This window comes from Aricia agestis, chromosome 1 (assembly GCF_905147365.1).
Source record: "Aricia agestis chromosome 1, ilAriAges1.1, whole genome shotgun sequence".
NCBI lineage: Eukaryota > Metazoa > Arthropoda > Insecta > Lepidoptera > Lycaenidae > Aricia > Aricia agestis.
Genome location: NC_056406.1, coordinates 20,434,478 through 20,578,656, shown reverse-complemented (window position 1 = coordinate 20,578,656; position 144,179 = coordinate 20,434,478). Strand labels below are relative to the sequence as shown.

Genomic DNA, 144,179 nt, shown 5'->3' with positions numbered 1-144,179 from the left:
GATTAGCGAAGCTAAATGTGCAATTTATTTACGATTTTGCGAGGAAAACCATCTGCCGCCTTTAGCTGGCGGTATCAAAACTAACTTGTCTGAGACAACTGCACCACCAGGTAACGTCCGCTCAGCTATGGCTGAAAGTTGGATAGACAATTTATCCATTCATGAAATACTTTTGGGGCCGTTATTGAAAATCGGTACAAAAAACTAGTACTTTAATCTAATTCTAACGATTTAAGAAATTATTTTGTTCCTTTAGTTGATTTCATTATGTCCATATCAAAGCTTTTACAAGTTGTATTTTTGATTTGTCAATCAGTTTTTGGTGTAATAATTGTGTAAAAAAAGTGTTTGAACACTGGATTTTCTATTCCATCACTCTTATATCACCTATATATTCATTTATAAAGTTTTAGAAGTATTCCCACAAGGAATTACTATTTTTATTTTATATTGTTATATTTTCTTTTTACATTGTCGTCTCACTTTTATTTTGTAACATTGGCGTACATCATCACCAGGCGATAACAAACACGTCTCAATTATTATGCTTCAAATAACGGTCAAATGTTTAATAGCAGCGTTTTACCCTGAAATAAAACGCTTATTAAATACTTACCTTATTTGAAGCATAACTTTATTTCTGCCTGGTGTAATTTCGACTCAATGATCATAGTCGAGCGGGAATTCTCCCTCCTGCTCGATGATGGTGCCAAGGTTGACAGAACTACCAACATTCAGGAAAGAAAAGGAGGTAAAATATGCGGAAACGGAAGTGCTTATCTCAATATTATGCTTCAAATAAGGCAAGTATTTAATAAGCGTTTTATTTCAGGGTAAAACGCTGCTATTAAAGTGGTAAAAAGTAATTCCAACATTGTATAGACGACTTTCTCAACAGCACATTGTATTTTTTCATACCGTTAAGACGTCATCACAATCCATAAACAGGTGATATTCTAAACCTTTTACAGCAAAAATTACAAAACTGTCGCGGGTTTGAGTTGGATTTTTTAAAAATACTTAAAAAAAACAAAAATCTAGCTCTAACATTAGATTAAAATTGAAATGATCTTACATGTTGTGCATTAAAACTTATAGAAATCACTGTATTTTAACTGTTAAATCACGTCTGTTAAATCAGCGAAATCGGCAAAATTTCGAATACTCTTATGCTTTAACTAACAAAAAAATTAAATTAAGAAAGGACAAAGCTAAAAAAAAACCCAAAGCGAACAGATACAGGTGTAGCTCAGAATTTCAGTGATATTAAATGAAATAATTCTGTATATATTTCAACGCTAAATGGAAGATATTGCTATTAACATTTCGTCAGGGGTAGTTCTTTTACTTTCATTAATGTTATGTTTTTTGCAGTACTTAGCAGCTGAATTGTTGTTAGAATGCAGTTCATTTTTCGTGGGAGAGCCATGCTTCGGCACGAATGGGCCGGCTCGACCGGAGAAAATAGAAATACCACGTTCTCACAGAAAACCGGCGTGAAACAACAACTCACTCACTCGGCGAAACACAGCGCTAGATGTTTCGCCGAGTGAGTGAGTTTACCGCAGGCCCAATCCTCTACCCTATTCCCTTCCCTACCCTCCCCTATTCCCTTCCCATTCCTACCCTCCCCTATTAATATAATATTGTACAGATTTTACTATTTTTAATCTTAGTTATAAATACTTTGATGTTTTCCTAGACTTATTTTTTTCATTTAATCATTTTTGTTCTTTTGGATTTTCAAAAAAGTTCTGATTAGTTCCGATTTAAAAACCTTATATTTATACTCGCACGTCTGTAAGCTAATAATACTGTAAAATTTACGAAGCCAAATGAACCCATTGTGATGTTAGACCCCTTTTTTCGCAGGTAGTTGCAGTGAGTCAGTTTTAACGAAAGTGACTATTCATAAAATGGAGTTATTATTAGTGCTACAAAAAGAAAACTTTTATAAACAATCATCGTCTATGTGCATAGAACGATTAACTAGTTATATATTAGATAAGTTTAGTGAATATGAAAAATCAAAGAACAATATAAATAAACTTAAAAAGGTCCTAAAAGTGTTTGTGTGTAAGCTGTTGCAAAAGTGGAAGAAATCAAAATGGTCTACAGAAAGATTTGAAAAAAGCAATTCAGCTTGGTTGTCAAATGATTTAGTATTGCCAGACTTAAGTGTTAAAAGTGATACTATAACATCAAAAGTATGCCAAAATAAAGGGAGGCTTAAGACATCTTTTGAGGGAAGCTCTCAACGAACTAGGAGAAGAATTACAAAACAATTAGTAAATAAGAGTAGCCCGGAGGTTTTGTGCTCAGCAGCTCAGACGAGTCTTACTAAGAGTGCCAAAAGAACAGCCGCCCAAGTAATAAATTTAGCACTTACTACAAGTCCTCGCAGATTTAGGCGCATGAAAGTTATACACGACACTCCATCATGTTCCTCTATGACAGCTTACTCACCCGAAGAGGCAATGGCTCTCATTATTAACACTGATTTGGGAAAAGAGGACTATATTCATATACAAAGGAGTGCTAAATCCCGCGGTGCAAATATTTACCCACCTTACAACGTTATAGCCAAAGTTAAAAAGCAGTGCTACCCCAGTTATATCAGCATTACTGAGACTGAAGTACACATTCCTGTCCAAGATATCCTTAACCATACAATTGAAAGGCTAGCTTATGTGCAACAAGATGTACTTCTCCTACATGACCACGCAAGTAACATACCTATCGAAGTGTAATATACAAATGGGGTCTTGATGGAAGCGGCGGACATTCCATATACAAGCAATGTTTTGCGAACAACTCTATGTATGCAGATACAAACATAATTCTTTGCACGATAGTTCCTTTACAAATGTCCGAGATTAATGCCAAAGGCAAACATGTGTTATGGCAAAACGCATTTCCATCTTCTTCGCGTTACGGCCGCATTATTCGTCTACAGATAGAAAAAGAAACTAAAGAAGCGGTGAAACTGCATTATAAGGCAATAACAGAGGAAATATTGCGTCTCTCTCCAACTGAACTTACTCTTGGCGACAAATGCCATTTAAACATAATCCTGTGTGTACAATGATGGATGGAAAGACTTGTAATGTTTTAACGGATACTGCCTCTTCACAAGCGTGCAATGTATGTAAGGCAACACCAAAAGAACTAAATAATATAGACTTGCTTTTGAAGACACCATATCCTACGACTTCTTTCAAGTTTGGGATATCCGTTCTCCATTCATATTTGAGATGTTATGAATACCTCTTGCATATTGCTTACCGATTAGAAATACGCCAATGGCAAGCTAGAGGTAAAGAAGCAAAAGACAAGGTGAAAAACAGGAAAAGTATAATCACCACCAATACAGTGTAGTAGTACACGAGGCACTACTAATAACCTATGGTTTTATCCATCAGAGAGTAAGTTATGTCTTAACCTTCTGGGATCCAGGTCTAGTGTGTGCGACGGATCAAAAGGTTTTCAAAGTTCCTGGGTCATGGATATGTGTTAAATGTGTATCATATAATAAAAATCTTACATATATTATAGTATAAAAAGTATTAAATATATTTCCGTTGTCTGGTACCCATAATAGGTACAATGTCCTTCAGGTACTTAGCACGGGGCCAGACTGACGTGGTGTGAAGCGTTCATAGATATTATTATTATTATTATTATTCTAACTACAATTCAGCTGCAAAGTGTCGCAAAATAACATCAATAAAAAAATTTAAACATCACTCCTTACGAAAAGTTAATAGCAATATATCCCATTTAGCCATCAAATCTTACAATGAAATATAAACAGAATTACTTCATTTAATATCACTGAAATTCTGAGCTATGTCCTGTATCTGTTCGCTCTGGAATTTTTTTTTTAATACATGTGATAACATTGTTCTTTAGGGGGGTATTACATTATCATTTATATATGATCATTTCTATGATCATATATAGGATCCAATATATATGATCATTTGATCATATTATCTGCATATTACATTATCATATTTCATTGATCCTATTTTACGTCATATGTGGTTTCAATAGCCAATAGAGAGAGCTAACGCTGACAGGTATTGACGTCAGGGTTACTAGATCTCAGAGAATTCGATTTGTCAAAAGACATCGTCATTTTTAATATGGCTTGTTTTTTGTTATTTCAGCAAGATTATCCAAGTATATAATTAGAAAAATAATTACATTACATTATTTGAAACATATTAACGAACAAGAAATTAAAAACTCTTTTTTATATTAAATAACTGGCAACACCTATTTCTATGACTATTACTGATCTCCATTAAACAAGTACGCACTACGCTGGATCTATGATACCCACTTTTTTTTGTGCCATTCGAAGCGGAATCAGCGCCCCCATTATTAGGACCGAGAACTAAATTTGACGTAACCATTGGTAACCATGTATTTATTTTAATTCTCTATGGCTTAAGTCGTTATCGAACCGCTCATTCCATCATTTTTATTTGATACAATAAAGTTATGTATAGGATAGGTAAACGTTGGTTATCTGTCACTGCGTTTCTGAATACGCAACAAACCGTTCACTATCAAACAGATAAGCAGTACCATAATTTGCCGTTAGAAGGTCTTTTAAAATTTGCTATTTTTAAATTAGGATTATTACTAGTTTTATTTACGAATTCGAATATTTACGAATAAGCGAATACTACGAATATTTTATTTAGGAGTAAGTAAATAATTAAATAAGCATTGTTTTAGTTATAAATTAATAAATTGGCTATTTAAATTCGATATTCAATTTTCATGAGATGCACACTGAATAAAAATGCTGCAATTTGCAAAATTTGCAAATCATTTACTTACCTCTAGTACATATTATGTAGTTTTCATACAACCACAGTCCACATCACAGAACACAATAATATTTCTAACGGAGAACCAAATCAAACATCTGTTTGTAAAGACAATACTGCCCGCTCTTTCATTTTGTTAGTTTAGTTGCTTTGTTTAGGCCAAACAATGCACTTTTTTGGGTCTTACCACTTGCGAATCGCGTCAGCAAAAATTACACTACCGAATTTAATAAAAAAAAAACTGTAGTATCTACTCGTTAAAAGAAACAAATTTAAAAAATACCTTTGTTTAAGTACTTTTGAACTATTTTTACGGTTATAACTTTATAATTTTTATTATTTAACTGTAGATACGTTACTGAAAACGGCCTTAAGTTTCTAGGTAAGTACTCAAATATTTGAAATAAACTCCAATACTTTCAAATCAGACTCTGATGAGCTGCACGAGCAGCTATATATAAAATTGTCAGTTAAAATATTAAAATTAACATGATGAATACGAATTCATCATGTTAATTTTAATATTTTAACTGACAATTTTATAATAAGCTAAAACCTAAAAGTTTATGTAATTTGCTTGAAGCAAAACGTCAAATAAAGTTATGAAATCGATAAACAGCACACATTGGTCAGTTAAGTTAACCTGCGCTTAAACTGAGTTTATCTTACATTGCGATGTTCAGAAACGCACTTTCTTCTTTAGTTTATGGAACCAATAGCGCTAACGAATAGATTGACTGCCGTTAAAAGTTCCTCAGAAACCGGGCATAATTCAGCTACTCCACAGAATTCACATTTGTACAAGCTACTGTAATTTAACTAAGTTTCTATTAAACACATTAACTTATATGTAGGGAATTATATTTTAAAAGAAACACAAGCACGAATATTTGTTCGTAATTTATTTATTTGACAACTATGAACTACTTTGCTACTTAATATCCCCCTAACAAAATTCGCTAATCATGACCTTGTCATCATCCCATTGTTGTCACGGTGTGTCGGGGGACCGCCAACAGTGTCTTTTGCATTTTAAGTACCGCCATGTCAGAGTAGACAGAATGATAGAGTATGCCGACTTCGATTTTAAAACTATGACATATTCGCTGGACGTGTTCCTCTTTGGTCGTATTATTGTTTGTGTTTTGGCACATGCGATTAAAATTGTCAGAATCCAATTTTGAAATCTTTATTTTAAATATTTAAAAATAAATTAGGTATATCAGCCAGCGCGAGGCACATTCCGTTCATAATCCTAGTGAAACCCGACGAATTTGACAGATATTGAAACCTGTACGTTTCTTTGCAGTCGAACTACTGGTAGTTATGTCTATTGTGGCCATGCCACTGATATCTGATGGTCTCGATTTGTTTCGCTGAAAACTGACCCTTACACTATAATGTTATGTTAAATCAAACATCTCAGTGGCGCGTGAGCTTTCGGTCTGTGCGTACGCGTATTGCGATCGTTAATGCAAGTGTACCTATCTACGTAATACGTATCGTTTGTTTCGTTTCAACGATTATTTTGCATGATGGAGGAAGAGGAAGATTTAAATTTACAAAGTAGCAATAGCAGGGATTCTGACTATATCAGAGAGTGTGAGATTGAACTTCACAACCTCGAATATTCAGGAGATATTACCATTCAAGATGATATAAATCATCAGACACTGATGGAGACGCTGTGGCAAGCTTCATAAAAAGAGCCACGGAGGTGTCAACCGAACACATAAGAGATTATAATATAAAAATGGCTATAAAAGACAGGAACGATAAAGTCCTAAGCCACATGGCGGGTAGATTCGACACAGAACGATGTCTTTTTAACAACCTAGAAACTCCACCCAGCTTGAGTGACCCCTCTCCACCAAGCCAATGTCACAACATCTAAAGGCAAAGGGTGGAGCAGCATAAAATCTAAGGAAATCGGAAAATGTCGGATCTACTGGCCGCCACACCGACTGGGACCTCACCGTTCAAAACATTAATATTATTATTATGCAATGTATATATTTATTTATTATATGTATAACATATTATACTCTATTCTATTAAATATACATATACACACATATATATAAAAAAAAAAAAAAAAAAAAAAAAAAAAAGTGTCCATGGCGTGATGGACCACAATTAATTAAAATTCATAATATTATTTTAATTATCCTTGGTGCGAAAAATCTAAATAATAAAATAACAAAAAAAGGATATGGACGAACAGTCTATAGACGGCCCCAATTTTATAATAATAAAAAAAAATCATCAGCCTATTGTGCAGAAAAGAAAAACTCGAGAAGATGAGACGGAAAGTAGTGATGGTTTTACAACGGTTGTGCGTAAACTAAAACGCCTTATACGTAGTACATCTTTGATTGATAAGTCTGTTCAAAAACAAGCGGGATTTGAGCAAATAGAAGATTTTGAGAAAAAAAATGAAATTTGTGTTACTTCTAGTACTGAGTTACCTAAGCAGATGGCGATGGCACGGTTATTACTAAGCGAAAATATTCAGAATATTATTAAAATAAAATACAAATCTCCCTACAAGGTTTTTATACAATTTGAAAACGAAAATGATGCCGAAAAATTGCTCAATTGCTCAAAATTCAAAGATTTAGATTATCGTTGTCAAAAGACTTTTGAAAACTCCGTTTCTTATGGATTGATTAAAGGGGTTGATTTGGATTTAAAGGAAGATGAGATGTTTAAAATTTTCGAGTGTGAACATACTATATTAAACATAAAGAGATTGAAAAGGTTGTCCTCGGAAGGAAAATGGATAGATAGCGAATCAGTTCGAATATGTTTCCAAAATTCTATCTTACCTCCGTATGCATATGCATATGGTTGTAGGTTTAAGGTAGAACCTTTCGTATTTCCGGTGACCCAGTGCTTTGGCTGTTGGAAGTTTGGACACTATATAAAAATTTGTCCCAGTAAAAAAATGTTGTGCCCCAGGTGTGGGAATTCAAGTCATACAAATTGTTCATTAGAGAACATTAAATGCTTAAATTGTAAAGGCTCACATTTTGTACTTGATCGAGGATGCCCAATGTTTGCGAAAGAAAAAGAAATCCGTCTTTTGATGAGTGAACAAAATATTACTTATAAAAAAGCTCTAGAGATAATAGCTATACGACGTGAGGAAAAAAATAAATATAATTCTCATATTGATGACAACACAGCCAATAATGTTGAGATTGTAACCATTGTAACAGAAAATAATTTGACTACACCAAATTTGTACAGCGATGTTGTGAAAAGAAAAGTTGGAATACGTGAAACACAAGATTTGAGTTCTGGTAGCTCTGGATCAGAAAATGGGGTTCGTATTTCAACAGGAACAAAATTAAAAAGAGTGCAGAAACAAAGAAAGCAACGTAATAATGAAGATAGAAATCAAGGTGAAATAGTTAAAGAAATGGAAGTAAATAATCATATTGAGAAGGAGAAAATGACATACAAAGTAATTATGTAGAAAAGGAAGAAAATAAAATAGATGTTAAAAAGTTACTGGAAAAGTTATACCAAGCAATAATGTCAAAGAAAACGTTTGAGGAAAAAATTGGTGCAGTTGTTAATATTATGAGGAATGTAAAACGTTTATAGTTAATTTCTTTAATAAGTTTAATTTATTTGAGAGTATATTAGAAGCTGTACTTAATAATGGACAGCGATAGTACGAAATTTATTGATATTAATATTGTACAGTGGAATGCTCAAAGTTTGCGCCCAAAATTGACTAGCTTTAGTGATTTTTTAATTCGAGAAAAAATTCACATTGCTATAATTAGTGAAACCTGGTTTGACTCCAATTTAGGAATTCATATAAAAAGTTACAATATCTTCAGAAAAGACAGAGCGGACTCATATGGTGGTGTGGCAATTTTAATTCATAAATCTATTCGATGTTCGGTAAGTACTTTTCAATGCCATAATTCAAGTATAGAGACGCTTCATGTGAAGGTTCATAACTGTAAGTATATTCAAAATATTGTTTCTGTTTACTGCCCGTCATCTTCTAGAACAATGTTAGAGGACTGGCATTTTTGTTTAGCTCTTTTCCTAATAAAACTATTATAGCGGGAGATTTTAATGCACACCATAGTGATTGGTCTTATAAAACAGATTTGAGAGGAACTCAGTTGTCGGATGTTATTTCAGACAATAATTATGTATATTTAAATGATGGAACACATACTCGTATAAAATTAGTAAATCAAAATTTACAAAGATCGTCGCCAGACATCACATTCGTGTCTGCGGATATTGCTATAAATTTTCTATGGACAGTTTTAAATGAGAATTTTGGTAGTGATCATCTTATAATTAAGTTCTACACAAAAATAAATTTTTCAAATAATTATTTTCAAAAAAGAAATGTAAAGAAAATTTCATGGTCCAAGTTTCAAGATAGTTTAGTTTCATCTTTTTCAGAAATTAATGTAGAATCCTTAAATAGCGATGTACAATTAATGTATGATGTTTTCCTAAATATGTTAAACACAGCGATTAACACCAGTGTACCTTTAATAAAAATATGTTATAACCCTCAATCTAAGTTTAAGGCAAAAGATTATTGGTGTCAATCACTCTCATTAGCTGTAGCCCAACGCAGATTAGCTCTTAGTCAGTTTCGTCGAAATCCCACCCCAGATAATTTTATTAAACTACAATCTAAGATTAAGGAGGCAGCAAAAATGATTAAAATTAAAAAACAAGAAAGCCGTAAAATTTTTTATTATTCTATAAGTTCGGAAACTTCACCTACTGAAATGTGGAGACGAATGCAATGGATTAAGGGAATTCGTAGAAATGTGTCGTATGTAGATGTAGATAGTCGAAAAAATTTATTAGAATCACTTACTCCAGATTGGGTCGAAAATGTCTCTCCAACTTTTTCCTCCGAAAACTATGAATTAGAATCGAACTTTTCCCTACAAGAACTTAAAAATAGTATTAAAAATAAAGATACGGCGCCAGGAGATGATGGTATCACATACTCTATGATATCTTCGCTTCCAGAAACTTTATTAGTCTTTCTGTTGAATATTTACAATTTGGTTTTTAATACTGGACAGATTCCATGGCAATGGCGGGAGGTGGTTATTTTACCGATACCTAAAGTAAGTCAACATGGGGCCGATTTACAACTGAGGCCCATTTCTTTGATGACCTGTATTTGCAAAATTTTTCATAATGATTCTTAAGCGTCTAGAATGGTTTGTTGAAAAAAATAATGTATTATCATCTACAACAGTAGGTTTTAGAAAGTCTCAATCTTGTATGGATAATTTAGTTCGTTTAGTTTCTTATATTCAAATTGGGATGTCTGATAATATGCCAACTCTTGTCTGTTTCTTGGATATCGAGAGTGCTTATAATGATGTTTTAATAGATAAAGTGGTTTTAAATTTGGATGAAATTAACGTTGTTAAAAAAATTTGTAAATATTTATGGTCTAATTAAGGAACCCTAATGTATCAAACCAGCTGACTTCGCGCTCCTGCAACTTTCCCAGCGACGGTGGCCAGCGAGTTCGCCGAATCCCTTACAATAGCTTATTCTTTTAGGTCCCCATTGTTTCAATTCCAGAATCATAATTTTCATTTTACATTTGTCACTTCTTAATCCTACTTCGATTAGGACAGTCGCTTTAGGATAATTAATTTTAAAATTGTAATTTTTAATTTTAAATAAATAAACATTATTTGGTTTTTTTTAAGTCCTCAGACTGCTACAACCGTAATTGGCGCAGTCTTGGGGGGTAGGATACTCGCGGGCCGGTTCGCTTGAGTCGCTTATTCGCGCCGTGTTTGCGTGCCGCCCGAGTGGCAATCCAGTTCGAGTCTACCCAGAACCTACGTGTGGCAGTTCGAGGACCAGAATCCAGCCATCGATTCGAGACAGAGACCAGAAAATGCATATGTGAGTACACTAGAATAGCTCTCGTGTTGCTCCTTCTAGACCTAAGCCTATTTTTAATTTTCCAAAATTTATCATCCCAGAGCCTCTAAATCCCGAGAGCCTGAATCTTGGCAGGCGCGTCGGACGAGATTAGCAGATAGTTTTAGGGATATAGATATTTCAAATTTAGATTTAGATATTTCTGATTTATTTAATTTTAATAATAAAATGGCACACGACCCAGATACCATTTTTAAGGCCCTCCGCCTGGTGCCGGAATTTAATGGCAATCCAAATATTCTTACGCGATTTATCCAAATATGTGATCAATTAGTAGTTAAGTATGCTAGTCAAGAGCCTGGAAATGAATTTTCTAACCTTTGCTTATTAAACGGAATTTTAAATAAAATAACTGGTTCCGCAGCGAACACCATAAATTCGAACGGAATCCCAGATAGTTGGTTAGGAATTAAAAATTTACTCATTAATAACTTTTCCGACCAAAGAGACGAAACAGCTCTTTATAGTGATCTCTCTTTAGCTACTCAGGGGAATAGGTCACCCCAAGAATTTTATGACCATTGTCAAAATTTATTCAGCACTTTAATGACATATGTTTCATTACACGAAGGACTTCAGACTACTATAGAAGCTAAGCGTGACTTATACAAAAAGGTTACTATGCAGGCATATGTACGTGGTCTTAAGGAACCACTAGGGTCCCGCATACGTTGCATGCGACCGCCTACAATTGAAAAAGCCCTTGAATACGTGCAGGAAGAACTTAACACTATGTACATGCATAATAGGTTTGACCCGAAATCATTTAAAATTTCTTCTACACCGCACACATCTACTCAACGCCCCAACTTTGCTCATCAGAATTTTTCTATGCTTAGTAATAATAGTAATTTCCCAATGCCGTTAGGACAAATACCTTTTACACAAAATCCACAGCCTTTTAAATTTAATCATCATCATCAGCACAGGCAACCCACACATACACAGAGAATATTCAGTGCACCACCACCGAATTATAATCCGCGTAGTCATATGTTTAGGATGCAACCTAAAAATAATTTTTCGCACAGGCCTATTCAAAATTTTAGCTCGCAGCCTCAGCCTATGAGTGGTGTCAGCCACTATGTTACTCGACAGTTACCACCTACACAGCACACATTAACAGGACATAATTGGCATAAGCAGGGAAACCCTCCTCCGACAAATTATTTTAAAAGCAGGGAAATGAATTTTAATGACTGTATGACTGACCCGACTGAAGACTACTATGACTATGATCCTAGTTATTATAATAATGATTATATTGTAGAATATCCGTGTGACCCTGAATATGAAAATCAAGGTCAACCTTCCACTACGTCACCCTTACAAAATAAAGTTGAGAATACATCATGTGATAAGGATTTTCAGAAAATTTCAAAATCCGACAGCTTAAGATAGAAATTAATTTGCACACACAACGTCAGCTTCCTTACATCCAAATTTCATCACCGCCATTAAAATTATTAATTGATACCGGAGCTAATCAATCGTTTTTATCCCCTACAGCAGTTGAACATTATTTTAAAAATTATCCCCTAAATTATGATCCTTTTGAAGTAGTTAATGTACATGCCAAATCTAGATGTAATTATTCTATAACAATACCGTGTTTTAAAGAATTCAATAGTCCCAATCCTTTAACTTTTTACGTCTACAAGTTTCACGATTTTTTCGATGGTTTAATAGGTACAGATTTTCTAGATAAATTCGATGCTATAATAGACTATAAAAATAAATCCCTTATAACTAAAACAGCTTCAAATCCCATCCACGTCTATGACTCTCGTAACGTTAATTTATATGAAAATATAATTCCCGCAGGCACCTCAAAATTGTTAAAAATCCCTATTAATTTTCATGATGGTGAAGTGTATATTCCAGAACAGCGAATTTCTAGTTGTGTAATAGGAGAATGTTTTACAACTGTTAAAAATGGTAGAGGAATAGTAGAAATTATTAACTCTAGTAAAAGTGATGTTATTTTCTCAATGGATAGAGCAGCCTCAGCAGAATTAAATAATTTTGAAACTAATTTATCCGATCAGCCAAAAAGAGTTAAAGAAGTTTTAGAGCGTCTACGTACAGAACATCTTAATCCGGAAGAAATAAAAATTTAGAAATGCTTTGTTCTCAGTATGCCGATGTATTTTACATAGAGGGAGAACCCCTTACTTTTACAAATAGATTAAAACATTCAATTAATACTACAGATGAAATGCCTATATATAGTAAAACCTATAGATATCCATATATACACAGAGAGGAAGTGCAAGGACAGATAAATAAAATGTTAGAACAGGGAATAATTAGACCTTCTAATTCAGCATGGAGCTCGCCTATTTGGGTTGTTCCAAAAAAGGTAGATGCTTCAGGTAAGAAGAAATGGAGAATAGTAGTAGATTTCCGTAAGCTTAATGAAAAAACAATAGATGATAAATACCCGATCCCTAACATAAATGACGTATTAGATAAATTAGGCAAGTGTCAGTATTTTACGACCTTGGACTTAGCTAGTGGATTTTACCAAGTAGAAATGAACCCCAAAGACATACACAAGACAGCTTTTAATGTTGAACATGGACATTACGAATTCCTTCGAATGCCCATGGGATTGAAAAATTCTCCCGCCACTTTTCAGCGTGTAATGGACGATGTACTGAAAGGACTTCAGAACAAGATTTGCTTAGTATATATAGATGATATTATAGTTTTTAGCACTTCACTCCAAGAACACAATTAATTTGCAAAAAGTATTTCAGAGACTCCGTGAATCCAATTTTAAAATCCAAATGGATAAGTCTGAATTTTTCAAAAGAGAAACAGCTTTCTTAGGTCATATTATTACAGCAGACGGCGTTAAACCCAATCCGGATAAAATAAAGGCAATTAAAAATTATCCCATACCTAAAACTCCCAAAGAAATAAAGCAATTTCTTGGTTTAATTGGCTATTACCGTAAATTTATTCCAGATTTCGCAAAATTAACCAAACCATTAACACAGTGCTTAAAGAAAGGTAGGAAAATTATTTTAAATGATGAATATGTAAATTGTTTCGAAAAATGTAAATTAGTTTTAACAAATGACCTGGTTTTGCAATACCCTGATTTTAATAGAGAATTTAATTTAACCACGGATGCCTCTAATGTTGCCATAGGCGCTATTTTATCTCAAGGCCCAATAGGATCAGATAGACCAATTTGCTATGCATCTAGGACTCTTAACGATAGTGAACAAAATTATAGCACCATAGAAAAAGAGCTTTTAGCAATTGTCTGGGCTACAAAATATTTTAGGCCATATTTATTCGGCAGTAAATTTAAAATTATTACAGACCATAAGCCCTTGCAATGGATGATGAATTTAAAAGAACCAAATTCACGTCTTACACGATGGAGGTTACGTTTAAGTGAATATGACTATACAGTAATATATAAAAAAGGTAAAAATAATACAAATGCAGATGCCCTCTCTAGGATAGAAATACATGCAGAAGAAACTAATTCCCTTATAGAAGAAATAGACGAATTAAATTCATTATTAGGAAATCCATCTAATACTATACGCAGACCTTCAAGCTCATCAACCATAACTGCACCTGAAAAATCAAATTCCTCAACAATTACAGCTAGCCAAAAATCTAATTCTTCAACTATGACAGCACATAGCAGTAATGAAAACCCTATCCTTAGCATACCCACAGTGGACGATCCCCTTAATAAATTTCACAGACAAATAATTTTTACATTAGTAGATGGAGTAAAAAGAAAACCTGTAGTAACTAAGCCATTTGAAAATCATACAAGAGTTAGTATTCAGTTAGATAAAGCTAATTTAGAAATAGACTTAATTAATGCCGTTAAGGAATATATTAGTCCCAAAATTAAAACAGCCATATTAGTTAACCCTCTTTCAGATATGTATACCATTATACCAATTTTACAGGATAAATTTAAAAGTTCATCTATGAGTCTAGTTTTAGTAAAGAAGGAAATAGAAAATGTTAAGGAATACCTTAGACAGCAGGAAATAATTAAGCATTACCATGACGGAAAAACTAATCACCGCGGAATTAATGAAACTTATTTAGCTTTATCTAGGAATTACTATTGGCCAAAAATGAAAATTGAAATTACTAAATTTATTTCAGAATGTGTAATATGTGGACAGGCGAAATATGATCGAAACCCCGTTAGACCTCAATTTAATGTTGTCCCTCCAGCTACAAAACCATTCGAAATTATTCATATGGACTTACTGACTATAGACAATGTAAAATATGTGACATTCCTTGACGTTTTCACTAAGTACGGACAAGCATATTACCTACGTGATGGAACAGCAATTAGTATTTTACAAGCACTTTTACAATATTGTACCCACCATGGTGTACCTCTGACTATAGTTACAGACAATGGAACAGAATTTACAAATCAGTTATTTAATGAATTTACACGGCTTCACAAAATTAAGCACCATAAAATTCTAGCACATTCACCTAATGATAATGGAAATATAGAAAGATTTCATTCTACTATTTTAGAGCACATTAGACTTTTAAAATTACAGCACAAAGATAGTCCAGTAGTTAACCTCATGCCTTATGCATTAATAGCTTACAATAGTTCTATTCATAGTTTTACCAGATGTAGACCTTTTGACTTGTTAAATGGACATTTTGACCCAAGGGAATGCTTAGACATTGACATAACCCAACAAATGCTACAACAGTACTTACAGATTCATAAAGAACAAATGCAGAAAGTCTATGACATTGTTAATAGTTCATCCCTTAGCGATAGGCAAGTTTTAATAGAAAATAGAAATAGAACGCGTGAACCTGAAAAGGAATATGCACCCGGTCAGCAGATTTTTATTAGGAACCCATCAGCAGCTAGACAAAAGACGGCACCACGTTACACACATGACTCAGTTATTGCAGACTTACCCATACACATATACACTAGAAAGAAACGAGGTCCCGTTGCAAAATCTCGTTTAAAACGGATTCCTAAAGCAGCAAATTTGTTACAGGATACCCACGCTGATACTCATGATAATACCCCTGGCACGTCTTAAAGACATTAAAATAGAAAGCCTTGATGACGGACCTGGACTACTACCTTACAGACTTGGACATATGAAAATTACTACACATTACCATACATTTATTCAGTATATAAGACTTGACGAGATAGACGACAAAATGAAGACTTTACAGGACCAATTACAAGACTTTGAAAGCCAGTTGACTAATGACACATATGCAGTTTATGAAATTCAGATAAAATATTTGCTCAATAAATTAGATGACATATTTGATCAAGTAAAATCATTAGAACCTTCAAGAGCTAAAAGAGGAATCATAGATGGTCTCGGATCTGTTATTAAAAGTATTACAGGAAATTTAGATTATACAGATGCTTTAAAATATAATCAAGCAATTAAACTTTTGGAAGAAAATCAAGATAAACTAAGTAATGAAATGAACAATCAATTAAGTATTAGTAAGGAATTTATTACGAGATATAGCAGTGTTTTATCCGAATTAGTAGATAATCAGAGTAAGATAAATAGTACTTTATCGTTAATTTTAGCTAGTAATAAGAATAAGGATTTTACTTTCATTAAATATGCTAAGTTTGCTCAGCTTTTAGTTATTTTAACAGAAAATATAGATGATTTATTAAACGAGTTATTAAGAATAGAAAATAGTTTAGCGTTTGTTCATGCATCAAGCATGCATCATTCGATGATTAGTATAGATGTATTAGGTTTAATGGTTAATAAAATGAAATTAATATATGGTGATGATAAAATATTAAATTTAGAATTAAGAAATTATTACGATGTTATAAAACCTGGTTCCTATTATAGTAATAGACAGGTAGTTTTATATTTAGATTTCCTATTATTTCTAAGGATAGTTTTACTTTATATAGATTAGCAGTGATACCAAATAGGAAGGCTCAGGCTCTCATTCCGCCCTCTCCTTTCATTGCAACTAACGAGATGTCATTCGTGTACATAGAGGCTGAATGCCCGAAGTATAATAACTGGTATCTCTGTGAGAAGGACTTCAATCACCGTCTACGCACGAAACCAGACTGTATCCACGACCTCATCACCAGCCAAGTTCTGAAAGAAACATGCCACTTAACTTCAATCAACCTTCTACGAGACTCAATGGAAAAATTGGACGACGTACACTATGTTGTATCTTTCCCACATGAAGAAAAGGTACAGATTTCATGCAGCACCCAGGAGTTCACCAAGCTGAAAGGAAGTTACCTCTTATCTATTCCAATCAAATGCAAAATTATTACTGAAGATTTCACAATAGTCAACGAGAACAACGAACTCAAAGGACACCCCCTGAAATTGATGAAGATTGCAGACAACATCGCTCACCAGCCCGACATCACTTTGAACATTACCTCAATCAATCTACAAGGACTTCATAAAATTCAAGAAAAGGTCATAATGCAGCAGCCACTACGACTAGATCATGGACACAATACAGCTATATACCATACCACAATACCATTATATACGCTGTTATTAAGTGCAGGTGTACTTATCATCATCTTATACCTGTACAAGATGAAAACCACTAGAAAAGCAGAGAAGCCGCATAAAGAAGATGAAATAGAAGAGAAGAATAAGGAGAGCCCTGAAGGCACAAGCATCCCGGCAACATTTTCGCTCAGAGTTCTCAAATAGTTGCCTCTCTAGGGGTGGAGGAATTAAGGAACCCTAATGTATCAAACCAGCTGACTTCGCGCTCCTGCAACTTTCCCAGCGACGGTGGCCAGCGAGTTCGCCGAATCCCTTACAATAGCTTATTCTTTTAGGTCCCCATTGTTTCAATTCCAGAGTCATAATTTTCATTTTACATTTGTCACTTCTTAATCCTACTTCGATTAGGACAGTCGCTTTAGGATAATTAATTTTAAAATTGTAATTTTTAATTTTAAATAAATAATTAAACATTTTTTGGTTTTTTTTAAGTCCTCAGACTGCTACAACCGTAATTGTCTTTTTTGAAGGAGAGACACTTAAAAATCAAAAAAGATGATGGACTAGGAGATTTTATACGATGGACTTTTAAAGGCTTGGCACAAGGAGATCCGCTCTCTCCTACTCTTTTCAATTTAGTAACCCGAAGGATATGTAGATTAGTTTTGGATGAAGGAATTGGTGTTTCTCAGTATGCTGATGATTTTGCTATTTTTTTAAAAAACAAAGATCTTAATGAATGTACAAGAAAAATCCAAAGTGTTCTTGACAAAATTATTGTAGCATTAAATGAAATTGGTTTAAAATTATCTATAAACAAAACAAAATTTTGTGTTTTTAGCAGAGGAAGGAGAAAGAATATACCGGTTTTAAATATTTATAATAATCAATTGTCTTCAGTAGATTGCTATAAATATTTGGGTGTATGGTTAGACAGGAGTCTCCTTTGGGGTAAGCACATTAAAATGACGGAAGAAAAATGTAATAAATATTTAAATATTCTAAAGGTTCTCGTGGGAACGTCATGGGGAGTTCATCCAATACATATGAGAGGTTTATAATTTTCATTAATTAGATCTAGACTTGATTACGGTAGTATTTTATATGGTAGTTCAACTAAAAGCAATATTTCTAGATTGGATAAAGTTCAAAATCAGGTTTTAAGAATTATAGGTGGGTTTATTAGGAGTTCACCTATTCATTGCATGGAAAGTGAGCTGAGCATTCCACCACTATTTATAAGAAGACAATTTTTAGCATACAAATATATTTTAAAATCATATTCTTGGAAAGATAATGCAACAGTAGATTTAATAAAAGAGCTTAGTCTTAAATGTCAAGGTCGATATTGGTGTAGGAAAAAACTCCCACTTTTAGTTAATGTTTACCGTGAAACATGCAATTTAGAAGTTTACTCTAGTCATCTGCTGGATCAGTTTTGTTTAGATATATGGTTGTCTCAAATAGACATAAGGAGCTTTGTTATTCCCAATTTAAGCAGTGTTAAAAAGGCTAAGGATGAATATGAGCCAAATAATTTAAAATGTATAATTCAAGACGAAATAGCAGATAGATATAGATCATGGCATAAATTATTTACAGATGGCTCTAAAAGTAGTTCTGCACGAGGCGTAGGAATCTATGATCCAGCAAATGATCAAAGTTTTATGTTTAAAGTGATAGGAGAAGTTTCAATTATGTCATTAGAGTTAATTGGTATTTATGAATCTCTAAAATATGCTATTGAAAGTAATTTGAGAAAAATTGTAATTATGTCAGATAGTAAGAGTGCACTACAACATATCGTCCGATGTGCGATGGGATTACGAGGGATATCGATTGCTTATAACATTCTGGGATGTATTTATGAATGTGATAATAGACAAATTGATTTAAAGTTACAGTGGGTCCCGTCTCATATCGGATTACCAGGTAATGAAGAGGCAGATCAATTGGCAAAAGAAGCATGTTCGTCTGTGTTATGATTTACGTAATTCAGTACTTAGTTTATTGTTTTTAGAATACTAAATTATTGTAACTTAACTATTTTAGACTAAATTAGATGGTAGTTTTAATATTTAAATCTGGCCACACTGACAACGTGCAATCCCAAGGCTACGTTCGCTTCACTTGGAGTGGGGGTTGACGGGTAAAAATTGTGTATAAATACCCCAAGAGCGCAGTATGATGCGAATTTTGACGGAAGAACAATTGTAAGAGGAATCTCTGCCCGAAAGTGTACCACTGTATAATATTGTAGAATAAATGTATTTGAAAGTCATCATGCAGTTTCTTATCATCTCAGAAGAGGGAGAAAAATCCAGGTACGCTCACTTTATATTCACTTATTATTAAATTTCTTAACTGGGATTAAATATCTTTATTTCTCATAAGTGTAACGATGCTCCCAGATAAGAAATCTGAAAAGTAATAGTAGTAAAAGAGTTATCTAATGATAGCATACAATGATTTGAAATATTCACATACAATTAATATGAAAAGAATGTAGGGTACTTTTAAAATATTTTTCAAAAGTATGTTAACAGCTGAAAGTATCATGAAGGTGCAATCGCCATACAAATATATATTATTAGCTGTGTTCTGAAAGTCGATGTAGATGTTGCGTACATTGAGGTAAATCGTTTTAAAGTGCAGCATCTTCGTATAACAAACTTCTTTAACAATAGTAATTAGTACGCGGTGAGTATAATTGGTATGTCCTATCTATTTTTCTTTTGTGTAGTTGATGTTTCTTTGTAAAGTGTGTTTATTTAAATTGAGCCGACAGTTATTATGAAATGATTTTTACTGTAATGAAATAATTTTGTTTTCGATAATTTTAGATTATCAAATGTGAAATTTTTATATGAAAAATTAATTTGTGCATTCGAGAGTTATATCTTATAATGAAGATGAGATGTTTTAATTTACTTGAGTATTAGAGTATCTGAGATTTTTACAAGTAATATAAAATTATTTAATTCAGTCATTATTACTTTGCAACAAGAGGTATTTGAAAAATACGTTGCGGAGTAGAAAGAACTCGATACACGTAACAATCACGCACCACACACATAATACCTTCCACTTGGTCGAGGCTACTCTTCGACAGTGAATTTAACATTACACATTTCACTTGGTCGAGGCAACTCTTCGACAGTGAATTTAACATAACATTTTGACATCATTACACATTTCACTTGGTCGAGGCAACTCTTCGACAGTGAGTTAAGATTATATTTTAACATGCATCATTACACATTTCACTTGGTCGAGGCAACTCTTCGACAGTGAATTTAACATAACATTTTGACATCATTACACATTTCACTTGGTCGAGGCAACTCTTCGACAGTGAGTTAAGATTACATTTTAACATGCATCATTACACATTTCACTTGGTCGAGGCAACTCTTCGACAGTGAATTTAACATTACATTTTAACATCACTATAAATTTCACTTGGTCGAGGCAACTCTTCGACAGTGAGTTAAGATTACATTTTAACATGCATCATTCATTATACATGTCACTTGGTCGAGGCTACTCTTCGACAGTGCACACCACATGTAGTTCACATTTGGACTGCTTATAGCTGCAATTATACACAATTCGCATTACACTACTCCAATATAACTTTTATTTTTATGAATAGCAAAGAGCCTACATAATATGGAAGTTGATAAAATATCCTTTTTATTACAAGATTTCAAAACGCCAAAAAGAATATTCATAACTAGTATTTTTTTAGTGATGTGCAAGATTTTAGCTAATATATATTATCTATGATGTATTATGTAAATATTTGGTATTACTTTTTGTTCAATAAAAGAAATGAAATAATTAATAATGACCTGAATGGTTGGACATGATCAAGTATTTTGCTTGGAAAGATAACCAAACAAGTAATATAGATAAATCGAACAACGATATCAAAATACTAATGCGTCCTAAGGCACACTGCTCTCAGATGAGTGAGCTCACTCTTTTCGAGAGTGATACATTTTCGCGCTAACGATTGTATGGAATGCCTTTTCTCACATTCTAATTCTATGAAATCGAAATGGTTTATGCTAATATGATAGTATGAGATCTGTTTATTGCAGTTTATCCTTTTTATTGTCAATTTCAAGGGGTCGATTCAATAACTAGATCATTTTTGTTTTCATGAATGCTGTGGAGTGAACCATTGATTAAAGTTGCTATGGAGTGCAATATTGATTAAAGTTGCTATGGAGTGGACCACTGATCAAAGTTGCTGTGGAGTGAACCACTGATCAAAGTCGCTGTGGAGTGAACCACTGATCAAAGTCGCTGTGGAGTGAACCACTGATCAAAGTTAATAGAATGAACGATTCAGAAAACCCAAAGGTATGTGCACTGAAAATTTTAAACCCAATTTCAACAGTATCATTTTCTTATTAAGAACTGTGGAGTGAACCACTGATTAAAGTAATAAAGTTTCTATTAAAAGTTTTGTTTTAAATGAAATTTGGAATAAATGAAATTTGGAAAAAATGAAATTTGCAATAAATGAAATTTGGATGAAATGAAATTTGGATTAAATAAAATTTGGATGAAATGAAATTTGGATGAAATGAAATTTGGATAAAATGAAATTTGAATTAAACGAAATTTGAATTAAATGAAATTTGAATGAAACGAAATTTGAATTAAACGAAATTTGAATTAAACGAAATTTGAATTAAACGAAATTTGAATTAAACGAAATTTGAATTAAACGAAATTTGAATAAAATGAAATTTGAATAAAATGAAATTTGAATTAAATGAAATTTGAATTAAATGAAATTTGAATTAAATGAAATTTGGAATAAATGAAATTTGGAAAAAATGAAATTTGCAATAAATGAAATTTGGATGAAATGAAATTTGGATTAAATAAAATTTGGATTAAATAAAATTTGGATGAAATGAAATTTGGATAAAATGAAATTTGAATTAAACGAAATTTGAATTAAACGAAATTTGAATGAAACGAAATTTGAATGAAACGAAATTTGAATGAAACGAAATTTGAATTAAACGAAATATGAATTAAACGAAATATGAATTAAACGAAATATGAATTAAACGAAATTTGAATTAAACGAAATTTGAATTAAACGAAATTTGAATAAAATGAAATTTGAATAAAATGAAATTTGAATTAAATGAAATTTGAATTAAATGAAATTTGAATTAAATGAAATTTGAATTAAATGAAATTTGAATTAAATGAAATTTGAATTAAATGAAATTTGAATTAAATGAAATTTGAATTAAATGAAATTTGAATTAAATGAAATTTGAATTAAATGAAATTTGAATTAAATGAAATTTGAATTAAATGAAATTTGAATTAAATGAAATTTGAATTAAATGAAATTTGAATTAAATGAAATTTGAATTAAATGAAATTTGAATTAAATGAAATTTGAATTAAATGAAATTTGAATTAAATGAAATTTGAATTAAATGAAATTTGAATTAAATGAAATTTGAATTAAATGAAATTTGAATTAAATGAAATTTGAATTAAATGAAATTTGAATTAAATGAAATTTGAATTAAATGAAATTTGAATAAAATGAAATTTGAATTAAAATAATATAAAATTTGGAATGAATGAAATTTGGATTTAGATGGGTTAAACAAAATTTAGTGAATTAGATTAAATGAAATTTATTGAATTATTAATGAAATTTATTGAATTATTAATGAAATTTATTGAATTATTAATGAAATTTATTGAATTATTAATGAAATTTATTGAATTATTAAATGAAATTTATTGAATTATTAAATGAAATTTATTGAATTATTAAATGAAATTTATTGAATTATTAATGAAATTTATTGAATTATTAAATGAAATTTATTGAATTATTAAATGAAATTTATTGAATTATTAAATGAAATTTATTGAATTATTAAATGAAATTTATTGAATTAATGAAATTTATTGAATTAATGAAATTTATTGAATTAATGAAATTTATTGAATTATTAATGAAATTTATTGAATTATTAAATGAAATTTATGGAATTATTAAATGAAATTTATGGAATTATTAAATGAAATTTATTGAATTATTAAATGAAATTTATTGAATTATTAAATGAAATTGAATTATTAAATGAAATTTATTGAATTGTTAAATGGAATTTATTGAATTGTTAAATGGAATTTATTGAATTGTTAAATGGAATTTATTGAATTGTTAAATGGAATTTATTGAATTGTTAAATGGAATTTATTGAATTGTTAAATGGAATTTATTGAATTGTTAAATGGAATTTATTGAATTGTTAAATGGAATTTATTGAATTTGATTAAGTGAAATTTATTGAATTTGATTAAGTGAAATTTAGTGAATTCAATTAAGTGAAATTGAGTGAAATGGATTGAATTGAGATTTTAGACTGGAGTTGACTGAAATGGAAAAAAGTGTCTATACATTCTGCCTTTCTAGAGGCGTACAAAACTTTCGAAGCGGTGATAGTTTTTGAAATTCGACACGTGTTTCTTAACATTCTTGGCTACTGGACCATGTTAAGGTTCTTAAATTCGTTTTAAATAGATGTCAAGTCTTTACTGGGGTTTAAATAATTTGAATTTATTTCCTGAAAGAATGGTTCGTGCATTTGCTCCTACTAAAAATTAGTATTCAGAATGTTTTTGTTAGAAATTAAGAAACGCTGCAGTGAATATCCAATATTATTAATCCTGAAAGTTCAACATTCACCATGTCAATATTCGTGTCGCATCGTCACTCCTTGACTAGACTAGATAATAATGCATCTAGGTACATAGGTATAAATAAAAATTACTATGTTAAAGCACTTACTATGTTAAACATACAAAGCAATGGGCGTGACAGTTTTTCCATGTATCACAAAATGTAAAGATTGTAGAATATAGGTGTTAGGTACTATTATTGGGCTCGCTTCGCTCGCCCCGATTATAATTGCCAAAGTTATGTCAACTGCAAATAACACTTCTTTGTGATTGATAGCGTTAGGAGTGAGTGAATCTAATATATTATTATTAATTATTATGTGAAACTTTCTCGTGTCGGTGTTTGCTCGCAAGCTCCTCCGGAGCGCCTCAACCGATTTTAATGAAATTTTGTATGTACATTCGTTGGACCTGAGAATAGGTTTTTATCTGCTTTTTAAATATTGTAACTAGAAATAATTTATACGGCAAAACGTTCGCCGGGTCAGCTAGTAGTTATATAAAGTAAAAGCTGAAAGAGACTAAGAAACTTCTTTGAGGTAAGCTAAACTTATTAAGCTATAACGATTAAGAATTATAATGTAACTCTACTGGAACATTTTTGTGTTTTAGATATTTATTATTTTTACATAATATTGTAATTTGTAGACAATTGGATGAACAATTTTTAAGCGAACTTTTTGCTTTACCTCGTAAACGGTAGTGTCATTGAAAGCAATCAGTTTTGCGATCTACAAAATCAAACGTTTTTTTTGTCATATCCAGAAAAATGGCTACCACAAGATTCCTATCATCGATAGATCAAAGCACTGTAATGTTGTATTTCTGTTCTTATAAAACAAACTGTTCGCTTCTATTCGGTGGTATATAAAAATCGTATACCTAGTCAATAATTTTAAGATACCTATTTAAAAAAAAAATAAAAAAACTTCAAATTGTTACGATTACGAATAATACGGTAACAAAGAGATGAGACAATTCTATCTACTGTTACTGATGTAAACAATTACTAAGTGAAGATTCGATCCGTTTAATTATATTTCCTTAAATCTACTTCGGACTATAAGTACATATTTAGAAGTTTAAAGGGGTTGGCTTATATTTCTGGTCCACACTTTTAGTATTTTACTTTTAAAATTGTCAAATTCTACTGCATTAGTATTTTACTTTTAAAATTGTCAAATTCTACTGCATTTATCTTTGATTAAATATAGATTTTTTATAACAGTCTGTCGTATAGTATTTTGGTTATTATTCGTTGAAATAGAATTAGCAAAGCTGCTATCGAAGTAGAATTTAATATGATTTGTCAATGGGATGTTTTTCTTTTAATTCGTCAAGTTAAAGTTCCACGTGGTCGCTAGATTGAGTATTTGGTAGACAACAATCGATGATCCCAAATGTAAAACTAGACGCATTTATATTTTAAATTTTTAATGAATATGTAGAAAATAGTTAAGGTCAACTTGGGGAAGACCGGCAATCAGCATACTTTATTTGAATTGTATTAAACGTTCATTCGACACTCGGACGCTTTTCAAAATTTGGTTATGGCAAAATTTTGCCTACACATCAGGACGATATCTATTTTTAACCGACTTCCTTCATGTTAAATGGTTAATATTCTACTAATGTTACAAAATAAAAACGATAGCGATAGGTATCACAATTCTAAAAGTAAAAAATACTTTTAAGTTTAAGGTCAAAACTCCTTTACTTAATTATTATTATTATTGTTGGTATTGTAGTTTTCTATTCTCCTTTGTAAGAGTTTGTTCCAAAGTTGCGGGCTTGTGGCCAAACAACTATTACTTATTATTATTATTTCTGACAAGTTACTTATTTAAACTACTTGGTATTACTAAACTGGCCTAAAGTATTTAAGGGTCATGTGAGATTTAGATTAAAGACGAAGCAAAAACATAGAAATGACTCAACATTATAGTTTTATGCCTGATCTGGAGCTCGTGGAATGTAGATTTAAAACTATATGTTTAGAAATATAACCAAGTTAATCCCGAATTATTCGAGAACCGATAGAAAATTAGGCATGTATCACACTATCTCTGGTTTAGATGATTAGAAGAAAGTCATTTAAAATGATAATTAAATTACTCATTAATAATTCCGGTAATTTCTTGGTATTATTTAAAAATGTATCAATGCAGTCTGTGTTTTTATGATTATTAATAGTTAAGTTATATTTTTGCAGTGAATCTTAGTATTTGCCCTTGAACCTTTGCCTTTTGATTACCATAAGTTTATGTTGAACAAGATTTTATTTTAGAAAGAAGCATAGTTTATAAAATGCTGTACTATAACAATTGTTTCGAAAAATGTGATAGACATTACATAAATAAGTATGCTCTTTACTGCAGAAAAGCTTAACATGAAGATGTCATGGTTTAAACAAATTTGTTAATTTTGGGTAGTCTTGTAAGTTAATAAAGTGTATAAAATATATTCCCATCTCCACATAAAATAAATTTTAAATTACTTGATATTTCAAAATGTAATTCAGTATATACTTTCCTGGGAATATGATGATTAAAATTTGAAGTTCTATATAGATAATTTATTATACAGTTAGTTTTTTTCTGGGAATATCAGATGATCACAGATCTATACAGATGCAAATGATAAATAAAATTAGAATCGGCTGAAGTGAAGTTCCATACTAGTAGCTTTAAAAGTAAAATTGGAAGACCAATAATTGTTAAAACTTCCAGAGGTTTATATCACCAGCGATATTTGATAAAGTACCTAAGATAGGTAATTTTATTTTGTTTTGTTTCTTGTGTGAGATGTTATTAAGTATTTAAGCTTATTTTTAATATTGCCGTTTGTTTCTATTAAGTTTTTTGTGATATATAATTTTATTTTCTTGACACTCGAGTTATGTAATTTCTATTAAATGAATCGCAAAGATAATTATTCTAATGCGCTTTTGTGTAGTTCACAAATTCAGCATAAGTAACTAAAATTTTAGATAGTTGTACTTCTATAATACTGTAATTACCACATTTGTGTTTTTATTGTTTCAACAATGTTGGTTGATATAATTGCAAAGCAATTATTGTACAAAAATCTTATAAGTTATATTAGTTTAATTAATGTTTGTATATTGTAATATTAATTATTATATTATATTTTATCATTCTACACGGTTTGTAACAAAACAAATGAATTGTTTTTCTAAATGTAAAATTTAATTTGATATAAATAACAATAGGTTAGTTTATAGTGAAAATGTATAGATAACTAAAAATATGTTATATGTATTGCACCATTGATGATTGTTTTAAGAGTGCATCGGGACGCTGCACGTTGTCGGATGGCCGAATGTTATGATTTACGTAATTCAGTACTTAGTTTATTGTTTTTAGAATACTAAATTATTGTAACTTAACTATTTTAGACTAAATTAGATGGTAGTTTTAATATTTAAATCTGGCCACACTGACAACGTGCAATCCCAAGGCTACGTTCGCTTCACTTGGAGTGGGGGTTGACGGGTAAAAATTGTGTATAAATACCCCAAGAGCGCAGTATGATGCGAATTTTGACGGAAGAACAATTGTAAGAGGAATCTCTGCCCGAAAGTGTACCACTGTATAATATTGTAGAATAAATGTATTTGAAAGTCATCATGCAGTTTCTTATCATCTGGAAGTGAATTAATTATAAAACCTTTTTATTCTGAATTGTTATCAAAATTTAAAAACAAAACATTATCTTTGTGGAAAGAATATTTTGATGAGAGATGTAAAACAAAAGGAATATGGTATAAAACAATCCAATGTGAGCCTCTTCATATCCCTTGGTTTGCAGATAGTAACATAAGTAGAAAATTGTTAAAAACAGCCTTAAGAATCCGTTCAGGACACATTCTATCAAAGTCATTTGCATTTTTAATGAAGATAGAAGATTCGGCTATCTGTGAAAATTGTAATAAAATAGATGATGTCTGGCATGTTTTGATGGAATGTGTCAAGTATAGAAGTAAAAGAAATTTACTCATCAACCAATTTAATATAAATATTTTAGATGTGGGATGGATTCTGAGTTGTTTGCACATGCCTAGATCTAATGCAGCTTTGGCTGTTTACAATTTATTGCTGGAAGTTGATGAGTGAATTTCATTAAGGCGGATACGATGGGGTTGACATGTCTATTGGCAAAAACCCCCATAAAAATAGATTAAAAAAAAAAAATCAAACATCTACATTAGCGGTCCCCCGCCCGACACATCTTGACAACAATTTTGGACTAAAATATCACTTTACACTTAGGAATTATTTAAACTTAAAGTCAGTAAAATATATTATTATTTATTTCATTACTTTTTAAAGTTGTTTGGCGGGGTTTTTTTTTAAATTTCTTAATTTAATTTTATTTCATGCTTTTTAAACTTGTGTTGGTAAATTGCAGAATAATTCCTATCAACATCATTAATATGAGTCCAAACATGAAACCTCCACTTTGGGTTCATATGGAGCTCGGCTCCTATAGAATCCAGGTGATGTTGCACTTGCAGCAGCAGCATGCAAAAATTGATTAGTTATCTACGTCTTACTAGTTGTCGCAATTAAAATAGGTCTTAAAAATCATATTGAGGTTTTTAATATCATTTTTTTCTAACCTGAATAGTTTACGAGAGAGACTCTTCCAAAGTGGTAAAATGTGTGCCCCCCTCTAACTTCTAAAGTAGGGGCATGATAATTCTAAAAAAAAATATATGATGTACATTACTATAAAAACTACCAACGAAAATTGGTTAACGAGATCTAGCAAGCAGTTTTTTGGCATGTATTTAAATCAATATCTGTATATTCCCTTTTCTCGATCAAAATATTTGAAAGTTTCACCAAAAATACTGATTTGCACACTAATTATGCACCCTAAGTAATGCGAATTCAGCATACTATTTAAAGTTATTTGCGAAACTGTTTAACTGAAGGAATAACTATTATAATATAGTATATCTAACAATTCCTTAGTTCAACAAACATACTACAACTTTTTAAAGGAAAATCATTACCTAAATTACTTTTAGGAACACCATAAGTATTTTATTCTAAATAAAACCCAATTTAATCTGTTATGTTCATAATATAATTAAGGACATATAAAAATCATCAAGTGCTAACTTAACATGGACAAAACTTTGGCACAGTGAATGGTAACTCTGTTTATAAACAAGTACCTGGATGACCGAGCTTTGCTCGGTATAGCAAACACTCATTGACTTCGTGTTACTTAATAGCACCATCTGCTGGTCGTTAAAACAATTAGTTGCTCACATAATAGTATTATTATTCGCCAATAGATGTCAGGATTCCTGACTCAGGAAGAGTCATATTTTTCAGTTTATCGATTATCGATAAAACACGAATAAAAAGACATTTTCTGAGAATGATTCCTAGCTAGATCGATTTATCGCCCCCGAAACCCCCTATATTATTATTATTATTATTATATATATACAAGAATTGCTCGTTTAAAGATATAAGATAATAACAAACAATCGGCAAAGAGCAAGTCGGATTCGCGCACAAAGGGTTCCTTACCGATATCGATATATTGCAAAATTGCACTCTCGGGGTTGACAAGCTACTAAAGAAAAGAAAAGAAAAAAACAACAACAATTATGAGTCGACAGAGCCTCGCTACGCGGGGCTCCTACTTCTGGGTGGTTCACAAAAAAAAACAACGATGGCTAAGGCGGCTAATCTAACCTAACCCAATCAAGTCGTATTGGGTCAACATTGGTATTAATTATTTAAGAATCATTAATAAATTTATTAACCCATAAAATTAGAATACAGTAGTGAATTTTGATAATTTTTCCTAATTTTTATCAAGAAACCTTGAATTATAGAGTTTTGGAATGATAAAATCTTTCACCATATCTCATCGTAATTACCGAAAATCTTTGTCGCTAACACAGAAATAGATCAAGATATATCTGAGGTCGCAAAAGAGTAAAGAGCGAGCGCAAAGGAGTAAGTGCGGCGTTAGATGAGGATGCCCCAACATGTTTTTCAGTAAAACCACGTAAAACAGAGAAACAAAAAGAAAATAAAGGTAGTCAATTTGTAGACTTGTTTTGATAATAGGAATTGATTTTTTTGTGGTGCACCTTTCGAATAATTCGATATAGTTTTTAGAAATTCCGTTGTAAGATTGTCCAATTTAGAGTGCAAGTTAGTATTTTTGATGAACAATTTAAATTTTAGTTTTACAAATAATATATTTGATGTATGAACCATATTTTTGGTGTGAATTCGGTCATAAAGGTCGTCTCGTTTTGTATGATATTTAAGTTTTTTTTTGAAGGACATGTTCAGTTAATCAATTGTTTTTTTTTTATCAGCATTAGTTTTTCTGGTATGCATTCAGATTTCAGTTAATTAGCGGAGTTAAGGTAGTGTGCTGAAAAATTATTCTGATGTGCATTTAATACTATCCCGTTTTTTTTATACGTCATAAATAGTAAAACTTTCATTAAATCAACTGAAATATAATCGAAAACCTTTTAATTTCATAGAAATAAACCTTATTGCTGCTGCGGAACCCTTCATGGGCGAGTCCAACTCGCACTTGGCCGGTTTTTTAAACTGTATCTTATCTTATATCTTTAAAAACGAGCAATTCTTGTATAATTATATGATTGGAATCTCGGAATTGGCTCCAACGATTTTCATGAAATTTAGTATAAAGGGGGTTTCGGGGGCGATAATTCGATCTAGCTAAGAGTCATTTTTAGAAAATGTCTTTTTATTCGTGTTTTATCGATAATCGATAAACTGAAAATATGACTCTTCCTGACATCTATTGGCGAATAATAATACTATTTTGTGAGTAACTAATTGCTTTAACGACACAACAACAGCTAAAGCTATTCCAGCAGATGGCGTTGTTAAGTAACACGAAGTCAATAAGTGTTTGCTATACCGAGCAAAGCTCGGTCATCCAGGTACTTTAATATAAAGTATCAATATTTTTAATAGTGCCGGATGCAGTGTGGCCATAAGAGGCCACACCGGAAATAAGTGGCGACTCTAATAATTAATGTCGTGTCTTTTTTGACGGACTATGATCTATAGTCTGTCAAGAAAGTGAAGAAATTAAAAAGTGGCAACATCGTAGTGTCATCCCATACTTTATCTATGGTCATCCCTTTCAAATCAATCCAAGAAAAAAGGGATGACACTACGATGTAGCCACTTTTTTAATTTCTTCACTTTCTTGACAAAGTATACAGCGTTCTACAGACTGGTTAAAAAAAAACTATTGGCGCCAAAATACATTATTTGATATTTCTCGAAGACCTAAGTAGGTACTTAAAAAAATCAATAATATTTTAGTAAGTACAAGTAAAATATTACTGGATGTTACTAAGTATAATTTTATAAACTGATTAATATTTTACGAGTGCATACTTTAAATTTTATTATTTATTTAGTAGTCTGAAAGTAAAAACATGTTTGAATTCAATTTGATATGCCCTAAATTAGAAAATTTAGGATATGTTCAAGCAATGGCTAATATGAAAGAAAAACATGATCGCTCAACTCCTTCAAATCATCATTGGAAAATTCTGAAATGCAGGTAACTACACAATATATTTTAAAGCATGGGTACACTAATCTAAACTATCTTTTCTTTTAATTTATAAGTTTCACTTACTTTGTTACTTACCTAATGTGTAAAATGTAAATCTACCAAATATTATGTAGTTGGAACTTCCGATGACCAAAAGCACTATTTGTAAAATTATAATTTTTATGCATTAGAAGGATTGCGTACGGGTAATGATAATGAACCCAATATCTGGGTGCACGGTTGTGCACCCGCCGAGACGAGCCAAGCGAAGCGCAAGGGCACTACCTACCGTTTCTCGAAGTGTTTCGTCGTTTTTAGAGTTTCGTACCCAAAGGCTAATAAAAAAAACCGGCCAAGTGCGTGTCGGGCCACTCGCAATATAGGGTTCCGTAGTCCCGCTAGTTTTTGATAATTTTTGTGTGGTCAATGAATATACATTTAACTATAACATGTTTACACTACTAACAACATTATATCAGTTACGTTCAAAGGAATTTCAACGAAAAGTTTCTCTATACTTCTCCGAATATTTTTTTAGTTGTGGTTGTTTGTTTACACTATAATTACTCAATAACTTATCAAGTCTTCTTAGCCGTGATAATTTTTCGTTAAATTCAGCATACTTTTACTCTTGTGATTTTTTTTTCTAGAAGCAACCGTCTAGCTAGTAGATTTTTTTAGGGCAATAATTTTTTCCGCTTTGAAACTTCATATTTCACATATAGATCCCTAAATATCGGAAAATGATATCAATACTCATAATATTAAAAAAAAACCTATCCAATGACACCCCACACAATGGGGTGGACCGAAACTATATGTGTTCCTTGTTGACTAAGGAACCCTAAAAACGGGACCCTATTACTTAGACTTTGAAGTCTGTCCGTCGGTTTGTCTATCTCTAGTCTGTAACTCAATAACGGTGATAGCTAGAGAGTTGACATTTTCACTGATTAAAAAATTAGAAAACTACTTCTTGTGATAGATTTGTACATATTACGAGTTTTAATTTTACTTTCAGGATGATAATTTTTTCAACATCTTCAATATTGGCTTGTCCAGATAAATCTGACGAGAAGCAACTACATATTGTGTTTAACCAACACGGCAGGGACTTTGATACTTTGATGTCACTTTTTTCAAAATTTTCATTGCAACAAGTAAGTATCCTATTCATCGCCAGGTACTAGTTCATAGTTAAATGTAACTTTATATAATAACAGGGCTCGGAACCGGTATTCTTTTAACCAGGTTAAAACGCTCTTTAACCAGGTTTTTGGATAAGTGTTGGTTCGGAGCGAAATGAGATGCGAGCGGTATTGCTCCTGAAATTAACTGGTTAATTTCTCGCGGAAAGTAACAGTGCACCATCTAATAGCCAATAGGCAATAACTTGTTTATGTGTGGACAATGGGTGATGATCGTGGTGTGTGGTGGGCGGGGCCAACATAACCGCGAACGGTTCTAACGGGTAATTTTGAGCAGTGAGCAATTTCATTTTGCTCTTAGAACAAAACCAGAAATAATTTCGGCCCGTTCAGAGCGGAATTGAAATGAAAACGCTCTTTTGGAAATGTATGGCGTTTCTAACGAACAGGATCGCGAAGATTAGGTTTCCGAGCCCTGTATAATAATATAAGTAATTAATATTTGTCTCAGTGTGACAGTTAGGCTAAACGGTTTTTACCCGCGCCCGTCACTAATAGTCATATATACGTGGGAGAGCTATGCTTCGGCACGAATGGGCCGGCTCGACCGGATAAATACCACGTTCTCACAGAAAAACGGCGTGAAACGTGGCGGCGTGTTTCGCCGAGTGAGTGAGTTTACCGGAGGCCCAATCCCCTAACCCCTACCCTATTCCCTTCCCTACCCTCCCCTATTATCCTATTTCCTCTTAAAAGGCCAGCAACGCACTTGCAGCTCTTCTGATGCTGCGAGTGTCCATGGGCGACGGAAGTTGCTTTCCATCAGGTGACCCGTTTGCTCGTTTGCCCCCTTATTTCATAAAAAAAAAAATAGTCGTCTCGGCAACATCTTTTACAAGAAATGTTTTTGGTTGGACTTTTTACATTGCATGTAACCGTACTTATCTGTAGACTGTATTCTACAAAGGCTGCGGGCCCGCAAGTCGCAACCACGGCGCGGCGGGCGCGGGTGAAAACCGCGCCGTGAGTTCTTAGCCTTAGATCTTATAATTTATATACAGTTCGACAAGGCTTTATTTGAACGTGGGTGACATATTTGACGCGAGCGCTGCTGATAAAGGAGAACTGTCAAACACATGTCAAAAATGACGTTTTTCTATGATAGAAGCGTTTAGTTCCTTTTCTCGCCACGTTCAAATAAAGCCTTGTCGAACTGTAGGTTGATCTTTCGCAGTAACTAACAATAGTATTTTATTTAACCGACTTTCAAAAAGGAGAGGGTTATAATAATATGTTCGGCTGTGAATTTTTTTAATATTTAATTCTTCTTATTTCTTACATCATCATTAGGAGTCACATTTGCCTGCGCGAGATTTTAATAAACTTTTCGTTTATTTTAAGGTAGGCAATATCAATAAAGTGACAAAAGAAATGTTTGCAACTTGTTTCCGATACACTATGACCGCTAGGATGGCGCCAATTTGGAATGTTTTAGGATATAATTACATGATAAATAACAGAGATTTTTTGACAGCCACTGGACCTCAAAATGGAATACAGTTATTTTTAAACAGTAACGGTAATATTTCATAAAATTGTAAAGTCAGGCTAAATAGAAAAGTATAAATTATATTTAGTCTGAGATTACTTAAGCCTTAAAATTGTACAGCGTTAGTGGAGGCAGTGAAGGTTTTCACCTCCGATTTCGTTGAACCTCCATCGATTTTCATGAAAATTGGCAGGTAAGTGGGGGATACCCTGAAACAAAAGTGACACAGTGCCAACTTGCGCTTTTGCCTTGGGGGTGGATGCCAACCCTTCTCGGGGGTGAATATTTTTTTAATAAAAATAACTCCAGGAATCGATAGAAACACAAATTCTAAGCAAAATTTATTGTATAAAGTTTTTGGAATCCATATCCATACTAATATTATAAATTCGAAAGTGTGTCTGTCTGTCTGTCTGTTACCTCTTCACGCGCGAACCGCTGAACCGATTTTGCTGAAATTTGGCATGGAGATACTTTGAGTCCCGAGAAAGGACATAGGATACTTTTTATCCCGGAAAAATGTACGGTTCCAGCACGATTGCTGTCGTCATCTAGTCCTTACTAAATACACGTTCATCTTTTCAAGTCTTTCAACATTAAGAAAGTAAACGAAACGGTAAACGTCTACTCGATAAGATAGGGGCTTTTTATAATGATGTGCGTCTAATTTAATATTTCAGTCCACCAGATTCAGTCTTTGCGTCAATTTTTTGCGCTGAGAGTCGTTTGAAATCGTTGTTTGACAATTTTGGACTAAATAATATCAATGTTTGAAATCTATATCTATACATAAAACTGTAGAAATGACAATGTATGTACATTAAAGATATCCAAAAAATAATAAGCGGGGGCTGTTACTACATCGCTATAGAAGCCAAAACTGTGGTTAGTTTTTTGTCTGTCTGTCTGTCTGTCTGTTTGTTCCAGCATCACACGAAAACTACTGATCCGATTTGAATGCGGTTTTCGCAGATATATTTGTCTTCTTCCAACTTCATATCTGGTGTATAAAATTCCCACCCCCCACCCCTCAAAGGGGACTAAAGAGGGATTTTGTATCAAACTGTTTTCTTTAATAAAGTTACATCATATTATAAACTGTATTTTCCAATTAAGTATCTGGTTTAAAAAAAAATCCCCTCACCCCTCTAAGGGGACAAAAGAGGGGGCAAGATTTTGTATAAAACTTTATTCTTTAACACGAAAACTACTGATCCGATTTGAATACGGTTTTTGCAGATATATATGCCTTATTCAACTGGCTGCGCCCTCCCCACCCCCCCCCCCCCCCCTTTCCTGGTAATGTAGCTAAGCAAAATGGTGTTGCGTCGTTAGTTTGACTTTTAGTTCTTCTTCTTTGAAAACTAACTAACTAAGTTATTTATTAAAAATGAAATGAATCTAACCAAAACTAAACACACAGATTTTGAGTGTCGTTTGATTACTATGCGGAAGGCTTTGCCCCTGCCCCTCCTGCATAGCTAGCACAAGCACGTAGACAAACGAAAGAAACTAAATTTTGACAGTTTTACCGGAAAAACATCGGAGTAAAAGTTTCTTTCGTATCTCGTTATCTTTCGCTTTTGAAAATCTATATGTCAAGCATGACGATCCGCTTTTGACATTTAGTTTCTTGATTCTGTTTTTATTTTTATTATGGCACTTGGCTATAAAACCATGGCCAGTGTCGAATAAATGGCGGCAAATTGAAAAAATCGATGTATAGCAACCCTGTCTATAGCCGGAATTATAGTTTTGATCTACAAACTACGAATAAGAAAGTTCCTTAGTTTTTATTATTCGTATTTCGTAGATCAAAACTAGAATTCCGGCTATAGACAAGGTTGCTACACGTCGATTTTTTTAATTTGCCGTCATTTACTCGAAACTGGCCATGGTTTTATAGCCGAGGTGCCATAATTTAAAAAAAGAACCAAGAAACTAAATGTCAAAAAAAAAAAAAATTGCCGTTGCTTTAATGGTTGCTATGGGCCGTGTTCGTCGGCGTAATTTTTAGCGCATTCGCTGCAAAACCTAGTTATTGCGCATGTCCAAATCATGTCATGCCATGGCAACGACAACTGTTTACGACTTGACATTTAACCCAATTGCAATTTGTTGGTGACGTTGCAATGAACAAACCAGTGGGAGAGTCATGCTTCGGCACGAATGGGCCGGCTCGACCGGAGAAATACCACGCTCTCACAGAAAACCGGCGTGTAACAGCGCTTGCGCTGTGTTTCACCGAGTGAGTGAGTTTACCGGAGGCCCAATCCCCTACCCTATTCCCTTCCCTACCTTCCCCTATACCCTTCCCTTCCCATCCCTACCCTCCCCTGTTACCCTATTCCCTCTTAAAAGGCCGGCAACGCACCTGCATCTCTTTTGATGCTACGAGCTGTGCCGTAAACAGTCTTTTTTGCGCCCTGTGCGAGCTTCTACAACTGCGCCCTTGCTTTTTTAGATATTATTATATTACCCAAAGCAATGTATAGGTCTATTTTATATATGAATCGTGCTCTAGGGGCGCAGCGGGAACTATTATCGGGAGCAAACCGAAAAAAATAATACTCCTGCCTGGTTTGGCCATTTTTGCGCCCCCCAGAGTCTACGCTCTGTGCCTGGGCACCGGTGGCACCGCCCTATTTACGGCACTGGCTACGAGTGTCCATGGGTGACGGAAGTTGCTTTCCATCAGGTGACCCGTTTGCTCGTTTACCCTCTTATTTCATAAAAAAAAACAATTAATTTTTTAAATTTTTCCAAGTGATCCATATCCATAATTTCCAAAATAAAATAATCAAACACTATATCATAGTGTTAAATAAATTATTTGTGCGGCTGTTAGACAATTTAGGCTTGTGTATTTATGTTTAGCTTTTATTATTTTAAAGTGATTTTAATCATGTATAAACAATTAAGACGTTGTTTACGACTTGACCAGCAACTTGTTATGGCGTTGCCATGACATCTTTTGGACATGCGCAATAAAAGGTTTGTCCAAAAAAACGCCGACGAACACGGCCATGGAAAGAGTTTCTTGTCTTTGTCCACTGAAACTCAAGTCGCTGGGTGGGGCCATGCTCGGGAATAAGATATGTAGACATGGGAAAGAAACTGCCATTACTTTCTTCCGAAGAATCGACATCGACTGGGAAACCCCGTGCTAGCTACGCTGGTAATGTTGCTTAGCAAAATGGCGTCGCGTCATTAGTATTGAGTTTTAATTCTCCTTTTTTAGCAACAAAGTAAGTTATTAATTAATAGTGAATTTATTCTAACCTAAACTAAATATACAGTTTTCGAGTGTCATTGGATTAATATGCGAGATTTTTGCCCCCGGCATAACTTGGGGGGGAGCTGCGCCCCCCCAAACAAAAAAAGTGAAATGAATCTAACCAAAACGAAACATGCAGATTTTGCGTGTCGTTTGATTAATATGTGGGAGGCTTTACCCCTGCCCCTTCCTAAGATATTAATTAATAGTGAAACTTGTGAAAAATACAGATTTCGAGTGTTTTATAATTATTATATGAGGGAGGCTTTGCCTGGATATGGACAGACGGACAGGCTGATATTATATCTTTGTAATCGGGTTCCGTTTTTTACCATTTGAGTAAGGGACCATAAAAAGGAGAATTATCCATTTCCGTTATTATACTATGGTAACGCCTACGAAGTCGCGGGAAACAACTATCCATACTAATATTATAAATGCGAAAGTGTGGAAAATGGTGATGGAAAAAAATCATGCTTCTAAAGGAAATTTGCAAGAATATTCGTATTGTAGACGATTTTCGAATTCCACGCGAGCGAAGCCGCGGGCAAAAGCCAGTATATTAATAAAATTTATCTTTACTATTAAAATATAGTATTCGAAGTCATTAAAGCTGATAAAAAAAGTAAAAACTTAAAATAAAACTTAAAGCTTAATAATCAGACAAGGGGTAGTTTACAGAGGTGAAAAATTTGGCAAAAAGCTAAATAAGAAATTAATAATAAGTAAATAAAGTATAAACTGAAAAAAATGGGTTCAAAAACTTAAACCTTATAAAGTTTTTGAACCCAATTTTTACAGTGATTCTGCAATAAAGCGGTACTTTGTGAAGTGTTTATATTTTAATGCTCAGAAATACAAAAAATGTTTCTTTTTTTCACAATTAAAGGTATGGTTGCTAAAAGGGTTGAAAAATTAATTATAATATAATCAGGAATCATGAATAAAAACATTAAAAACATTTACTTAATCAAATTAAATACAATTAGTTACGCCAGAATGGCTAAATCTGCATTTTTGCTATTTTTAACAAAAGGGGTGGATTTTACCCCTAAAATAAATAAAGCACAATACGCACTCTTAAAGGCTTAACGTACTTAATCCCAAATTTTCATCCAAATCGATGGAGGTTCAACGAAATCGGAGGTTGTACCTGATTTTTGCCTTCATTTACTGTACTATGTGTCAAGAGAGTAGACGCAGTAGTTTCCCTTTGTATTTCCACAGAGAATGCATAATACCACAGACGTACAATTGTAGATCAAGATAGATACCGCATGTGTATGTACAGTTTCGCGTGCCATATCTCGTTAGTCGTTCCCAAACGACGAGCATCTTGATCTTGATCTATGTCTGTGCATAATACACACTTTAAATCAATATTATCACCTTGCACATATTTTTTATCTCGATTTAATAAGGTTTTCATATTGTTTACGTGATTTCAAAATTGTGTTCCGCGTCTACTCTTTTTTGACAAGCTATAATATTATTATTTTAAAACATTTATGATTTTTTACAATTTACCAACAGGGGACTCTATTAACATGAAAATTAACCCGGTTAAGATACATGTAATTAAACCCGACGAACCTTTTTTACCTGAAGAATATGTCAGAGTACTACCAAGGTACTGTTAGTTTTAACATTTGCTAATTAACAAGTTAATAAAGTATACTTATCGAAAGATTTGCCCCATAGAGGTTTGCACTTGAAATAGAATAGCTATACCTCTAGAAATAATATTCTGACTTTTTTACCCCAGAAAATGGTTTCTAGTTAACTTACTAGTTAGTTATAAGTCATAACATTTTTTATTATATTTATAGTTTGAATAAGGCTATTATAAAAGAACGATTTGAAAGTTTACTAACTGGTGGAGATTTTAAGTCTTATAAGGATTTACGTCGCCATTGGAAAAATGTTGTAAGTAGCAAGTGACATTAGTGTAGCATACATACTTAATAATAAATACACTTTAGTAGCTTTAAGTTAAAGTGAAGGAATGATTAACTACTTAAATAGTCAGGGTTCCCTAGAACATTTTTTTTAATAACTATCAAGCAAATTTTTTATAAGTAGCTTCATTTTGATAAGGCGAACAACATTTTTTTTGCGAAAAATCTTGAAAGTGGTAGCTAACCACTGACTTCCGTTATACAAGTACGCTGGACTTATGATACCTAACTGTTTTTTGTGCCTATTTCAAGCGGAATCAGCGCCCCCAATGCGGGGGAAGAGAACTAAATCTGACGTAAAAATGACGTCTGAAAGTCGCCATATTGGCGCTGATAGCAGTACTCAGTCACAGTATAGCAATATGTCATATTGCTATACTGTGTCTTAGTAGTGAGAGTACTTATTTTATTTTATTTTCGTATATTGGGGTCTCCAAACAGTCTTACATGAATATTAGTAAAGTATGCAATTATAATATTTATATTATAAAACTCAGGATGTGGACTCTACGAACAACGTCCGTTAAGTCTTAACGGACGTTGTTCGTAGAGTCCACATCCTGAGGATGCTCCGGTGTTGGGGCGAAACGAGCGTCGAGGTTTTCAACCTGCATGGTGGTGAGGGGCCTTGCACGAATTTGCCAACATTATTGCTTGTGTGGTGGTGGTGTTTGCAAGTTCTTGCATGCGAGTGTACGCATAGGCAGTGTGGGAGGAGGGAGGTGCTGTACGCATGCCTATGCGTACAATCACTCATTTACTTAAAGGTGGAAGTTGTTTTCGCGGAATATTGCTAAAAATAATAACAAACTAAATTTAAACTATGGATTTCCGCAAAGTAACGCCTGATTCCATTAACTACTGTTACAGTTATAGTCAAAGTTAGTTGGTGCAACCTAACTACAATGCAAAATGTCAAATCTTTGGTTAAAGTTAAAAATGGACGCCATCAAGACGCCATATTTAACTATAACCATAGAGCTCGACAAGGTTTTAAATGCACGTGGCGAAAAAAGGAACTAACGCTGTCATCATGCAAAAACGCATTTTTTGACAGTTCTCCTTTACCAGCAGCGACCCGCCCACGTTCATTTATAACCTTGTTGGGCCAGCTGTCATTTGTCAATTTCTCCGGTCAAAGTTAAGGTTCTTGAGATACAGCCTGGAGAGTGGAGACAGACAGACGGACAGACATCGAAGTCTCAGTAATAGGGTCCCGTTTTACCCTATGAGTACGGAACCCTAAAAATTAACTAAAAGAAAAAACTACGTAAACCAGCTTACAAAAAGAAATGAAATCCCACCAAAAACATTTTCATGTAAAAATGTTGCCAAGATGAGAACATATTAATATTATAGTTCGTCGTGTCAAAAAGTAGTGAGGTCTCATGTAGAGCCAAGTTTCTAACCTTACATACTCAGCCCTTTATCTAAAAACCTTAATTTTACACTAAAGCGCGGCAAAATATTTGATAATAATATTATAATGTGTCAGCCGCACGAAGAGAATCTAAAAACTCTACACATTAGTCAAAATCGGTGGCTTGGCCATTTTGTTATTCGTCAGGGCTTTGCCCTTAATAATATACCGACCCCAACTTAATAATATACCGTAACTAATGATAAATGGCCAGGCCACTGATTTTGACTAATGTGTAGAGTTTTTAGATTCTCCTCGTGCGGCTGACACATTATAATATTATTATCAAATATTTTGCCGCGCTTTAGTGTAAAATTAAGGTTTTTAGATATAGGGCTGAGTATGTAAGGTTAGAAACTTGACTCTACATGAGATCTTACTACTTTTTGACACGACGAACTTATAATATTGTTACGGTACATGGTATACGGACACGTGGTGCGCAAGTACATACTCGAACCTTCTAAAAAGGTCCAATGATTGTTTACGTGTTTACCCTTTATTTGTTAGCGTGTTTGAATTTAGACCTTATGACTGAGTCCATAAGGTCTAAATTAAATTCAACTTACTGCACTTATCGCAAGGACGGCAGTTTTATTGTGGTACATGCCCGAGCCGCCTAGAAATTTCCCACGGTTGTTTACTTGTTTACGTGAATCGGGAAATTTCTGGAATTCGTCTCGCCATATAAAAAGAGCCGCAGGCAGGTCCGGCAAGTCAGTTCCGTTCGAGCTATCATCAAGGCGATTTCGGAGTGAACACAAGTGATCAATAGTGAGTGAACCAGTGAAACCTGCGACTTGGCTACGACCTAGGACAGTGATAGTGCTTAGTGATTGGACCTAGTGATTAGTGTTTGGACTTAGTGCTAAGTGTTGTGACCTAGTGTTTAGTGCAGTGTTAATAAAGTCTTCAAGAGAGTCACCAGGTCTTTCTCTCCAAATCCTCGAACCCTAGCACGTAACAACTGGTGTCAGAAGTGCGATTTGGAGATGCCATTGACTCCGAGAGAGGACTTCAAGGGGAGTGTCAGGACAAGGGCGCAGCGAGCTGCTGCCATTGACTCCGAGAGAGGAGTTGCGGAGGCCACACCCACTGGGGACCAAGCTCCGCCCACTGGCTCCGCCCACCGGGACACGCCCACTGGCCACGCCCCTCAGGCTCCGCCCAATTTGGGCGTGGCCACGCCCACTAGCTCCGCCCACCGGGACCCGCCCACTGACCACGCCCCTCAGGCCCCGCCCACTTCGGCCGTGGCCACGCCCACTCAGGCCACGCCCACTGGCTCCGCCCACCAGGCCACGCCCACTCAGGCCACGCCCACTGGCTCCGCCCACCAGGCCACTCCCACTGGCTCCGCCCACTGGGCCCCGCCTGCTCAGGCTCCGTCGACCACCTCCATCCATCCTGCCACGCCCGTTGTTTCTGCAACCCCTCAAATGGCTCCTCAATTGGAAAGCATAATTGAGTTAATCCAGGCTTTGCAAGATTCTCAAAGGGCAATGATGGAGGCACAAGACCGCAGGTTCGGCGCTTTGCAAGAGTCACAAGAGCAACAAAAGGACCTCCAAGAGAAAGCGCTTCTGGCTATAAAGGATGTCAGTGACACAGTGACTACGCTTCGTAAAGATGTCGACGTAATCGACGAACGAGTTACCGGGCTAGGATTGGATATGGAAAATGTGAAAACCAACATCACCGAACTACAGAAGAAAGTAGTGCGCCTGGAAACCACAGGAGTCGCGACGTGTAGTGGAAATTCTGGAGTGGCACATGGGCCAAGAGTAAAAGTGCCACCATACGACGGTACTACTTCCTGGAACGCTTATCGTCAGCAATTCCAGACGGTTGCTTCTGCCAACGGATGGACTGACGAACAATGCCTGACCGCTCTTACTGTCGCGCTCAGAGGGCAAGCCTTGTCAGTCCTGGAAGCACATACAGGAAATGGGTTCAAAGACCTAATGGAGGCCCTTGAATCCAGATACGGGGAGCGACACCTGGAGCACGTGTTCCGTGCTCAACTTCGTGACAGAGTCCAACGCTCAGTAGAGGGACTACAACAATGGGCGTTGGAAATTGAAAAACTGGTCAAGAAGGCACACCCAGGAGCCGATTCCAAGATGATCGACACGAATATTGTACAAGCATTTGTCGACGGAATCAGGGACCTAGAGGTCAGAGCTGCAGTGAGGCTACGTCATCACACCTCGCTAAAGGAAGCATTGGCGCATGCTTTAGAGGTCGAGGCTGTTCGGCGTGATATACGGCAGACCCATAAGATTCACGAGGTGTCTGAGGAAGTCAAGGAGGTTAAGGCTCCTACGAAGAAGAATTTTGTAGTCATGTGCTACAAGTGTGGCGAGAGGGGCCATCTTCAGCTCAACTGCCCGCAGAAGGAGACTCAGATGGCAAGAATGAAAAGACTCGAAGAACGCATTGAACAAATAGAGCAGCGGAAAGGAACTTCGTCCCCTGTCCGGGATCAGGGAAACGAATAAAAGCCAGGACTGAGGGGCGAGTACTGGCTGACGCGGAGGAAGCCCCGATAACTGTTATCTCCCAAGCATGCAGCGGGAATAGTCTTGTGATTCAGGGGACTATTAACAGGACGGATTGCAAAATGACTCTAGACACAGGAGCCTCTAGAACGATAGTGAACCCAAATCTGGTAAAAACCGCAAGAAGGCACAAGAGGAGAATTAACTGTCGGCTCCTTACTGCCTCCGGTCAGCCAATACCCGTCCTGGGAGAAATGTCAGTTACGATTAATGTAGGGGGATCCTCATACCCTCATGACGTTATCGTGGCTGAGATTATGGATGATTGCATCTTGGGTTTGGATTTCATGAAGAAGCACAACTGTAGAATTAATGTCGCTGACGGAGTTTTCAAGTGTGGTGAAGAAGAAATTTTCATCCTTGGAGGCACCTGCGGGAAAGTTGAATGTGTAAAGAAAGTCATAATACCTGGACGTGCGGAAGCTCGGGTGCTGGTGAAACTACCGCCAGCTGGAAAGAAGAACTCAAACAGATGCGTGTTAATCGAAGACACACCTACCAAAACATCAGCGCAAAAATTGATGACGGCAAGAACCCTTGTTAGTGGAAGCAGTAACGCTGTGGTCAGAGTTTTGAATCTTGGTGATCGCGAGATCTGCTTGAACAAAGGTGACGTCATTGGAAAGTGCGAAGAAGTTGTCTGGATGAGAAAGTGTAATTCGATCACAGGCTCAGACTCAGCAAACACCAGCAACTATGGAATAGTGACTGAGCTACTCGATGACTGCAAGAGTAATCTGACTTATTCGCAGAGCATGAAAGCTAAGAAGTTTTTACAACGCCACGCGAATATCTTCTCCAGTCAGGAAGGCGACCTTGGAAGAACGTCGATGGTTCAGCACAGGATAGATACCGGAAGCGAGAACCCAATTCGTCAACGAGCAAGACGGATACCCATTGCAAAGGAAAAAGAAGTTGAAGGCCTTTTGGAGGAGATGAGAAGGCATAAGATTATTGAACCGTCTGCAAGTCCGTGGTGCTCACCAGTTGTATTAGTGAAGAAGAAAGATGGCAGCACAAGATTTTGTGTGGACTACAGACGTCTCAATGATGTCACTAAGAAGGACAGCTATCCATTACCTCGAATCGACGACACTCTGGATACCTTGAGTGGCATGAAATGGTTCTCGACCCTGGACCTGAAATCTGGATACTGGCAGGTGGAAATTCATCCAAAAGACAAGGAGAAGACAGCGTTCTCCACCGGTAAAGGTCTATGGCAGTTTAACGTCATGCCCTTTGGATTGTGCAACGCACCTGCCACATTTGAGCGACTCATGGAGTGTGTACTGGCAGGCTTAGTTGGAGAGGCTTGCTTAGTCTACTTGGACGACGTCATCATTGTTGGCCGCGACTTCGAGGACCATTTGCGAAACTTAGAACGAGTTTTCGCCAAAATAGAGGGGGCCAAGTTAAAGTTGAATCCGAAAAAGTGTCGTTTATTCAGGAGTAAGGTGAACTATCTCGGCCATGTTATCTCCAGTGATGGAATTCAGACGGACCCGGAGAAACTAGAAGCAGTCCAAAATTGGCCAACCCCTAAGAACAAAACCGAAGTGCGGGCATTTCTCGGCCTATGCTCCTACTACAGGCGTTTTGTTAAGGGATTCTCAGAGATAGCCAAGCCATTACATCGGCTGATAGAAGATAAACGACAGTTTATTTGGGACGAGACTTCCGAAGATTCTTTTCAGAAACTAAAGAAACATCTGTGTGAAACACCAATCCTGGGGTATCCACAACCTGAAGGTCAGTTTATAGTCGACACGGACGCAAGCAACACGGCCATTGGAGGGGTGTTATCTCAAAAACAGGGTGAAAGAGAAGTTGTAATTGCATATTTCAGCAAATCTTTATCTAAGCCAGAGAGAAACTACTGTGTGACAAGAAGAGAACTCTTGGCTGTCGTAAAGACGCTACAACATTTCAGTAAGTACCTCATCGGCAGACACTTTTTACTGCGAACTGATCACGCAGCCTTGAAGTGGCTACTACAATTCAAGAACCCAGAAGGCCAAGTAGCTCGATGGATTGAACAACTCCAGGAGTATGACTTCAAGACGGAACATCGCAGCGGAAAGGCACATGGGAATGCCGACGCACTTTCGCGAAGGCCGTGTTCGGAGGACTGCAAACATTGTGTTAAGCAGGAATCTAATGAAGTACCATTAAAGTTAACGAAAACAAGTCCTTTGGGCCCATGGGAGAATGATGGTATGAGAGAGGCTCAAGAAAGAGATGACGACCTTCGACACATCATCACATGGAAGAAACGGGATGACGTAAAGCCAATCTGGAGTGAGGTTGCACCCACTGGCGCTGTCACTAAGGCGTACTGGGCGCAATGGGACAGTCTGATTCTTCAAAACGGAATACTTTACCGGAAATGGGAGAAGACCAACGGCAGAGAGTTCCATCTTCAGATAGTTGTCCCAAGAACGAGAGTACCGGATGTTCTCCGTGAAATGCATGATGGCGTATCAGGAGGTCATCTAGGAGTAAAGAGGACGTTAACGAAAGTGCGAGAACGATTCTACTGGTTGCATTGTCGAGATGATGTACAGGATTGGTGCCGCAAATGCACTACTTGCGCTGCAGTGAAGGGACCACAGACAAGGAGCCGTGGGAGCCTGCGCTTGTATAACGTTGGCGCACCGTGGGAACGAATCGCAGTTGACGTAGCTGGGCCATTTCCTGTAACGGAAACAGGAAACAAGTATTTCATGGTTGTCATGGATTACTTCACCAAATGGCCCGAAGTGTTCGCCATACCAAACCAGGAAGCTACAACAGTTGCTTCTAAGCTAGTCGAAGAAGTAATATCTCGCTTTGGTGTGCCTCTAGAAATCCATTCCGATCAGGGCAGGAATTTCGAATCGCAGGTCTTCCAGGAAGTGTGCAGAATTTTGGGAATGCATAAAACGAGGACCACCGCGTACCATCCACAGTCTGATGGAATGGTTGAGAGATTTAACCAGACCCTTGAGAGGCATTTGGCGAAATTGGTAGATGACAAACAAAAGGACTGGGACAAGTATATACCGCTCTTCCTTCTGTCGTACCGTACCGCCGAGCATGAGAGCATAAAAGCTACCCCGGCGTATGTCAATTACGGTAGAGAACTGCGAGTACCAGTAGACCTCTTGACAGGAGGATCACCGGAAGAACCAAAGACCGTACCAGATTATGTCTGCGATTTAAGGGAAAAGATGCGCTATATACACGCCATGGTTCGGGAAAATGGGTTACAGTCAAGTGAGAACATGAAGACCAGATACGACCGGAAATCGAATACAAGCGGCTTCGAAGAAGGGTCACTGGTGTGGCTGCATAACCCAACTCGCCGAAAAGGCAAATCTCCAAAGTTGCAGACCAAGTGGGACGGCCCCTACAAGGTGGTTACCCGATTGAACGATGTGACTTACAGGATTCAAAAGCAACCAAGAGGGACATTCAAAGTGGTACACATAGACCGTCTGGCGCGTTACCATGGCAGTAACAATGATGCTCGGGACGAGCATCTCTAAGAGGGGAGTAGTGTTACGGTACATGGTATACGGACACGTGGTGCGCAAGTACATACTCGAACCTTCTAAAAAGGTCCAATGATTGTTTACGTGTTTACCCTTTATTTGTTAGCGTGTTTGAATTTAGACCTTATGACTGAGTCCATAAGGTCTAAATTAAATTCAACTTACTGCACTTATCGCAAGGACGGCAGTTTTATTGTGGTACATGCCCGAGCCGCCTAGAAATTTCCCACGGTTGTTTACTTGTTTACGTGAATCGGGAAATTTCTGGAATTCGTCTCGCCATATAAAAAGAGCCGCAGGCAGGTCCGGCAAGTCAGTTCCGTTCGAGCTATCATCAAGGCGATTTCGGAGTGAACACAAGTGATCAATAGTGAGTGAACCAGTGAAACCTGCGACTTGGCTACGACCTAGGACAGTGATAGTGCTTAGTGATTGGACCTAGTGATTAGTGTTTGGACTTAGTGCTAAGTGTTGTGACCTAGTGTTTAGTGCAGTGTTAATAAAGTCTTCAAGAGAGTCACCAGGTCTTTCTCTCCAAATCCTCGAACCCTAGCACGTAACAATATTAATATGTTCTCATCTTGGCAACATTTTTACATGAAAATGTTTTTGGTGGGATTACGTTTAGAAAATTTTGTTCAGCGGCGTCTACTCGTTCTTGACAGAATGCATATGTGAGGTTTTTAAGCACAGTTCAACCGTAGACTAGAAAGTCGCATTTTTTCAGTAGTCACTACACTCAGCAGTTCTCTGTTAGAATTGTGTGTACTTACTGAATAATGCGAAACTCGGCGATGGCCGAGGATAGAGTATTAGAATCAGATTATAAAAGAAGACTTCGAACACAGGCACACCTACGCGATACGTGATGTACGTGACAAATTAGGGTGAAAAATAATAAAAGATACTTACCAATTTTTTAGCATGGTTACCGATTACCTGATACTGAATGCTCATCGTACTACTCGCTGCAATTTTGGCGGGGCGAACCTTTGATTTATCCTGACATATGCCTTACGAGAGCGTTTCCAATTATAACGCCTCTGCCAAAGTCGACAGGTGTAAGTACATCGATATATTTATCGAATTCAACTCATTAAGTCATAACTCATAAGAAAGTATTTACCGAAGCGGCCGGCCGGGCACTGCCCACGTCAGAATGGACTAGGCCAGGGGTCACGAAATGGCGGACCGCGGTCCGCATCCGGACCGCCGACCTATTGTGTGCGGACCAAGCATGTTCGAAGATGAACTTCGTTAAAAATTAATTTCCATCTCGACATACTGATGAACATATGTATTGTTGCAACAAATATTGTCACTTTTCTCATTGATACAAATAAATACCTTTGTAATTTCCGTAATTACATACTTAAATTATTTAAAAACATAATTTTTTAATGTGTGCACCGCGATGGTAATTTTATTTCTTAAAACGGACCCCGAGCAAAACTAATTAATGACCCCTGGTCTGGGCCCATCCCAAGAATATATTATGTATTTAACTGCAAAATCTTCCCATTATATAAAATTTCGTGGAATTAAACACACAAAAACCAAATTCTAAGAAAAAACAGTGAATTAAAAAAAATGGCTTTTTGTGCAAAATCTAGCGCATTAAACTGGTTTCTTAAATATTAATATCCGTTCCACTTGAGCTTGAGTTTGTATCACTACAAACTCAAGCTCAAGTGGAACGGATTATGGAAAGTTTTGAGAAAGTTTAAAAAAGAACTTTTGAATATATATATTTTTTTATACTTACATACATTGAATGGAACTTAGATATTACGATCCTTTTGACTTTTCTTGAAGTCGTAAATAAAAGTAATAATTGTTTATACTTACTTAGTTACATTTATTTTACAAATAAAATACATACTTAGGTACTTAATGTAAATTTGTTTCGTTTTTAGTATTACATTTTTTACTCTTATTTTTACTAATATTGTCTTAAACTTACTTATGCTTATGCTTAGTTAGCGAGTACTATAAGTAATACTGGCGTAAGTAAGCGTTTTAACGTCATCGAACGCGGGGATTATGCCCATTGCCCTACATTATAACCTTATAGGCTTGGACACCGGTGTCGGGAGTTCGGGACACATTGTATATTATGTATATTGTATTAGGTAGTAGGTATTAGAATTTCAAATGCTGGTATTTAGCCATTGATAACGAAAATTACTACATTTAATACGTGCTTATTAGTTTTTTTTTCACTTTTAACATATTATAGGCATTCATTATGATCCTTGCTCAAGTGCACTTATTACGAACTTTTATTTATTTTAAAGGTGACCCTGGCATCAGCGTTTGTTGAAACTTTAGTAAACAAAATGCCGTATAATGTTCGAAAATCTCCATCCCAATTCAAGGAAACTGTTAATGTTTCACGTGTAAGTACTCTATTTAGTGATAATGGCATATTATAGCCCTCTCATAGAAATTAAGAAGTGGGTACAATGACATAATCCTTACTAACTAATATTTAAAGTGTGTCTGATGGTCCGTCTGTTTAACCTATTTAGGTACGCTAAACCGATTTTTAGTGAAATTTTGGTACTTATGAGTTATGAAGATAGTTTGAGTCCCGGGAAAACACATGGGATACTTTTATTTAGGAAAAATGTATGGTTCCAGCGCGATTTACTAATTTCTGCGCAACGGAGTTGCGGGTCTTAAATTTTTCGCACTTTAACTGACTTACCCAGATAATCTGCAGAATACCTTGTTAATCTGCAGTCTAACTGGTTTACGCACATTAACGGTAACACATAATATACTTACCTACTTAATTAATATCTTATACTTATTAATTATTATAATATTTATAACTAAATATTGCACCTCAAAATTTTATACTTAATATGGGTCAATAACAAAATTTAAATTAATATTATGTTAACACTGTTGAGTGTTGGACAGAGTCCAAATCCTCATCCCTGTGTTTAAATTAACTTTGAATAACCATGGATATATTAGTACTTAATGGAATGTTATTGATTAGGTATAATGCATGCTACTTAATATATATTATGCATCTACACATACCTCTATGATATTATCTTTTCCACAGGATGAAAACGATAATTTTCTAAGAACTCAAGCAGTGAGCCTTTGTACACCTTCACAAAGCCAACGAATTCAACGCGAGTAACCATCATTGGAGTAACCTAGGTACTTTTAAGCAAGTAAGTAAGGAGAATGTGTTTCGAAGTTGTGTACAGTTTAATTAACATTTTCTAAATATAGCTAGATATTATACTGTAAGCTGCTGTTTAATAATTTCATATTGTTATTGTTATACTTACTTTTTAGTGATAAAAGGTACTTACTTATATGTAACATTTGAAATAATGCCTTTCATATTAATGTGAGGGGTTCGTCATTATGACGGTGGGAAAACCGTCAGCTAGCGATATATCGCTATATATCGCTAGCTGTCGTTGGAAGTTATTGGTTATAACTTATAACCAACCATACCTCGCGCTCAATCAGTGGCGTAACTATACCATCTGGGACCCGCGGCAAATTTATGGGGCCGCATCAGTAAAAATCGTCCCGTTAATAATAAAACCGTTAACCATCAATGTATAAAAAAAATTATACATTGACCGAGGCTCTTTCGGTTCGGGGGCCGTGGCGTGGCAGCCCTGCCACCCTATAGTCAGAGTAGATAGAATTATGTCTATTGTGCTATAGTTACGCCACTGCGCTCAATGTCTGTGAGGGCGTCGCGTATTCACTTTGGCACATGAACTGACGACGCGACGTTTCGACCTACTTAATCATTCAGAATAGCAATTTCATTCGGTAATTAATTCGATAATAAGTAATTTGGTCGCGTTAAGTCAAACCCTCCATCACACCGATCACAATTCACAGCTAACATTGAATTGACATATTAGCTGACCAACCAACCAACGTGCAACTGACGTAGGTCCGTCAACTGCCTAGAAATCAATTTCCTCGATGGGACATATCTGATATACTAGGTAGGAATTTAATTCAAATGCGTAGTTAATTAAAAAATATGGTGACATACCTATTTATTTTGAACTACATTATAATATTAAGTCCGCGTCATTATCAATTATCATTACTTATGTTAAATATCATTATAATATCATGGCCGTGCTTGAGAAGAAAACAATGATGCTACGGAGCTTATGGGGCTGTGCGGTGGAGTCAAAGCAGGCTGACGAGCCGTCAGGTCGAAAAAACGTGCAACAGACGGTGATAAATTTCTATTCACTGACGTGTGACTGCTTCTTTGAATCTGAAAAATCATAAAATCATAGTTATTTAAGAGTAGGGAATGCAAATCTCGGAGAGATTGGGGCTCAAGATCTCGCGAGATTGGGGCTCAAATCCGAGATCCCGCGAGTTTATGAATACAATACTGCGAGATCTCGTCAATTTCGAGATCTCGCGAGATTAGCAGTTTGGTGGGTTTTTTTTTGCAAATAATCACAATATTTAAATAAATTACGAAAAAAAGTAATAAATATTATAAGTATTAAGTATAAGATTAACATTCATTTTCACGATTTTTTTCAATAGAATTTTATGCATCAAACATTATTTAATGAATCTGTCTAAAATTTTTAAGTAGTAAACTTTGACATACGTGTCTACTACCTATCAAATAACAAATGAAAGTGTTTCTTTCATTTGTTATTTGAAAGATATTACCAGTCTTCTCTTCTAATGCGCTTTTATAATTTTGGACGTGGCAGTAATATCGTGGAAGTCCGCGGTAAAACGATAACGTAGGGAAGTAAAATGTATGAAAATATATGGAGCAGCTTTTAAATTTCCGTCGACGATAACTTTTTAACGTGCAGGTTAGAGGACATCATAACGTTTACATTTCTGAACCGCACAAAGCGTCCGCGGTGCGTAAAATCAAAAAGGCATTTAAGGTACACCGTATACCCAACGTTTTATCGTGGAAGCCGGCGTCCACGATAACGTGACGTTCTTTTATAACTAACAAAACAACGAGAAGTCAAAATTCAGGACCTAGTTGAGAATCACAGTGCACAGATACTTAGGCCAGCTCCTCTTTATTTTGACTCCGTAAACGCAACTCTGTCCCTGTCAGTCCGCCCTTCAAATAAGATGGTTTTATGCTCAAGTGCAATCTCGTCAAACTCGCGAGATCTCGCCTTTTTTTCGTCCGAGATCAATCTCGCTAAAAAGGCCGAGATCTCGCGAGAACGAGATTGCATCCCTATTTAAGAGGCCGTGCCATCGAAAATATTATACATACGTAATACCAAAATAATTTTCTCATACGAAAATATTTAGCATGTTTGAATTATTTTTCAGCTTAAAATAGTAATTACCTAGGTTCCTGCGCAAAAAATTACTACAAAATATTTAAACACTAAAAAATATTTTTGAGAAAAATCTTTGTTGAGAAAAATCGATATCGCTGCAGTACCTAATTAATACTTAAATAAGTACATCCATAAGCGCGCGTTCAGACTTCAGACGTGCGTAGGGAATGTTATTATTCGACAAATTTACTATTCGAATAATTCGAATATTTTACAAAAGTTTTCGAATAATTCGAATATTATTCGAATAATTCAAAAATTTTGAAAAATGCTGAAAACTCTGAACAAAAGTAACAAAAAACTTCGTACAACCATGTACAACCTATTTTGTTACTACTACGAAGTAAGCAATTCTAATTTTTACTTTTATCAACATAAATCTTTGTAAATGACATAGTTAATTTTTATCGTTAAACACTTTAAAAAATTATATTTTAAGGCTATAGCTGGGCAATAAAAGAAAGGCTGTAAAATGTAAACCGTTTTCGATCGTAGCACCTTTTACTTTTCTCTTGTGATTATGCTTGAAAGAAGTCAATGGATACAGATCGTTAGCGACTATTACTGACGATACTGAAATCCATGACTAAAAGGAGTTTATAATATCTTCATTTTCATGTCTTTAGGCAAAATCGTTATTTTGCCTAAAACATGCAAATTAATTTATTAGACGTTTCTAAAACATGGTCAACGGCGACGATGAATGGTCGTATACTCATTAGTTAGACTAAAAACTAGGGGTCGCAAACCGGGATCCCGAATTTCGAAAATACCGGGATACCGGGCCAAATTTAGGTCTTAATACCGGTATTCATTTTACGAAAACCGGGATATTCGGTATTTTCGGTTTTAGTAAAATAAATGAAAAACAAGTGATTTAGTGATAGGTAACCATAATTATTAAATAAGTACCCACTTAATACTTAAGTACGTTTCAAAAATATTCGTATTAAGTGGATCGTTTATCAGCCACAGCTTTATACTACTTCAAACACCATATTTTACGTCCCCAAATGCCGAAATTTTCTCGTGTCTATCTCGAAAGCCTCAAGAGCTATGTTCATAACTTCGGATTCATTAACAACTCTTGAACTCATAAAATTCAAATGCTTGCAATTATTATACATATGAGGAGCGCCAAAATTTTTATAACGCTTAACTTAAAAGATTCAATTTTTCAAAACGCCTATCGAAAAAGCAATGATATTCGACCAAAAACATAAATGATCCAGTTCCTGAAAACTGATCATGCTGGGAGATCTGTCTGTGACTTTGCCCTTGCGAACGACTTAACACAACTGGTTGCTACGCCTACGCGAATCCCAGATGTAGACGGTCAGAATCCTTCCCTGTTGGACCTTCTGCTGACTTCAAATCCTGATGGCTAGTATCCATGACCGCACCACTTGGTTCATCGGATCATTGCCTTATTAGGAGTTCTGTGCCACTTACGGCGGTATTGCGACAGCGTACTGTTAATTACCGTCGTGTGTGCAAGTTAGCAGACTGGGATGGGATGCGGTTATTTTTTGCATCCCAATGATCCCGACGAGCTTTTCATTCCGTCCTCTGTAGTGCCAACCGGTGGCAGATTTCGTCCCTGGTTTGGTTCATCCTCCTAAAAAAGCTCCCCGAGCAGGAGGTTTACCAATCCTGGGCCAATGCAGTGTCTGCTCGGGATTTAAATACCAGTACATATAAAATGGATTACAACCTTGCCTCTAGATCTCTCAAGAGAGAGATCACTCGGGCAAAGAAACAGCACGTCAATAGAATTAGTAAGAGACTCGAGTGCCTCCCCTCGGGAACCCGTGCATTCTGGTCGTTGGCCAAAGCTATTGAAGGGAAAGGTCACTAGCAGTATTTCCGGGCCAAGACGATTTGAAAACCTTCAAGCAGAGAGCGTATTCCCTCTTAAAAGGTCGGCAACGCACCTTCAGCTCTTCTGATGGTGCAAGTGTCCATGGGCGACGGTAGTTGCTTTACCAGGTAACCTGTTTGCTCGTTTGCCCCCTTAATTTAATCTAATAAAGGTCTATAAAAAATCGAAATATTATGTATTTGTAGAAATAAAATAACATTATAAACAAGTATTAATCTCTAGTTCTTTGCTTTACCTATTGGATACCTATAATAACAGTTCATGTTATTTAAAATATCTGAGATCTTAAAAATTTTAGCTTAAATCCCGGAAATATCGAAAATACCGGTATACCGGTATTGGTCTGGAGCCAATACCGAAAATACCGGTTTTGCTTAAATGACCCGGTATTGCGACCCCTACTGAAACAGATTTATATGTTATAATATTAACATTAAAGATGTAGAATATTCATAAATAATATTATTTTTCTGAAATAAACTTAATTATGTTCTTATTCCATGTTAATTTTATGTTTGATAGTATTTTAAACAAAAGTAAAAAATATTTTTACTATTCGAATTATTCGAAAAATAATTTGGCGAATATTCGAATAATAAAATCGTCGAATATTCGAATAAAACGAGTATTCGAATATTCGAATAACATACCCTAGACGTGCGTGTTTTTAGCTCGCGCGGATTCATCATTCTGCGCGCGTCGTGTATTTTTAACCCCCGACAAAAAAGAGGGGTGTTATTCCAAACGCTATAGCAATTTCACACGTGCTGAATCCGCGCGAGCAAAAGACGCGCAGAAAACGCGCACGTCTGAACGCGCGAAGAGTCGCCACTCGCCATAATAGGTATTGGGTATTCCGTATTAGTCTATATATCACATACATCATTGATTCCCAAAGTGGTCCAGGTGGACCCCCTGGGGTCCACGGGAGCCCGACAGGGGTCTACGCTTGCGTGGAAAAAAATTGGGGTCCACAAGTCGTTAACGGGGGTCTATAAAAAAGTAGTTGGGGACCCGACATGACTTCTATAAATAGGTATAGGCAGCCAATATCATAAGAAGCTCAGAAATTGTTTTTGTAAGAACTTGCATTAAATTCCATATTCAGAAAGTGTGACTCAAGAGTCAAGAGTCGAGACTCGCCGATGCCGCGCTGCCCGCCCGCCTAGCTAACACCGCCTATAGCTTTGCTAGCTACGTGGGAAGTACGAGCACTTAAAGCTATATCGTGGAAACGCTACTTTAATGAATAATTAGTAATTACTCAAGTGATGTCTAAGTCGAAGTAATTAATCTTTTTCTTTGTAATGCCTGAAAGCGGGACTGTCCCGCCCAAAGCGGGGCGTATGGTCACGTTAATCATGATACACTGTATACATAATAATATTATAGCTCACCTACTATAAGTGATCTATGATATTGTGATTCGTGTGACGTCTTATGCCGTGTTATTTGGGCGGCTAGGTTATGCTAGGTAGTCGGTTAGCTATGTCTGTCAAGAAAGTGAAGACGCGCGCGAAAAACGTAATCACTAATCACGCTTACAAGGTGTTTTTTTTTCTTTGTATTTTCACAGAGAACGCTTATTACATTTTAAATATTGTCATCTTGCACATTTTTATCACTTCTTTCTTGACAGACTAGGTAAGTGTATTGTGTTATCAGTGTTATCAGCGTCATATTTTTGCTTGGAACAGGCTTAACTGGTATTATATTAAATGCTTATTACAAAATATTAAAAAAAAAAACCGGCCAAGTGCGAGTCGGACTCGCGCACCGAGGGTTCCGACAGCTTAAAGGTATTATAGACCTGAGTATTTGGTATGAATTTCAATTTAATACCTCTACGCGTTTATGAGGAAATGGGTAGTAAGTTTAAAATTATTAAAAAAAAATATATTATGTGATGTAACTAAAAATTTATGGTTTTCGTAATTTTTCCTTTATCTATGCTATAAGACGTTGCTTCGTACCAAATTTCAAGATTCTGAGTTCACGGGAAGCACCCTGTAGGTTTTGATTCCCTTGCAAGTGTCGATAATTTGCGGCATAAACGGCTGTATCTTTTGATTGCGTTGGCTTAGAAGTTTGATTTTTTCACAGCTTCAAGGGACAGTAGACCTGAGTAATTGATATAAATTTCAGCTTCATACCTCCACGCGTTCCTGAGAAAAAGGGTCTTGACAGACGGACGGACGGACAGACGGACAACAAAGTGATCCTATAAGGGTTCCGTTTTTTCCTTTTGAGGTACGGAACCCTAAAAAAGAAACAAAGTTAAACACTTACATCTCTGGAGCGCGTCGGCTGACTTACTTGTGGATGTACTACTATTTGAGGCACTTCAGTTTCATTTATTCTATCCAATATGTGGTTTAACTTGTACCCCTTAGCTAATTCGTAGACAGTCTTACCTGTAAAAATGTTTTGAAATACTTACATTTAAATATAACAACTAACAAGGCTTCATTGTTTTTGTTCAGTGACGTCGCTCGTCACCAAACACATTGAAATTCGGCTGATCAGCTGCTATCGCCACAGAATAGATAATAGTACAACTATCGCTCGTTAATCGTTATTCATTAGGGTGAAGCCAAACGAGCGTAATTTGTGAGTCGCAGAATTTCTGCCGGGTAGATTTCTGCTGCATTCAGTTTCATACAAAAGTCCTGAACGGCGCGGCGACTCAAAATCACCCTTAGTCGTTTCGTCGAGATTTCCTTCACTCGAACTCGACTTAACTTCGATCACAATTTTTGAGGATTGAGATTTGAGCTAGATTTGAGGTAAGTAAGTATAAAGTAAAGAATTGAGTGTAGCTGAAACTAGTAAATACATATCACAAAGAGGATATAAACTACGTAACATACCACGTACGGCGTACCTAAGTGGCATAATATCCTAACTGCTTATGGTTTAAGAAGTAATTATTAAGTAATAACTAATCTGTGTAACTTGAATCTTAACACCCGTGCGGCCGTGGTCTGAATCCACCCATACCAAAAAATAATTAATTAGTGATTTCACACCACTCCAATCCCCGCGGTATGAATCGGGAATTCAAAATATTTCAAAAACAGTTCTTCGCTTTTTCGAACCGTGGTTCGAAAATCTGTGGTGTGAACCAGCGAAAGACCCTAATCCTGAACCCTACGAGATTTATAATTGTATTTTTAATTGTACACATTGTCTATCTCTTATGGATATCCCACAATAACTTTTTTGTCATTTTATTTTTACTACAAAATATAATGGCTTATTTTTGAAGCAATTTTAATAAATGCAGTATTAATCCTTACCCAATTAAATAACTTAAATATACATTGTTGATTTAATATACATAGATCCATACAGCATAATATGCAAAATATTTCAAAAACAGTTCTTCGCTGTTTCGAACCGTGGTTCGGAAATCTGTGGTGTGAACCAACGAAAGACCCTAATCCTTATCCAATTAAATAACATAAATACATTGTTGATTTAATGTAGATCTATATGGCCGTTTACAGCAATATGATTTAAATTAATATTTTCGAAGATATTACAAATTTAAAAATTGCGGAAAGTAGCTTTTGCTACTTTCCGCAATTTTTAAATTACTTAATTATTATGTGAAGTCGTAAATAAAAAGTACTTACTTAATTATTTACGACTTCACATTAGAAACCCCAACAATAACAGTATTTCTCCACTATTTAATTAATGTTTTTAAGTATACCTATAACCTTCCCCTTGAATCACTCTTATCTATTAAAGAAAACCGCATCAAAATCCGTTGGGTAGTTTTAGATTAAAGGGAACAAAGGGGCATGAGGGGAAAAAAAGCGACTTTGTTTTATAATATTGTTTAAAAAAAAAGTCTATATGTACATATTATTAAACAAAGTCAATCTATATTTGATATAGATTGGCAAATTGTACACGTACACCTATTGCCCACACCTTTCGCCTAGACATAGAGAACTTAAGTCTTAAAATTAAGCTTGGCATGATATAAGATTGAATTTATACAAACGTGTTAATGATGTAGGAACATTCGTGTTGCATCGTCCAGTTCGCATTATTTTTTTAAATGCTGCAACGTTGTTAAAAGTTATAGCAACAGCTGCTGCATCTGCCAGCTGTGAGGAGTCACAACATGACAACAAAAACATCCATTCATCCGTATCCCAATGCAATCCAGAATAAACCGCTAGTTGCAATGTCGATGCTCCTGAAAAAAGTGATGAATCGGGGGTTGGTGATTTCTTGTTTTTGGTGATTTGTGTCTCATTGATGATTGACGTTATTGACGGGATGTAAAAGCAGAAAGCTTTTAGTATGATCATAGACTTATAAATTTGAGTATTTAATAGCTAGCTATTAAAAAAACCTCTCGGCAATCACAAGCAACACTTCCAGATTTTAAAATTTCAACGCTCAAAACTTACGTTGAATTCAGAAATATGAAATAAGTACCGCTTACCACTTTCACTTAATAAATGTGGACTTGCTCCAAATTCGATGAGTTTTTTTACCAATGAATAGTGTCCATTGCGAGCTGCTAGTCGTATGGGCCATCCACTTCCGTAATTTGGATCAAAACCTCGTTTTATGGTTTCAATAATTTCCTTTTCATTATTACCAAGTATTAAAGATTTCAGTTTATCTTTACTGATTGATTCCATGGAAATTAACGTATTACGTAAAATCGATGAAGCTATTTGAATCCACCTTTTAGAAAAATATGACAGATCACAGAACACTTAACAAAATATGAGGGTAGGTGAAAACTGAAAAGTAACACGGTGAAAAAATAGCTATAATACTCTCATAACTCATAAGTTTTGATTTCAATATTAATACTCCATGAATCCATCGATGATCGATCTGGGAATACGTGGCCTATATACCTCAGAGTTAGGTTAGTGGGGGGGGAGGACTCATTGGCCCATGGAGTAGTAGGAGAGTTATAGCCGTTATTGCCGTTAAAGAAAACAATAATCGGCCAAGTGCGAGTTGGACTCGCGCACGAATGTACCGTACGTTTTAAAGCGAAATTGGAAAAAAATTTGTAGCCCCCTACGAATAATAAAAACTATTTATTATGCGTAGGGAGCCCCTTTAAATATTTAATTTTAATAAAAAAGACGAGTTTTGTCGGGAATGTGAAAGAGTGCAGATGTTGTGTTTTTGTATTATTTTAGACGTGGGAGAGCCATGCTTCGGCACGAATGGGCCGGCTCGACCGGAGAAATACCACGTCCTCACAGAAAACCGGCGTGAAACAGCGCTTGCGCTGTGTTTCGCCGAGTGAGTGAGTTTACCGGAGGCCCAATCCCCTACCCTATTCCCTTCCCCACCCTCCCTTATTCCGTTCCTTTTACATCCCTACCTTCCCCTATTACCCTAATCCCTCTTAAAAGGCCGGGGAACGCACCTGCAGCTCTTCTGATGCTGCGAGTGTCCATGGGCGACGGAAGTTTCTTTCCATCGGGTGACCCGTTTGCTCGTTTGCCCCCTTATTTCATTAAAAAAAAAACTAAAATTGTGTTAATAGGGTTTTTAATGTGTAATATTAATAGGATATTATCCATTAGATATTCGTTATCGTGCACAAGTGTAGGGAAGTGATGCAATATCCAGAAACGAACTATTTTGTGTTCCTTCCAAAACTCCATCGAAAGTTTCAGTAAAGCGTTTTTTTAACTTTACTGAATCGACCAACTTGACTCCTTGACTGTATTGACTTTTTACTTCGACTTTGACTAGACTTTTGACCTGACGATATAAAGAACAATGCTGAAAATTGTATGCAACTATACTGTTTTCCCGCCATTTATAATATTTGAGATTGGCCATGGTTATTGGTTATATAATCGAAGTGCCATAATAAGAAAAAAAAAACTAACTGTCAAATTTGACATCAGTTGTTTTGACTTTTGAGGTTATTTTGAATTTTGTAATTTAGTTTCGAAATAAAAACAAATTCAATGTTAATATTATAACTACGTAATCGTTTTCTATTAAAATATAATAATAATAATAGAATAATCTTTATTGTATTTTGTAAGTATTAATGCTTTAGGGAATCCTAAAGAACCAAAACCGCAGAAAATACGTTAAGAAAATGGGCAAGTATGTACTGTTTATTTTTATTTACGAACATATTTTAATAAAGAGCCATTTTTATATGTACGAATCTTAAAATTGAAATTGAGATTCATGCATATTTAAAGTTTCCTCAGAATGAGGTGCTTAGTAATTAATCTCACCTTAATATAGTTAATATTTCAGTGAATCAATCCGGTAACAATATTTATATTTACTCATAGGCATAAGGAGTGGCGTAGGATAGCTAAGAGAGAAAGGAGAAGACGCATTCGAACAACCATAGCAAAACATAAGGGTGTGTTATTTTTTCCTTGTGATAATTTTATTTATGTAATTCATTCTAATACTTAATGAGTCATCAATCTTAAAACACAAACTGTATGTTTAACCTTTGACGTCACGGGCGGGGTCTACGCAGACCCCACGTGCTTTATATTGACAGTATTTTTTAATTGGCAAGTTACGATCACACATTTTCGGCTAATCTCAATGCAACACAAGGTCTTTCAGTGAGTTAAAGTCCGTCGCTCCTCTGTTAAGTCTGTTAAGAGAAGTTACAATTTTGCTTATATGGGGATACCTGCAGACCCCACCCGTGATTTAACATATATACATTTTTCACATCGGTTATGTGTTTGTTTGTTTTTTGAATTGGCTATGTATAAATGGAAAAATTTGTTGCCAACTAACAAAAAATCAAATTGCTCAAATCATAATTTTAAGTATACAATTTAATGACTCTGAAAGTTTTTGAGAAATGACAAAAATAAACTTTTTGCTTTTAGATAATATTTCTTTAACATTACCAAAAGAAGAATATGAAAGGTGGAAAGAGGAGCAAATTGCATTGGAAAAATTTGAATTAAACCAAATTAAAGAGTCAAATCAAAGAGAACATGAAAAGTGGCTGAAAGCTGAAAAAATTGCTCTAGAAAATTGGAGTAAATTGCAAGAGAAACTTGCATATATGAAAAAAACTCAACTTGAGATGCAAGCAAAATTAAATCTTGTGAGTTGAAAAGATAACTTGTACACAGACAGTATAATTATTTTAGAACTTTCATATTATTTGCATGAGATATAAATATTATATTCACTCCAGATTCCAGCCACCAATAATGAAATATGTGTCTGGGAGCTATTACATTACCTTTTATGTTTGTAGGAATTGGAAATGGAAAGGCAGCAGAAAGAAAAAGAACGACAGCGAATAAAGGAAATTGAAGAGGAAAATAAAAGAAAACAAGAACAGTTTATAAAGAATTTAGAAACATTTTTGAATGATAAAGGAGATCCACCAAGGGAGTTACTGGTGTACCATGAAAGCAAACCTAATTGTGATGACTGTCCCTTCTTCCTAAAAACAGCCTGTTGTAGATTTGGTGATGAATGTTCTAGGAACCACAAATACCCTGGTATAAGTAAGGTAGTTCTCATTATTATCATCATCTCCTTGGCATATCAGATTGTGTATTACTTTAACCCCATTAAGCTTTTACTTTTCAGATTCTCTTAGCAACCAACATGTTTTCACATTTTGGACTTGAAAATACCAATGTTAATGAATATGACACAGACATAACTCTAGAATTTGAAGAAAGTGATACATATAGAGACTTTAAAGAATTCTTCTATGACATATTACCTGAGTTTAGAAAATTTGGAACAGTTGTTCAGTTAAAGGTGAGTTGAAAGTAAAAACTACATAATTTGAAACTAAGTATCCTTTGAAATTTTTTATTTTTTATTTTTTTGTTTATTAATTGTTTATTTTTTCTATACATATTTTATGCTTACTTGATGTATAAAATATGTATTGTCAAAGTTATAGAAATTAAATTAATTACTTCTTTTGATTGTTAATAATAAATGGCACGAGTGGATGAACCGGGTAACTAACACTTCCGACATAAGAGCAATTACTCATTTTTTCCCTTGTAATTTGAACAAACTACTTCATCATCTTCAACATTTTTTATTTCAAATCATTTTCTCAGTCCGAAAGCCTCCATCTTTGCAAAAAAACGTCATTTTTCAAATTGTTACTTACCCGCTTCATCCACTCATATCTTGAGACTTCAAATGTGTTTATTTTTAAATGGAAATGTTATTGAGGTAGCATTTGGGTATTACTCCAAAGTTTGTAAAATCTAACCATATTATACAATAAAAAATATAGCAACAGCAAATTAAAGATTGAACAAAATTGAAGAATATCTTAGGGGGATATTAGATTATCATATATATATATTGGATCCGAGATCATTTGGTCAATGATATTGGATAATGTAATATAGACATATTATGATTCATTTCTTCCTTGATCATAGATTTTTGACATTTGCTGAGAGATTGGATCCAATACGGTCATAGAAATAGGTGTTGCCAGTTATTTAATATAAAAAAGAGTTTTTAATTTCTTGTTCGTTAATATGTTTCAAATAATGTAATGTAATTATTTTTCTAATTATATAATTAGATAATCTTGCTGAAATAACAAAAAACAAACCATATTAAAAATGACAATGTCTTTTGACAAATCGAATTCTCTGAGATCTAGTAACCCTGACGTCAATACCTGTCAGCGTTAGCGCTCTCCATTGGCTATTGAAACCACATATGACGTAAAATAGGATCAATGAAATATGAAAATCACAGAAAACTGGCGTGAAACAGCGCTTGCGCTGTGGTTTCGCCGAGTGAGTGAGTTTACCGGAGGCCCAATCCCCTATTCCCTTCCCTACCCTCCCCTATTCCCTTCCATTCCCATCCTTACCCTCCCCTATTACCCTGTTCCCTCTTAAAAGGCCGGCAACGCACTTGCAGCTCTTCTGATGCTGCGAGTGTCCATGGGCAACGGAAGTTGCTTTCCATCAGGTGACCCATTTGCTCGTTTGCCCCCTTATTTCATAAAAAAAAAATGCAGATATGATCAAATGATTATATATATTGGATCCTATATATGATCATAGAAATGATCATATATAAATGATAATGTAATACCCCCCTTTCACAATTTGTTTTGTATGATTCTTAACTCTAATACAGACAACTTACCAAAACCACATCAATATATTGAGTAGCAGATTTATAAAAAGTCGGATAAAAAATAGGGGCATTGATATAATAATATAGAAGTCGGTTAAAAAGGTTTGTATTAAGTAATAAGTATATTTAATTTTTATTAAGTACATACATTAAATAGCTCATAGGGATCAATCAAGTTTCTCTGAAGCTTGTCAATGGTTAGGGGAAAACATTATACTATTATTATACAGGTTGTTCGGGTGGACACCATTATCCTTAAAACCATCAAATGAGCCTGTCAAAATGAACAACTTTTTCTATGAGAACAATGCTGGGAACTCAAAAAAATCCGTCGTCATATCCATACAAATTGCCGACCCGGGCAATTAGTATGGTTTTAAGGATAACGCGAACCGTGTTCACCCTAACAACCTGTATACTAGAACTTACTACATACATATTATGTACTATCAGAGAAGTTGATTCCTAGGCAGATGGCAGACCTAATTGTAAGTTGATCGCGTTAAGTCAAAACTATTCCGACCGATGACAGCATTCACAGCTAACAGACCCTATATAGATCTTATATATAAAAATAGATTTTCAAATGTGTTAGTCGCGCTAAAACTCGAAAACGGCTGGACGGATTGAGCTGATTTTAGTCTTAAAATATTCGTAGAAGTCCAGGGAAGGTTTTAAAGTGACACAAAGTTCACCGAGACAGCTAGTATCTTATAAATACAAGATGTTAGTGTAAACACCCGCACCTGCCCAGCCCCCCTAGCATACGCCAACGAGATATCTCTTGGATATCTCACTCTCGAGCGTAGTGATATTGTCGATACCGATATACATATATCTATTTTTCGCTAACATGCGTACGTCGAGACTCGAGAGATAAATTTCTCGTTCGTATATTATTCGTTAGTATATACACAAAAATAGCACATATTAAAAGAAAACAAAATTATCTCTAATTTTGACGACAGACGTACGAGAATAAATGTATGTCATGTTAGGGTCAATAGAGATGAACCAGTTAACATCGAGAAAACGTGTAGAGTGAGATATTATCTCGTTGGCGTATGCTAGCGCGGCAGGAGTCACACTCACAAATACAGCTCCACTATGGTTACATCCATGAGAGAGTAAGTTATGTCTGATCTGATCCTTCTAGGATCTGGGTCTTTAACATTGAATTGGCATATTAAGCCGAATCGGCTTAATATACCAATTCAATGCAAAAAAACAATTTCCAAGCAAAATAAAGTACCAAGTTATTCATTTTAGTCACAAAAATTGCAATATTTGAGTAATAGTAATTGCTAGTCAGTACATTAATTTGATTTTATAATATTTTTTTCATGTTAAATAGGTATGCAATAATCATGAAAAACATTTACGAGGTAACACATATATTGAGTATGCCGACCTGAGAAGTTCAGTGGCGGCCTATAGAACACTACATGGTCGATGGTACGGTGGAAAACAGCTTACGTTACAATTTTGCGAAATAAAATCTTGGAAAAATGCTATATGTGGTAAGAATAAAATATTTTACTTGGTTCTGTTTTACGTGTCTTTAACTATTTATCATTGAATGCAATACATGCTTAAAAACTTTATTTTTATTTATTTAGTACAAATTTTCTCAGGGTTGCAGTCTAGAAAGCGTTGTCCCAAAGGAAATTCATGTAACTTTTTACATGTCTTTAGAAACCCCGGAAAACACTTTCAAGATGAATATTACGAATCAAGGTAATTTTGTTGTTCTTAAGGAAATTTTCAAACTATTGAGTATCCAGAAGTGGCTTAGCAAATCACCCACTTGTGTCATACCCTTAATATAAAGGTGCCGGTTGGCAGCGGGCGACATGAAGCAACCGCAGACGACGTGTCGCAGCGACACTACTGGTTTCTATGTATTTCTATGAAATACCCTCCGCAGCTAGCGACACTTATTCAGTGCAATTCCTAGACATAAACCACGCAACTGTCGTCTGTCACACATGCGTTGATTATGCTTAGTAAATTAATATTATTGTAATCTATGTTTCCTAGTCTTAAACAATTTTTCGTCATTAAAAATACTTAAATTAAGTAAATTTATAAATATAGAATCGCACATACAAAGTTCACATTTAAAGGCACCAAACAAAACAAAAATATTTGAAATTAAAAAACTAAGTTAAACTTAGTTTTATAGGGATAAAAACAAGAATAAAACTTTAGGCGCGAATTACTCGCCCGCCGTTTCCGCCAAGCAAATGCGTTGTTTATAATAAGGACGGCAGTATTTCAATACGATAAAACTTAGTCCTTAATACCTTGTGGTCTTTATGACAATATCATTATTAATCATCATCAGCCTATTGCCATAGTAAAAGGAGGGGAATTGTTTTTAGTACTTTGTATGAAGATAACTTACTTTCCCTCCTTTTACTATGCTATTGCCGTCCACTACTGAACGATTATCTTCATTTGATTAAAATTTTATGGATAGCAAAGAAGTATCATTTTAAGTCATGTAACAAATTTTTCTTTCTCTAAAGAAATATAAATGAATGAATTATTATTTACTAGCTGTTGCCCGCGACTTCGTCTGCGTGGACTTCAGTTTATAGTACTTTATAGCGCGCGATGTCAACAAAATTGGTGTCAAAAGCTTTTATAAAAAAACCCTGGTACCCCTTAAATCAATACAGCTGTGCAGTGTGCACACAATAAGTATTTCATTTTTTTATATTAAACTTTATATTTTATGCCAAATTTTAAAGCTTATTTAGCCCTCCGATTACACAACTTTACCCATAAACTATTTATCATTGATAGATTTAAGGTTACGTCACTGCACAGATAAAGTACTGAGTTATTTAATACCGTAGAATAGATATAACAATCGAAAAAAATCGAAACTTAAATGTAAGATGATACCACGTCTTATAGGAAGACTTTTGAGCAAGCGTCAGCGCGATGTAGAAGACGCACGGCGCCATCTATTATGAATTGTTGGAACTAACTTAATTTGAACAAATTTACGCATTTTCACCCCCTTACAACCCTTTTTTCCAGTAAAAAAAGTAGCCTATGTCCTTTCTCAGGCTTTAGACTATCTGTATACAAAATTTCATTACCATCGGTTCGGTAGTTTTGGCGTTTGGCGTGAAAGCGAGACTGACAGACAGACAGACAGACAGAGATACTTTTGGCGTTTGGCGTGAAAGCGAGACTGACAGACAGACAGACAGACAAAGATACTTTCGCATTTATAATATTAGTATAGATTATGTGCACACTGCACAGCTGTTTTTGGGTATTTTGATTAATTAAGGGCCGCGCTACACCGGAATGGCAGCGGCGAGGCGAGCACTTTCAGCGCTGCCATTCCGGTGTAACGCGGCCCTAAGAGGGGTACCACTTACCAGGGTTTTAAAAAGTTTTTAAATTTGACACAAATTTTGTTGACACCGCGCGCTATAAACTAAAGTCCACGCGGACGAAGTCGCGGGCAACAGCTAGTTAGTTAATATTAACGTGTATAACAATCGAAAGAATCGTAAAACCTACCTCAACATGGTACCACCTCTTATAGAAATACGCATGAGCAAGCAATAGCGCGATCTAGGGGACTCTTGGCGCCATCTGTTTTGAGTTTTTTGGAACTAAGTTAATTTAACCAAATTTACGCATTTTCACCCCCTTACAACCCCTTTTTCCAGTTAAAAAGTAGCCTATGTCCTTTCTCAAGCTTTAGACTATCTGTGTACAAAATTTCATTACAATCGGTTCAGTAGTTTTGGCGCTGTTGTTTTTGAATTTGATGTCTAAGTTGGTAGGTGAGTTATTAGTTAATAACGTGTATAACAATCGAAAGAATCGGAAAATCTAGCTCAATATGGTACCACCTCTTATAGAAATACGTATGAGCAACCAATAGCGCGATCTAGGGGACTCTTGGCGCCATCTGTTTTAAGTTTTTGGAACTAAGTTAATTTTACCAAATTTACGCATTTTCACCCCCTTACAACCCCTTTTTCCAGTTAAAAAGTAGCCTATGTCCTTTCTCAGGCTTTAGACTATCTGTGTACAAAATTTCATTACTATCGGTTCAGTAGTTTTGGCGTGAAAGCGAGACAGACAGACAGACAGACAGAGATACTTTCGCATTTATAATATTAGTATAGATAATATTCTAACGTATTAAAAACTATAAACAAAAACATACTAACTAATAAGTATGATTAGTTCTATGTTACAATAAAGTAAAAAATAAAACGCCATCTGTTGAATCGTATTAGAACTAAAATGTTCATTCCATCGATATATTTCTGGATTTTTTATAATATTATACATAAAATATGTTTAAGATTTTTGAAATTTTATTTTAATACACATCCAAGACCCAGGAAAATTGAAAACTTTTTGTTCCGCCTGCGGGACTCGAACCCAGGACCCCCGGGATGAGCGCTGGCCACGCGCAATGCGAATTCATTTTCATCGAAATTTTCATGGAAATAAGATATTTTCCCACATCAAAATGTAGCCTATGTCCTTTCTCAGACTCTAGAATAACTGTATACAAAATTTCATTGCAATCGGTTCAGTAGTTTTGGCGTGAAAGCAAGACAGACAGACAGACAGAGATACTTTCGCATTTATAATATTAGTATGGATTAAACATCATATTCTAACGTATTAAAAACTATAAACAAAAACATACTAACTAATAAGTATGATTAGTTCTATGTTACAATAAAGTAAAAAATAAAACGCCATCTGTTGAATCGTATTAGAACTAAAATGTTCATTCCATGGATATATTTCTGGATTTTTTATAATATTATACATAAAATATGTTTAAGATTTTTGAAATTTTATTTTAATACACATCCAAGACCCAGGAAAATTGAAAACTTTTTGTTCCGCCTGCGGGACTCGAACCCAGGACCCCCGGGATGAGCGCTGGCCACGCGCAATGCGAATTCATTTTCATCGAAATTTTCATGGAAATAAGATATTTTCCCACATCAAAATGTAGCCTATGTCCTTTCTCAGACTCTAGAATAACTGTATACAAAATTTCATTGCAATCGGTTCAGTAGTTTTGGCGTGAAAGCAAGACAGACAGACAGACAGACAGACAGACAGAGATACTTTCGCATTTATAATATTAGTATGGATTACACATCTTGCGTAGGTGCTACTAAAATATGAAAAATGTTTTTTCAGGACTACACCTTCATCTTCGAGGAGTTGGCGCTGGTCTAAGTCTCCAGAACGAGAGCCATCACCTCATGACAAGCATAAAAAAAATAAACATTCTAGAGAGTGCAACTCTAGAAGATCTACTAGAAGTGAACACAGTAAAAGAAATAAATATAGGTGTTAACAACAACATTGTTTTCATATAGTTTGAGGTACCTACTATCAAGTTTAATTGTTAGGAGAATTAATTCTTCAATAGATTAATTTTTTAAATTAAGTAATCTATTAAAATTAATAAGATATTATGCTAAGAAAATTTTATAAAAAAATCTTAACACATCTTATTAATTTGTAGTTGTTGCTTATAAGTATGTATTTATTGTACTTCGAATGTGGTGTAATAATAGTACCGACATATCCAAACTTTGTTTAAAGATTGTATAACATGTTTTATATATTTATTATGGGGGGGGGGGGGGGGTGTAGCTAAAATCCTGGGTACGCCCATTACATGTACACTTTTCCGGGACAAAAAGTATCACGTCTTTTCCCGGGACTCAAGGTATCTCCATGCTAAATTTCAGCAAAATCCTTCACATTAGCCAGCAAGGCTGGCTAATGTGAAGGATGCGCTTGCTTTTCTGAGCATAGCTTCTGAAAGTGGGGATACTGCCCGGGATGTATGAATGACATAATGCGCGCGGCGCTCACTCGATTTGGTTGTGTCAACATGCCTACAAGAATCTGTGAGACCACAGCATTGATAACATATTTACAAATCTCATTCCCGATAAAAAAGAAATAATTAATAAGTTAAGCTCTGATCACTGTGGACAGCTAGCATCATTTAATGTCAATTGCGATAATAACGTAAAGGATAATCTTGTGTTTGTTCCTGTGACTACAAAACGTATTGAGCAATTTAGAAGTAAATTAAATTCAAATATTCAGTCATTGGGTAGATCAAATAGCTCAGATGAAGCTTTTAATAATTTGTTTAAGGTACTTAATAAGAACACAATTTAATACACTTCTAAAACAGTTAGAAATGATAATAAAAAAAACAGATTTATTGAATGGGCAACTAAAGGAATTAAAATAAGTAGGCAAAGATTATATGAATTATATGATGAGAGGTGTAGCAACAGTAGTGAATCATTTAAAGCATATGTTAAAAATTATTCTAAAACCTTCAGAAAAGTTTGTAAAGCTGCTAAGGCTCTATATATCAAAAATAAAATTAAAAATTCTAAAAATAAAATTAAAACTACATGGAAGGTTATATCAGGTGAGACTGGAAACGTCACCTGTCGTAACACTGATTTTGAATTATACTTTGAAAATAAAAAGATTACAAATAATCTCGAAGTTGCGACGATCTTTGAAAAGTTTTTTGCTGACATTCCGGTCTCAACTACAAAAAATCTAAATTCCTCACCAGAAGCTTTTAGACGTGGGAGAGCCATACTTCGGCACGAATGGGCCGGCTCGACCGGAGAAATACCACGTCCTCACAGACAACCGGCGTGAAACAGCGCTTGCGCTGTGTTTCGCCGAGTGAGTGAGTTTACCGGAGGCCCAATCCCCTACCCTATTCCCTTCCCTACCCTCCCTTATTCCGTTCCCTTTCCATCCCTACCTTCCCCTATTACCCTATTCCCTCTTAAAGGCGGGCAACGCACCTGCAGCTCTTCTGATGTTGCGAGTGTCCATGGGCGACGGAAGTTGCTTTCCATCAGGTGACCCGTTTGCTCGTTTGCCCCCTTATCTCATTAAAAAAAAAAAAGCTGCTGAAAAGCTACTCAGAGACAATGTAAAGGAATGTGATGTCAATTTTAAGTTTAGGGAAATTAGCCCTAGAGATATTATTGATACCTTTAAATTGTTCAATATTAAAAATACTACTGATCTCTGGGGCATGTCTACAAAAATTATTAAATCGATAATTGACATCATATCTCCTCATCTGGCAATAATTTTCAATGACTGCATTAAGAGTGGTGTTATTCCTGACTTAATGAAGCACAGTAAGGTCGTACCTTTATTTAAAGCGGGAATTAAATCAGATCCGACTAATTATCGGCCCATTTCGATTTTACCGACTCTTAGTAAAATATTTGAATAAATAATTTTACAGCAATTACTGTTACATTTTAATTTAAATAATTTATTACACAATAACCAATACGGTTTTACTAAGGGTCGTTCCACAACGGATGCTGGTATAGGTCTTCTATGTAGCATATTTGAAGCTTGGGAGGAGTCACAGGATGCCTTAGGTATTTTTGTGACCTCTCTAAGGCATTTGACTGTGTCGAGCATGCTACTTTAGTCAAAAAATTGCACCACTATGGCATAAGGGACTCAGCACTCAGCCTTTTGACTTCTTACCTCAAAAATAGGACTCAAAGGGTTGAAGTTAATAGTAAAAGATCCAATTGGACCAAAATAGAATTAGGTGTACCACAGGGATCCATTTTAGGACCATTTCTTTTTCTCATCTACATTAATGGCTTACCTTATCTAGTTAAGGATAATGAGATAGTACTTTTTGCTGATGACACTTCACTTATTTTTAAAGTGAAGCGACGGCAGTCAAATTACGACGAGGTAAATAGTGCTCTCTCAAAAATAGTACATTGGTTTAATGTTAATATCTTACTTTTAAACTCTAAGAAAACCAAATGTTTAAAATTTACTTTGCCCAATGTTAGGCAAGTTTAAACCAATTTACTATTAAATGATGAGAAAATGAATTTGGTGGACTCCACAGTATTCTTAGGCATTACATTAGATATTAAATTACAGCGGGGTCCTCATATTGCTAATCTTGCAGGTAAGCTCAGTTCTGCAGCATATGCAGTCAGAAAAATTAGGGAAATTTCTGATGAAGACACGGCAAGACTAGTTTATTTTAGTTATTTTCACAGTAGAATGTCTTATGGTATCCTTTTATGGGGAAACGCTGCCGACATCAATACAATTTTTGTGCTGCAGAATGCGAGCTATACGCTCAATTTATAAAATGTCAGCTTTTGAATCTCTGAGAGAAAAGTTTAAAGAAATTGGTATTCTAACTGTTGCTTCTCAATACATTTTGGATAATGTATTGTATGTTACAAAGAATTTAACTAAATTTAAAACTAAAAGTGATAGTCACGGTAGAAACACTAGAAATAGGCACAAGCTGGAAATACCAGTGATCAGACTTAGCAAAATAAGTAAATCTTTTAAAGGTCAATGTATACGCCTTTACAATAAAATCCCGGAAAACTTTCAAAATCTATCAATTAATAAATTTAAAAAAGTAATTAAAGAACGTTTGTGTGCCAAAGCCTAGTAGGCTTTGGCACACAAACGTTCTTTAATTACGGTCAACGATTTTCTAAACGATAGCACATCTTGGGAGTAGGATGGCTGCTTGCAAGGCTGCTTCTACATTTATTATATGTGACTTACAATTGTGTATTCATATTGTATAGATTAAGTTATTTACATTGTAAATTTTATATTTTTAAAAGACAAATTTTCCACTTTTTTACTAAAAAGTGGCCCCGTGCGAGTTTCTTACGCCGATTCTTCTCGCCGGGTTAGTTCCCGAACCGGTGGTAGGCAACATGTAGTTCAACGTTCTGAAAATATTTGATTCAAATTTATTCAGAAATAAAACAATTTTTATTTTATGCGACGCCTCTGGGACAATGTAGCGACGCCCCGGGGCTTCGCGACGCACAATTTGGGAAGCCCTGCTATAATCTAATATATCCTTCCCCGGGACTTAAAGTATCTGTATACCAAATTATATGCAAATCGGTTCAACGATTTAAGCGTGAAAAGAACTATTAGTATGGATAAATGATGTGTATGGATAAACTAGTTTTTATTATTCGTAGGGATAAACTGTTACGTAGTTTATTTCCTCTTTGGCATAAAATTTTTGGACTAAACGAAAAAAGTATCTACGTCATCCCTACGTTGTCATACGTCACATACGTGAAATGTCATTACAGTAAGAAGAAGAAGATAACTTATTATTGTAATTTGTGTTACAGTAAATTCAATTTCAAAGTATCTTGGTTTCAATAATCAATGTTTTTAAAGATATTATTATATACAATTTAGAATGAAAGCGAAAAATTACATTAAAAATGTTTTCACGAGCATTAACAACTATTTTATTGCCTCGCGCTGTGCAATACATTAAGTTATCCTTACAATATTATCACAATATTAGCTTAAATTTTGAAATTCCGGATAATAAATATTTTCTACCCAATCTAAGATACAAGAATTATGATTCGAAAGTTTCAGGTTCTTAATTACACTTTTAGTATTTGTTCTTATCTCTTTATAATCAATTATATAATGAAATCAAAAATTTACAGATAACTCAAGTAAAATTAAAATAATATCTTCTTTGAATTTCAAAACAGAAGAGGATGGTTTACCATTTCATGAACTTCCTATGAGAACATTACTACACATATACAAAACTACATTAAGAGATAATGAGTGCGGATACTGCCAAAATAGACTTTACTATTTATCAGATTGTCTCAAAGTATGTTTTGTCAATAGTACAAAATACTGTTCTTTTAAACTTACTATTATGCCTATGTTCCGTCAGTCCCCAAACCTCTGTATTTTTACATTCTTAACAATATTAACCTATTTAAAGTAACAGTTTTAGTATAATTCCGAATTTTTCAGTGTCCACCGTCTATTTTGGGCAAACTTGTTGCTAAGAGAACCTTTATATATTCTTTATCATTTGAGTGGCTTCAAAATTCTATGAATATACTAAAGGGTAATACTTGCTTACTTTAATTAATATTAGTATCTTGTCACTTAAAAAATTCATACTACTTTTTCAAAATGCAGATTACAATGTTAGCAACGAAAGAATCCTAAGAGATTTATGGGTACTAAAGTATCATTCAAAAACAATAGAAGATAGATTTTTAAGAGTTAAAAATTCAGGCATCAATACTTACTACCCTTGGATGGTCAGATGTTCAGAAGATATATTGAGAAGGTAAGTACTTACCCTCAGACAATAAATTAATACTGCATCATATGTGAAGAGACACAAACCTAATTAAACAATAAGCCTGGAAACCATAATTTTCAATGAATGCCAACAAAATAGAAATAACTATAAGCATTTGTGTCTCTTTCCATTTTTGGCAATGATCAGCCTGCCTAGCATACGCCAACGAGATATCTCACTTTTTCTCAATGTTTGATGGTTTGTCTCCTCATCTCTATTGACCCTAGCATGACAAACATTTTTTCTTGCGTAGATCTATCATCGAAATAACACATTTTTATAGAGTTTTGTTGAGATATTGTCGAGATTTTGACATTATAAGACAAGTCGTTTTTAATTATCTCAAGTGTGAGATATGTCGTTGGCGTATGCTAGGCAGGCTGATCACACCTAATAACAGTGTCAGCTTCCTATACAGCTCCTACTTGTCATCAATTGTTTCTATTAATTCATTAAGTAATATATAGTCATTATGTATTTAATACTGTATTTATAAGCTGTCTCTTAAATTTTTAGATATATAGCAATATCACAGGAGACAAAAAGTATTTTAGGGGAAACAAATACTACAAAGAATTATCTAGCGCAACGTTTAAATACAACACCAGAATTTGTTGATGAAATATTTTTAAAAGTTAAAACACTGAAGTGTATAAGAGTGACTAAGGTAAATTTAAATTAGTTTCCTACCATTGATAATTAAATAAATAAACATTTTCATTTTAAATATTGTTTTAGGTGAAAAAATTTATGGATTTTCTCACCCAAGAAGGGTTTGCAGTGGAAGAAATTGCTAATAAGCCAAGAATATTAGCGGCTTCCCAGGACACAATTGCGCAAAGGATACGAAAACTAAGAAGCTTGGGTGTAGATAAAATCAATTTAAGTGTGTTATATAGAAGCAAAAAAGACTTTAAAAAAATTTGTGACTCCATGATGTACGCTAAAGCTGGTGTAATAAAGGATGTAGAAAAATAATATATTAAATTACTGTAATATTATTAATAAAATAAATTATTTCAAATGTTAAAATTTTTAGTTAATTTATTTTGCCAATGGTCAATACATATTATGTCTACGGTTGTACAATAATGCCTCAAGTGGCACTGGCACTAAACCTAAAACACAATATCAAGCAAACTTAGGTAAGGAAAAGTAAACAACTTTGAAATTAATTTAATCCGTTTGTTACAAGTTTGTATAGGCCTATCACAATAACCTGGGCAATGAGTAATGCTCTAAATGAAAAAATACATTTAATGTGGCAAAACAATTGCTTTGTTCGCCTCACTTAACCCCTGATGATATTATATAATTAACATGCACCTGTGCTAATGGAATGAATGATTGGAAATTTTACATAATTAACCTTTTCCACACATTATACAAATATTAAATTATAATTACACCTAAAAGGCCAAGGTAAAATACTTTACAATTTAAGAGCCCCTGATTATAAAATATTCAAATTAGCAAATAATTTGATTTAGTATTTCTACTCTAGCATTGTCATATTCATATTAGCATTATAATAGTAATGAATATTGTCTACCTAACTTAAAAGTTGTGTGAGACTTGTCAGTACAAGTTATGAGAGGATTTGGAGGTTGAATTGAACTACTGGTGTGCACATTGTACTCCTGGACCTGCATGCATATGCTCCTCATCGTCACTAGCATAAGCCTCTTCTCGGCCACGATTTCTGTCACTAGGGGTGTATTCCATCATGTTCACCTCTTCGACATCTTCACCTGTGGGCATCACAAATGCTGGACGGGGAGGAAGTATACTTTCAATTTGTTTAATTTGCTCTTCGGAAGCAAAATGATTCTCAGGGAACTTTACATCAAACTTTATGTACAGATTACCTTTTTCAAATGGATTCTTATATTGAGGCATGCCTTCACCTTGAATACCTTTTAGGTCTCCTGGTTTTATTACCTCACCTGGTAGATGTCTAACGAGAAGATCTCTTCCATCTAAATGTTTGACTACAAATTCGAATCCACACAGTGCTTCGGTCAAAGTAATATCACGTTTCATCACAAGATCATCGCCAGTTCTTTGAAACAAGTCATGAGGTTTTTGTTGCAACACAATGATGACATCCCCGGGCTGAGTGTCCGGCTGTTGATCACCTTCACCACGGAAGTAAATTTTCTGGTTCTCATTCATTCCCTTTTCTACATGCACTTCCAATATTTTAGTTTCATTGAGTACCTTTTTACCTTTACATTTGGTGCACTTGTCTTTGTCATTGATAGTTTCGCCTTGTCCTTGACAACTAGGACACCGGGATTGATATTGACGAGTCATATGGGGACCGATCTGTTGGTAGTACACCTTCAATCCCTGTCCGTGACAGTCTCTACATGAAACAACTGACCCTGCTTTTCCACCGACACCGTTACATGCACCACAGATAATATTTTTACTAAGTTGTAATTTAGCAGTTTTTCCCATGTACATGTCTTCTAAAGATACTTTCAAAGGGTGTATGGTGTCTTCGCCTCGGGCGCGTCCGCGGCCGCCGCCTCGTCCCCCGCCCATCCCGAAGATGTCACCGAACAGATGACCAAAGAAGTCATCTGAAGGGAAGCCCCCGCCTTGGCCACCTTCTTGAAGACCCTTTAATCCGAACTTATCGTAGGTTTGTCTTTTCTTAGGATCAGACAATACTTCGTAAGCATAGCTTATTTCTTTAAATCTATCCCCAGCCGCAGGGTTTTTGTCTGGGTGAAATTCTTTCGCTAATTTATGATAGTTCTGTAATGAAAATACGAGATATTTAGACACAGAGCAACATTGCATGACAAAGGTTTCATTGATTTACTTCACAAAGCATGCTTGTTTACGAGACAAGTTGAATGAGACCCAATTGCACACGCGTTTGTACTTACTCTTTTTATTTCAGAATCACTAGCGCTTCTAGACACGCCTAATATTTCGTACAATTTATTATCAGCCATTATTTTAATTTATCACAGCAAGAAGCAAAATTTTGGCTGATGAAAAATTACGAAAAAATGAAAGAAATTATCACAGACTAAAAATAAAATCGTCATAGTCCATAGAGTACAGATATACAGAGTATAGTATTCAGTATACAGAGTATAAAACTATAGACAAGCGTTAATTTTCATATAATATCTTTTTAGAGACTCTATAAACGGCTATCCTATATTAAGCCCTTATGCCACTTGTACTATTTAGGAAGTCCTAGCTAGGATCCTAAAAATTTTAGTCAAGTTGAATAACATTTAGAAAGCTAGGATCCTAGCTAGGATCCTAAATCGGAAAAAAATGTGGCTCCTGAATGACTAAATCAGTGTTGCCAGATGGTTTCAACCTTTTATCTGTAGTGGGAACTGCTAAATCTATATTAAAGTCAATTTATATTATGTTATTAGATCTGGAATCCATTCGTAGGTAATTTCTTAAGTCTGCTGGTTCCAAGTAGTTCAGAAAGTTCATAATTCATAATTTTACGTGGAGCAAAAATTCTATCAACCATCTTTTTCGCCTTTTATTATTTATTTTCATTGAGCCAATAGCTAAGCCTATGAGAAGACCAATTTTTTGTTGCTTTGATAGAACTGGAGCCAATAACGGCCGTTCCCAATATTTGAACTATCTCTGGTTTTGCCCTACTAGCATAAACTTATATTATAAGTTTATGCCTACTATGCCTACTAGAGATAGGTATAGCTCACAATTGACATAAAATATATGTCTCTAATGTCTAATCTGAGCTATTCCTATCTCTAGTAGGGCAAAACCAGAGAAAGATCAAATATTGGGAACGGCCGTTAGAAGACGTCTGACCAAAATGACAACTGATTTAGTCACTGAATTAGGAGAAGTGGAATAAGAAGCGAACTAATTAGTCTCCTATGTAGGATCCTAGCTAGGACTTCTAAATAGGACAAGTGGAATAAGCGCTTAAATAACAAGCTTTCTTTCTAGTTTTAGAGTGTGAATAATAAAGATCAAGATGACGGATTTTCCATAGATCAGCTGATTATATATTACTTTGAATATTATGTAGTTTGAGTGCGCTTGCTGATTTCTACCATAAAAAGAACTATTTAATAGTTTTATTCCTATAGATTTTCAATGTAAACGAAATAATATAACATAATAATATTATAATAATATCTATTACTCCTGCGATTATGATCGGACATTTTTGATTCGTTTAGCCGTGGCGCGGCGCAGCGCGAGCGTGCAGCGTAAAATGTTAGCCCCGACTGGTTATGCCGAAATATTGTCCGAGATTTTATTGTGTGCCGTGTGGCGACGCATTGTTACTATGGCGCACGCCGCACACATCCAAGCCGCGCGCGGTGCCTTTGTATGAAGATAACTTACTTCCCCTCCTTTTACTATGACGATGTTGCCACTTTTTAATTTCTTCACTTTTTAACCGACTTTTGGAAGGACCTATGTTTTCTGTTTAAATATCTATACTTATAATAAAATCGTAGAGGTTAAATTTTTGTACATTGAAAATAAACTTCTCTGTCTGTTTGTCTGTATGTCTGTTTGTACAGGCTAATCTCTGAATCCGCTGGACCGATTTCAATGAAATTTGGCATGATGATACCTTACGTCCCTGGTCAACATCTTAGATACTTTTTTAACCGACTTTTATTGTATCGGGTTTAATCCAAAGGTACCATGTTCATAAAAAAGGCGACTTGATGATGGGATCCATAAGTAATCGAGGGAATTCCTCGCTATTTATACCAAAAACGCATATATTTGGATCAGGGATGTTGCGGATCCCGATTTTTTCACATCCGCGGATGCGAATGCGGATGCGGATTTTTAGAGGTTCACATCCGCGGATACGGATGCGGATGCAGATGTTTCGGATCCTACATAATTAATATAGTTTATAAAATGAAAAAGTATTATTTTAGTTTTTAAATAATTTGTCACAAAATAATAGTAAGTACAGGTTCCATAGAACAAATTTTTTAATTAATATCAAGCTAATTTTTTGTGAGTAGCTTCAATTTGAAACGCATTTTGAATAGAATAATCCATATTTTAAGACCATCAAATCGAAATATTAAATCATATTTATCTTTGTTAGCTGCCACTTGCTACAACCTGTACTATAATAATACTTTTGTATTAAAGAGATAATAATTTGTAAATGAAAATTACATAAATTCCCCTATATTAAACTCTACCACTTTTTTTTAGTAAGTACACGAATTTATTAATAGGAGCATAAGCCATAAAGCCTTATACTTAAATTATTTAATAGTAATAATGCCGTTCTTCATTAAGTAAGAAGCACAAACAAACTTGTAGTGATTAATTTACACAAAACAATAATTAATGCACCACAATAAACGCGTCGGATCCTGTGACCGTTTTAGGGTTCCGTAATCAACAAGGAACCCTTATATTTTCGGTCTATCTGTCCGTCTGTCTGTCTGTTTCTCCGCGATTTCGCTCAGAGAATAGCCTACGAAGCCTAAATTCGGCATAAATGCACATACATATAAACGGTGTCGACAAACTGGTATATAAAACTTTTTAAAAGGTTATGGGACCAAAAATTGATTCCCTTACACACCAAGCGGGGATAAGTCTTTTTATTTTGCGTCCACTCCACCGTGTGTGGTGTTGTTGGAAAGGGTTTTTAAAAATATTACGAGTATTATTATTCGAAGAAATATGCAAAGTTTTAAAGTGGAAGAAATCGTTAGTGTCCAGTGTCTCCCCCTTCTACCAGTTATTAGCTAAACGGTTGATTCTGAAAAATATGCGGAAAAATTCACGGGAGTAGGAAATATGCAAAATTTAAAAAGACTTTATAAGCTATTGAGAAGTATAAAGGAATTTTTCGTTCATATTCCTTTGATAGAACTGAGATGATGTTATTAGTAGTGTAAAACATGTTATAATTGTACATTCATTGACGATACAAAACTTATCAAAAACTGGCGGTACTACAGTACCCTGTATTGTGCGTGGCCGAGACGCACTTGGCCGGCTTTTTCGCTCCCATTGGTCATTTGTCACGCGCAAACGGCACGTGTCATTTACAGACCCCGCCGCTTTTCTTTTCTTGTCGCAACTCGTATGACATTCGCATCCGCATAAAAATCCGCATCGATTTAATGCGGATGCGGATGCAGATGTCCAAATGTATGCGGATGCTCCGCATTTGCGGATGCGGATGCGGACATTCGCCACATCCCTGATCTGGATGATATTGTGATTTCGAATCATAATCTAAACTCTGAAGTACTTATTTCAAATGGAAACATATAGTGATTTTGGACAAATAAGTAAATATTAACTTCATCAAATTCAAGAACATCTATAAAGAAATAGATATTGTGAATAATGTGATGGTTGAAGAGATGATTGTTCGAGTAATTTGAATTTATGGGAAAGGACTCAAGAAAGTCCTTTGTACGGTTTCCCGTTCCCGCGAGATGTAGGTACTCAAGCAGTTGATTTGGGGGCACCACACAGATATAATATATCAAGATTAGATTCGGCATGTGTTTGTACTTCGCGTGCCATCGCGTTCCCGAACGATTACCAAATTCAATCTTTCGAAAGTCTGTTCTTTAGTTTGCGCTCCACGGTCCATCGTTATCGAAATCGGACGTCAATCGGAATTAATAAAAATGCCTAATTGTGCCGTATTGAGCTTACAGATTACACACATACAGGGAAAAAAAATATTTAAGTACAAAATGTTGAGTACCAAACTCGTAAATTCTTTGTAAAAAATCTTCGTGATCCGAGGGGTGCGAGGCCCCTCGGGCCGTGAGGCCGTGGGCGGTCGCCGCCTCTGTATGGGAGACCCCTTCATTATTTATTTTATTTAATACTGTACTCGGCGAAACATGGCGGTAACGGTAATTGACTTTCTGTCAAAAACTTGTCATTTTCTATATAAATCGCGATTGACAATGAAGTGTCAGATGTTGTCAATCGCGGCTTTGTATAGAAAATGCCTCATTTTCCTTTATTTCTTCGCTCCTATTAGTCTAAGCGTGATGAAATATAGCCTATAACCTTCCTCGATAAATGGGCTATCTAACACTGAAAGAATTTTTCAAATCGGACCAGTAGTTCCTGAGATAAGCGCGTTCAAATAAGCCTATTCAAATAATTCCCCCCGTTTTTTCCACATTGTCCTCTATTTCTTTGCTCTTATTAGTCTTAGCGTGATAAAAATACAGTGTGAACTCTATATAACGACACTGAAGGGACCGTGCATTTTATGACGTTGTATGGAGTTGTCGTTAAATGGAGAGAAGAAAAATCAATACTTTTTCGTCATTATACAGTGATTTTCTTTTACTAACCGTATTTACAGTTTGAAAGTTTATGTAACTATAACTGAGAATATTATGATAACAAATAGATATTAATAATCCATGACTCCTTATTATTAGTTAGGGACTAGGGTCTAAAAAAACCTACACGTGCAATCAATCTCAATTTGTAAACAAAAGGACTAATTTCTTAGAAAGTTCTGTATGCAAAAAAAATCGGCGGCGGCAGTCGACGGCAGTGTGCGGCACGTGTCGGCGGCAGTCGACGGCAGTTGATGGCACGTGTCGGCGGCAGTTGATGGCAGTTGACGGTAGTCGACGGCAGCTGACGGCAGCCGTTGTAAAACTTTGTTGTAAGATTACAATAACATTACCGTACTCACTTTTAAAATATAATTTTACTAAAAAACAGTAAAAAATGCAAAATATTGTTAAATCCGCTGTGAAATATCAACTTTTTAGCCCGGCCGCACATTATCCGAATTCTGATCAGAAACAGTTGAATTTCGCCGGACCGCCACCCCGCACACTATCCGAAATATCCTTCCGGCGAGTTCGAGCTCACTCGGCTCAGTACAAAATGTAAGAGACAGCGCGGACGTTCAACTGTTTCTGATCAGAAATTTCGGACAATGTGCGGCCGGGCTTAGATCGCTAGCTTGACGTTAAAGTAATTATTGCTTATCTGTCAAACGCCAAACGGTGTCGTTTACGGCCGTTCCCAATATTTGATCTATCTCTGGTTTTGCCCTACTAGAGATAGGAATAGCTCACAATTGACATAAAATATATGTCTCTAATGTCTAATCTGAGCTATTCTTATCTCTAGTATGGCAAAACCAGAGATAGATCAAATATTGGGAACGGCCGTTAGTAGAGGTGGTGGTAGGCCCCCAGTTATGACGTACCGCCTAAAGGTAAGCGGCCACAGGTCGGTATCATACGCAACGGACATCTCGCATCAAACGGATAATTTTTTCACAGTACTTCCGCTGAATCGGCAGCGTACGGATTATCGAATAGCCTAGTAAATGAATGCTCAAAAGGGGGGTATGGATGGAATAGTCGAAAGCAGAAATTTTGACTTAGAAACTTTCTTTGGACTAATTTGAAGATAAACATACTGTCTAGTCGGTAATCCGTACGCTACCGATACAGTGGACGTACTGTAAAAAAAAATCCGTTTGATGCGAGACGTCCGTTGCGTACGATAGTGGACCTTTACCTTTACGCGCTACGTCACAACTGCAAGCGTGATAAACTGTTGACGGCTGCCGTCGACTGCCGCCGACACGTGCCGTCGTCTGCCGTCGACTGCCGCCGACACGTCTGTAAGCGCTCTAAGAATCAAAAAATCTGTCTCTACAAAATTTGTCCTCTTGCGTCATCCATCAGGGGGCCTCGCAAAATAATCTTGCCCACATCAAGTTTCGATCTTGCCCGCCACTGCTCCCATACAAAAAACACATTATTTTTTCCTATTTTTTTGCTCTATAAAGGAGTAAGCACACTGAGACGGGCCATGCCGGGGCTCATCGCAAAAGTCCGTCTCCATACAATTGGATTGTATTGTATTGGTTGGATTGTATGGAAGCGGAAATCCGCTGCGCCCCGACACAGTGTGCGATACGCGCATCCGCTATCAATCTATCATACAAATTGTATGGAGGCGGATTTTTGCGATGAACCCCGGCACGCTGAGCCCCGGCACGGCCCGTCTCAGTGTGCTCACTCCTTAATAGTACGGAACCGTTTGTGCGCGAGCCCAACTCACTTGGCCGATTTTTAAACGCAAACGTGTAAACGGATTACTAGATCAACGAAAGTACACTAGGAAAGCCATGGCCCATGGGCCATGACTATAGCCCATGGACATCCGCAACAGCGGAAGAGGCGCAAGTGCGGTCCCGGCCTATACACAAAAACCTCACAAGACGTGTTTATTTGACTTGGGTGTGTTATGTAAAAATAATGGTGTTTCCGGCTACGACCTCTAGAAGGTCTCCACGCCTTGAATTACATGTATTGACAATGCGGGGCAAGCGGGCGGATCTTCTCCGATGGAAGTGAAAGTGAATGAGTGTCGGAGGCTTAATTAGAGAGGACGCTTGCGCGAGCGCTAGTTCCTCCGTGCTCGTCGCACCCGACGCCCGCCCGACCCGACCTCACAACTCGCCAATTGCAGTCGCCGCACGCGCTAACCTACGCTATTTACTTCGACGACCGACTACAGATCCTAAGGTACGCAAGTGCAAAGTGCTTCATGACATAATAAAAAAAAAAACTGACAATTATTACTTTAATATATTATTAAACAAGAGTAGTTAATACGTAATTTTCGTTAAAGTGAAAATTGCGTGAAATTAACAAAATATGATAATTTTTGGCACTTATGTAGTACACCTACAAAACATATATTTTTTTAACTTACTAGATATATGTGTGTTGAATGAACTTGTGATTTTGTTTAGCGGGAAAATGAATAGGTGGCCCTAATTAGCGTTGCTAATAAATTAATCCAGGTGGAACCTGGCTGGAAAGAAGTTTCACTGATTCAATTTGCACATCGATCAGTTGTTTAAAGTGCGTCCTAAATCAACGATTTCTCGCGAACAGCTTCTTGAAAACGTTTAAGCATGCCACAAGGAGGTCAACAAAGCGAGTTCTGCTTTCACAAACAAAACAAAATAAATTCACTTCACGTATTGACAATCCTATGGTAGTTTCTGGGTCCATTGCCATCAAAAGAAATCAGCACCTATACTTAATTGAAATTCCTAGTAGGTAGTGGGTCTGGACTATAGATAAGGCCAAAGAGGATTGAGGTAGGTTATCTATATGTTCCTCTCGCTCTCGTGCTCGAGAGCGATGAGGCCTGGCAGGCGGCGGTCTCTTACTGCGAAATCGTCCTTTAGCAGAAAGAGGCCGCAGAGAGGAACAGAGAGGATGAACCATCCTCCGTGCCGCTCCGCCGGCGTAAGACGGGAGTGCGGAGGCGTCGTTACGCGAATCTCCAAACTTCCATCTAATCCTGGGCTCCGGGCAAGGATAGGAACCCGCCCGGCTTAGCTAGTCCCGGCGCCGAGGGGAACGCTTCGGCAAACTGAAGGGTTCCCTAGCTTTGGTGGAAGTCCGGTCCCCTTTGAGGTAAACCGGCCGGTCGTGGAGGGAATCCTGTGTTAAACAGATCCAGGACATCCCTCCGTTTAAGGCTGAATGCAAACCGCAGGTTGTTTTAGTGGGTAAGCTCAGCTAACTGAGGCACATCCCCAACCCGGGGCACCCATGATGGGTTTCCGCTGCGGATAAAAAAAAGGTTATGTACTTATATGTTATAGATATGATAAAGCAACGCAGTGTGTATCTTACTTTTAGCGTCATGTTTACAAACATGTCTAAAATCACACTAGTACCTAGTACAATAATTATTAGTTAGACGAAGAACAACCACCGTCAAGTAAATATAGGATTAGGAACATAGATATCAGAATTATATCTCTATGATTAGGAACAACTTCAGAAACAACGGAGCTTACGTCCTTAATAACAATGATATTTTGAGGCTTTCTTGTATTCCATTTTAATTACCTAAATATTACTTAAAATTAGACATTATCTATACTTTAATATTATAAAGCGGAAGAGTTTGTTAGTTTGTTTGTTTGAACGCGCTAATCTCAGGAACTACTGGTCCGATTTGAAAAATTCTTTCAGTGTTAGATAGTCCATTTATCGAGGAAGGCTATAGGCTATATTTTATCACGCTAAGAATAATAGGAGCGAAGAAATAGAGGAAAATGTGGGGAAAACGGGGGAAAATTATTTGAAAGGGCTTATTTAAACGCGCTATTCTCAGAGTTACTGGTCCGATTTAAAAAATTCTTTCAGTGTTAGATAGCCCATTTATCGAGGAAGGCTATAGGCTATATTTTATCACGCTAAGACTAATAGTAGCGAAGAAATAGAGGAAAATGTGGGAAAAACGGGATTTCTTATTTGAAAGGATTTATCTCGCGAACTACTGGCGCAATTTTTTGTTATTTGGCACAGATAAGAAGTAGACTACGTGAAGGATCATAGGCTATTTTTTGTGGACTAATTTGTCTGTGAAATATATAATTTACGCGGGCGAAGCCGCGCGGAACGTCTAGTATAGGACTAATCGTATTATGGAAAAATAATGTATCGTAATATAAAATTCCACACCAATATTATAAAATTGGCTGATTTTGTGAAAATCAGGCTTGCTAAGCATTTTAACTGACTTCCAAAAAGGAGGAGGTTATATTATGTTCGTCTGTTTATATGTATATATTTTTTTGTATGTTCAACGATCACTTCGCCGTTTGTGGACCGATTTTCAAGATTTTTTCGCTCTTGTATCAGGTTTAGTCCAAATTTGGTACCATGTTCATAAAAAAGGTGACTTGATGATGGGATCCATAAGTAATCGAGGGAAAGAAAGTGGTCGTGTAGATAACTAACTAAAAAGAGTAAAATTATTATTTTTTTAACAAAAAATTGAACCCGACTTCCAAGGTAAAAACAATATTCTTAAAATGATCTAAAAAGTATAAAATAATTCTTATTCTTCATTAGTGCCTTTTTAAAAATTCGAATAAACCTAAACTTATTCTGTACTTAATTTTCATTATTTTGAAGTCAGTACCGGGCACCGGCTAAGTTCTATGTTAAGTATCTCAGTTCTAGGCTGATGCCGACTTCAAACGAATGAAAATTGAGTACAGAATAAGTTGAGGTTTAGTCGAATTTTGAAAAAGGCACATAGAAGAATAAGAATTATTTCATACTTTTTAGATAATTTTAGGAATATTGTTTTTACCTTGGAAGTCGGGTTTATATTAGAGCACAAAATATATGTGTACGCAATTTATGAGAGTCATCAGTCATATTATATTATACTCTTGGAAAACAGTATAATGCATCTTCTCGATAGCAGAATTGTATCTATCGACAAGGTATTATCGGAATCACAGGTTACAGAATTACAGATTGTGTAATGTGTATCTCATAAGCAATCCCTGACTCCATTCCGGACTAGCTGATGTATTAGGTATAACTAATAATCTGTTGATTATTAATTCTTTCGAAGTTAATTAGAAGAATTGAATCTTTTTAGAAGTTCATTATAAACCTTGTTACAGATGAGCCGACACATCGGCTTGATCGCAGCTGCCTTCTTGGCGGTACTTTGTGTTGCTCAGGCCCAGAGGAGACTGGCTCTACCTGACCCCAGGAACTGCGCTACACGTAAGTTCCTCGCAGTTTATTACTAAGGTTTTTTTGACTAAAGTTTATCTTATTAATAGCATTGGTTAACTGTTTGACGTAAACCAATCAAAAGTGTTAGGGAATTGATAAGCTCCTGTGAAAAACCTTTAAAAACCGGACATAAGAGCCTCTCGCAACCCTGCGTTCTAAACTCGAAAAACACGAACCAATGAAAAATCACTAATTGACAGCAGATGAAACATCAGATAAACTACATATACTACACAAATACTTCTCACAGACACTCTGGGTCGTGTTTAACGGATTCGGAACGAACCAACTTAAACCGATCATCGACAGACAAATTGATAGATAGGAGTCAGTAATCAATCAACACGAAATAGGCATGTAGTAAGCGTTGCCTCAGTTCGCGTAATATGGATTCCTTTCCAATCGAAAGGTCAAGACTTCTTAGATCACCTAGGTCACAATATGAGCACTATTTTGCAACATACCAAGAGAAAGGAATACAGTCGGCGCGTCCTTTCTTGCGTAAAATATCGTAATTACACGAGATTAGTCTGAAGATGCTCAGTGACTGGCGGATCACCTTGCGACTTAATGGCCTATTTTGAAATGATGATTCTCGTTGTCCATGCATGCCTATTAGTAAAGTCACGTTCTATCCGACTATTAAGCATTAACAATAGTTCCAAGATAGATAAGGTGTGGTCGAGAAGCCTCGATACCTAAAACTGATATTTTGATACCTAAAATGAGGGTAGGTAACTAATAACGTAATGCTATTGTATGCACCTTAAATTCCACAAATTTTATACTTATAAAATGAAGTACCTACTAGTCAGGGTTCCCTAGAACAAGTTTTTTTTTATTACTATCAAGCTAATATTTTGTGAGAAGCTTCACTTTGATAAGACGAACAACATTTGTTTTGCTGAATGTACTTTTAAATTATGTCTGTACAATATTATGTTGAACGCAATAAAGTTTATTCCATTCTATTTTTATCGGCGAAAAATCTTGAAAGTGATAGCTAACAGAGATAGAAATGATTTCATACTTCGATCGAACTACTTACTAGACTTTTTTGTATGTTGTTATATGTTAATAGTTATATAATTTAAGAGTAACATTGTCCTACAAATAGAACAATCCATATTTTAGGACCATCAAATCAAAGTATGAAATCCTTTCTATCTCTGTTAGCTACCACTTTTAAGATTTTTCGCAAATAAAAATGTTATTCGTCTTATCGAAAAACAAGCTACTCACAAAAATTGCTTGATAGTAGCTCCGCATCCGCATATATTTGGACATCCGCATCTGCATCCGCATCCGCATTAAATCTATGCGGATTTTTATGCGGATGCGAATGTCATACGAGTTGCGACAAGAAAAAAAAAGCGGCGGGGTCTGTGACCAATGGGACCAATTTTTTTGTTAAATTTAGCATATTTCCTACTCCCGTGAATTTTTCCACATATTTTTCAGAATCAACCGTTTAGCTAATAGCTCGTAGAAGGGGTAGACACTGGGCAATAACGATTTCTTCCACTTTAAAACTTTGCATAGGTACTTCTTCGAATAATAATACTATATATTTTTTTAATAATATTTTTAAAACCCTATCCAACGACACCACACACGGTGGAGTGGACGCAAAATAAAAAGACTTTCTTATATTACTTGTGTAAGGGAGGTCCCATAAATTTTTTTAAAGGTTTTATAATATACCATTTTGTCGACACCGTTTATATGTATGTGCATTCATGCCGAATTTCACGAATCGAATTTATACGTGGGGAGCCATGCTTCGGCATTCGTGCCGGCTCGACCGGAGAAATACCACGTTCCCACAGAAAACCGGCGTGAAACAGCGCTTGCGCTGTGTTTCGCCGAGTGAGTGAGTTTACCGGAGGCCCAATCCCCTACCCTATTCCCTTCCCTGCCCTCCCCTATTCCCTTCCCTTCCCTACCTTCCCTAAGGAACCCTGACTATACAGGTAATATTATGTGGACTATACCTACTTAGATAGGTAGGTCTAATTAATGTGCCTATTTTAATGACCACCTACTTTCGTCTCAAAATGTGTTTGTAGGTAAATGGGTCATATTTAATAATTAATTAATTCAAAATATTATGTAAGTTCGTAATGCGGCCAGTGGGTAAATCCATAAAATATTATAATTTCAAAATATGGCACATAGCTTTTGAAAAATCATAAGGCGCGAACACTTTCATATGAAGTAAATAATCACGTGATTTAAGAGGATTCACCAAGGGCTAGAGAAATAAAAAATAAGTAACTAATTACTTGTAAAAATCTAATTGCTGTCTAACCTAACCTCAAGCCTCCCCCCGCAGAGCGCGATAAAGACAAGTCGACTACAGTATGCTGTATGACAGCTTGAATTATATACGTGGGAGAGCCATGCTTCGGCACGAATGGGCCGGCTCGACCGGAGAAATACCACGTTCTCACAGAAAACCGGCGTGAAACAGCGATTGCGCTGTGTTTCGCCGAGTGAGTGAGTTTACCGGAGGCCCAATCCCCTACCCTATTCCCTTCCCCTACCCTCCCCTATTCCCTTCCCTTCCCTACCCTCCCCTATTCCCTTCCCTTCCTTACCCTCCCCTGTTACCCTATTCCCTCTTAAAAGGCCGGCAACGCACTTGCAGCTCTTCTGATGCTGCGAGTGTCCATGGGCGACGGAAGTTGCTTTCCATCAGGTGACCCGTTTGCTCGTTTGCCCCCTTATTTCATTAAAAAAAAATGAAAATTCTGAACAGAAAATCAACGATTCGTTTTCCCCTGATTTCTGCACCAAAACTTAACCGATTTAAGTACTTTTTTAATTAAAAATTAAAGCAAGGCTTGAGCTGTGTTCCTATGTTTTTATAGGCACAAAATATATTGAAATGTTTAGTTGAAAAACACTGCTCTACATTAACAAGATTTGCTTCCAAGGGCGTCTCCCATGACAGTTGCATCATGTGGGAGTGCTTTTCATGTTAACATTGTCCGTTATTCGGATACAATTTCAACAAAGACTCTTTGTTGCAAACGTATGCTAAATAAATAGATTACAGAACATACAAAAGTAACTGATTTATTATAAGGTTACATGGAATGTTTCACGCACTATTCTCACAATTCACAAAGCATCGTCTGTGGCATCGTACATAGGTATTTTGTCCTGTAGGTTTACCAACCAATAAATGTGTGTTGTGGTCAATACTCTAGAACTGGTCAATACTCTAGAACCGCAGAACTTGCTTCATTTACCTAGGATCATTGCTCTCGAGCCAGGGCGGCAGCGATGGAGAAATCAAAAGGACGCAAATGACCAAATCAGCTATGAGCCGACTAACACGTTTATGGAAAAACGTGAAAAACAAATACGAACAAAAGACTCGTCCAAACATAACATTGGTTTTCTCTATATTTCTCCGGGCAGCAGACCGCAAAAAGATCGACGCATTTGAAATGTAGTGTTGGCGAAGAATGCTTCGCTTACCGTGGTCAGCCAAAAGTACTAACATATCTATTCTCGACCAGCTCAGTGTTAAAGTCAGACTATCGACAACATGTTACAGGAGAATTTTATTCCTATTTTGGTCTCATCGCACGCCGGCAACCAGACGACCTTTAAAAGCTAATAGTCACGGGAAAAATTGAAGGCAAACGACCCAGGGGTCGATCACCTACCCGATGGTGTGACCAAATTACGACACTCACTGGACTGAAAATAACAGCCGCCCTTAAAGAAGCAGAAGACCGAACAAAATGGAAGAGAGAACAACCAAAGTACAGGAAAACTTTTCCAGGCGCGACCTTCAGTAATGGAGAAAACGACAAAGAAGAAATGTGTGTTCGGATTGACTACAAACAAAAAGCTCGGTAGTAAACATACAGTGTATAACAAAACTAAGTGACATACTGTGTGTAGGTGTGTTATGTGTAGCAGTGCTCAAAAAGCATTTTTGTGAACTGTATGGGCCAGAGCCCAGAGCTCCGTGTCGTGAATTTGCCCATACACAAGTTGCTCTTTCAGCGCTGTTACTTTCACAGTCAACTCAACAGTGAACACATACACAAAAGTATTATCACTTGAGTATTGTTACACCCTGTATAATTTATTTACCAACGTACCAAAACGTACACAGAGACACAATATGTAGTAGCTAGTATGGACCGACAAGTGTAACTGCTATCTTAGGAGAGCTTCGATTTATAAGTAAAAAAACCGGCCAAGTGCGAGTCGGACTCGCGCACCGAGGGTTCCGACAGCTTAAAGGTATTATAGACCTGAGTATTTGGTATGAATTTCAATTTAATACCTCTACGCGTTTATGAGGAAATGGGTAGTAAGTTTAAAATTATTAAAAAAAAATATATTATGTGATGTAACTAAAAATTTATGGTTTTCGTAATTTTTCCTTTATCTATGCTATAAGACGTTGCTTCGTACCAAATTTCAAGATTCTGAGTTCACGGGAAGCACCCTGTAGGTTTTGATTCCCTTGCAAGTGTCGAAAATTTGCGGCATAAACGGCTGTATCTTTTGATTGCGTTGGCTTAGAAGTTTGATTTTTTCACAGCTTCAAGGGACAGTAGACCTGAGTAATTGATATAAATTTCAGCTTCATACCTCCACGCGTTCCTGAGAAAAAGGGTCTTGACAGACGGACGGACGGACAGACGGACAACAAAGTGATCCTATAAGGGTTCCGTTTTTTCCTTTTGAGGTACGGAACCCTAAAAAGCCTTCAAGGCCTAGCCCTCTAATCAAATTTTTTTAACACTCATAAATTCAGTATTAGACAGGTCATAGGGGTGTTGTATAATATTTATTACTTTAACGATCACGACATTAATTATAATTAGGATCGTTAGTTTTACGAGGATATCCCTATGCGGTGAAGTATGTCATGTAAAATATTATATTGTGTTTTGCAACGTGCCTTGTGAGTTGTGACTCGTATTTCGACACACCTTGCTTTTGTATGAGGCTCTTAGTGGTCTGCATTCTGCAGCTTATACATTTAACAACGCGACGCATCTATTAGGCCAAATGTTGAAACCGCACTCGTGTGGTATTGTGAACCGAACTAACCTTACAAAATAATAACTGCGGCAATTTTATCTCGACGCTCGCGCTCTTTTGATAATTTACGGTCTCGAGTCGGCTAAAAATTATTACTTTACCGTGAGATCCGAAAGAACAAAGCCAAATAACAAGTAACATCCACTTTTTGCAACACATCTTCAATGCCGATTGCCGGTCCGCAAAGCATCTTGAGTGATGCTTTGAAGGTTGAATTTTAAGTTATTTTTCCACACTTGGGCTTTTAAATTTTTTACTGTTATTTTAGCTGTAATCTGTGCCGCATCGTTTGGTCCGTTTATTTCGTTAGGCACTTCGTTAAGAGATATTTCCTGTTCTGGTTTAGGTACATATTTTTAAGTTTTGCATTATAACATTCAGTTGATTCAAACACTGTAGATTCAAAAGCATTCGAATTACGAATGTAATTCAACATTGTTATTTTTTTTTTCTTTTTTGTGCAGGAGTACGCCACTCTACGTACCGCGATGCTAGAGGCGTTTCACACTCGTACTTCTTCAGCTGGGAGCACGCCCCGACCCGCAACTTGGAGGTGGACTGGTTGGACGCGAGGAACATCTGCCGCCGACACTGCATGGACGCCGTTTCATTAGAAACACCACAGGTTCGAAGCATTCTTCTGTTGATGAATTAAAAGAACATTCATAAAAGCCAAAAGGCCATAGCTCTTGTTAAGAATTTTTCGGATTCGGATTGGTAACATTTTCGGATACTTAGCTTCGTCTTAGCCGGAAGCCTCCTCCCGGGTAACATTTCAAGCCAGTAGACCACTGACCACGGGCGCTCTTCTTTCTTTAAGGGTCCTCCCGGATTAAACTGTATACACTTGCCTCACTTGACCGGATATTAAATACTTAGCTATTAAATAACAAGTACAAAATATTACAAGTTATTCTCATCGTGAATGTGAAAGCTTTAGGCTTGTCTCTTATCAGTTATCTTGTTACGATAATAATACAACGAGGTAGGGTAGGAACAATAATTTATCCTGAAGACACAAGTTGTCATTGTGTTAAACGGTCATATCAATTTTGATTCTACCGAATCTGTTTTCAAATTGTGCTTCATGTGTATAGTGTAACAACGCTAAACAGTGAATATAGAACACTATAATATTATGTATTGGGTTCAACATTACGCTTAAAACAGAAATTATCGAAATGTGATATTTTGAGTAAATACGGTTTACAAACTTGAGCGAATGCTGCAATGCCTCAAACGCTCTTGTGCAAAATTCCACATGATGGGCTACGGTTCAGCGTACCTGCAGTTTGATCACATAACAGGGTCAATCGTGAGTCGCAATACATTCACTTTCTCGGCGGTGTACCTATTAGTAATGTAAAATGTTGATTGTAACTTACACGGTCAAATTAATTACTCAAGCCGGATGAGAATCACGACAGGATCTAAATGAGAAGATATCAAAGCAGGTTAAATTTTGACTTCAAATGTTACGTTAGCAAGAACGTTTTTATTGATCTTAGAACTTTGACTCGGTGGATAGAACCCAGGTAAAAGCGCGGGCTCAGCAGTCAGCACGTTAACAAGCGTCATCAAACCGGATGAGACATACGGGAAATAAAAGCTCACACAGATTTTCTCCGAGCGCTTCCTGCCGCGGTTACGACGTGCCGACGAACGCAAAAATATACCCATTGTTACGCAGCCCCGTGAGATACCACGCCGGATAATAATTACGTACGACGGCGCGCGGCGTATACGAATATTTAGACACAAAAACGTTATCATCCATATTGATAAGGATGTTTCGACGAGATTGATTGGGTTTGTAGAGCGTGGAACGCGTGCGAGAAAGGGGTGCAATGGCCGACTGGGTTACTTACTCCACGACGCACTATTCATAAGGCGCTAGAGCCACGCAAGTGGGACGCGGTACACATTCTTGCGTAGCCGTGTTGCCCACTTCTAGTGCCGGAAGTTTATGACGGACGCGGGACGGTGCATTTCCTGTAATTTCGTACTCCATCATTTAGAGAAATGTAGAGAAATGTTTATCAGTATTCAATATATTGTGTGAATTGCGCGTAGCAAACTTATACGAGATAGCCGGTGCAGGAGGTGCCTGCTATTGTTCGCTGCTCCATGGAATATTCCATTATAACGAGAATGCTCTTTACAGGAAAACGAGTTCATCAAACAGAAGATAGCCCGTGGCAACGTGCGGTATATTTGGACGTCGGGCCGCAAGTGTAACTTCGCTGGCTGCGACCGCGCGGACCTGCAGCCCCCCAACGTCAACGGCTGGTTCTGGTCCGGCTCCGGCGCCAAGATCGGACCCACCACCCAGAGGAACACCGGCGACTGGTCCTACACTGGCGGCTACGGACAGGCCCAGCCCGACAACAGAGAGGCTGCACAGGTACTTGGTGCCCATTATCTAACTATGATATTATATGCCTATAAAAACGGATGTGTTCCACTTACCTAGAAAAAATGAAAAGACCCACAATCAGACATTAAACAAACCCAGATACCACCATAAATGGTATTTCAATTGACTAAAACATTCAAAACACGTAATAGGAAGTTCAAACGTACCTCGTACCAGTCGTACCTAAATGTTGTTTGCCGATGTCCGCTTTTCTTCTTCGAGTGCGATTACTCAATACTATGTAATGTTCGAGATTATTCGGTAATCATTTAAAAAACGAAAGTTGGTTGCGGTGAAAATAGCGAATTTCTCAACGATTTGTCATCGCTCATCAGTAACAAAACTTTGTGCCGCTTAAGTCGTAAAATATTCAACGTTAGCGTTTTAAAGGAAAGCAGAACCAATCGGTCGATGACTACCGTAATCCGTATTTGAATTGTAGAGAAGTTTCTTTCTCGGTTAGTAGTACTTATTAAAAACTTTTATTTTTTTGACTAGAAGTTAGAACGTTATTTCATTAGATATATTGATTTAAATTTTAAATACTAGATATTATAAACAATACATAGTCAGTAATCAACATTTAAGATCTACTGTCTAATAGAAATACATAGCTGACAAAACAAACAAGGTTAATACATTCATCTCAAGTTTAAATGACAACTGCAATTAGCTTATCCGCAATGGTAGAGGACTAGCTATTAGTGTCTTCTAAGTTTATACTTTATGGTTTACCACCTTATTAAACTGCCATTTCTCTTGTTTAAACATGTGTGAGTAGTATTATGTTCGTAAGGTACTTTTAACACTAGCGTTTTACTCTACCATACATTATGTTTACGTTCGAATATGGTTCGAATATATTTTGTACTACGCTAAAAACTACGGTCAAAGGCTTGTATTATGTAGAAATCATTAGCATAATCAGTACATCATGAACATAACAAAAACCTATTTCGAATAACCAATCGAGCGCAAATATCTTAACGGTGTACCGTGTAGGTATGTTTAACAATGGACAACTGAATCGTTCTCATGAGAATATCTAAAATGAGGGTTTTAAAACGGCGAGTTAAGATCTATTTGGCAATTATAATTGTAGTTACTCCATTATATTATTATTTCCTAGTACCTGGGTTTTAATTATGACTAGAAGGTGCTGAGTACTAACAGAATAGGCCATTGCCCATTGACATAAGAAACAGAGGTCTTTGGAATAGGCGCATGAAATAAAATATCTATAGGAACAGCCTTCTGAGTTCTAACGGTAGAGCAAACAGTGTCTAAAGCCTATTAGCGAACATTTCTAATTTCTATACAAATATCCTACTCTACCATTAGATTACCTACTATTTTGTCTACTAATTGTATTTTACCTAGAGGCAACGAACTGCAGATTGTAAATATATAAAGCAAAAGAACCGGAAATAATAATATGAATCATGATTGATATTTTTAGTTCAGTGTATTCTGCTTTAGGAACTCTACCGATTCTAACTACATACACAGGGTCGTCGTAAGGTCATAGTACTCAACATCTATACTAATATTATAAAGCGGAACAGTTTGTTTGTTTGTTTGAACGCGCTAATCTCAGGAACTACTGGTCCGATTTGAAAAATTCTGTCAGTTTTAGAAAGCCTATTTATCGAGAAAGGCTATAGGTTATATTTTATTGCGCTAAGACTAAAAGGAGCGAAGAAATAGAGGAAAGTATGGAAAAAACGGAAGAAATTATTTGAAATGGCTTATTTGAACGCGCTAATCTCAGGAACTACTGGTTCCATTTGAAAAATTCTTTCAGTGTTAGATAGCCCATTTATCGAGAAAGGCTATAGGCTACATTTTATCACGCCACTTGACTAATAAGAGCGTAGAAACAGAGGAAAATGTGGAAAAAATGGGGGAAATTATTTGAAAGGGCTTATTTGAACACGCTAATCTCAGGAACTACTGGTCCGATTTGAAAAATTCTTTCAGTGTTAGATAGCCCATTTATCGAGGAAGGCTATAAGTTATATTTTATCACACTGAAACTAATAAGAGCGAAGAAATAGAGGAAAATGTGGAAAAAAACGGGGAAATTATTTGAAAGGGCTTATCTCACGAACTACTGGAGCAATTTTTCTGTTATTTGGCACAGATAAGAAGTAGACCACGTGAAGGATCATAGGCTATTTTTTGTGGACTAATTTGTCTCCGCGGAACGTTATATTTCGCGTGGTCACGACATCACACGTAAGCTGCTGGACCCATTTTGCTGAAATTTGGTATAAAGATACTTTAAGTCCTGAAAAAGAACATAGGATATATTTTGTCCCGGGAAAATGTACGGTTACTGGACAATATACTTTTATGATTTGGTATGGAATTTGTATGGAAATACTTTGAGTCTCGGGAATACAAGGAATACTAATTTTGTCCCGGAAAATGTACGGTTCCCGCACAATAAACTTTTATGATTATCGCCTAAACTATTCAATCTATTTTGATGAAATTTGGTATGGCAATACTTTCAGTCTCCGGAAAGGACAAGGGATACTTTTTATCCCGGAAAATATACGGTTCCCGCATAATAAACTTTTATGATTCTCGCCTAAACTATTTACTTAATCTATTTTGATGAATTTGGCATGGAGATTGGAGATACTAATTTGAATCTGGGACAAGGAATGGTTTTTGTCCCGGAAAAATATGCGGTTCCCACACAATATACTTTTCTGATTTGCACGTAAACTATTCAATCGATGTACGGGAACAACTATAAAGTCCACGCGGACGAAGTCGCGGGTAACAGCTAGTTTGTTATAATTTTATAAAGAAATATACTTCTCTCACCACGCGTCTTACAGTTTTCAGAGTAGTGTAAAGCTGAAGACTCTACCCTAAGACACTATTATGTTCACTTACGGCCGTTCCCAATATTTGATCTATCTCTGGTTTTGCCCTACTAGAGATAGGAATAGCTCAGATTAGACATTAGAGACATATATTTTATGTTAATTGTGAGCTATTCTTATCTCTAGTGGGGCAAAACCAGAGATAGATCAAATATTGGGAACCGCCGTTAGGGAGTTCTGATAAAATTTTAAAAAAGGCTAGGGTTGTCAGAGCACCGCGTGAGTATGATAATTATATCCCTTAGCGAAGCTTATGCCAATCTCAGGCATATTGGCCACACCGGCAGACCTAGCATGGCCACAAAAGAATGAGAACAAGAAGAATATGCGAAAGGATAGAAACGCTGAAAGGATAAATAAAAACCGGCCAAGTGCGTGCCGGTCTACGCGCAATATAGGGTTCAGTAGTACTGGTAGTTTTTTTTAAATTTTGGTATGGTCAATGAATGTACATTGTACATTTATAACGTGTTTTACACTACTAACAACACCATCTCAGTTACCTACTTACAAAGGAATTTGAACGAAAAGTTCCTTTATAAGTACTTAGTTTATACTTCACCGAATACATTTTTTTAGTTGATCGACTATTACTCAATAACTTATGAAGTCTTCTTAGCCGTGACAGTTTTCCTTTTAAATTCAGCTTATTTCCTACTCTCGTGAATTTTTTCACATTTCCAGAAGCCACCGTTTAGCTGATAGAAGGGGGGGACACTGGACTCTAACGATTTTTTCCACTTTAAAACTTAATATTTCAGAAACGATACCTAAATCGGAAAATGATCTATGAATACTCATAATATTTTTAAAAAACCTATCCAACGATACCCCACACGATAGGGTGGACGCGAAAAAAAATTAATCCCCGATTGATGTGATCCCCATTAAAAAAAAAAATAATAAGATTTCATGTACCATTTTTTCGGCATCATTAATATGTGCATTCATGCCAAACTGCAGCTTTGTAGGTCCTATAGTCTCTGAGCAAAACCGCGGACAGACAGACAGACAGACAGACAGACAGACAGACAGACGGACGGACAGACCGAAACTATAAGGGTTCCTTGTTGACTACGGAACCCTAAAACTGCCTATGTCCCTTTGTCAGTCCATTACTTCGTCTATTTTACCGTAACAATTAGAAACCTTTATTTTTATATGCTGGCCATGCTAAGTCTGCTGATGATTCTAAATTGCTAACATGTGACTTCTGCGACAGGGTAACGACGAGTCCTGCCTGGCGATCCTGAACAACTTCTACAACGACGGAGTGAAATGGCACGACGTGGCGTGCCACCACGTCAAGCCCTTCGTCTGCGAGGACAGCGACGAGCTGCTCAACTTCGTGCGCTCGCGCAACCCCGGCCTCCGGCTCTAAGCCTCCCGGACTATACCCACTCTCCCACCCCCTCGACTATACCTAGTGTACGCCTGGACTATAGCTAGTGTTGATCTTACCCCTGGCTCCGGTCTATCGCCCTAACAAAATTGTACAAACCATGTGGCGTAATTAAGTTATTTATTATACGAATAAAACTTATTTAAATATATTTTGGTAAAATGGTGTTTATTTATGTTTCCGTTTTAGGTGAAATGTACCCACGGTGAATTCTCTGTATAGTGAAAGTAAGAATACACAATCGTATAGTCTGTCAAAAAAGTGAAGAAATTAAAAAGAGGCAACATCGTAGTGTCATCCCTTTCAAATCAATCTAAGAAAAAAGGAATGACACTACGATGTTGCCACTTTTTAATTTCTTCACTTTTTTGACAGACTATACTATACTATGTACGAAGATTTTTGTAAAAAGTTTTATATGCACATAATAGGTTTACCTAATTTTAAGAATAAAGTATTAAATTAATTTATAAGATGCGTTTTATTTGTCCGAGTTATACTAGCGAGGATGGGGAGCGAGAATGAATTTTGAATTTAATTTTACTTGCCATTTAAACCAAGGGGCTAAAGGATAAAAATTAATCCTTAATTAATTCCAAAGCACTTAAATCCTGTCAGAACAGAGCCATATAGGTATAAAAGTAACTATGAACATACTTACAACTTTAAAACGATATTAAAACTAAGGAGATATTTAAGTCTAATTATTATTATTAAGAATGTCAGGATATACCGTAGTTTTTGGTGGTCATCAAACAGCTCCCTAATAGTAACCGTAGTCTGTACCCCCCGTGTGTCCGAGGGGGGCATGGTCACACTCACAATAGACATGACCTCGAAATATAGATAATAATCAGTTAATCACTATTCACTAAGCATTTAAGTGGGTTTTCTACCTATTTCTACTGTTGCCTATACAGTATATAATATACTCATAGGTACTGTGTCTATTTCTACTGCTTTTTTGGCATACATTAACAAATAAGTTACTATGTGAGTTGTTGTACTTATAATAAAAACAATGGAGCATTAGTCTTAAAAAAAATGTAATTACTGTGAGTAAATTGTGGATAACTTTTACTTTAGCGTTTCTTAAACTTTCAGTGTTAATTGGGAACTGTAATTGGTAACAGTAAAACATAAAATATTATGCAGACAATTCGCAATAGTTTATTGTAAAATTATTAAACCTAAATGTCAAAGTTAATTTCCAAATAGAAAGTAAATTTTAAAACAGCTTCGATATAAGTCCAATAATATTATTACATAACAATGTTCATTCACATTTCACTGTTCTTAGTTATTACTTAATACTTATTACACAACTGTTAATAAAATTCCAAAATGTCATCGATGGTTTAATAACATCTCAAAACTGAGCACACATTATCAGAAGATTACAAGTTACTATACTAATAATAATTTAACAAACATCACCAATTCACAGCACGATCTTTAGTAACAAAATATACACACGTTTAGAAAAATAGTTAAGTATTCGTATAGTTTTTAGTGAAAAAACTTAAAGTTATTAAATACTAACTGCCGCACTCAGAGTGGTACATTAATTACTTAAATGTACTTAATTAATTCAAAATTTTGACATACGTCCCATACATTATCTGTCAAACTCTTCATTAAATTGAAGGTTAATCATAATTAAATGTCTCTGAGTACGGCGGTTAGACAAATGCAATCTATAATTACCTACAGGCTACAATCATGATTCACATAGACAGTATCTTTGATGTTGGCGTTTGTTCGTAAGCATTCATTGAGTACATTGAGCGTCAACGATAATAAACATCAGTCTTCATTAAAAATTTGCTCGTCTTCCCCAATTTTCATAAAAAAGTTATAAATGAATACTATAGCTAAGATTATTTAAAACGAGAAACTTAAAAAAACATGAACATTTTATAATATACTTATTTAATGTATCTAAGGCCTAGTACTTTGTCTTCTTCATCGAAAAAGACACTAAACAAAAATCTTAGATAAAACAAAACGAAGTATGAAAAGTGAAAACCTTAATTTATATCCAAAGGCCTTGGCCTCAGAAAGCTCGTCTTGACTCTTGAGAGATTATCTGCTACCTACGTGAAGCGCCATCTTTATACAAAGTAAGGAACTAAAAATCGTAAGTCATGAAAAATTAATAATAGGCTAATAAATAACAATACAGTACAAAAAACTAAATTATCCAATATCTATGTGTAAGTAAACTTATATTTAACTTTAACCACGCCTATGGTGCAACCCACCCTAACTTTTAATACTTTATTGAATTCACCAATTCTTATTTGCTATTGATATCCGTAAATTGAATAAGTCGCTACATTTTTCTTGCACCTAAGTAAAATTTTGTATCAGCCATGTCTATTTTTCAATTCTTTAGCATGCAGCATGCTCTACGGCTAACTCGAGTTTTGTAGAATGTAGTGAGTTTGTACTAATATTATGTATTCTGTGCTCGAGTTATAAGTTTTTAGCTAATAGTACAGGTTCCCCAGAACAATTTTTTTTATTATTATCAAGCTAACTTTTAGTGAGTAGCTTCATTTTGATAAGACGAACAACAATTTCCTCTTAAAAAAATCTCAAAAGTGGTAGCTAACAGAGATAGAAAGGATGTAATATTTCGATTTGATGGTCATAAATTTTGGATTGTTCTATATGTAGGTGTTACTCTTAAATTATATAGTTCTATTAACCTATCATCCTATCAATATACAAAAAATCAGCTGGTTATGGTTCCGTTAGGGTTCCGTTGTCAACGAGGTCTTGTTGATTACATGAAATTTTAACAGATTGTGTATTTCTATTGCCGCAGCCGCTATAACAACAATTACTAACAAACAAATCAAATTAATATTTAAGGGCCCCCCCTTAAATATTAATTTGATTTGAACTCCCATACGACAAACGTAAATTAATAATGGCAACACATAGGCAATTGAAATGTTCACAAAATGCTCAGTTGTATTTATATTTTAATAAATTATAATAAAATTAACGAAATTAAGTAATTAAGGGGGGCTCCCAGAGAAAAATACGTTTTTATTTTTTAGCCTTTTTTGCTCTAGTGGTACGGAACCGTTTGCGCGCGAGTCCAACTCGCACTTGGCCAATTTTTTTTTGGAAGTCAAATACAAAATTTGCTTCTCCTATTTCCTAATTTGGAGTTGACTTCTATCGCCGTATTCAATGTTACAAAATATTTTACGCGACCTTTCTGTGACGTCTCAATTTGTGTAATCACAGTTATTCAATCACAAATTGCAGTTAAACAATCAAGATTTATCTGTGAAGGTTAAAACTTAAAACATGAGATTCTATAGATTTCAATGATACGTAAAAATGTTAATTACTTCTTGATTACTTCATAATTTATAATTTCTACATTGAAACATGTAAAATTATGCATCACTGACCAAAGTCAAAGTAATGAAATGAAAGGTCCAAAATTATTAAGACCCGGTTTTAACTTTCAAATATAGTGAACCTAAAAATTCATAGCTTAGGTCAGTATTTCCCAACCTTTTTCTGTCACGGACCCCTGGGAAATCATACTACAGATTTAGGGACCCCCTTAATAAAATAAACAGCAAAAAAATCTGAATATGTATGGTCCAAAGACGACACCGCGGACCCCCATACGTATACTCGCGGACCCCCAGGGGTCCGCGGACCACAGGTTGGGAAACACTCGCTTAGGTAATATTTAGGACTTAGTTGTTGCCCGCGACTCCGTCCGCGTAGACTTCAGTTTATAGCGTGAGGTGGTTCCCGTTTCCGTGGGATTGTCGGGATATAATGTAGCCTACATTACTGCAAAGTTTCTTAAAAAATCCATCTAACAAACAAAATTGGCGTCTTTCAAAGCCTCATAAAATTTTGGGCTGCGTTCGTTCCCATTAGATGAATGAAGTAAAGTAAGCAGTGGCTTTAAGCTTTTTGAGTAGGTGTGAAACTTGAAAATATCATCATGAAAGAGAAGTTTATGTGGGGATATGCATGGAGGACGCCAAGGAAGATCTCCCGACTGGGCAGGGTACTAGTACTACGCTCGGCTAAGGTGAAGCCACTGTCGTCATTTCAGACGTTGTATAATATTGTCTTGCCGATGTCAGAAACTTTAATAGCGCGATCCAGGATTGTGCGCTGTTTGGTTCGCTAGAGTCGTGTTTTTTTTATGAAATAAGGGGGCAAACGAGCAAACGGGTCACCTGATGGAAAGCAACTTCCGTCGCCCATGGACACTCGCAGCATCAGAAGAGCTGCAGGTACGTTGCCGGCCTTTTAAGGGGTAACAGGGGAGGGTAGGGAAGGGAATTATAGGGGAGGGTAGGGAAGGGAAAAGGGAAGGGGATTGGGCCTCCGGTAAACTCACTCACTCGGCGAAACACAGCGCAAGTGCTGTTTCACGCCGGTTTTCTGTGAGGCCGTGGTATTTCTCCGGTCGAGCCGGCCCATTCGTGCAGAAGCATGGCTCTCCCACGTCGAAAATTGTGTCTAAGTTATGTGCATCGTCCTAGTGATTGGCAGGTTCCAGCGTCACACGAGGGATGCGCGGGTGACGTAAGGCTCCGGTCACGACTCACGACCGTCACTTATTGACTCGTCGCTTGAGAAATGTTTGAGGTCAAATAAAGAAACCGTAATTAACGCGAGGCCGGCGGCGACAAATAACTTTTCATACATATTTGTACGCACTTATATCACCCGGGTTACATAAGCGGGACCGGTATTGTTGTTTGTGCACGAGACACCTCACAACACACCGGACTTTCTATAAATACAAGCACGTATCGCGACATGAATATATTATTTTTGAGCTAATGATGCTCTCTCACGAATACTAAGCGAGCTTTGTTCGCGGGACAATGTTCGGGCAGGTGCCAGTTGGGTAACTTTCGATCTGTTCGATGTTTACGATCGTCTTGACAATAGAAGAGTGGTTTAGTATATCGCGTCCCGACGGACGCATTTTAAAGATAGCTCTATCCCATATATTTTGGATATTATAATAAAAAACTTTACTCACTACATAGAAAAATAAACACTTTCACTGTATGTGCGGCCCGGTGCCGTTTATGATTAGAACACTATCATGAAATGTGTAACATCTTAGAGCACTTACAGACGAACGGCAGCCTTCGACAAGTGAAAAAATCGGCCAAGTGCGAGGTGGACTCGCGCACGAAGGGTTCCGTACCACAATTATAGAGCATTTTTGCTTAGGCTAAAATTGTGCTAAAATTGGGAGCCCCCCTTAATTATTTCATTTACTTAGTTAAATTTTATTATAAATTATTATTATTTTTAACAAAAAATTAAAACCGACTTCCAAGGTAAAAACAATAATAATATGAACTAAAAAGTATTAAATAACTCTTACTCTATAATAGTGCTTTTTTCAGAATTCGTCTAAATCTCAACTATTTCTGTACATACTACAGTCTTCATTATTTGAAGTCGGTACCAGCTAATTTTATCGTGAGTTCAGTCAATGTCAGAATCTCTGAAGCTTTTAGGACTGGTACCGACTTCAAAGTAATGAAGACTGTAGTATGTACAGAAATAGTTGAGATTTAGAGGAATTCTGAAAAAGGCACTAGAATAGAGTAAGAGTTATTTAATACTTTTTAGTTCATATTATTATTATTTTTACCTTGGAAGTCGGTTTTAATTTTTTGTTAAAAATAATAATTTCACTCTTTTTAGTTATTTACAAGATAAGGCTTTATGCGTAAATAACCACAACGAATTTTAACTATTCACATTATGTTACTGGGGCCCTATCATGAGCTCTTAAATCCATTCTTTTTACGTCCTTATCTGACTGTATAAGGACGTAAAGTGAATGGATTTAAGAGCTCATAATAAGGCCCCTGTAAGCGAAATTATGGTACTTAAATGCTTGCAGTTATCTAAGCGATGCTGCAATTTAAAAACTTTTATCTTTAAAGGTTCAGGAGTTCTGTTCAGTGCCTTTAGACCAAGAGACACCTTCGTATGAACTTTCTCTTATTCGTAACATATGTTTAAGTTACTAGAAATAACATTTTAACCACTATAAGTCTTTTGATAAATTTCAAGGATTTCCCTCGATTGCTCATAGATCCCATCATCAGCTCACCACTTTCGTAATTATTATACAAAATCAAGATTATTCCCTACACAACAGTTAAACCCTATACAACACAAAAAGAATTTTGAAAATCGGATTACAAACGGCTGAGTTATCGTTGAACATACAAAACAAAAAGATACATACAGCCGAACGTATTACCTCCTCCTTTTTGGAAGTCGGTAATTAAAGTACAAATAAAATTGAGTATTTCGTGAATATTTCAAGTGCTTATGTATTGCCGTTATTGATATCGAGCTAAAAATAGCAAAAAAATCATATTGTTTAAATATTTAATTTATTTTGTTTTTAGTACTTGTTGTTATAGTACTTGTACTATTATCTATTCTGTGGTTATAGCGGCAACAGATAATCTGTGAAAATTTCAGAAGTCTAGCTATAGCGGTTCTTGAGTTACAGCCACACAGACAGACAGATCGAAGTCTAATAGTAATAGGGTCCCGTTTTTACCCTTTGGGTACGGAACCCTAAAAATGAAAACAAAATATAAATAAAACAGCGACTGCCGTAGACAAGTGCCGTTCGTCTGTAAGAAGCCTTAGAATTCAATTTTATAAAACCGGCCAAGTGCGTGTCGGGCCACAGGTAGGTAGGTACCGCTAGTTTTTGATAATTTTTGTAGGGTCAATGAATGTACATTTATAACGTGTTTTTCACTACTAACAGTACTAACTCGTTATGTTCAAAGGTACTAACATCATCTCAGTTATGTTCAAAGGAATTTGAACGAAAAGTTCCTTTATACTTCGCCTAATATTTTTTTTTTATTTGATCGACTATTACCTACTTAATAACTTATAAAGTCTTCTTAAAAATCTACGGCCGCCCGTGGCCGCGATATCTCAAGCGATACTATGTATTACAATAATGAAGATAAAGTTTAAAATCATATGACACTGAAAGTGCTCGCCTCGCCGCTGCCATTCCGGTGTGGCGCGGCCCTAAGGGTTCCTTTTTGACTACGGAACCCTAAAAATGCTAGGACGCGTCGCGTTGTGTCTCGGTGTGACCTGACCCTCTGTTTGTAATCATCTGCTTCCATTACCATCTTATGCACTTTATTTACTAAGATTAACCTTAACATTTACTGACCTCGGAAAGAGCTAACAAGGTATATGAGGTTAAAGTAATACAGCTCGCATCTATTAATTATTATTATGTTCGATGTTCTCGTGAGTTCTTGACATGTTATAGGAGTATGCAACTAGCGGGGAGCATCTTCTCCGAGGTGGAAGGAATTTCACTGAAACAATAAATTTACATAGTGGCTTCTGAAACAGTTTCAAAGGCCACTATGTAAATTCATCAGTATAGATATTTCTTAGTATGTATATTGTATATTTAAAATTAAATGTTTTTTACTATGGAAACATAGAATTTATTAATCCATCAAGAAGAAAACTCCATGAAAAAAGGTTGAAAATTCCTGTGTTATTGGACGCCATATTAAACAAAATAATCTACGTAGGACCGTGTGGCGTGTATGTTATGTAGAAACATATACGCCACGTTATCAGAATTGAGGAAGGAAGAACCCTTTATGTTAATTGTAGATCCTTTTATATCTGTTTAAGGTCTATGGTGTCAATCATACGTTTCATAGCATAACAAAGCTACAAAGACTTTAGCAATATGTATTTTGTAACTTGTAGTTAAATAAATAATAATAAATTGAATCATTGGAAATCACGAATGATTAAAAAAAAACCGGCCAAGTGCGAGTTGGACTCGCCCATGAAGGGTTCCGCAGCACCAATAAGGTTTATTTTTATGAAATTAAAAGGTTTTTGATTTATTTTTATATTTCAGTTGATTTAATGAAAGTTAATTTAAGGATTACCATTTATGACCTATAAAAAAAACTACTGACTAGATCTCGTTCAAACCAATTTTCGTTGGTAGTTTTTAAAGTAATGTGCCCCTACTTTAGAAGTTAGAAGGGGGGGGACATTTTACCACTTTGGTAGAGTCTCTCTCGCAAACCATTTAGGTTAGAAAAAAACCGGCCAAGTGCGAGTCGGACTCGCGCACCGAGGGTTCCGACAGCTTAAAGGTATTATAGACCTGAGTATTTGGTATGAATTTCAATTTAATACCTCTACGCGTTTATGAGGAAATGGGTAGTAAGTTTAAAATTATTAAAAAAATATATATTATGTGATGTAACTAAAAATTTATGGTTTTCGTAATTTTTCCTTTATCTATGCTATAAGACGTTGCTTCGTACCAAATTTCAAGATTCTGAGTTCACGGGAAGCACCCTGTAGGTTTTGATTCCCTTGCAAGTGTCGAAAATTTGCGGCATAAACGGCTGTATCTTTTGATTGCGTTGGCTTAGAAGTTTGATTTTTTCACAGCTTCAAGGGACAGTAGACCTGAGTAATTGATATAAATTTCAGCTTCATACCTCCACGCGTTCCTGAGAAAAAGGGTCTTGACAGACGGACAGACGGACAACAAAGTGATCCTATAAGGGTTCCGTTTTTTTCCTTTTGAGGTACGGAACCCTAAAAAGTGATATTATAAACCTCAATATGATTTTTGAAGACCTATTCATAGATAGGCATACCCCACACGCATAGGTTAGATGAAATTTTTTTTTTGTTTCATATCCTATGGGGACCCCTAAAATTTTTAATAATTTTTATATTTTTGTAAGTATCAAAATCTTAATGCAGTTCACAAACTACATCTACTAACCAAGTTTCAATAGCATAGCTATTATAGTTTCGTAGAAAAATGGCTGTGACATACGGACGGACAGACAGACAGACATGACGAATCTATAAGGGTACCGTTTTTTGCCATTTGGCTACGGAACCTTAAAAATGACGTAACTTTTTTATATTATACAGTAAGTACATCGGGACTGAATTAATACCTATATTTAAAGCGCAATCGACATTCTGATGTTCATTACTGACTATTGCAACGATATTCAATAATATAAAATGTCTAAATAGGTGAATTTTATGCTGCATATGTTTTAAAGTAAGTACATATAATTAAAAAACTTATTATGTATCTTTGCAATCTACAACAAATCTAGTTATCTAACATTTTATTAATATTTATTTTGTGCGGCATGTCTTGTAAGATCTTGCATCACTATTTAATTGTAGCTTCAAAATTATAATTTGAATTTTAAATTACAACGTAACTTAATTACTTTTCACAAATTTATTCAAACAAAACAAAAAATATTGGATTACTTATCAACACGAATAAAATATATAACGTGTTTCAAAAGCTCATATAATATAATCATTAACTTTCAGAGTCAACAAAATATTTTATGATCTCGCACTTGCATTGTTTATCTATTAACTACATTCTCAAACATCATGTCAAAAATATGCCCGATAGCGATAGCATGCTCCGACACCGAAAGTAAACCGCTAATCCATAGTAGTATAATAAATGCGAAAGTGTGTCTGTCTGTCTGTTACCACTTCACGCCTAAACCGCTGCACCGATTTTGCTGAAATTTGGTTTGGAGATACTTTGAGTCCCGGGAAAGGACCTCAAATACTTTTTATCTGAGAAAAATGTACGGCTACCGCACGATAAACTCATTTTGGCGCAACGAAATTGCGGGCATCATCTGGTTGAGTATATAAATAATCACGTGGATTTGACCGCTTTGGTTTTATATTAACTTGTACAGCAAATTATGTGTTAGATTCTTAGTACCTATGCACTTACATAATATTAGCAGTGAACATACATGCAATAAATGTAATCCGCGTCAAAATCTTAAAAATTAAATTGACGAAAACTACCTACAAGTTAGTTTCATTTTATTCTGAGTTTCATTAATCATTATATTACTAATCTAAAGATAAATAAGGCATTTTTGGCTCGTAGGTTTATGCGTAACATAAACAATAAACATCATAAAGTGAACAACTAAACATATTAAAAAACATTATTAATACGCAAAATATACTAATGATAAAAACTAGATAGCGTTACATACACATAAGTCATAGTATGTAGTTTGAGTACTTATGATCTGGATGATTTGAGTCATAACCTTAATATAACAGTAACAAATCAATATACCAACATTAAATCTCATTGTGTTGACAATTTTCATTGCTTTTATTTAATTCCGAATGTTGTTCAAATATTCCTTGAAATAACAGATTCCAATCAATATCTCTCTCTAGAGCAGCGGTAGGCAACAGGCGGACCGCGGTCCGCATGCGGAGTGCGGACCGCGAAAGGTCGAACCTCGGACCGCGAAATCCTACTAATATTATAAAGGCGAAAGTTTGTTTGGATGTATGGATGTATAGATTGTATAGATGTATAGATGTATGGATGTGTGGATGTGTGGATGTATGGATGTTTGTTACTCTTTCACGCAAAAACTACTGAACGGATTTTAATGAAACTTTACAATAATATATACATCAGAATAACACATAGGCTATAATTTTAACCGACTTTCAAAATGGGGGAGGTGTTATGTTCGTTTTCTTATGTTCAACGATTACTCCGCCGTTAACCGATTTTCAAAATTTTTCTTTTGCTATGTAGGGTATCATCCCAATTTGGTATTATATTGACAAAAGTAGTGATCTGATGAAGGATCCATAAGTAATCGAGGGAACTCCTCAAGATTTATGGGGAAACATGTGGTGACTTCGGTTTCGTGAGAAGTATTCTAAGCATATGCTACAAACAAGTAAGATTTTGCACCGAGGTATACCTGGTATACCGTGGTTCGGAAGGTGCTGAGAGAACTCCTGATTCTTTATAGACACAAGTTTGGGAGTTTCGGCGTTGTTTTAAGAACGGAAAGCATATGCTACTATGCAAATTACATTCATCATCATCATCACTACCATAATATTATACCATGCATCATCCCATGATTATGAGCCTTTTCATAGTCTTTTAGATCGAGGCTCGAGTTTGTCAAGCGATAATTTAAAAAAATCTATACTTAATATTATAAACCTGAAGAGTATGTTTGCTTGAATGCGCTAATCTCAGGAACTACAGGTCCGATTTAAATTTAAAAACTTATTTCAGTTTTAGATATCTCATTTATCGAGTAAGGCTATATTATATTATATTATCAGGGTAAGATTAATACGACCGAAGAAACTCAGGAAAATGTGGTAAAAACGAGGAAAATATTAGAAAGGGTTTATCTCACGAACTACTGGAGCAATTTTTATAGCAATATTTGGCACTTATATAGAGTAGACCACGTGAAAGGAGTATTTATAGCTATTTTTATTCGAAAATGTACGGTTTCTGTGAAATTCCTAATTTACGCGGGCGAAGCCGTGCGGGACATCTAGTATTGGAATATATTTAATACATAGATAAGGTATACGTAATACCTTTATTAATCAAAACGATATTTTTAAGCTACTTAGGACAAGTGTGTTTTTTTCTGGACCTCAAAAAAAAATCCCACAGTATCCGGACCCCACCTAAAATTACTTGCCGACTCCTGCTCTAGAGTCTTGGCTCGTAATTTGTAATTTTTATTAAAATTAGACTTAGTTTACTTAACTATAATTAGGTATTGTTATATTGACTAAAAGAAAATAACTATTTAACCGCGGCGAGTGTGCCAGCGTGTCGTTAATAAAAATCCAAAATAAAAATGACTAAAGTCAAAATAAACGTCATCAAATATAAGAGTTACTCTTTGATTGAAATTTACACTAGCTGAACAGTTGGCGTGAAGATCACAACTTAGTTACAAGTTGTATGTCACTATATTAATAATAAAAACTAGATTTATTAACTAGGTGATTCAACACTACAGCTACTACTAGTAGCATGTCGATCTAGGTAGTACGTCACTACAGCTACTACTAGTTGCATGTCATAAACTAGGTGGTAGGACATTACAGATACTACCAGTAGCTCGTCATAAACTAGGTAGTACGTCACTCAGCTGTCAGCTACTACTAGACACTAGTTGCATGTCATAAACTAGGTAGTACAATACTACAACTACTAGTAGAACTACTATAGACTATAATAGTCTACTATAAGTAGCATGTCATTAACGGCCGTTCCCAATATTCAATCTATCTCTGGTTTGACATACAACCGATCGCAGCTAACATTGAATTGACATAAAATATATATTGTCTCTAATGTCTAATATTAGCTATTCCTATCTCTAGAGATAGGATCTATCTCTGGTTTTGCCCTACTAGTAGGGCAAAACCAGAGATAGATCAAATATTGGGAACGGCCGTTACTAGGTTACTTCGGCGGTCAGTGTGCGCGCTGCAGTATGGCGGCCAACAGTGGCTTGTCCCGCAGAGCCGCGCGCAGCTCCGACTCGTCCCACTGCAGCCGTAGCCGCCGCCCGCGCGCGCCTCCTGTGCAACATAGTGATTATAGTAGGGGAGGTGGTGCTCATTTTGAAGTAATTTCATACCGAGCGAAAATCGTAACAATAATAGTATTCACCCATACATAGGAGTTTTGATCGTCAGCTGCTTCAGAACGGGTGGAATAAAAATTGCAAGTATCTCAAAGTTGTCGAAAAATTTTTTGCTGAAAGTAATTTTATACCATATGAAAATTTGATGGCTGATTATCAAGGTTATGATTAACCGAAAAATCACCGTCAGCCGTATTGCAGACGGGGGAGTCAACGTCAGTCGCGTTACTGAATATGTAAAAAATATCCCACCAAAAACATTTTCATGTAAAAATGTTGCCAAGATGAGAACATAATATTATAGTTCGTCGTGTCAAAAAGTAGTGAGATCTCATGTAGAGCCAAATTTCTAACCTTACATACTCAACCCTAAATCTAAAAACCTTAATTTTACCCTAAAGCACGGCAAAATATTTGATAATAATATTATAATGTGTCAGCCGCACGAGGAGAATCTATAAACTCTACACATTAGTCAAAATCGGTGGCCTGGCCATTTATTTTTTGTTATAGAGGCAACAGATATACACAATCTGTGAAAATTTTAGAAATCTAGCTATAGCGGTTCTTGAGTTACAACCTGGAGACACACAGACAAACAGACGGACAGATATTGAAGTCACAGTTTTTAGTATTTTTTGTTATAGCGGCAACAGATATACCAGTCTGTGAAAATTTTAGAAATCTAGCTATAGCGGTTCTTGAGTTACAACCTGGAGACACACAGACAGACAGACGGACAGATATTGAAGTCTTAGTAATAGGGTCCCGTTTTTACCCTTTAGGTACGGAACCCTAAAAAAGTAGCACCACCTCCCCTACTATTAGTACACATACTAATTATAAACTAGTGATAGTGATACGACTGTTCGGAAATCAGAGTTTAGGTACGAAAACACAGAAGTGTGACACGGGATTTTTATGTTACGCCTACAAATCCTCTTAGATTCATCGCAAAAAGCGTTAGCTGGGTAGATCATCATATAGTAAAAAGTATTTCTAAGCGCAGCGTCAATATAAAGGCATCAAACAAAATCAGAGTCGTGACATCAGGGTCGCTTTTTCAACATTTCACTCTTACATCTAAAGTTTTAATTAAATGACACGTACCATTGCCAGCAGCGCGCACGGTGAGCGCCCCGCGCGCCTCCAGCAACGCGCACGCCGTGCCCAGCTCGCCCAGCTCCAGCGGGCAGATGTTACGCGCCGCGCACACCCTTCAACAACCATACATTTTATATCTGCAACTTAGTTAAAGCTTAGCAAACGCGTTGATTCCAACTATTCCGCGATTACCGTTCAAGTATCAATATAATTAACTTACTTTTTATATTCATCATGAAGTTTTCCCATCTGTATTTCTTTGGTGTTCCCCTTATTTAAGATTAATATTAAGCTGCATAAAATAAGCTTTTGCTGCAACGGCAAACTTTCTTCCACGTCGTTGTCGATCTTGGCGGAGCCGCCGTAAACGTCGTTCAGGACTTGTAGAACCTGCTTCAGCTCGACTGTGGCCGTGTTGTCCTTCATCATAGTCTCGACACACTGCGTCTCGGCGAATTTGCTCCGGCGAGCTAGCTCTATGACGCGCCGTCCGATGTCCAGTGCCCTCCTCATGTCGCCGGATATCGCTGATATTTTAGCTGCAAAGAGAATAAAGAAGTTCAGAGATGAATTAAAATTATGCCAGTTTCACAGAAAAAGTACTGTTATAGACAAGAATAAAAAAATATAAGTAGTAATAAGTATTTCAATATTTTACGGATTCTGGAATCATACGATCGTCAAAAGTAGGAGTCTTAAATCTTCATTACAAATAAAGGTACCACCAAATATCAAATCCATACCTGCCAGCATCTGTAGCGCGACGGGCGAGAATACATTCCCCTTGTCCTCGTCTGCCAGTACCGAGGTGAACACATCAACGATCTGCTGCTTGGTGTACGGCGCGAAGTGCAGCGTGGCTGGTCGCAGGCCGCGCGCAGCCAATCGCGGCAGCGCACGCTCAGTGAGGTCGAGCGCGTTGGCCACGCCCACCAGCACCGTGCGGTGCGCGGCTACCGCGGCCCACCCGAACAACGTGTACAGCACCGATTGCCGCGCGCTGCCCAGCTGGTCGATCTCGTCCAGCACCAGCAAGCTACAAAATTCAACATCAGGGTTGAGCTTTCCATTTCACATTGACAAGGCAACATACCAAGATGATATTATGATACTTTTTTAATTTTAAAAATTTCGTAAGCAGCCTAAGGGTGGTATTATTCAAATTCAAATTCAAATTCAAATATCTTTATTTCAGACTACAGTGTGGTCCATTGGTTAGTATTACATAAATTAAAAATTATTAGGGTTATTTAAAAAGAACAAAACATAACTTAAAGTAAATAATTAAAACTAAACAAAAATCATGCACCTCATTTAGAACTATGAGCGAATATATCCTGGAGGTCTGCTCTCGAATTCGTTCATTATCCGCACATAGTTCCTTAATATAGGTGCATGCGGATCATCTGCCACAATCTTCAGGATGCTGTTGTTACTTCCCCTTACGCGATTTATTAGAGATGCAGATTTCTTGCGCATGAGTGCCCGGAAGCCATCCGTCCTTGCTTGTGCAAACATCTCGGACGCACTACAAAATCGGGGAAGTTTCAGCATCATCCTGAAGATATTGTTATATTGGATGCGAAGGGTGTTTAGAGATGCTTTGGTATAGCTGATCCACAGGCCGCCCGTGTACAGATTCTGACAGAACGCTTTAAAGAGTGTGATCTTCACTTCATCCGTACAACGTGCGAACCTGCGGGCCAGCATATTACCTCGCACCGCCAAAGCCCTCCGCTCCCGTTCAATATCTAGATCATCTTTAAGGTCGTCGGTAAGTATATGGCCGAGATATTTAAAATTAAATACTCTATTCAGCTCCTTTCCGCCGAGGTATATTGGAGGTATGGACTCGGGATACTTACCAGCGGCCTTAAAGATCATAATTTCACTTTTGTTGACATTATATGTCAGGCCATGCGAATCAGCGTATCTCTCACACACCTTCAGCATCTCCCGAATTCCTCTCGCAGTGGGACTCAGCAATACCATGTCGTCCGCGTAGCTAATGTTGTTAACGCTAACACCACCAACCTTGCATCCGACACGCATACTGCTGAGCTCCACTATGAGATCATTCACGTACAGATTGAATAGCTTAGGAGACGATAAACCCCCCTGTCTCACACCGCAATTCAACCTGTACGCCCTAGAGAGTCTATTGGCCCATTTCACGTGATTCGTCTGATTCCGATACCAGTAACGAAAAATATTTATAATATCTACCGGTATACCCATGCTCTCCATTTTCTTCCAAAGTCCATCATATGAAACGAGGTCAAATGCCTTTGAAAGATCCAGAAAGCATGCGTAAACCGGTGTCCTACGGCTTGTATAGTATTGGACAGTATGCTTGAGACTCAAGATAGCACTTTCCGTGGACAGTCTAGGTCTGAACCCAAACTGCCCATCATGCACTTCCAGATATTTTTGCAGATATGAGTCAAGCACACTGTCCAACACTTTAGCCACTACAGTAGCAAGCGATATAGGGCGGTAATTTCCCTTGTCCGAGATATCACCTACTCGGTTCTTGACAATGGGAACTACAATAGTTTTCATCATATCCGTTGGCAGATATGCGTGTTGTATGCAGATATTAAAGAGCAGAGCTAAAGCTCTCGGTAGATGTGTACCTGCGTATTTTAAGTGTTCGATACTAAGTCCGTCATGACCGGGAGACTTGCCCCTGCTCATACGCTTAATTACATCTCTCACCTCTTTAGCAGTAAACATGAGCACGGGCACCTCCCCCCGCACGCGGGACCCAGTAGTAGAACTGAGCGGGGACTGCACTTTAAAATGTTCCATGAACATATTCGCAATTCCCTCTTCATCACTAATGCCATTGACACTGGTCGGGAGGCCAGGCTTAACATCGAACTTATTAGTGCATTTCCAAAATTTAACAAAATTTTTGTCGGCTCGCAACTTAGCTAACATATTCATTTTGATTTGCTCTTGGTTGTTTAAACACCATTTTAACCGACTTTTAAAGATCTTACGTGATTCACACATCTGTTCATAAATATTACCAACTGTAGGCCTGTTATGTGACACCCACTTTTTAAAGTTAAGCCTGGCCACCCGATGAGCATCTTTTACGTGCTTATTCCACCCACAAACCTTTTGTTTGCGAGGCTTAGTAACACTACGTTTTGTTTTAATAGCTGCCGTACTTAACACATTAACAATTTGTGCATATAAGTTGTCCACTACATTTTTATGACATATGCTATCACAAAATCCATGCGCACAACCATTCAGTTCAGGAGGGAAATTAATGTCACGTAACCCCAAGTTACATAATTTATGATATTCATTCATTTGGGATTCGTCTCTTTCGCCCCATGACACAAGGTTTCTTTGCATATTATCATGTATTACCCGCTTAGGCCTTACAATTATATTATCATTTATATATGATACGTGGGAGAGCCATGCTTCGGCACGAATGGGCCAGCTCGACCGGAGAAATACCACGTTCTCACAGAAAACCGGCGTGAAAAAGCGCTTGCGCTGTGTTTCGCCGAGTGAGTGAGTTTACCGGAGGCCCAATCCCCTATCCCCTTCCCTTCCCATCCCTACCCTTCCCTATTCCCTCTTAAAAGGCCGGCAACGCACCTGCAGCTCTTCTGATGATGCGAGTGTCCATGGGCGACGGAAGTTGCTTTCCATCAGGTGACCCGTTTGCTCGTTTGCCCCCTTATCTCATAAAAAAAAGATCATTTCTATGATCATATATAGGATCCAATATATATATGATCATTTGATCATATCTGCATATTACATTATCATATTTCATTGATCCTATTTTACGTCATATGTGGTTTCAATAGCCAATGGAGAGCGCTAACGCTGACAGGTATTGACGTCAGGGTTACTAGATCTCAGAGAATTCGATTTGTCAAAAGACATCATCATTTTTAATATGGCTTGTTTTTTGTTATTTCAGCAAGGTTATCCAAGTATATAATTAGAAAAATAATTACATTACATTATTTGAAACATATTTACGAACAAAAAATTAAAAACTCTTTTTTATATTAAAAAACTGGCAACACCTATTTCTATGACTGTATTGGATCCAATCTCTCAGCAAATGTCAAAAATCTATGATCAAGGAGGAAATGAATCATATGTCTATGTTACATTATCCAATATCATTGACTCAATGATCTCGGATCCAATATATATGATAATCTAATATCCCCCTAACAGCGCAAGCGGAAAGTCTGAATTTAATGTGTTATTTCTTGCGTGATGAAAAAGTCCAGTTATGAATGGCTTGCTTAATAATGCATTGCATGACACATCTCATCGTCTCGTTGCAATCTAAACAAATCTTTATGCTGCGTCCAAATTACTTACAACTTACAAGTTCAAATTCCGACAGCAAAAAGAGATTGAGAGGCTTTAGTGCGTTTGCACAGTCTGAGTTGATAACTTGATATTATGGAGTGAAAAAACTTACATCATCTTATGATCTGTACACAAAAACTTTTCAATTGCACTCAAAGATGCCTTTTCACTTGTGCCTGAAGTCTTTATCCTTAACTCCTTGCATATCCTATTGTAAATGCTAGAGGCAGATTTCATCATTGTGCAATTAACATAAACTTGCTGATAACCATATTTTACCTGAAAGACATTTTTATTTAATTTATTATAAGCTTTTTGACTCACTTCATGATTTGGACAATATCAAAATGTTCATTAAAGTTCCTAAAACAGCTCATATACTGCATCAGAATCCGGCCATACACACTGTAAGTATTTGCAAAGTGCTAAATGATTTTTTATGCATTGCGCGCTGTATCATAAAATCCATTACAACGCAAAAATTGCTGACATTCTGTACTGCCTATTCCAATGGAGTGAATGAAGTTAAAATACATAATCATTTAAAACCCTCAGTTACCTTAGGCAGTTTTAACACATATGACAGGCTTGCCGTTTTTCCAGTTCCTGGTTGACCAGAAATGTATAGGGATCCAGATTGATCACTTTCTAAGTGTTCATATAGAAAGTTTTCTAAAAACGCTATCTCATTCTCCCGACTAACCAGAGGTTTTAAACTATTTTCATTGGTGCTGCAACAAACAAAAGTATATTAGTATAGTAAATTATATACCCAAATACAGTGAACATTATTATAACAAATAATAATGATTTAATTTAATGTAACTGGGATACATAAGAATTATCTCTTCTATCTAGATAATTCATGTAGTTTTGAAAGTTGATACAGATGTTATTAAAGGTGTCCAGATGAATATACTAAAAGTCCCCGAGGGAGGGACACGAGCTGGCGGTGGTTGAGGGGGGGAAATGTCTCTTTTTCAAGGTTTTTGCTTATGACTCGAAAATGTTTTATTATATCTCTTTAGTGACTTCTACATTAATAATCTGCATTAAATTTTCTATAAATTACTATACACATTTTTACTGTACAATAATTACTTTAGTAAATACAGAGTGTTAAAAGGGTACCCTGACACTGCTTTTCCATACAAACGTATTCCTCAATACGTTATAATAAAAACGTAGACGCATAGACTCCCTGGACGCATAGACTCCCTGTACGCATAGACTCCCTGGACAATCAATATTGTATAAAAAATAATTTGTCTAGATGCATCTAGACAAATTATTTTTATACAATATTGGGATCTGTTAAAGCTATGCATCTACGTTCGTTTTTTTTCTAAATTTACTAATAAATAAAAAAAATATGACCCAACAAAAATCGCAAAAAAATGAATGCCCCACACCCCGCTAATCAACCGACCATAAAACAAATTTGAAAGATATATAAGATAAAATAAAAACGTAGAGGCATAGACTCACTCTTCCTGAAGATATTTGAAAAATAATAATTAGATAGGCTCTATTTTGAAGGACGAATCAGAGTACTATGTTACATCGATTTACTGTATCTGTCTCTAGATACAGTAAATCGAGGTAACGTGTCGATGTTCTTTCGATCGACGAGTCGATGGAAACTTAGTACCAATCACGACCTTGCTTGGATCCTCCTGCTCCTAACGCGTTATTAAATTCAATTTTTTGCCGATGTAAAAGAGGTTGTTCTGGAAAATGCAGTTGCCGAAAAGCGGACATTAATTGTGTAGTCTTATCTGTAACGGCTATCTAGGAGCTTGTACTGGATGGAGCCCCCATCGATGTTAATGATAAAGATGACGAAGATGAAACACAATTTGATTGATAAGCTTAATAATTTAGAATTAAAATTTGTAGAACGATTAAGCTTCTTATTTTTATCACCATTAATACTATGTACTTTAAAGTAATGATCGTACAGTAAAAATGTATACTTAACCGTAATTTATAAGAAATTTAATGTAAGAGTTACTAAAGAGATACTTATTCTAAATAATTTTCGAGTTACAAGCAAAAACCTTGAAAAGGAGACCTTTCCCCCCTCCCCCACCGCCGGCTCGTGTCCCTCCCTCGGGGACTTTTAATATATTTATCTGGACACCTTTAGGAATAACTGTACCAACTTTCAAAACTACATGAATAATTTGGTCTGATTGTTGATTTTGAAACTAATTTTCTTACCACCATACTCAGAGACATTTAACTATGATTAACCTTCAATTTAATGAAGAGTTTGACAGATAATGTATGGGGCTTATGTCAAAATGTTGAATTAATTACATTTAAGTAATTAATGTTCCACTCTGAGTGCGGCAGTTAGACTATTATACTATCACAAAATACCTACTCAAAGCTATTTGCAGTGTCCGAATCTTTACCACAATCATCTGATACTTCTAGTGGTTTTGCTATCTTCTTTGCAGAGCATACATCTGTGAAGATATTTAAAATATTACTTAAATCATATAGGTATAAACAACCTAACAATAATTACTGATCAATGACCGTGGATATTAAAAGTTAAAACATTGGATATTGCTAAATGTAAAGAAAATCAAAGTATAGAATACCCACCATCATTAACAATTTTCTCTAGTTTATCTTCATTAATCCTTTTTAAGGATTTCTTTACAGTTTTGACAATGTTTAAGATATCTTTATTTTCTATATTACATTTTTCTTTCTTGCTTTGCAGGTACGTCCTTTTACGTGACCTAAAAGGAATTTCAGTTTGGCACGAAGACATCTGAAATTAATTAAGAATGATCATCAAATGAAATTCTTGGTGATAAAAAAAGTATTTAAAAAAAAAGCATAAGTACCTTTTTAAGGACTGAGATAATATAAAAACAGAACAATAAATGAGTAAATCTGATATTTAAAATATTTTATTTCACACTTCTCAGAATGCATTATAGGTACATGTCAAAATTGCATAATTATACTTTACATTGTTTTAGAAATCAATTTCTATTTTTAACCGACTTCCTTTTATATTATGATTACATATTCAAATATAAACTCATTCACATTATGTTGCAATCCATAACGATTAAGGATTTGTAAAATTCTATACTTATTCATAAATACCACAACAAACATTATTTAATGATGAAAAATTGACCAGCACACATTAATTAAAAAATAATAATAATTATTAAGTTTACCATAAGGTTAATTACCATTATATACAACAATGAGTTACAGATAAAGGAGAGAAACCTATCAGTAAAAACTAAAAATACTTTGAATATTATTATTTCAATGTGCAAATTATAATCAATCATGATTATTATCCTCTGCATATTAAAAAAAAAAATTTAAATGTTTTTTAACAATGTTGCTATGCTTATTGTTCTCTCTTAACTCACGAAGTCAAAATACACAAATGTCAAAATATTACAATAATTACAGTAAATGTTGATAGTTGTCAAACTCTCAGAGTACTATTATTGCTTTTCCTTATTAAAATCATTCTGGGATTGTGCCATGCTTGACATATTTTTAAGCAAATCATACTGTCTTTGTGCTAACCAAGCATTTTGTACTTCCATTTGGTGTCTTAATATCTGCGCGTGAGTTAGGAGTTGAGGCTGAGACAGATAGTCAGTCGGTGAAGACATAGTAGGATTAGAATTTATATTTGAAGTGATTGGTTGCCTAATACTTGTCATTTTTGCCATTGGGACCAATGGTCTTAACTGTTTAGGTAGTGATTTAGCAGGACCTGGTGAAACTTTAGCTGAATCGGTTTTTGCAGATCCCAAATTTGATAGCTGCGTACTTGTAATTTGATTTGACTGATTAGCATTTTGCTCGGAGACATTATTTGCTTGTTTTTCCTCTGCAATCACTAGTTTTGGTGAAGAACTTGGAGAGCGAGTCTGTCTAGGAGATGGTTGAGTAGCATTGGAAGTATTCTGTGAAGATGTTTGAAAACTAGGAGATGCCACATTTGGATTAGTAGGATTTATTTGCTTCACTGTACTTGACTTTGCTGTAATTTCCTGTTTCAGGGGAGCCTGAGTCCCACTTGGTAAGTTAGGGCTAATCTTCTCCATTTTCAACTGATTTAATGTACTAGAAGATGGAACTCGCAATGGCGTAACATTTGAACCTAATGGCCTGTTAGAGATACTTGGAAAGTTGCGAATCTGATTTATAGCTTGAGGCAAGCCTTTAGTTTGTATACCTTGTTTCTTAGCGAGATTAGCAATTGATTGCATTGTCTCAAAAGCTTTTGTTTGTTGTGGTCCCAACTGACTTGGTAAATTATGGGGAGTAGACAAATCAAGAGCCATACTTGACTTTGTTTCTGTAGCCGGACTGCCAGTAGAAGGTAACTTACTTGAATTGGGATTGTTAAGTTTACTCGAGGCAAAAGATTTTGATGTGGCCGGAACCAGTTTTGGAACTTGAGCCTTATTTTTGGGTAATTTTGATTTTTTATCACCTTGTAAAAATTGCTGCTCAAAAGTTTGTTGAAATGTTATAGGCCCTGTAAAATTGCCACCTTGCTTTGGTAATTTGGCATCCGCTATAGGTTTTAGATTAGGGACTGGTCCTTTAGCCGATGTTTCTGGAGATTTTATTTGCTTTGTTTGAGAATTACTACCTTCAGTCTTATTTCCTGCAATAACTTTTTCACTTTCAGTTTTTACTTGCTTTTTTGGATCAGTATCGGGCAATTTTAGTATTTCTATGTAATTATGTACTGGAGGACTTGGAACCTTATGTTGCACATTAGAAGCTGTGGAAAGATTCTTGTTCATTATATTTTTCTTAGCATCAGCAGTGATTTGGTCAACAGGACTTTTTGCATCTAATTTTTGGTCTGTCAGGGTTATTGAGAGTGAGGAAGGAATATTAATTTTACAGGAGTCAAATAGTGATTTTAAGGGGTCTCCACTTGTAGGAGCAGTACTTGCACCTGGTAATGATGTTTTAACTTGTGACATTATTTTACTTCTGTCACTAGTTGGATCACAATTATTTGATAAAAGATCCATTCTCAGTTTACCAGGAGTCTGTCCTTTGCTTTGTGTAGAAGTGTGTGGTAAACTAGATTTCAACTCAGGGATTTTCTTCATGACTGGTTTCAAGCTTTCACTATGCTTTGTGTTGGAGGTTTGTGGTTCAGATTTATGGATATGTAATTTTAAAGGAGAGACCAACTTTTGTGTGGTTGTTGATTGAGCAGATACTGACTCTGTTGGTTTTCTTTTTGGTGAAGATGATGTTTGAGATGTTGAAACATTTCGCTTTTGACCTGCATTTTCTTGCATGTTCTGTTTAGTAGACAATGCTGGAGGTGGCTTAATATCTTTAACTGGTACTGTGGATCCCATGGCACTATGTTCATTATTTGTTAAAGTCTTATTGGAATTTTCAACACCTTTTTCAATAATTTCTGTTTTTATAGGTCTGTCACTTAAACAAGATTTTACAATTCCAGTGCTTGGTGTAACATTTTGACCAGTAGGCAGTTTTGCCTTTTCTAGTTCAATTTTAACTTTTTTAATTTCAGGTAAATTCTTGGTACCTTCATGTTTTCTTTTTAAGCCCTCCTCATTCTTTTCAACTAGGTTAATTTCTTTTGGCGATAATAATATATTTTCACTATTTGATTTGAGTTGAATATTTTTAGCAGAGTTATTTTTAGCTGTGAGCTCAAAAGAATTCAAAAACTGAGATTTTTCAACTTCATCATCATTTTTCTTCAAAGGAGAAGTACATCTGGTTTTGTCTGTTGAGCACTGTCCAGGGGAATTTCCATCCTTTGAAATATTTGAGGAAAACATACTGTTTTTTTTTAAAACTTCCCGGGATTTCTTATTGTTGCTTTCGTCAGGCATGGGGCTATCAGTTCCTGATGACAGCTCTCCTGGGTCATTCAAATTAGGTGCTGGACTGCTAGCATTAGTATCTTCAGTGCCTGTAGGACTTGATTTCCTATCTGTGAAATGCGACCCTTTTCTGTTCACATCAAACAACCTGTTACGTATTGCTACATAATCTATAATTTGATAAAAAAATCTCATTGGCTCATTTCTTTTCCAGTTGTAAATGTAAGCAATATCCATTAGTGTGTAATAATCAGGTAAAGGAACCCTCTTATATAATATATCAATAGCAAATTGTGTGCTATCAATATCAAACTTCATACTCAAAAACTTTTTAAGATGATTAATATTAACAACAGCTGGGCACTGCAAATATCTTCTGGGAACTGCTGTATTGGCTTGTGGTTCATTACTATCAGAAGACTTACTGGATATGCTATCTGCATCGGTTAGGTCTGAATATTCTAGTGAAAAGGAAATTACATCTTCAGGGCTAAATATTATCCTTTCAGTATCTTCACCTCTTTGTTCTGGAGTAGCAGAAGCGGCTGGCCCAGGTCTTGACGAATAAAATTGTTGCCTCCTTTCCATTTCTCTTTGAAAAAGTCCCGGAACTAGCTTGTAAACAATATCTTGAAGAGCCTTATCCAGTTTGATATTTGGCTTTGCAGAGTTAATCATCATTTCACACACGGGACAGTAGCTTTTAACTTGCAGATGTTTTATAATGCAACTTCGACAAAAAGAATGTAAACATTCTACAATGGTGGTTGCATCAATATAATAACCGTGGCATAATGGACATGTAATGTGTTCATTCACTTCGCCTAGCAGAGTTCTCTGAGGAACCACTGCACCATTGTTTTGATCATCCATTTTAACAACCTTTTGATCGGGTTGTTTATTAGAAGTGACCATTTTTATGATAGCATCACCAATGCCACGTAAAAAGACTTACATTAACACAAGTTTTCAATTAACTTTCAAAGGACTCTTATGTCTCTTTATTTAATCAATTAAACAAATCTATCGCCGATTAATCAGTACTAAATTGCGAAAATACGTGTGAATCGAGGAAACGATCGACATGACACTTTTTTTCTTAAGTTGGTAACCCTGTTCCGAGGGCCTGCTTTGACTACGAACAATTTATTTACCTTTGTTTTTGTTGCATTATTTCACTAATTACAATTAAACTATTGCATTACATCTTATTCTGAGACTTACTAATGAATTCTTACCTTATAACTAAAGTGTTATTGCTTAATCTTTTCAGTACCCACTTAATTAACAAGTTTACCAAAATAGTATTTTGGCGCGAATGTTGTATCGAAAACGTGAAACGTCAGAGTTCAGACAAATGTCAAAACTCAGATAACACAAGCTGGAGCTGACAACCACACACTAAAGTTGCTAGACCAAAATAAAACCATAAACTATGACATTCTCTTTGCCATAAACAAAAACAAGAGAAGAGCCACGGCCCACGACACGACACGATTTAAGAACTACACACGACACACGGCACACGGGCTGTCGTTTTCAGGACGTTGAGCGCAGGGACCGGAATAGCGGTAAAAATATGGTAACGATACTTCTTAACGTTACAGGTAACGTTAAAACGTAGCGGTAATTAATACCGGTATAAATTAACGTTAATGATAATGCTACTTTATGACTTAGAATTTAAGTATCATTTTCTACTGACATTTCCGTGGCGACCCACGCTGCCGCCGGCGGTGGCGTAAGCTAGTAGGTAGGTAAGTAGAGTAAAATGAAACCTATCGCCTATGTCATGAAGTGGCATTTCGTTTGAACTTTCGTCAGTCGCGGTCGCTCGCGGCAAAGATCCGAAAGCCACCTTTATACACTTCAAATTTTCTTTTGAAACGGCGAAGTGCCTGTTTTTTTTCGTCCCACACTTTATTTTTTTTTTAAATGAAATAACGGGGTTATTTCATTTAAAAAAAAGTGTGGGACGAAAAAACGAGCAAACGGGTCACCTGATGGAAAGCAACTTCCGTCGCCCAGGTACACTCGCAGCATCAGAAGAGCTGCAGGTGCGTTGCCGGCCTTTTAAGAGGGAATAGGGTAATAGGGGAGGGTAGGGATGGGAAGGGAAGGGAATAGGGGAGGGTAGGGAAGGGATTAGGGTAGGGGATTGGGCCACCAGTAAACTCACTCACTCGGCGAAACACAGCGCAAGCGCTGTTTCACGCCGGTTTTCTATGAGAAAGTTGAATTTCTCCGGTCAAGCCGGCCCATTCGTGCCAAAGCATGGCTCTCCCACGTATATGTATATATTTTCTTTTTTCCGTCCCGTTTTTGATAGTAATTATATCATTAACTATCTGTTGCCCGCGACTTCGTCCGCGTTAGCATAATAATAATAAAAGTAATATCTATGGACACTTCACACCACGTCAGTCTAGCCCCATGGTAAGTACCTGAAGGACTGGTACCAGAGAACGGAAATATATTTAATAATTTTATACTATACATATATTTAAGATTTTTATTATATGATACACATATTTAATACACATCCATGACCCAGGAACTTTGAAAACTTTTTGGTCAGTCGGTGGGATTCAAACCCGCGAACCTCGGCTTGAGCTGCTACAGAACCAACAGCCCACCAACTGAGCCACAGAGGTCGTCTAAAGGTAATAGTAAAAGTAAAGGAAGTATTAGTAGGTTGGGGAAAATGTCTTTTCGCATTATAGTATGTATGAACTTTTCATATAATCTCTTGGGCTATACCAATTGTATCTGGCTGATTTTGGTATCATTAAAGCGTATATTTAAGCGTATAAAAATAATGGTGTTATTAAAGCGTAATAAAAAGATATTTTGTCTGAGTTTTTAGTTTTTCTTACTGAAGAGCCAGAATTTCTATTTCTCACTAGCTGTCCCGGTGAACTTCGTGTCACTTTAAAACCTTTCCTGGACTTCTACGAATATTTTAAGACTACAATTAGCCCAATCCATTCAGCCGTTTGCGAGTTTTAGCGTTACTAACACAATTGAAAATCCATTTTTATATATGTACATACATTATAAACTTACAAATTATGACAATAAGAATCATTTTATAAAGTTATGAATAAAATAATAAAATAAAATAAAATGAAAAATTCAAATTCAAATTCTTTATTAAGCATACAATAATATACAATAGTATAAAAGCTAGGTAGCGTACATCACGTCGTCTAACCCCATGCTAAGTAAAAACTTTGTGTTATGGCAATCAGACAACTGATGCATGCCGAACAATTTTATCCTAATATATATTATTTACCTACACATTCACACACACAATCACACTACACTTTATCACGTAAAGTCTCTTTCGGCGACGTGATGCGCGCTTCGTTCGGGAGAAACCCCGGAACCTCCGGTAAACTACACCGGCAGGCCAGAACTCCTCCACCTCGAAGATGGATAAAACTTGAGTCGGCACTCTCACCACAAAGGAACTGAAATTCACTTTGTGGCGAGAGTGCAGACGCTCCACCCTCAAGGTGTAGGTGGTATTCTCGCGGATGTAGTTTACGACGTCTTCGACCGTCATGGACCAGTGCAGGCGCGACACGTAGAGCGGCGTCGCGGGCACCTCGCTCCGCAGGCGCAGCTCGGGCACATAAGGTGCGGTGCCGCGGTGGTTGCGGACGGTGGGCTTCCTCTTCTTCCTCCTCTCCACCAGAACGAAGCTCTCCTCGTCGCACCTCCTGCTCTCGTCCCTGTCAAGTCGAAGATTTTCAGACTTGCGGCTCTCCTTTGCACCCATCGCCTTTGCCCGCGGGGGCGGTGCAGGGCAAGCAGCGACGCTTGCATAATTTTTCGATTGAGTCGATGGCCTCAATTTCGTGTCGACGTCACGCGGTGACGCGGACGGCGAGCTGACGGCGGCGGCTGTTGCTGACCCACTCGATTTCGATGACGTGCAAAACGGCGAGATTACTTTTTAATTGTAATAATTCACTACGTAACTCATTGATGGTGGATTCCGAGGCATCCAATCTACCTCGCATCTCGTCCAGCTCTGCCCTCATGATGTTGAACTTCTGGAGCAGGCTGGAGACTTTGACGTGGTCCGTCGATACCGCCGGCAGTTTGTGGAGCTGCTTGGCCACAAACACCGGTTATTCCGCAGGATTAGTCTGCTTGAGCAGGGAGATGATGTCCTGCAAGCTTCGTTCGCTTCTGTCTCTCCTCCGGGACGTCATCTGCGCTGTTTTTCCGAGCGCTTCGTACAGCACGAGCTTGCAGATCTCCTCGCTGGTGTAGGTGGACCTGCACAGCTGCACGATGCCATCTTCATCCATGGTGTTGACGACGTGTTGTACGAACGCCAGCAGCTCGTTGGATACGAGCGCCATGGTGTCGGTGCAGCGGCTGTGAGCCGCGCGACTCGCGAAATATTAATTAATTTTATTAATATTTGCTACGTGTGTTGCTGAGCGGTGCGCGACCGTTCGCTACCGCGATCAAAACAACACATGTTTTATTTCTAAGTAAATTTAAATCAAATTTTTTCAGAATATCTACCTGATGTCTACCACCGGTTCGGGAACTACCCCGGCGAGAAGAACCGGCGTAAGAAACTCGCACGGGTCCCACTTTTTACCAAAAAAGTGAAAGAAAAATTGTTCTTTTAAAGTACGATGGGATGGGAGAGAGAGGTTTGTTCGGACACTGGATCTGCACGGGATTTCAGGAGGGCGGGAAAAATTAAATCTGTCGAGCAGATAGGATGGAGAGAGAGGATTATACAAAATATTATAAAGTAAACAGGATGTGGGAGTTGCGACGGAGATGGATAGGAAGCCACTTGAGCCTCAATCTGAAGGCTGATACGTGATGAAATTTTTTAAGTCCAAACACAAAACGGATATAGTGATTCTGTAAACGTTCTAGTTTTGTTAACAGCTCCTCAGTGATGTCCAAGTAGCAGGAGTCAGCATAGTCTAGGATACGAAAGATAAGGGTCTGGACGAGGAGGATTTTAGTTTTCATAGGCAAAAAATTTTGGAGGCACTTCAACTTATGCAACGAGTAGTACACCTTTTTACTGACTTCAGTAACATGAGCAATCCAAGAAAGGTTATTATCTAAAATAAGGCCTAGATTTTTGGCAGTGTCGGTAAAAGGAATGATAGTGCCATCATGTACGATATTACGTGCGTCACGTACACGCTGAGTCACGTAAAGTACCCCGTACACGGTAATTCAGCATGACCATTCATTTACGTGAATTACATGCTGCATGATGAACGCTCATTTTTCGTCATGCAGCATGATAATTCAGGAGGATAATTCAAGAGTATAATAATAATTTTATTTACTAAACTAAAAAATACGTGGGAGAGCCATGCTTCGGCACGAATGGGCCGGCTCGACCGGAGAAATACCACGTTCTCACAGAAAACCTGCATGAAACAGCACTTGCTCTGTGTTTCGCCGAGTGAGTGAGTTTACCGGAGGCCCAATCCTTACTTTTTCCTGACCTATTTCCATTCCATATTATCAGTCCAGAATAATCAATTATGGTTATCAATGAAGAGTTAGGTGTTTTTGTTACTTTTTTTATTAATTAGTAATTACATATTATTTCAAAGTAATGATCTTAATAATTAATAAAGTTATTTCTTTCATATTCATATTCTTTATTTGCTTTTTAAGTGGTGGTACATTTTGATGTTACCCTTATAATCTTTCTTATGATCAACACTTTTAACTAATATTATAAAAGCATACAAATTCATTGGTGTTAACAATTTAGTCTTGATAGAAATACATTCTTATTGCATTATTGGTCTACAAGATAAAATGTTCAGTTAACCGTTACATACTTATATACTTAACTATAGCATAAAGTAAATAATTCAATACAATATTCATGTCATTTTTTAATTTTACTAGCTAATAATTACAAAAAATTTTATACATTGAGGAATTCTGTTAATAACATTTGTGAATAATATTTTTTAGATTCAGCCAATTTAACATTTCCTTTGGAACTCATTATAAGGTAGAAATTGGATAATTATTGTAGTAGCATTGTGAGCTTTTATAGATATCGCAGTATGATAGATATTATAGCCGTAATATAATCATATTCCTATACATACCGTTACATAGTTATAAGCAAGCTATTCATTACTATGTTCCTAGAAACGTAATTATGATACGGTTGAGTTTACATAACGCACCTTTAAAGTAATACCGTTACTTAACGAAATTTTTCATAAATTGAGGTATCAATGCCATCTATATAAAATATACGTAAACTACAAGATAAACTTGTTTTTTTTTGTAAAATGTTGTGTTTTGCGCCATTTAGCAGTAAATCAAAGCGTTACTAAGCCGAGTTATGCTCGGGTCGATAAATACAATATTGTGTCTATACCAATAAGAACATGATCGTGATAAAGTGATGACGGAAGTTTTAAATAACAGTGTGATTATTTGAAAAACACGGCTTTAAGTCACAAAATATTTTCTTTTTCAAATAGGTAAAATGTTTCAATTTGTTTAGACCCATTTTTTGTGTTATGAAATAATGCAATTTACTATTCAATTTCATTGGATGGAATGTTATTACAATTTGCCTTTATTTTTTCAGAGATTAATCCAATAAGGTTTATCTCTAGAGTGTAATTTTTTTTTATAATCAAAAATATTATTAACATGCCAATAGGTTTAACTCATTATTGAAGATTACTTTTGTTAGCTCAAAGTAGGTACCTACCGGCCGGAAACGGCCCAACTATTCGTCCGAAACATTGAAATTTCATCCTCACGGTAGACCTCCTGCTTCATTCTGCCGGTGAAAGTCGAGACAAAACTTAAAATAAACAATAATAATAAAGTTTATTTGCAACTACAATTAGGTGTTTGCCTTTACTATTATTTGGAAAAGTATCGATATGGATATTTTTGCGTCGTCTCTAGTAAAATCAGCCATTACTAGCCATCAACTTTTGAAGGCGGGCGCGTTCTTTTCGTGGTCATTTCGTGTCCTCTCTTTTTCTTACGTCATTGTTAAATTTAATGGGTTTTGAAGTTGCTTAAAAGGGCCCATTCACGGCAGTCCGCCGTGCAGTCCACCAGCTTACGTAGGATAGTGAATAGGCCACTTTAGTGGCAAAATGTTTTGAATAGTTGGCAACACTGCTATCGTAATTGTCAAACAGTGTTGCCATATATACAGATTTCTCCGTATTTATACAGATTTTTGGTGAGTAATACAGATAAGTACTGGATACAGATATTTATACAGAATTTTGTAAATATGATTAATTTTGTAAAAATTTAACAACGAAACAGGCTAAATCGGGCACCATTGAAGGTCTTTTGCCTACAAAGTAACTGATTGGTGCGAAACAATGCTATAATCTAGAGGTTGATGAACAGTTGCTGCCGAAATTTAATAAAAAAATTTACAAATGAAAATAATATTGCTATGTTTTTTTTTATTTTGTTAAGGGCCTGTTTCACCACTTCCTGATAAGTGCCGGATACTTAACTTTCTCGGCATGTAAGTATGGAGAATTTGTCAAAAGAGTTGTGGTTAGCCTATCCGCCGGTACGTTAATCAGGAAGTGGTAAAACAAGCTCTTAGTGGGTTTAATTTTTTTCCTATTAGATTTTAAATTTTGATACATAAAAAGTTACCAATTTATGTACGAGTATATTTTTATTCATATACGATTATCACCTTATCACGTAGTAGATATCTCTTTTTTTCATAAAAAAGCGTGGATAATGATTAAGAGGTATTTTTTTGTTGACTTTAATACAGATTTTATACAGATTTTAGCAGTTCCCACTACAGATAAAAGGTCGAAACCATCTGGCAACACTGTTGTCAAATCACAAATGTCGGACTTGCTCTTTTTGGCGGGAAGAGGAAGGCGCCTTTTTTGAATAACAATTTGCAAAAAATTATATTTATAGTTTTTATACATTAAAAGTAAGTTAAAAGTAGATAATATGCAGGACGAGAGCGACGGAGATGATCCTAACTATAAATCTTCGTCATCGAAGAAAAGGAAAATAATTGAAAACTCAGGCGATAAGAACAAACCCTTTCTTAAACCTTCATATTCAAGAAAATATCCCGACAATAATTACAACGGAGAATTTATTGTATTTGTCGAACATTGTAATAAGGATACAAAAATAGGAAACATGAACCCCCTTAGCCTTTCGAAAATTTTCAAAAACGCAAAAGGAGTTTATGAAAGAGCTAGAATAAGCGCCCGCAAAATAAAAATAACTTTCAAACAAGCGGCATTAGCTAATGATTTCCTCAATGCATCATTTATTCAAGAAAACAATCTAAGAGCATATATCCCAGCAGCCTCTGTGGAAAGGGTTGGGGTAGTTAGGTACATTCCTAAGGAAATTAGTAATAGGGATTTGTTTGAAAAAATAAGTAGCGATATTGACATAATTGGTATACGTAGATTTATGAAAAAAGAAAATAATACATTTGTTCCGTTAAATACTATTACTGTTACTTTTTCTGGCACTGTATTACCACAATGCATTTTCTTAGATGGATGGAGATATAAGGTTCATAATTATATACCTCCAGTTTTACAATGTTTTAAATGCTTACTTTTCAATCACTCTGCAAAATATTGTTTTAATGAACAAGCATGTTCTAAATGTGCAGAGAATCATTCTTATAAAGAATGCACATCAGAAGTTTTAAAATGTAAAAACTGTGGAGGTAATCACCTAGCTATTTCTAAGGAGTGCCCAATTAAGGCTTCTAAAATTAAGAAAAACATATCTTTGAGAGTTAATAATTCTACTTATGCAGACATAACAAATAATTTAACATCTTTCCCACCTCTTACAAAAGCTAATCCTCAAAATGTTAAAATTGTTCCAGAAAAGATATCAGCCCAGGACATTATTAATAATCAAAAAATTTTAGAAGCCATAATAAGCACTATTGTAAGTATAGGAAATTCTAATGAGATTAAGACTACAACACATATTAAAGAAACATTCATTAAAAACTTTAATAAGTAATGGATAGTATTAATATTGTACAGCATAACATCCAGAGTTTAAATAATAAAAAACCTTTACTTCAATCACTCTTAATAGATAAAGAAATAGATATAGCTTTATTAAATGAAACATGGCTTAAAACTTCAAGTCCTCGGGTTCATTTCCCTGGGTATAATTTCATTTATAAAAATGCTACAAATGAACACGGAGGAGTGGCTATAATTATTAGGAATTCTATAAAGTATGTGCAGCATCCGACTCCAAATTATCAAGATATACAGACTATTGCCATAACCATAGAAACAGGTATAGGTTCCATTACAATCCTTTGCATTTACAGTCCACCTAGAAACAAAATTAATAAAACAAAATTAAAAAGAATAATTAATAATCTTCCTAAACCTATTATCATATCGGGTGATTGTAACGCCCATCACATAGCTTTTGGTTGTACAATAAATAATACAAGAGGACGAGACTTGTATGAAGTTATAGATGAATATAATTTATGTATTTTAAATACAGGTTGTGCTACTACAGTAGGCAGACCAAACAATAACACTTCTGCAATTGATGTTACACTAGTGAGTCCAGAGTTGGCTCCCTATTGTGAATGGCATGTCGGTGACGATCCGTTGGGAAGTTATCACTTTCCAACTTTTACAAAACTTAATACTTCTCCTATGCAATATGACATAAATAAAAATGTAAATAAGTATTTATTCAAAAAAGCTAACTGGGATAAGTTCTTTAATATGTCAAAAGATCTATTTCAAGATTTTGAATATAATTTACAAAATCCTTTAGAAAGTTATAATCATTTCTGTGATCTACTAAACACTTTAAGAGATGAATGTGTTCCAAAAATTATAATAACTAATTCATCTAAAAAATTTAAAAAAAAGGTACCTGCTCCGTGGTGGAATGATATTTGTGATAGGGCTGTAAAGGATTGTAGAGAAGCTTTGGAAAAATATAGAAGTAATTTAAGTATGGAAAATTATATAAATTATAAGAGATTAGATGCACTCAAAAAAAGGATTATAAAAGAGGAAAAGAGAAAAAGTTGGCAAAATTTATGCTCTACATTTAATAGATACACCCCAGTCACGAATATTTGGAATTTTATCAAAAAATATAAGCGTGTAGATTCTAGCATACATAGTAAATGTGATAGTTTTGTACCAGAATTTTTAGACAAATTTACAAATGATGAAGAATGTGAAAGTTCATTAGAAGATATATTTAAAAGTAATAATGATAGTGAATATTTCAACTTCTTTATGAAAGATTTTAGCTGGGATGAATTTTATAGTTCCTTAATGTCAAGAAGAGATTCTACTCCTGGACTGGATAATTTTCCATATTTAATGATTAAAAACTTACACAAAAATGCACAAGCAGTTCTTCTTAATATCTACAATCACCTATGGTCCAAACAAGTTATTCCCGACGAGTGGAAAACTCAGTGTGTTTTGCCCATTCTGAAAAAAGATAAGCCAATCCATGATCATAATTCTTACCGTCCAATATCACTCACTTCATGCATTGGAAAAGTTTTTGAAAATATGATAAAAGTTAGGTTAGACTATTTTACAGAAACTAATTCAATATTACCAGATTTTCAGTTAGGTTTCCGTAAAGGAAAAAGTACAGTTGATGGCTTTGTTTCATTTATAAATGATATTAAGAATTCTATAATGGCTCATTCAAATGCAATTTGTGTATTTTTAGATGTGCAAGGTGCATATGATAATGTTAATTTGTCTGTACTTATTAAGGTTTTAAGTGAATTGGGGATTCCTGGTAGGTTTTTAAATTGGATATATAGATTCTTAAATCACCGTCTTGTCTATGTGAAATTTAATGATATACTACATGGTCCAAAATTTGCACATAAAGGCTTAATGCAAGGAGCGATATTGTCTCCAATCCTGTATAATTTATATACATCACAAATTTGTAAATATGTAAAAGTATTAGGTGTTAATGTTCTACAATATGCTGATGATATAGTTATCTATTGTATTAATCGTCTACTACGCTCGGCCAATTGTAATATTAATTTAGCTCTTAAGCAACTGTTAAATTATTATAATAACAAACTAAAACTAAATATTAATTCTTCAAAAAGCTCAGTTATGACTTTTGGTAAAAGTCAATGTAATGTTCAAGTTAAATGTAATAATGAAATCATCTCACTAGTAAATGAACATAAATTTCTAGGTATAGTTTTAGATAACAAACTTAAATTTAATGTACATATAGATTATATATGTAATAAAGCTTACAAGCGACTCAATATATTGAGATGTTTAGCAGGAGTTTTTTGGGGTGCTGATCCAAAAATTCTCTCAATGTTGTATAAAAGTTTAGTTAGGAGCCACTTTGACTATAGTTGCTTAGCATATATTAATGCTAGCGCTAGTCTTCTAAAAAAGTTAGATATCATTCAAAATCAAGCACTGCGCATTATAACTGGTGCGATGAAATCCACCCCTATAAACTCAATGGAAGTTGAAACTTATATTCCTCCTTTATTCTTGAGACGACTCATGTTAGCTAAGAAATACTTTGTTAAGATGATTGCAATTAAGTCCTCACTTCCTGTAAGAAAACTTAAAGTATCTGAGGAAATAACTAGTTTATTAGATTCTTCTGTAATAACATCACAAATTATTTCTACAAGGATTTTGCCACAGATGCCGACTTTGTTACAGTTGGTTTTAAATATGACAAATGACATTTATTCTAGTGATCTATGGCCAATTTATGACAACTTTGAAGGTTCTCTAGAGAAAAAATATTTGGTAACAACTGGAGACATCTATGGTAAGACCGACTTTCTCAGTTTTATAGAAAAGAAAACAGACTTTTACAAAATCTATACAGATGGGTCGAAAACTATAGATGAGGTTAAATCGGCTTAGATGAATTTCTGGATGTTACCAAATGTTTTATAATCAGTAATATGTGTTCTATCTACACAGCCGAATGTTATGCTGTTTATATGGCATTACAATATATAAAAACTTTGTCATATGTAAATAATTTTCTTGTAATATCAGATAGTAAAAGTGTGTTAGTAGCTCTAGATAATAGTAATTTAAGTTTCAAAAGTAATTATTTAATTTTTAAGATCAAAAACATTCTACATGAATTAGTCAGTAATAACATTAATATTGAATTTCTATGGGTTCCCTCCCACAGAGGAATTGCTGGAAATGAGAGGGCGGATACAGCCTCTAGAGGACCACCAGATGAGGATCATAAGGACATCATAAAAGTGCCATTTACAGACCTCTTTTTGACTGTCAAAGATGAAATGTTTGAGCTATGGAAAAGAATCTGGAATATAGTAAAGGTTAATAAGGGTAAATGGTACAGTGACATAAAGAAAGATTTTTCAATCCCATGGTATTACACTGTACAGTTTGAATCAAGAAAATTCACATCAGTAATAACAAGGATGAGATTTGGACATTGCTTGGTCCCCTCCCACCTCCATAAATTAAGAATTTTAGATGATGCAAAATGCCCCAAATGCTTAGAAAATGATGCTGACCTCAAACATATAATCTTTGATTGCAAAGCACTAGGTCTGGACAGAATTTTACTCTGCTCTGAAATAGATAAAATTTGTAAAGATGAAGATATAAGTGTACCCCGCCGCCCAGAAGATTTACTGTCTAATTACAATTTCTTCAAATGTTTATACCGTTATATATGCTCAACGATGGAAAAAGTTTAAAAATAATTGTAAATAGGTACCGTAGTGTTTTGTTTTTTTTTTTTTTTTTTTTTTTGTAAATAGTGCTTAGTGTGAACATTGGTGTGCTTAGTGTGAACATTGGTGAGAGCCTGTGGTGAGAACCAACATAGAAGAAAGACATTCCTTTTTTTTTTAATTTTAATCTGTTGTATTTTGTATTATTATTGTATTTTTTTTGGAGCAAAGGACTCGTTTCCAGCTCCCAATAAATTAAAAAAAAAAAAAAAAAAATCACAAATGTCATTTGTCATTATTGAGTTGTGATTGGTGTCTGGCGATCTTTCATCTTTCTTTCATCGACCTCTCCGTGCTTGTTTGCACGTCTTTCTGAATCGTATTATATCTTCATCATCAGAGGCTTTCGATACATCTGTTTTAGTAAAGCCTTTCGGCTTTAAGCACTTCAACATGAGAGCAAAGGTATTTTATCTTATATTATTTCCAAATAAATGTTTTGTATTCACTTGTAAGACCGCACATTGTACGAATTGTTTTTGTTACAGTGGCGTAAGAAGCGTATGCGAAGGCTAAAGCGTAAACGCAGGAAGATGCGTGCGAGGTCTAAATAGAATGGTAAGCTCAATTTTTATATATTTTACATACTTATATGTACTTCTATACTTACTAATGTAACTTTTATAAATAGCCTTTTTCTTACTTAGTATTGCTTTCATTGATAGATTTCTAAAATCCAGTACGATCAATGATCATGAAAACACTGTGGTCCCATCATCAGCATGTGGGGTTGCCACTTGCCAGGTTGCTAAACCGAAAAGATGTTAGACCAACTGTTCAAATATGCATGAAACATTGCATAGAACTAATATATTTAAGCAACATAACCTAGTGGTGGCATAACGAAACTAGTCAGTTTCGCAGTAAATAGACAATAAATAATTGATAACATATATGCTACCTTTCATTTGAGAGTTGAGGTTATGCTCATGTCTGCCAGTTGCCATTAATAAAATATTATTGTATTGTAGTAAGTACCATTGTATAAAGCCAACTTATGCATTTGTACTGATACAATTAAATGCATCTGTTATTAGTCCTAAGCAGTCTAAAACTAAGCTACTGAAATCTACTTTGACTTCACATTATTGTTATTTATCATGTGTTTTACTGAGAAAAGTCATTAAGAAGTTTAGACTTTAGCTCCCTTTTAGGCAGTCACTTTCTTTAATTGAGACAAGTGCAAAGAAGTAAAGGGAATAATAGCTAACGCTTTTTCCACCTTTATGTTTCTAAAATGAAGCATAGAGACTTTAAAAAGCTTACATTTTTAGCTTTTGGAAATTGGAATTCATATTATACAGAGTTCTAAAGTATAATATAGAAGTGTTTTAACTAAAATATGTAGTACCTATGTAATGTAATTGTAGAAACCACATGGCTAATATAATATTTTCTTAAAGTTTGCCGACAGTGAGCTCTTGTTAATTAACCCTCGATCATGGAAAAACGAGACAGTAGAGTTTCTATTGTGTCTCGGTCACCGGTGACCGCATGGGGCTTGATGAATTAACCTCTCGAATACCGGGGTCCGGGATGTCAAAATTCTATTGAGCCTCAAATACCGCGTTCTATGGTGCCATTCAAATATTTTGGTTTTTTTTTAAGTTTTACAAAATTGCGCCTAGGGTAGGCGCAAATTTACCGCTATGTAGCTCCATCTGTTGGCAAATGAATGTTTTCCATAAAACCCTCATTTGTCATATTTTTGAGAGTTATTTTTGACATGATAATATACTGTGATCATAATCTTAATACTTATAGTAATCTTACCTCCGCACTCAGAGACATTTAATTAAGAATAACCTTTGTCTTGAAATAACTTCTGCTTATGTTTTTTTAGTGAAGTTCTTCGTTGTAATACATAAAAAACTTGGAATCGGTCAAACAATTGCTATATTGCACTGAAAATGTTCTATGGAACAAATTTGGATCTAGCCTCTACTAGCTCTCCTAGACCCAAATAGGAAATATTTTTTTTACAGCAAAAACTTATTGGATCTATCTAGATAACTAAAATAAATACTAAACACTATATGTTTAGTTACATTTAAGCTATAATTACGTTTGTCATGGCCTTTACTATGTGAAATGGCTGCCAATAATTTTCTCTATGTTCGACTTATGTCAACATTTTTATGTTATATGTTCAGAAGTTTAAATTCCAATTTTTATATTTAATATGGCTTATATTATTAGATAATTAAGGCAAAAAGTTTCAAAAGTGACTTGTTTGCTTAAAATGCTTCATTTTACAATATAATTTAAAATTTTGGATATTTAACCCATACATCCCTAATCCCTAAATCAATTGTATGCTAAGGCATTTAAGCAAAAATAATACAAAAAATCTTTAAATTACCTGAAAAACAGATGAAAATACGAGTGGTCTGTCAGACCCCATGTCCATAAGTTACAACATTTAGATGTCCATAATTAAAGGTTAAAGCGCTTAAGTCATTAATGTTCCACTCTGAGTGCGGCAGTTAGGCCCCACAGACAGCCGGAATTTCATATTCATAATGTTGTTGCAAGTAAGGTCGAAATTCGACCTTACTTGCAACAACATTATGACTGCTACCTATATTTTGTAAAAAATATTGACTTCATCATAGTTTTTTTCTATTCTTGTCTCTGGGACCCAGCTGATCCCAGGCTGGCCGTTTAAGCATTGTCTAATAGTATCTAAAATTAAATTAAAAAAAACAATAATTCATTTTCAATTTGTCAACTTGTTGTCAACAGACTTCAACCATAAATAAAAGAGTATATTCGCATGTATAGGCTTGTTACTCAAAAATCGGTCATTTTTCCTAGTAGTAGTGTCGTAGTGTGTGTAACGTTTTATTTGTTAATAATATATATGATAAAAGCGTAATTTTAAAATAATATTAGCTCGATGCACTCCTTCACCATATAAACTATAACTGTGCGAAATTTCATGCACCTACGTTTCCCCATTTTTCGTAAAAAGGATTACAAAGTTTTTCTCTCACGTATTAATATATGTATATAGATAGATTAATTCAGAAAAACTGGAATACCATACAATATCAGTACGCTCCACACACATTCAGATTTTTTCAGATTATGAATTTCATAGATCGATCTGTAAGAATATGAAATTCCGGCTGTGTGAGGCCAGCCTTGATGTTCTAATTCTTAATAATCAAAAGTTTAGTAAAATAAAGTTTAAAGAAAGATTACTGCTACACTTTGTAAATTTAGCCCCAATTCCACCAACGTCTGTTAGTGTTAACAGCTTGTTAAAATTTCATGTCATCTCTTTCATTCATAAGAAAAGCGAAAGAGGTAACGTGATACTAGTTCGAGCGTTATCTTTAACGGTCGTTGGTGAAATTGGGGCTTAATATTTTATAATAAAATTCTTCGAGGAACTTAATATCATTTGAGTAATAATATTAGATAAGAAAGTTAAAGTATTGAAAATAGGGAGAGCAGAGCTTAGGACAATCATCTCTGTATAAACAAGGGTCACACAAAAATGAGCAACTCCTTTGCACCAGAAAACTCCAAATTGTATGATAACAATGCAGAAACATCACTCAAGTAGTCTTCGTTAATGTTTTTTCATAACATTTATTTTTATTTATTTTCTTATTTTTAAACAAACAATTTTAAACGACTTTCAACTCACACCAGCCATCTTAAATATTAGTAAATATTCTATATCAAGGACTTTTGCAATTTGTTGGCTGACACTGACTTCAAAAAACTTTTGCGAAAACTTTTAAATGGCTTATAGTTACTATTTAGTCAAGTTAATTTATGATAATAGCTGTAAGTTTTCCGAAGAAATAAAAATAAATAAATAAAAGTGTGAAGATTGAGTAAAGAAATCGTTGAATTTTAGGACAGTTCTGAAAAAGACTGTTTAAATTTGGTTTAAATAGTAACAATTATTTTATACTGTTTTATAAGAAGGAAGTCAGTTTTCAATATTTTGTTCAAAAATGGACTGAACTGATGCCAGACTGACCATGTAATGTATGTCTTACAGTTAACACATTTAAACTTTTCTTCCATAAGAGATGATTTTCCTTTCCTCTACCATTTTTTAAGGTTCTGTACCCAAAGGGTAAAAATGGGACCCGATTACTAAGACTTCGTTGTCTGGTCCGTCTGTCTGTCACCAGGCTGTATCTCAAGAACCGCTGTACCAAATTTTTACAGATTATGTATATCTGTTGCCGCTATAACAACAAATACTAAAAGCAAAATAATATTAATATTTAAGGGGGGCTGCCATACATGATACAACAAACATGATTTTTTGGCCTATCTCGCTCGTTATCAATTATGGCAAACAGGTAGGCACTTAAATTTTCACAAAGGCCTAAATTATGTGTACTTTAATAATAATATTAAAATAAAATTAAAATTTAAGAAATATCATCTCATACAAAAAAATCACAATTTTTGGCTTATTTTTGCTCTATAACAGTACGGAACCCTTCGTGCGCGAGTCCGACTCGCACTTGGCCGATTTTTTTTTTTTAAACAAGCTTCCAACATTGTATACCCAAGTCCCAATGTGTAATAAGGTTTTTCTTGTGTTACAGGTACATCTGGATGGGGTGAACATTTATTTGCAGCCTACAGACTTATGTTTATCTAATAAATAAGTTAAAATCCACTGTTACTTTTGTGCATATTGCAGGAACCTTACAACTATTTACTATTCCCACCAGTCACTAGTCTATAATAGTAAATCGTGAGTGCGATTATTTCATGATAATATTGTCGGGCCCTTTTCTTGACATTATCTTCTGCGCGCGGATCTGTTCCGCATGCGGGTGGCAAAATACTCTGACCGTACTCAACCTTTTTAGGGTTCCGTACCTAAAGGGTAAAAACGAGACTCTTTTACTGAGACTTCGGATGTCTGTCTGTAACTCAATAACCGCTAAGTACCTATAGAAAGACTTCTGCACAGATTATGTATTTCTGTTGCCGCTATAACAATAAAATATACCGTACTAAAAACAAAATAAAATTAATATTGGGGGCTCCCATACAACAAACTTTAATTTTTAAGGTTCTGTACCCAAGGGGTAAAAATGGGACCCTATTACTAAGACTTCGATGTCTGGTCCGTCTGTCTGTCACCAGGCTGTAGGTATCTCAAGAACCGCTGCATGAAATTTTCACAGATTATGTATATCTGCTTCCGCTATAACAACAAATACTAAGAGCAAAATAATATTAATGTTTAAGGGGGGGTGCTATACAACAAACGTGATTTTTGGCCTTTCTCAATACTACTAATAATAATGGCAAACAGGTAGGCATTTGAAATTTTCACGGAAGGCCTAAATTAAGTGTACTTACTACTTTAATATTTAATAATATTAAAATAAAAAATTAAGGGGGCTCCCATACAAAAAAACACAATTTTTGGCCTAATTTTGCTCTACGGAACTATTACGGAACCCTACGTGCGCGAGTCCGACTCGCACTTGGCCGATTATTTACTTTTTTTGCTTGTGATCAATAATGGCAACAGCTAAGCACTTGAAATATTCACAATACTTATCCTTAATTTTATCTGTAGTGAGTAGTCTAATAATAAAAATAAAATAAACATTTTAGGGGGGCTCCCATATTACAAAAACACAATTTTTCGTCATTTTTCCTCTAACCGTACGGAACCCTTCGTGCGTGAGTCTGACTCGCACTTCGCACGGGGCAGGGGAGTGTCACTACAACGCGCCGCGCCGCCCGCCGCGCGAGCTACAAGTACCTATGTACCTACCGTAATAACACCCCCCAGTCCCCACACCGGTTTCGGTGACGGTGGCCGGTTTCATTGAAACCAGGCCAGGTAGGTACGCAGGAGTCATTTATAGTGCCCAAGATGTGTGCGCAGTACACAAGAGCACTCTCTATTCCTTTACTCTCATAACCCAGTGGGACGGAAGACCGACACGACTGGCGAGAGATCAGGCGCAGGACCGACTTTTTACATGCCCATCCGACGCATGGATCATCTTACTTGTCAGACAATCAGGTGATCAGCCTGCCTTGTCCTAACCAAACTTGGAAATAACATGATTCCAACGCGGGAATCGAACCCACGACCTCCGAGTCAAGAGCCACGCTCTTAGCCACTGGACCATGGAGGCGTTCAAAACCTACCGTACCGAGTAGGGATGTCGGATGTGTGACATTGTAGATAAAAAAATAGATTTTTAATTAATCGGTTTTTTCTTAAGAGTATGAAAAATCGATTAATAAATAATAATCGACTTTTCTTAAGAAAATAATCGATTTTAATATATAGTTTTGTTCCTAATTTTTCAATTATGTAATTTTAAAATAAACGCCATAATATACATTATGTCACTAGATTTATTCATTAAAATCTTCCATACCTATGAATGATTAATCAATCAAGAACAAATCAAGAAAAACGAATAGCATACAGGGTGCAATTTAACCTTCCTGCCAAATTTGGATATATTGATCCTTGTTAAAAATAAAAATACACGTATTTCTTCTTTTATAATCACTCAGTACTAAAATTTTGAGAAATAGCCTCCGAAAGTTATCCTACCAAACACCACAAAATATGGACACATGCGCGGCCCGGCCCCGCCCTTCCATTATCATTCTTGCAGTGACTGATTAAGACTACTACTTGATGCCCTAAGCAATCCATGCCTGTGGGCCCCCCTATCCGTATCTCAACTAAGAATCGGTCTTTGAACCTTTACTCTTCTGGTGCCCCCTCAGACGTGATGCCCTAGGCAATTGCTTAATAATTTGACTAAGGGCTAATCCGTCACTGCATTCTTGTTATTATCATAAGTTGCGAATTTTCCCTTCATACTTTGACGGGCTTAGGACCCTCAAATGTAAAGGACGTAGACAGGTATGTTTAGAATAAAATTAATTGATACACATCAAAAGAATGGAAAATTACAACTTTTTAATTACGAAAAATAAGCACTTTAGAAATTTATAATAAATCTAAACCACATCCTTTGCATTTAGGCGTATTTAAAAAATTCAATCAACTTATGTATGTACACAGTGCAACTAATTAAAAATCAAAACAACCCACCTCTAAATCTTATTTACTTCCATCTCGTCTACACTTAACATAGTTCAAACTGCAATCCGTTTTGCTCTAAGCAGAGTCTAGCGCGTTTTGCACATTGTCTTTAAGACTTTAAAAGTTTGTTAAGCACAACTTTGTCATTTTTAACCTCGTCAGAGGCATGTCTTCGAGGCTGGCTACGCGTGTGTGTTGCGAAGTGCGAACTGTCCATAATCCGAGTCTTTGATTGTTTCGCGATTCAGATTCAGGGTACAGCTGCTGCATTCGAGAATCATCAATCAGCTGTTACGAAGACGAGGAAAACTTTCTTGCTCGTACAGTCTCTGGGTTCCGCGTAAACTTTCGCCACTTAAAATGTAGCACCTCCACCTATGCCTCCACATTTCATAACACTCGATCGTGGTTAGGGTACATTGTAACAGACACAAATTAAAGCGCGGGGGCCGGGGGGGCCGTGACAAACAAAATAATTACGTGTTAGCTATACAACTACGCGCGTGGTACTAAACGGTCGCCGGCGACCGGCGGCGGCGGGCCTCCCGCCTCCCACCCCGCGCGTCACCCCCGCTTTACCCCTACGCATAACCGGTCATCCGATTGGTTCGGCTCGCCGCCCGACGACGCGACGAACTAGCGGTATATCGTAATTATTATGAACTTATGAAGTGACCATTGTGCACCGATTTTTTTTTGGGATAAAATATGTTATTGTAAAAAAATTGACACCCTATTTTTATTGGTTTAATGGACTCACCTAATGATACCTAAGCCCCAAAAAAAATTTGGCAGGTAGGTTTAATTGCACCCTGTATATCAGCCACGACACGAATTTCGCGTTATGGTCTTTGTGATTGCCAGAACGCGTCGTAGCTGTTTTACTGTGACCACAACGCGTTGTGAGCCATTTTTTCGCTCATTGAGCGATTTCGGTCTTTGAGCGTAACATATACAAAAATTGCTCGTTTAAAGATATAAGATTTGAATCTTTTATAATTTGATTATTCTAAAACTTTAATTATTTTATAATACGAATATAATAAGTAAAACAGAAATACGAATATCTAGTATTTTTATTTCAATAAGTAATTTAATTTTCTTGATTTATATGAACAAACTTTAATTACGTTGATAGTTTTAAAACTTTAATTTGTGTTGATAATCAACTTACTGTAGAACTTACTGTTTCTGTTGTTTATTTTTAATGAATAAATCTATTGACATAATGTATATTTATAGTTATATTTCGCGTGGTCACGACATCACGCGTAAACGGCTGGACCCATTTTGCTGAAATTTGGTATAAAGATACTTTGAGTCCCGAAAAAGAACATAGGATACATTTTGTCCCGGAAAATTGGACGGTTACTACACAATATATTTTTATGATTTGCGCGTAAACTATTCAATCTATTTTGATGGAATTTGGTATGGAGATACTATGAGTCTCGGGAAAGGACAAGGAATACTAATAATTTTGTCCCGGAAAATGTACGGTTCCCGCACAATAAACTTTTATGATTACCTATCGCCTAAACTATTCAATCTATTTTGATGAAATTTGGTATGGCAATACTTTCAGTCTCGGGAAAGGACAAGGAATACTTTTTATCCCAGAAAATATACGGTTCCCGCACAATAAACTTTTATGATTCTCGCCTAACCTATTTCATCTATTTTGATGAAATTTGGCATGGAGATTGGAGATACTAATTTGAATCTGGGACAAGGAATGTTTTTTGTCCCGGAATAATGTGCGGTTCCCACACAATATACTTTTCTGATTTGCGCGTAAACGACTCAATCGATGTACGAGAACAACTATAAACTCAAGTCCACGCGGACGAAGTCGCGGGCTAGTTATAAATAGTTTATTTTAAACACATTAACTTATAAGTAGGAAATTATATCGTAAAAGAAACACAAGCACGAATATTTGTTCGTAGGTAATTTATTTATTTAATAAGTGTTTGCTACATATCCACCAATAGGAGGGTGAATTTGTGTACGAATTCGGGCATCTACCGGTCCCTAACACATGTATGACTCGAGCGATCTATACACGAAATATTTCGAGTGTGAAGTTTTGAGAATACACATACTATTAGCAACAAATTATATCGTGCAGGAATCCGGTCTCGAACGCTTCAACTCCCAAGCGGCCACATGTGGTGTACGAATTTGGACATCTATAACCGGTCCCACTCGTTCGACT

At 35.8% G+C, this 144,179-nt stretch overlaps 8 protein-coding genes and 1 long non-coding RNA gene across 12 annotated transcripts; 5 read left to right on the top strand and 4 right to left on the bottom strand.

The window, feature by feature from the left end:
- The first annotated feature begins 31,584 nt into the window (after positions 1–31,584).
- LOC121732398 (U2 small nuclear ribonucleoprotein auxiliary factor 35 kDa subunit-related protein 1) lies at positions 31,585–68,874 on the top strand. The gene is made up of 16 exons (XM_042122268.1): positions 31,585–31,690; positions 32,706–32,844; positions 34,234–34,411; positions 39,192–39,288; positions 39,488–39,584; positions 48,054–48,191; positions 49,428–49,529; positions 50,210–50,287; positions 60,428–60,477; positions 60,675–60,748; positions 61,239–61,462; positions 61,619–61,879; positions 61,960–62,136; positions 64,856–65,021; positions 65,136–65,238; positions 68,710–68,874. The coding sequence occupies exons 1-16, from the start codon at positions 31,620–31,622 to the stop codon at positions 68,867–68,869; spliced, it is 2,115 nt and encodes a 704-aa protein (XP_041978202.1). The 5' UTR covers positions 31,585–31,619; the 3' UTR covers positions 68,870–68,874.
- On the bottom strand, positions 51,197–59,103 carry LOC121734176. Its single transcript, XM_042124635.1, has 4 exons — positions 58,826–59,103; positions 58,376–58,573; positions 56,650–56,774; positions 51,197–51,412 (listed from the first exon to the last, which is right to left on the bottom strand). Exons 1-4 carry the CDS (start codon positions 59,025–59,027, stop codon positions 51,260–51,262), a joined length of 678 nt encoding a protein of 225 aa, XP_041980569.1. The 5' UTR covers positions 59,028–59,103; the 3' UTR covers positions 51,197–51,259.
- A 3,887-nt stretch (positions 68,875–72,761) lies between the features above and the next one.
- LOC121734162 (transcription termination factor, mitochondrial) lies at positions 72,762–74,737 on the top strand. 3 transcript variants are annotated; one of them, XM_042124602.1, is made up of 6 exons: positions 72,762–72,996; positions 73,071–73,246; positions 73,396–73,492; positions 73,567–73,720; positions 74,252–74,402; positions 74,474–74,737. In XM_042124602.1, exons 1-6 carry the CDS (start codon positions 72,834–72,836, stop codon positions 74,711–74,713), a joined length of 981 nt encoding a protein of 326 aa, XP_041980536.1. In that variant the 5' UTR covers positions 72,762–72,833; the 3' UTR covers positions 74,714–74,737. The 3 variants fall into 3 exon arrangements, with proteins under 3 accessions (XP_041980536.1, XP_041980555.1, XP_041980546.1); XM_042124621.1 differs by lacking the exon at positions 73,071–73,246 and having other exon boundaries at positions 72,921–72,996; XM_042124612.1 differs by lacking the exon at positions 72,762–72,996 and having other exon boundaries at positions 73,047–73,246.
- A 24-nt stretch (positions 74,738–74,761) lies between these two features.
- Positions 74,762–76,766, bottom strand: LOC121734151 (dnaJ homolog subfamily A member 2-like). Its single transcript, XM_042124592.1, has 2 exons — positions 76,636–76,766; positions 74,762–76,501 (listed from the first exon to the last, which is right to left on the bottom strand). The coding sequence occupies exons 1-2, from the start codon at positions 76,702–76,704 to the stop codon at positions 75,353–75,355; spliced, it is 1,218 nt and encodes a 405-aa protein (XP_041980526.1). The 5' UTR covers positions 76,705–76,766; the 3' UTR covers positions 74,762–75,352.
- Positions 76,767–83,112: 6,346 nt separating this feature from the next.
- On the top strand, positions 83,113–98,395 carry LOC121725469. Its single transcript, XM_042112476.1, has 5 exons — positions 83,113–83,292; positions 86,217–86,322; positions 91,878–92,038; positions 93,578–93,817; positions 97,952–98,395. Exons 1-5 carry the CDS (start codon positions 83,128–83,130, stop codon positions 98,108–98,110), a joined length of 831 nt encoding a protein of 276 aa, XP_041968410.1. The 5' UTR covers positions 83,113–83,127; the 3' UTR covers positions 98,111–98,395.
- A 12,123-nt stretch (positions 98,396–110,518) lies between these two features.
- On the bottom strand, positions 110,519–123,397 carry LOC121732371 (cell division control protein 6 homolog). 2 transcript variants are annotated; one of them, XM_042122267.1, is made up of 9 exons: positions 123,305–123,397; positions 118,795–118,966; positions 118,568–118,652; positions 116,738–116,909; positions 116,291–116,457; positions 112,560–112,852; positions 112,037–112,355; positions 111,823–111,929; positions 110,519–110,647 (listed from the first exon to the last, which is right to left on the bottom strand). In XM_042122267.1, the coding sequence occupies exons 2-9, from the start codon at positions 118,964–118,966 to the stop codon at positions 110,541–110,543; spliced, it is 1,422 nt and encodes a 473-aa protein (XP_041978201.1). In that variant the 5' UTR covers positions 123,305–123,397; the 3' UTR covers positions 110,519–110,540. The 2 variants fall into 2 exon arrangements, with proteins under 2 accessions (XP_041978201.1, XP_041978276.1); XM_042122342.1 differs by lacking the exon at positions 123,305–123,397 and adding an exon at positions 123,221–123,274.
- On the bottom strand, positions 119,452–123,142 carry LOC121732286 (polycomb group protein Psc-like). Its single transcript, XM_042122156.1, has 2 exons — positions 119,668–123,142; positions 119,452–119,464 (listed from the first exon to the last, which is right to left on the bottom strand). Exon 1 carries the CDS (start codon positions 122,979–122,981, stop codon positions 119,670–119,672), a length of 3,312 nt encoding a protein of 1,103 aa, XP_041978090.1. The 5' UTR covers positions 122,982–123,142; the 3' UTR covers positions 119,452–119,464; positions 119,668–119,669.
- Positions 123,398–130,061: 6,664 nt separating the features above from the next.
- LOC121732389 lies at positions 130,062–131,764 on the top strand. Its single transcript, XM_042122257.1, has one exon. The coding sequence runs from the start codon at positions 130,062–130,064 to the stop codon at positions 131,112–131,114; it is 1,053 nt and encodes a 350-aa protein (XP_041978191.1). The 3' UTR covers positions 131,115–131,764.
- Positions 131,765–135,135: 3,371 nt separating this feature from the next.
- LOC121732513 lies at positions 135,136–142,239 on the top strand. The gene is made up of 4 exons (XR_006036393.1): positions 135,136–135,288; positions 135,372–135,441; positions 139,467–139,618; positions 142,210–142,239. It is a non-coding gene; the product is annotated as an uncharacterized LOC121732513 (long non-coding RNA).
- Positions 142,240–144,179: the final 1,940 nt, after the last annotated feature.

Excerpts from the sequence above, each read along its gene's own strand:
- LOC121732398 (XM_042122268.1), top strand. The coding sequence starts at position 31,620 with ATGGCTAATATGAAAGAAAAACATGATCGCTCAACTCCTTCAAATCAT. Across the intron at positions 32,845-34,233 it reads CAAAATTTTCATTGCAACAA|GTAGGCAATATCAATAAAGT; the intron begins GTAAGTATCCTA and ends GTTTATTTTAAG. Across the intron at positions 34,412-39,191 it reads GTTATTTTTAAACAGTAACG|GGGACTCTATTAACATGAAA; the intron begins GTAATATTTCAT and ends ATTTACCAACAG.
- LOC121734176 (XM_042124635.1), bottom strand. The coding sequence starts at position 59,027 with ATGGAATCAATCAGTAAAGATAAACTGAAATCTTTAATACTTGGTAAT. Across the intron at positions 58,574-58,825 it reads ACATTTATTAAGTGAAAGTG|GAGCATCGACATTGCAACTA; the intron begins GTAAGCGGTACT and ends CACTTTTTTCAG. Across the intron at positions 51,413-56,649 it reads AGCCGACGCGCTCCAGAGAT|ATTCAAAGAAGCAGTCACAC; the intron begins GTAAGTGTTTAA and ends ATGATTTTTCAG.
- LOC121734162 (XM_042124602.1), top strand. The coding sequence starts at position 72,834 with ATGTTTTCACGAGCATTAACAACTATTTTATTGCCTCGCGCTGTGCAA. Across the intron at positions 73,247-73,395 it reads ATTTATCAGATTGTCTCAAA|TGTCCACCGTCTATTTTGGG; the intron begins GTATGTTTTGTC and ends CGAATTTTTCAG. Across the intron at positions 74,403-74,473 it reads AGTGTATAAGAGTGACTAAG|GTGAAAAAATTTATGGATTT; the intron begins GTAAATTTAAAT and ends ATATTGTTTTAG.
- LOC121734151 (XM_042124592.1), bottom strand. The coding sequence starts at position 76,704 with ATGGCTGATAATAAATTGTACGAAATATTAGGCGTGTCTAGAAGCGCT. Across the intron at positions 76,502-76,635 it reads GTGATTCTGAAATAAAAAGA|AACTATCATAAATTAGCGAA; the intron begins GTAAGTACAAAC and ends TTTTCATTACAG.
- LOC121725469 (XM_042112476.1), top strand. The coding sequence starts at position 83,128 with ATGAGTGTCGGAGGCTTAATTAGAGAGGACGCTTGCGCGAGCGCTAGT. Across the intron at positions 83,293-86,216 it reads GACCGACTACAGATCCTAAG|ATGAGCCGACACATCGGCTT; the intron begins GTACGCAAGTGC and ends ACCTTGTTACAG. Across the intron at positions 86,323-91,877 it reads CCCCAGGAACTGCGCTACAC|GAGTACGCCACTCTACGTAC; the intron begins GTAAGTTCCTCG and ends TTTTTTGTGCAG.
- LOC121732371 (XM_042122267.1), bottom strand. The coding sequence starts at position 118,966 with ATGTCTTCGTGCCAAACTGAAATTCCTTTTAGGTCACGTAAAAGGACG. Across the intron at positions 118,653-118,794 it reads AGAGAAAATTGTTAATGATG|ATGTATGCTCTGCAAAGAAG; the intron begins GTGGGTATTCTA and ends ATATCTTCACAG. Across the intron at positions 112,356-112,559 it reads CGCGCTACAGATGCTGGCAG|CTAAAATATCAGCGATATCC; the intron begins GTATGGATTTGA and ends TTCTCTTTGCAG.
- LOC121732286 (XM_042122156.1), bottom strand. The coding sequence starts at position 122,981 with ATGGTCACTTCTAATAAACAACCCGATCAAAAGGTTGTTAAAATGGAT.
- LOC121732389 (XM_042122257.1), top strand. The coding sequence starts at position 130,062 with ATGCAGGACGAGAGCGACGGAGATGATCCTAACTATAAATCTTCGTCA.